The following is a 144,179-nucleotide window of genomic DNA, read 5'->3' as shown; positions in this document are numbered from 1 at the left end:
GAATTTGTGAGTACAAGAAAATACTATTTTAGTCTTTCTAGTTAGAAATTTCATTTTTAATTGAGTGTTACTTGCTGTATCTTTGCAATTATTTGTGAAATTAACTAGCAATTTGTGATTTATGATTGTTTATTTTTTAATTAAAATGTGATTTTTTTTTTTTCAGTGTAGATCATTTCTTTCTTTTTTACTGAATAATGAGACAAAAATTTTATTTTGCCACTACAAAATTGATCATGATTTAATCTTCAGTATCAAACAAAAGCTTATATTCCACGAGCGATAAATAATATAAGTAATATAAGTTCTTCATGCCCGGCTGGAATATAAGACGTTTGAAAGGCATAAACAGCAGTACCTTTATGAGATGATGATAACAGAATCCCGCTATTTTTACTCTCCCTTTTGGATATCACTACACCACTAATATGGTCCTTCCTAATGAAATAACACCTTCTGTCACACCTCACACATGCACACAAACCAGGACTCTGGATGGTTATTTTAGAATACGTGTATAAATTTTTTTCAGGCCTGGTGTGAAATAATGTTCATTAAAAGTGACAAATACCTGATTTCTAAAGAGCTGCTTTAAGGCTGCAGGGTGAGGTACGGGAGGGAGGCGGCAGACCGCTCTTCCTCAGTACCTGAGCAAAGCACTTTGTTTGACACCACAGATGAGACGAGAGAAATATCACACACAAACACACACACATCACCCTAATGCCTAGTTTATTGCCACTGTCTTAGACTTCATGATATAATCCCATTGTAGAGTTGCTGATATAATCTGTGATAAAGCTATTTGGATCTAAACAAATTTGTCCATGTAGATCTGTTTTTATCTCCACTGTAAAAGAGACCAAAGGCCAGTTGATTGTGGCCTGTGGAATGTTGGTCAGTGATTAATGACAACATTTTCATTTTGGGGTGGAGTATCCCTTTAAGTTCAGAGGAGCTGTCATGCAGCATCCAGTCAAGCAAGATGGAAGTAGTTGTGGTGTGATCGTCATCATGGTACAATAAGATTGTCCGAATACAACTATTTCACTAAATATCAATGATCTGAATCAGTTCAGCATTTGTATTTGAAGTCAGTTTTTTGTGCATATTGTGCATGCTATACCTATATTTGGAGAAGAGCTATTTACAGTATTTAAATTACTAGGTAACATTTATCTAGTGTACAAAAGCAGTCATGGAGGCTTTTCCAAAACTGCCCAATATGGAATTTGGCACCATTAAAAAAGAGATGGCGCTGGAATGTAGAGCTTTGGCACTGACAATAGTTGAAGCATCAGGTGTGTGGCAGTTTTTTCATATGCATTCATACTGCCATATTTAAATACTTAATCTAAAAATTGCATTTCCATTTCTATCAGTGTTTGACGCAGTATGTTCAGCAGCCAAACCACCAAGTCCAGGGCCTTCCATGACTGACTGGGTAAGGTGTTGTTTGTCATTTTGTTCATTTTGCACTTGTTGATTGATTGAAGGGTTTACATTTTGTGGCTTTAATGGAAAATGGACATCAGCCAGGAAACAAGGGTATTGAAAGACAATGACATGCAACCAAACATGCAATCCAAATGAAGTCATGAGTTATCTTGTTGTTTTTCCCCCTCTACACCGAATGTTCACTTTTTCAAACCTGGTGAAGGCTGGCATGAAAATAGTCATGGTTATCCTGAAGCAGAATTTATTGAAAATTTTATGTCAACTCTGAAGGAATTACAATGATGGCAGTAGAAAAAAAGCATATGATGGTCAGTGATGTAATGTATTTTGGCAGATTTTGTCTTTATTTTTGTCCAAGATTCTGTCCAAGTTGGCATGGACAGATTCATGGTCATCCTGAATAAGAATTTATTGAAAATGTCATGTCAACTGTGAAGGAATTTTAATAGTAGCAGTAGAAAAAGCAATAAATGATCAATGTAATATATATATTTTGACAGACTTCGCCTTTATTTTTCTCTCAAATTCTACAGTAAAACCCTGTGAAACTTGACATGGACAGAGTCATGGTCATTTCAAAGAAGAATCCATTGGAAATTTAATGTCAACTCAAAAAGCCTGTAGATATTGGTATTGTAGACTGTTGATTTTAGAGTTTTGGATGAATCCTATCTTTAATTTTTTCACAAAATCCACTGTAAAATATCTTCAAATGCAATATAACTGTATTTTATAAATATCTAAGGTAAACTACTTTTTTAATAGGTTTGACTCAAATTTTATGAATATCCGTTGAAATACTGGTGTTTCTAGGCTTTTTGGGGTGCTCCATGTATCCGTACCGTAATTCAAGAAATAGACGAGCATTAAACTTCGGGCAGCAGCTGGCTTGACCGGTTGTTCACAGATGATGGCTCACATGACCGAGGTCGATTCTGATTTACAAATAAAAAAAAAAATCTCAGAATGTGCTACATGAAACATGGACTCAGTTTTCCGACCTTCTACCGTCATGTCAGTTGATTATGAGAGTGCGCCAAATTAAATTTTAATGCAGGAAAAACCCTGCTTTGCGTGCTGCCTCTTTCTTTCCTCATCAGGTGTGCATGGTATCTCTGTCTTGCACAGTCAGCAGACTGTAGTGACCCGGGGCCCATTCTTCGTATGTCGCTAACTCTGCTGGATTTGATTGTTGGCGATTTGGCATGATCTTGGATTGGTTCTTCGAAGCTTATCCCGGAGTAGCAACAGGTCTGTAAACTTAAACCTGCTTGGGAGCTAATTTCATGTTAACAAGATTAGATCGCACCTTTATAAGCAGGGGTGATACAGGAAGTCTGATGCAGGAAGGTGCGAGGATAATTCATAGAGTTTTGAGAATTAATTGCGTGTTACGGAATAGGGAGGATCCTTTAGCACAGCGCAACAGTATTCTTTTGGATAGATACTGTTTTTCTCGTGAGGGTGTAATTTACTTTATTAATTTGTTAGACCCTGGCTTTAACAACAGCACAGTCTGTGTGCATTGCCTTGCGATTCTTTGCGAGTTGCACGTTCCTCTACACTGGAGATGCGGAGAAATTAGTGAAAAGTGCTGTCTGTCGTGCCGTTCACAGAGTTTACCTGACACTCAAACAGTTTTTGATGGTTTTTCTGAGCCACTTAAGACCCCAGGTTGTAAAACACAGTGGCTGCGTCCGAAATGGCATACTTCCATACTATAAAGTAGGCAAAAAGCAGTAGGCGAGCAAATTAGTATGTTTGAAGCCTCAGTATTCATAAAAGAGTAGGCGAAAATTGCCCAAATTCTCGCGAGATTCGGTCGTACGTATACATAATTTGCGTATTAATATGCCTACTTGCCTACTATATAGTAGGAACAAAATTGCAGGCAAAGAAAGTAGTATGTCTGAAACCTCAATATTCATAAAAGAGTAGGTGAGAAATCCCCGGATGTCCTACTGCTTCAGTCCAGATTCTTGAGTATTCATGGATGGACACTTTTCTAACCCAGGATGCAACGGGAGAGGATTCGTCATTAATACGAAGATGAAGAAGAAGCGGATACATTGCGAGGATGGACGTGGGTGTTTTCAAATGTGTATTAGAATCCATGCTTACATTACATGAATGTAAGTTATTTAAATAAACAAATAAGTTTTATTTGTCCATTAGTATCGTTGACATTGACATTTGTGTTGGATAAAAAGTAAGTTACATAAGCAACTATCTCAACATGTACATTTATTGAGCACATAAATCAAAGAGGTAACTTAAATCTTGTCTGGATGTTACAGGGACAGATGAGCACACAGGTGTGCTAATATGGTGGAGAGTGGCTAATGAAGCCCTCTTCACCGGAAAGCCAGATTCTGCTATCAAAGGATTTGAGTGAGTATACTTCATAAATGAATTTTAAAAATCTATGTAAATCTAAAGTTGCAGTTTATTATAATTATTGTAATTTCAAACAGTTATTACAGCACTTCTCTGATTCTTGATTTCTGTGCCTTCAGAGCTTTTGTGGTGGAACAGGGCCTGCAAGGCCAAATTACTGCGGCATTTGTAAAAAGAAAATGGGAAAACCTGAAACAAAAAAATAAAATAAGCTCATTTTGTTACTTCTAATACAGAAATCAAATCACACTGTGGTATTAGAGTGACAGCTTTTGTATTGTTTTTGTGCATTTTTATAGGATCTGAAATGTCCACAGACTGGCGTGGGCACTGAAGATGGAGAGCCCACAGCAGCGTCCTGGAGATGGTATAGTGCCATGGATGAGACCCTCCATCACTCCACCTGCCCTTGTTGCCTCATCTGGTCTGGATGTTGCTGTGGCCTCTTCTTCCTCAGTGAGCCCAGCCCCAGCAACACCTAATAAAAGAACAAGGAAAATGGAGGATCTGATGAAAGAGATGGTGGAGAGGGAAGCAGCTGAGAGGGAGGAAAGAAGATGGAGAGAAATGGAGGAGAAAGAAGACAGACGAGAACGAGAAAGACAAGAGAAAGAGGAGAGACGAGAAAGAGAAGACCGGTGGTGCCAGGAAACGCGTGAGAGAGAGGAAAGGAGAGACAGGGAGGCAAAGGAAAGGGAGGAAAGATTTCTTCATCTCCTTGAAATTATTTAAAAAAATAAATTAAGTAATAAATTATGTAACGAATGCATCTTTTGATCATTAACACATTTGGGTTGGGTTTGTGTAAAAAAACAAGCATATTTTAAAATATAATAAATATGTATATATATATAATTAGTACTATGCAAAAATCATAGGCCACCCCTTGCTTTGTTTTTTTTTAACAATGCTTTAATGACCATCCATATTTATTTTTCAGTATCTTTATTAAGATGAAAATAGAAAATAAAGGAAATGCATAATCAAAATGGTTTGTTTAGGCAGAAATCTGTATTTAGTGTGATCTTGTGGACTTTTCTTCCAGTTTCTCAAATTAGAAACGGAAAAACTTGACCTTTTTTGGGCTTCCAGCTCTTTCCCATTCCTTTAAAGTTTAAGAAAGCCAAGTTCTTTCTATTGCTCAAGTGTAAAGGAGGTCACACTAAATACTTGTCACGTTAGCTTAGAGACTTAGCCTTCTGGCTTTTAGTATGGAATACAAATTTCATGTATTTTCTGGTTGTAATCTATTAAACGGGCTAAAAAATAATTATATACAGTCATTATAGCAGTTCTAAAAAAACATCAAATAGTTGCCTAAGACTTTAGTACAACTCGTTTATATATCAATTAACAAATTCTACACATTCACAGTACAACATACATTTACAGACATTATGTGATACTTGTAAATTATCATTTATAAAATTAATTCACATTCATAAATTAACTTAAATATAAAGTGATTGTGAATATGTGTGGTGTAATCCACAGACACACAAAACATACTTTAAAACAATCCTTTTATTATTGTCTTTCTGGCTTCTGAATGCAAACAGAACTCATACAGGGATATTCAAGGCAGGTCATGTAGGGCTACTACTTCGCAGGGGTTAGTTCCAACACACCTGTCTGTAAATTTCAAGTGGTGTGTTATTAATTGGTTTGATTATATTGTTCAGGTGTGTTCAATTAGGGGGAGGAAAACTCGGCAGGACAATGGCCCTCTATGACCTAAGTTGAACTTGAGGCTTTTTACACAAACCAAACAACCTTACATTTTGCAGTAACTACACATAGTAACAGTGATTAAAGGGTTAGTTCACCCAAAACATATAAACTCATTCTGTATTTACTTAAACAGCAGCTTAATTAAGCTTTGTGCCTAAGACACTTTAAAAAAAAAAAAGGCTGTACTGAAATCTTTTAAATTTATATTTATGCATTTGGCTGATACTTTTATCCAAAGTGACTGACAGTGTTTTTATTACAGGGACTCCCCAATCAGGTCACACTGGTGGTTGCAAACAGCATGTACTTGTAAATGTATGAAATTATGCAAGAAATGGACAACATGAAGTGTAATAGGTAGTCATGCTCACGGAGAGCAGCCACACAAATGTTTGGAGTAGACACAGCTGCAGCCAAATTGTCCCACACATGATCTCCCACTCTTGCCTGAGGGTTGTGGGGTTCAGGGGGGGCATCATCATAGTCTTCCTCAACAATGTCCCCATTGAGAAGAGCGAGATTGTGAAGCATAGCGCAGTACGCAACAACCTCAGGCACGAAGGCAGGGCTGATCTCTAAGGCTTTGAAGAAAATAGAGCGCCAGCGTGTCTTCATCATCCTGAAAGCGCTCTCAATGATGTTTTGGGCACGGGAGTGCTTGCTGTTGAAACAAGCCTGCATAGGGTTCTGTACAGGCTCTCCGTATGGGGTGATGAGGCAGATGGGTGCTCTCAGACAAGGATAGCCACCATCCCCGAGGTGGTGGGTACAGGCTGGCAGTATACACAGGGCTGTTCCTCAGCACCCTGGCATCATGCACAGACCCAGGATATCCCACAAAGACATCTCACTGCCTCCAGGTCATCACTGGTCGGAAAAGGAAACACCCTCCTCAAAATTCCAATGATTGCTTTGGTCACTCTGTGCACAGTATCATGCACAGAGGACTTGGGGTTGTCAAAGGTCTGTGACACTCCCTGTAGGATGCTGCACGGGCCAGCCAGTAGAGGAACATGAGCACCTCGATGTCCCTTTCCCACTCATGATCAGATTCCTGTCTGAGTGCAGCAACGAGGGACCTGATGGATGGCAAAGACAGGTGAAGGTGGGCACGGTGGTCAGCTGCTTCATCCAAATAAAGCTGCAGAATTGGCACAGCTGTGTTAAGATGGCAGTAGGATGTGGGGTTCACTGTCTGTAAATGTGAACAATATAAAGAACAATAAATTTAAATAAAGCATTGTTCCATGTCTTGTTGATATTTATTTTTGTGTTGGTAAATTTTAAATTACATTTTGCTTAATTTACTTAAATATATATTACTTTCTGTAAGAAAATATGCAATATAATTAAGTATTGATCAGCATTTTTCATTATTACTGTGCTTAAGTGTTGAGGTGGGCAAGCAATGCAAATCATTCTGGGTTAATCTTACTTTTTAAGTAATAATACTTACATTTCTCCAGTATAAAATAAACAGCCTTCTCCAAAGACAAGATCTTCGAGCAACTGCCCGATGTCTCCTCTGTGCAGACATGATTGCAAACATTTTGCTAACATTCGGCAGACCTAGGTGGTATGGTTGACGATCTACAGATGAAATCAGGTGTTGGTGCACCTGTCAGTCATTTATTTTAAATTGTTGCGCTTGTTTTAACGTCATAGGTCACATGATAACGTAAACATGGCGGATCGCATTCATACTCAACAAGATTTGGTTGTAGAGTACGTACTCTTTTAGCGCTCGTTAAGTAAGTACTTATTTAAATTCAGTACCTACTCATTGAGTATGCGATTTCGGACGAAGCCAGTTTTTTCATTACTGCAGGTACATTATAATTGTCTGTGAAGATCGTGCAATCATGACCATGCCAGTTAATATGATTAGATTGTCGCCAGGCTTCCCTAATGTGATTGGTGCCATAGACTGCACACACATTACCATCAAGGCCCCTCCAGGCCCCAGTGAAGCGGATTTTGTGAACTAAAAGGGGGTTCACAGTATAAATGTGCAGGAAAGTTAATATTACGATTCTGAACATTTTAGATTGGTAATATATAATATAAAAAGGAATGTATTCAAGTATAGTAAATATGACTCTATGTACCATATTACCAATGTGGAAGCCAAATGGCCAGGATCTGTGCATGACTCCAGAATTTTTTGAGAGTCACGTTTGTGCACATTATTTGAATGTGGTAAGAAAAATATAGATGTCTGGCTCACTTTATTACATACACTTACTCTGGGCCTTAGCAGAACTGCATTACCATTGTACAGGTGATTATGATGGGATCCTGGTCAGAGACAGGGTCTATGTCTGCAGGCATTACTTCATGACTGCATTCCCTGACCCAAACCCCAGACCTCAAACCCATTACAATGCAGCTCTAGCCAGGACAAGGGCATGCATTGAAATGAGCTTTGGGCAACTAACGGAAAGATTTCAGTGTCTGAAGAGTCTGAGGGTTGCATGTGCTGTATTACACAATATTGGCACCCTCAGAAAGCTGAGGACCCCTGTGGTGGAGGTGCAGCCGGATAATGACCTCCAGCCAGTGCACTTGGACCAACTTAGTGGCAGAGCTGCATGGGACAGAATTGTAGCACAACATTTTTCATAAGTAATAATAAAAAATAAATAAATAAAACACAACACAAAATATGGTTTCCATGAGTTTTATTTAGTTTTTGTAGAAAAAACGAAATCCATTACTCATCTTTTGGCTGCAAAAAAAGACAAAAAATAAAGAGATACCATTATGCAAGGTCAAAAATAGTGTCAAAAAAAGTACCACAGTATATACAAATGTAGGTCACAGGTTATTGATGCACTTTCAGGTTCTTCCTCCAAGAGACAGTCATCTGAGAGGGTTTCTTCGCTGTCCTGTGCAATGGAAGTAAATGGTATTACAAAGTAAGGTGTTGTCTTCCCTACTGATGTGAGAAAAAAAAACCAAGTCCACCTAATGCACATGCTTCAGCCACCACTTGCTTGGGAACAGGTAAAAGTGTTGGTGTATTGTGTGAAACCACACAATAGTGGAAAAACACAATGGGCCTCATTCATAAAACTTGTGTAAATATGAGTAAATTCTGGGTAATTTGTGCATAAAATAGACCTTCCCCAAAACTATCCTCCGGATTCACAAACTCTTTGTAAAGTCCGATTTCATAGTTAAACGTGTATGTTAATGAATTGCAATCGTTCATAAATAGGGCGTTTGTGCACGCTTATTCACAATTAGCATTATCCTCACTTATGAATTACAGCTGTGCAAATTGCGTGTCCAGGAACGCAGTGGAATTTTCTGGTCTACTTTCTCAGGTTTGGCTCCAGTATATTGCATAAATGCAAAAAAGACTAATAGGCCATATGCCTAACAATAAATATTCAATTACGTGTGTCCACCAAAGAGATTTAGCCAGCAGAAAAAATGTCAGGCGCTCTTCTGTAAATGACCAGCTGGTGGCGCTTGAGAATGCTTTGGTGGCACAGCATTTTTCCAGCTGAGACGCTTTAGTTGCTATGATTTGGAATTTCCACGGCGACAACGTATTACTATAGTATCTCATTTTAAAGAATTTTACTAAATGTAAAAAAGCAGTAACCAGTAATATGGAATTCTTCATTGTTGTAAGCAGTCGTTGTACAAGCAGGATGGATATTGGATGGCTATTTGTCCCACCTGTCGTCTATTTATGGCTGAGTAAATAGTGACAGTGACTAGCGCTTCGTTTTACAGTTATCATCTCAAAAAAATAAAATAAAAGGAGGAGCTACCCCCAGGGATGCCCTCAACAATAGGCTGGCTGACATTCAACCATTCATGACATTCATGGGGGTGCAGAACCACCACCTGTTTTTTTTTTTGAGGAGCTACCCCCAGGGATTTTATCTTAGTGACTGTTATATCCAGACAAACACATTATTTCACAGTTTCTTTTTGAAAGATATTAAGAACAGTTCTGGTGGGTCCTGTGGTGGCTCTAATATCAGAGATAAAGTAGTTCTACGTTTTTTTTTAATTTACATAATATATATTTTAATAAGTGATACAAACATATAATATGGTTAGTACTTGCACATTTAATTTGTCTGCAACTTTTTGCCAGCCCTCTCTCCTGGTTTTTGAAGTGTTCCCTGTCATTTTAATTAAGGTTTGGAATTCTGCATAGCCTTCCAGTAAAAGCTCTTGCTCTGCCGGAGAGAAAAAGTGAGTGCGCTCTTTGTCATGGTGAACAGCCAATAACAGCGTTGCTGATCAATTACTCTACTATCGATACATTGCCCCTTTTAAAGCAACCCATGAATGCGCAATTATTTCAGATAACTCAATCCAGCCATACTAATCATCAACAAAAGGTACGTTCGAAGAACCGAATTAGCCAGATCCTGATTAGAGCGATGATATCATCTTGGATGTATCATTTGATTTCAGCTGTAATAAGGGATGTATGAAGAATGGGCCCCTCGTCGGTGAACGTGATTTCACAGAGTGCAAAATGTTCCTGGATCAACATCCTTGTTGAGGGATAAGCAGGGGCGTAAATTTCGTATAACAGTGATATATTGAGGGGGTCTTCATCCCTACTCCTGGAGCGCTACTGTTCTGCAGAGTTAAACGAAACACATCTGGACCGGTCTTCAGGGTTGCTTGATAATCACAGACAGGTGTAGGGTTGGGACTAAGGTCTGCATGAAGGTCGATCTCCAGGAGAAGACCTCAGTTGATCTTAATCCTTGAACAACATATAAAACTACCAATTTTTGCTTAAACGCAACGTTTAATCACAATCGCGAAGTTTAATTGCAACATATAATCACTGCAATCAATAGTGTTCACTGTCTGTTTGATTATGTGTAATTTGTAACTAACTGCATGATTCTTACTTTTCTGCCATAGCCACCACTGATAACCCACTCTGAAATAGAATGTAGAAACTTAATATTTTCTGTAAAGCTGCTTTGCAACGATTGGTATTGTGCAAAGCGCTATACAAATTAATCCTTTTTTCAATACACTTACGTGGCAAATTTTGCTTTTCATATTTGATATGTGGTCTTTTTATTTTTGCAATTACAGTGTTTAGTTTTTGCAAATATAATTTTTAAACTGTGGCCAAACAACTCCACCTTTGATTCATCTCTTCAGAGCACAATATTGCTGAAGTCCTGGCTCTTGTGTAGGTGTTGGTAACATTCTTTGTTGAGATCAGGATCTTTTCAAAAAATATCAGTAGATCAGTTCTGGCAGGGTTTTTTAATATGAGAAGATACCAGTAATAACTGCCATGATGTGTGAACAAAACATAAGCTTCGCCACAAGCTTAAGATTGGTGTTGTTTCAGTGTTTGGTGTTTAGTCTGATCGTGGTGTCATCTTCTACACCCACTCCATCAGGGCTGGGTCCTGCAGCAGGACTTTCTCAGGCTGTGTGGTCCAGAACAGTGGAGAACCTCACCCTTTATCAACAGAACATCAACTCCTTCTGGGGATTTCAAGCACTTCCCTTATGATAGTTCAGATCTGAGGCGTCTTCCATACATGCTGGAGCTATCCGCAGATTGGGGTCACAATGGACTTAAAGAGTAGGCAGGAATGAGAGGAAATGCAGAGGTTTATTGATGATGCAACAGCAGGAAAGCACGGTTGAGGGGATCTCCAAGCACAAGAAATCCTGAGCAGATTCAGATGTCAGGGAGGAAATAAGAAAACCCCAGACCAGTGGAGGTGTGTCTACAGTGACCCTAGAAATTATTTGAACCCTTAAGTCACACTTAAGATTTCTGAAGTTGCAATATAATAAAATAAGTGTCATTCATCTTTACAGAAAGATATCACAACAAAGCACACTTTTCAAAGATTCCATACAAGGAAGCTTATTAGATGCGAAATGATAAAACAGTAGTTGTGAAAACAATTGTGATACTGCGTGTTTGTCAAAAGATTTACTGACCATAATTAATGAAAAAATAATTTGTGGGGAAATTATTTCTTATAATCACTGTGACATAGTTACTTCACAGCCAAACATGGCTCATTAAAGTGAACTTGGTTCTGAGAAAAGCCCTAGTATTTTTTGCTTGATATTTTCATACTCCAGCGGTCAAAGGTTAGGAATAATTAACATTTTTCATGTTTTTGCTAACTAAGGCTACATTTTTATTAAAATAGAATACAAAATAGTAATAGTATTAAATATTGTTACAGCAGAAAATCAGAGAAGTTATTTTGAACTGTTTTACATCTTACATTTTAATAGAGTTTTAGCTTAAGTCTGTAGTGTTGATGTTTTAATTATAATTTCCTTTGAAGTCCCAATTATGGTGATTAATGTTTCTTAAATGTAAGACATTTGACTTATATCTAATTAAAATTAAGCAGCAGAACAAAGTAGCAGTGAGGTTGTATTACTGTGTTACTAAATTATAAAAACAAGTAGCTGCTATGATAGAAATAGAGATCATTCAAAGAGATTTCAAAGATGCAAAAATGTTTTGGTGCAAGAATTTTTTAACTAGAAACTGAGACACACTTCAGCATTTTAACACTTAACATACCGCAAACATATTGACAATCAAAAAAAGTTTAAATATAAAAAATGCATGCTGGGTGTCATGGATGAGTTTTAAATCACGCATGAAGCTTTTTAATGATTGTCATCATTGTTGAGTTTCATATTAGTAAAATCCTAAAGATTAACTGATTGCTGCTGGATCTCATATTGAAATATCTCAGGGGTGAAGGTGCAAAATTTATAGGGATTAATGATGACAATTAACAATAACAGTTAATAAAAGTGATTTTACTTTAGATGAGATCAGTGAATCAGGCTACTTTATGATGAATCTAATTTCATCTTAGTTTCATTTGTTTCAAAAATGTGTTTTGTAAATAAACTTACAATAGCCAATGAAAAACAAATGTTAATTGTTGACTAATTGTATTAAATTCAAAATCTATATTAAATGAAACACTAATCACCATAATGATAACATGCAGATTTCTGAGATGCTATATATATATATATAAGATGACAACACAGCCATCTGATTTGAACATAAAGTCACACAGTTTTTAATTTCCTTCATGAAATTCACACTAGCCATATATGCTTTATAAACTTAACATTGTTTTTTTTTTCTTTGATAATCTGTTTAATGAATAGGTTTTGCATTATATATTTTTTGTATTATATTTTGTATGCTTCAATAGAATTAATTATTCCATCAAATTGTCCTATTTTTCTGAATAAGGAATTTGGGACATCTGTAATGAAAACTTTATACTATGACAGGATCAGGAAATACAGTGATGTAGCAGAACACAACAGCAGATTTCCAAAGATAAAATCCCAAGAAAAAAAAAAACTTTGTCTAAATTGAGAAGGGGCTTTAAGACACACCAAGAAAAGACTTTTGAAATTAGGTGATTATATATGTTCATGGGAAAGTGTGATTTCATCTTCCTTTTTAAAAACTGAGCCAAATTCCCTGTGAAGAACTACCCATAATCCTGAGCAGAGCTCCTCCTTGGATCTATCAGTCAGAGAAGTTGCATGAAAACAATATCATGCAAGAACTGAGCTCAGCAGAGAAGCTTTGCACAAGAAGTAATCACACAAGTCTCCTTGCTCTCTCAAACTTTGTTTTACAGCAACCCCTAAAAGATCCCTATGAAGAACATGAATAGGATAGGAGTAAAAATAACACTCTGTTCATGCCAGGCTGACAACCTTTATTAAAAGTTCAAGAGTTCTCAACCACTCAGCTCACAACAATAACATTGCAATTCCCTTGTTTATAAAATGTTAGATTATTTTGTACAATAAAATACAACATTGCTAAAGAGTGAAATGCAAGTTATCAAAAGACTAAAGAGTTACTACATTACAAGCAATCATGTTGTCCATCGCTAGAATTGCTGGGGGAAATAAATAGTAAATCGTGTAATTCAAATAATGACAGACAGCAATGATTTCTCACTTAGTATTTTTGCCTTGTTTTCCAGTACAACTCTCTTAACGTTCTTGAAAAAAGATGCAACTTGAGTAGCAAAATATTTTAAGACATTGTCTTGTTTTCTGAGAAAAAAAAAAGATAAATGTTTAGCTTTTGCTTAAAACCAGATAAAATATCTTAATAATATCTAAATTCAAAGGCAAAATAAGGTTTTTTAATGCCCCATTGGCAAATATTTTTTCTTGTTTTACTGAACATTTGATTCAAGAATGTTCAGATATTTGTTCTGGAAAACAAGGCAAAAATACTAATAAAATCTTTTCATATTTGCAGTGCTCATCTCTACACTATAACAAGCAGACTATGTTGTATATGACATGTTTTATGGCGCTGTAAAATAACTAATATCAACACCGCATGACTAACAGGTGGAATGAAAGCAAATATGCAAATCTTTCACTTTTTGCATGTCACTTTGCATCCAAAACATCCTTGATGGCTTGGGATAACTTCCCCGGTGAGGGCTCCTGGGAGTGGGGAAAACGGAGCAGCTTTGAATAACAAATTAGCCCTATTTTCACTTGAGCTTATCACACAGTCATAGACAGCCTTGCGCGGCCCGTCATTTGTCCATGCAAAGTGTCTCCACTTGTTCACAATCATTATCATCAGACTGTATCATCAGTGACAGTTTCATGTCATTTTGTGAACTGAGCCACTCGCTTTGCCATCCCATAGAAATCCATAAATTAAAGAACTCAAAAAGAGGAAGGAGATATGTAATGAAATGAAAATGAACCATAGTCCACTGCATAGATGCACAAATGTACCTCTATTGACAAGGGGTGTAATGGTACACAAACATGACGGTTCAGTACGTAACTCGGTTTTGTACAAAATAAATAAATAAAAAATTGCCCTCATCTTAAACAGTGGTTTACTGAACACATTGCCGTTTCTTTAAATACTGTAAATTCAATTATAATTAAAATATATAGGAATAAAAATCTACCTCAGCTTAGGCTTATTACATAACTATAAGGTTACAATTAACCACAGAGCCCAAACCTAAATTTAATTAACATTTTTTTTTTTTAGTATAATAATCAACACTAAATGTTAAAAAAATATGCAAACATGTCAATTGTACATGATGCAGTTTTTAAATTAACTACTAAATTATAACATTTCTATTTGTTGTTGAAATATATTCATTTACAGAGTAGCTGTCATAACTTGTTTCATAACAGATTTTTTAAACATACATTAAATAAGACATCACTAACAGGTTAAGTAAAATATAGTGAGTATAGTCTAATATTTTGCGAAATGCACTTCTCTAGACTTCATTTCTCTAGCGAGCAATAGACATTGATGACTTGCCTGAGGAAAATGAAATGCTATGTGACATTTTGTTTACAAGCTGTGTTACTGACGTATTTCCGCAGTGGAAACTGATAGAGCAATTACATGAGTCAAGAGTAGGGATGTTCATTTTGGTTATTTCTCCTTACTGACGAGCCAACGCTTCTTAACCATTAACTGACAAGATCATTTTAAATTAGAATTGAATTAATGGTCATATGGTCATATCACATCACGCACCTTTAGCACTTAAATAATTAAATTAAGAAAGCAAAAGAAAAAACAAGTGCAACAAGTAGGCTAGTATGCAGAGTTTCGGTTCATTTTTGAGCTGCGCGAAAGGAAACCAAGACGGCAGAAAGCAGCATCCTATTTTTCTCTGCCTATTTTACCAAAACAAAGATTTGTTTTTATTGTGCATGTACACAAATAAGAGCAAACCTTTTTCAGTTCAGATTATCTTTATGACTAAAAGGCTTCCACTGTTAGAATGAAAAAATTCAAGTGATTGCGCTGGTGCCGCATGCGCACACAGTTAAGCATTGCTACCTTGACAATGCAGCCTGTTCATTATAATAAAATACAGTTAGTCAAACATATATAAAAAAACACACTGCTCAGTTTAAATATGTAGTAAAATCTGTGCCGTTAATTTGATTTTGTCGAATGAGAGACCCAAGATTGGTTTCGTTTTAGCCTAAATGAATATGTTTTGGCATTTATATAGCTATAGCTTCTTATAGTTATAATTCTTGCTCTTTTCTAAATACTGTTAAATTGAAAGGATTTGTTGTGGAGTGAGGGGAACTAAATAGCCTAGCTATGTTTACAGTGTTTATTATTTCTGAAATAATAAAATGCAACTTGTACGCAACTTGTTTTTTTCCTCTAAAAAAAACAAAAAAAATTATACGCGTAGTGTATTTTAACCATGCAGCAAACCTTTTAAAATATTTTTATAAATTAGGCCTACTGAAGAAAAAAAAAGTTTGATTGTAAAAATCTGTCAAAATTCTTGCGGTCAGTTAACCGGTTAAGTCCTAGTCAAGAGATGTTCATTCATGTTTATTTCACATTAAAACGCGTTTATAGAGCGATCTGAGAGTGGCACATCAAAGAGTGGCAAAATGGCATTTATTATTTGAATTTCCTGTAAAAAAAAAAAAAAAAAAAAACACCCTTGCGTTCTGATCCGAGAGACCCGAGCTAACCGTTAAACCATGTACCTTTAAGCCCCATTCACACCAAGGACGATAACTATAAAGATAATAATATTAGCATCCACACTAGCAGACGATATCGTCTGTTTATTCTTAGCACACACTCGTCTGCCACTTTAAATTCTTGAGCTTGTTATAGCGGGATGGATTCTGATTGTATCGTTCATCAGCTGAAAAAAATAATTCTGAAAGTGATTCCAACGATATCATTTCGCTGTGCCTTTATCGTTATAGCTGTGTTGTGGACTCTGCTATTCTTTAATATTGCGATGATTTTTAGAGTTATATTGTTATCTTCATAGTTATCGTCCTTGGTGAGAACGGGCCTTTACACCCCTACTATTGACCTTAGGTGGCTCTATAATAAGTACTTTTTTGCTCATGTCTCAACAACCATAGATCAAAATAGTTAGGTTTTTCGTCTGGTAATCATATAACTCCCCTTCCATCTAGCAGTTCTACTGAAGCAGTTTCTGTATGGCCCTGCTTACAGGCTTCATCATTAAAGCATGTGTGCGTACGGGTGTTAAGGATGTGGCCTAGATACCCCTGCGAGAATACTAAGTGTGCCCAAAACACTGGAGTCTTTCAGGACCCACAGGGACTGCCGGGCAGGGGACGTCTCTCAGCCATAATGTGAGCAAGCAGAAGCGATGACAGAAGCCCGCTCTCATCACAGATGCCACAAAAAAGGCCGAGCTGTGAATACACTGTGGGGAATCGCTCACGGCCAGTGGCAGAGACACCGCTTACACTGGTAACTGGTGAATGGTTAAACAGCCCCTTCTCCCGTTTCTCATTTCCATTGGTTTTTATAATTATCAAAGAACCAGCTTATGAAACATGACTACAAAGTGCAGAATATCTGTGTTTGTTAAATGGGAACAACTGTTCCTGTCTCATCCACTCCTCTGACGGCATCTCCTGTTGTTTCAGACTGTGTGAAGGAAGAAAAAGGCTAAATGCTTCAAGAAAAATCAATGAATAGATATTTAATACTTTATTTCACAATGCATTTCTTTCCTATCCTTCAAAGTCAGATGAAGGTCGTGTTAGCCACCTCTCGTCTCTGTGCAACCCTGTAACTTCACTTGACAGACTGTTTTCACTGCTATTCAGAAAACTAGAGTGATATGCTGGGATTTACTTACTGCAAACGAGTGTAGATACACAGCAGTGACTGCAGCTTTCTTCAGTGCAATGACAGAGTGAAGAATGACCAAACAGTTGATGGTAGCCATCGACTTCAATAGTATTTTTTTCCCCAGTGGCTACCATCAATTGTTTGGCTACCAACACTCAAAATATATTTTGTGTTAAACAGAAGAAAGAAACACATACATGTCTAGAACAGCTTGAGGGTAAGAATTTAAATTTTTGGCTGAACTGTGCCTTTAATCCTTTCATAATTCTGGCATTTAAACAAGCCAGTTTTTACTAAATCCAAACATTGGAACATAAGACTTAAAGAGTTAGTTCACCCAAAAGTGAAAATTCTGTCATTAATTACTCACCCTCATGTCATTCCAAACCTGTAAGACCTTCGTTCATCTTCAGAAAACAAATTAAGATATTTTTGATGAAATCCAAGAGCTCTCTGACCCTCCATAGATTACAATGCAACTGACATGTTTAAGGCACTCAATAAAATCAGTGGTTCAACTGTAAGTTTACAAAGCAGCGAGCATACTTTTTTGTGCATGAAGAAAACAAAAATAATGACTTTAATCAACAATTTCTTCTCTTCCGTGTCAGTCTTCGACACGCATTATTGATTTTATGATGAATTTATTCTATTCTGTGTTGTTAAATTGTTGAAAAACTAAAAAGTATTCTCGTAGCTTCATTAAATTACAGTTGAACCAATGAATCAAAAATATCTAATTTGCGTTCTGAAGATGAACGAAGGTCTTGTGGGTTTGGCGTGACATGAGGTAATTAATTTTTGGGTGGACTATCCCTTTAAGATTAAAAAAGCATTTGAGATCAAAAGAAACAAATTTAGTTTCTTCTTTATACTCAAAATGCTACATGTGTGTGTTTACTACACTCAGCTAAATATGGCATACTGTAATCTTCATTTAGGAACATCTTCTTGGGTAAAAAATGAATTCTAGAGGATGTTTTTTCTTTTTTCCCCTTCTCTAGGGCGTTGGGTTTTGGAATGGGTTAGTATGTAGTCATTATAAATAGCTTCATATGTAAACAATAGGTGTCCTCATTTAGATAACTCAGTTAACATGTTATTCTGTTCCACTGCATGTTTGTTACACCATATTAGATGTGTGTGTGTGTGCAGTCTGATATTCTGGGAACGGAGGGGTCATGTTGTTGACCCACCTGCTCCCATCTCTCTTCAGCTGGATCTTGTCGCATTTCAGCAGCTGCAGCCGCTCACAAAGCAGGTCTTTGTAATCCGTCCTGGGTGGACACAAGGAGCAGAGGAAACAGAGAGAGGCAGAGACGGCTCATCTTGCCTTCTTCCCTGATTTTACACTGACTGTCCTTCATGAACACATACCTTCATGCCTGACACACACACACACACACCTGTTACATGAGCTTTATGCAGGGGGCAAAACTAACGGACATATCCAAGTAACTGAACAAAAGACGAGTGCTGCACATAATTTCACATGCAGATGACAAATATTCAAACCTGTGTTCCTCCAGCAGCATGCAAAGCACGTTTGCAAATGTGACCAAGGCAGAAATAGCTGAGCAGCCTGTTTGCTGCACTTTAGTCAAATTTTCTGAATGTGGGCTACAATATGTATGTCGACTTCATGCCTGTTTCCAAACCTGAACCTTCATAGATTGTAACAACCCGTGAGTGTGTGTGGGTCAGGTTATGCGACCACGTTATTACTCTATTCTACTGACACAAATACATCAAAAAGTATCTTGTTACGAATGACAAATACCTGCTCAACAAATCATGGTTTGTTAGGATAGGACAATATTTGGCCGAGATACAACTATTTGAAAATCTGAGGGTGCAAAAAAATCAAAATATTGAGAAAATCTCCTTTAAAGATGTCCAAATGAACTTCTTAGCAATGCATATTACTAATCAAAAATTAAGTTTTGATATATTTACAGTAGAAAATATCTTCATGGAACATGATCTTTACTTAATATCCTAATGATTTTTTGGCATAAAAGAAAAATGTATTATTTTGACCCATACAATGGCAATTGCTACAAATATACCCCAGCGACTTCAGACTGGTTTTGTGCTCCAGGGTCACATTTAACATTAGTAGAACACCAGAGTGAGTAAATCATGACTGGCTTTTCTTTTTTTTTGGTGACCTGTACCATTACGGCAATTTACACCAACCACAAATATGAGTTTCTTAGTCAGAAATTGGACATGAATGGCCATAAAGTCATAAACTCAGAGATCATTTTGATACCCGAGTTGGGTGGGCCATAAAATTGGCAGAGAAGAGAAACATGGCCAGTTCTGTAGTTTTATTTGTTTTTCCAACAACATCTACATGGCTTTCTCCTGCTATTACAGTCATGTATATTTACGTATATGAATAACCATTTAATGCATTACTGTATGTATTGAATGCAGCAAAAATAGCATTTATTTGACCGAAATGTAGGAATCGTAAGCCTGTTGGATATCTAGATATTGCTGTGAATGTTTATATGGGTACCAATGAATGGGACGCAACAAACCTGCTGGATATTGAATAAAAATCTTCTATACCTTTTGCTTTTAATAGGATTTTCCCAAGAAACAGGCAAGAATTAACTCATGAATGGGCCATCCACCATTATTTTTTATATCAAAAACATCGGAAAACTTTAGTATAGGGCCCAATTCTCACTATTACACTATTACAAGAGTCCAGCGACAAGCAATTTGGGTGTCCACACCAGATGCGAGTTTATTGAGTTAATGGTTTGTTAATAGCGAGAATTGGCCCTTATTATACCTGGTGTAATGAGAATACAACTGAGCTACTGCCACACATCTGAAAAATGTAGTGTAGTTTGTAGCGACTTTACTTTTAGCGTTATTCTTCAAAACCAATGTTGTCACAAAGAGGGGCTAAAACGAACAGTATTCTGACACCTTTGATTAAAAAAGTTTGTTCATCAATCCATGTGTACTCTGTATTCTCGATCAAAACAGGACCAAAGTACAACTGATGTACTCACTCAAAAACAGCTTATTACATAAACATTATGCCTCTATATAGTCACCCTTTATTTCAGATGCACTCCACCTCACCTTGTGGCCTTATTTTGTGAAACATCACTGTGTCTGTTATACATAGACTAACATGAAGTACCAGTTTTGCTGGGTTCATTAAAAGTTTAATGAGAGGACAGATTTAGAAAATTGTGTCCTTTCATATCCATTTGGACTAACATGCATGGACTAACACATATTGGTTAGACTAGATGATAAAAAAGATGACATTAGCATGTATAAAATGTGAAAATCTAATCTTAGCCCAGCATATATTGATCTAATGTATTGGTTTCTTCACTTTTAAAATCACAAATGAACTCTTGGTCACAAACCGATTAATAGCAACCAGAGGGGTTTACAAAATAGTGCAAAAAAAGAAAGATAACTGTGGTGCTGAAAAATGCTGACATTTAAAAGCATGAAATGATATTGAAGACGATGTGAATGACTCACAAAACATGTTGTTTGTCCCTTGTATTCATCTCACCTCCTAGCAGCTCACAGGAAATGTCCAGGAAGTGACATCTATCCCACACATGTCAGCTGGACTGGGCTGCCGCCAATCACACACACACACACACACACACACACACACACACACACACACACACACGCACACACATCATGCTTCATCATTATTTTTAAGAATGCTCATAATAATGTCATAAATAGAGAGGAGACCTCTCTCACACACACTTTTGGCCCTAATGAAAATTCCTCGATGCTTTAATGGTCTCTCCAAAAAACAAGTCCCTATTTTTTTTTCCATAAAAGGTGAAAAGCGCAATTTGTCATTCAGTATGAGTCAACTGGTAAATGCTTTGAATACTGAAGACACGCTGTGACACACGCATACGTTTCATTGCTTTTGGCAGGTAAAGATTTGCATCCAGTGAGAGTGACTGTCAGCAGTTCAAAATAGTGAAGTAAGAGCCAGCAGTATACCGTTTGAACTAACTGACACATTTAACCATCCCCGATGCAGACACACACAGAAGAGGAACAAACCATATATGATCATTCAAGCAGGACGTGTGTCTAGGACCAAAGTGATCTAACTATACGCAAGGAATACATTCATAAGTAGTGTAGTAAAGTAGTAGTAGTAAAACACATTTATACGAAGAGCTCTTTTTTTGGATCACATTAAAGACATCATTAAATTCTTTGTTAAAGGTACAATGTGTTCAGAAAGATTTTCTGTTGCAGCCTTATGGTAAAATACTTTATGAAATGGATAATGCCTAGTAATATATTTAAAAAACATTTATTCCATAGTAAGTATATTTTTAAATATCACTAGAACAATTTAGTCTCAACTGAATTATACATGTATACACTTAGTGGAAGAGTTTTGAAGTGCTAATTAGTCATCCAAAGAGCTTCAAATGTTATTTTCCACTATGAAAAATAGCTGGCTGAAACCATAGTATATTGACCCCAAGCACATGGCCAACACAATGCAAAAGTGGCATAGGGACCACTCTGTGAAAGTCCTCAAGAAGAACACAGTACAACTTCTCTGAACAGTCTTCATCCAACTGGACAAAGCTTAAGAAAGATCTGCAGAAAATAATACCCCAAAATCCAGGTAAGCTTCTCCTATCATATTCAAGAAAGGCTTTAATTGATTCAGCTAAACACTGAGTCTTCTCCTTCTTCTTCTATTAAATAAATAAGTATTTTATGTTAGCGTAAGGCTGCTGATAAGGCTGTTGATGGGAGTGCTGGGTTTGCGATGAAACAAGACAAGCCTGTGGAAAACCCAGGAGTCCCTTGTGATCGTGTGTTTGTGCGGAGACATCCCGTTTCCCGTAAAAAGCACAGGGGTGGATCGCAGTGCTCGGAAACAAACGTCCCATGCAAATTAAATTCAACATGAAAATTAGGAAGTTGATTTATGAGAATACGGGATCAAAAAGACAGACGAGTTGGAAGACGGAGGATGCCGCAACTTTTATCCGGACCATATGGAGTGGGAAGGGGTGGAGGGCGGGGGGTGATGATAATATGTGTCCTTAGCTGTCCCATTGACGCAGAATTTACTACACTCTTTCAAGCACTTAACCTGTAACAGTTGGAAAATAGAGCAGAGGCCAAACATCTTTCAGATATCGGAAAATCAAATGAAAACTGCCGACTGGATGTCAACAAATTGCGCAAAAAATTCATTAGTAAAGAAAGAGAACATGTCTGCAGACGTCTTTCCGTCAATTCTCGGTTATTGATCTGAATAATCTGACCTGTGGCTGAACATGATCCCTTCAGCATGAGCATGAACAAAACAAGACAGTGAAGTATCTGGGAATAAACACATACAACCAATAAAATCTGGAAGTAGTTAGTAAAGTAAAATGGCTTGAAGCCAGTTCACTCGGAGCCTCTCACACTAATTGTTTCCTTCAGTCTGAATTCACGATCCCCTCCTGCTCCTCTTAACGTCTCCAAATAATATGTTTAAACAAAGCCTCTAATTAGAACAGTAAACCTTTCATTAAGACGAATGAGTTTAGGTTAGTGTGAGGTCAGAGAGCAGTGTGAGGGTCAAACACACATCGGAGGTCAGGTGAACAAACACTTTTGTGACTAGCTTACTATATTTTGGGCAGTATGTACTGTATACTGGACTCTTTATACAGTAAACGAAACAGCAGGTAGTATGCAATGATAAAAAATTATCATATGAGATACTCTCCAAAATGGACATACATGAAGGTTTTATATTACAGGGATGGAGGACTATGACCTAAAGGCATAGAGTAAAATAATTGAGAGGAAAATAAGGACATACTAGTTTTCAGAGAACGGGTGACCTCAAATAATGCTGTTTAGCCTGAAAGAGCAGCAGTGACTTAGCTTTGTCACAAACCTTTGCTTTGAAGGAATATAAACACAGAGATGCATGCTTGCACTCTTAAGACTCTCTAAGCAATCAAAGAACACAAACGGAGAAATTCAGCAGAATGTTCTCACTGCTCTTTTCCATACAGTGAAAGCATACAGTAACCAGGAACCATCAAGTAACCAAGAACTCTCAATATATATATATATTTTTTCAGTTGAAACAAGATACCTTCTGATGTTTATTCATGTTTATTTCATGCTTTAACTAGTAAAGAGAAAGAGATGATCGGTTCATGTGCCACTTGAACTGACGTATTAGCAAACACATTAAAGAGCCACAAAATGGTATTTGTTTGAATTTCTTAAAAAATGACAACATTTTAAAGCTGAGACTTTGTTTTATACCAGAAGTAACCTGCTCTGTCTTATATGTCGGCATGTTGTCAGTTGTCGCATTTCCATTACCCTTAAAATTACGCAAATTGCAATTGTGAATTGAAAATACGCCTAATGGAAACGCGTCAATTTCGCAAAAATGCCCATATATAGCAAAAATGTTTTTACGGTCACATGAGGTGGTTTTTCAGGCAATGCAAAAAAGGAATAATTAGCAAAACTGCAATGGAAATGTTTTTATTTATTTATTTTTTTTGCATTTACAGGTCACATGGTGTATGTAAACTGTCTTATGATAATTCTTCAATGTACTATAACCTACAAGAAACAAATACGTGGCCGTTCTCCAGTATAAGGGGCTTTCCTTACCATTAATGCTTAGACAATTTACACTGGACACGTCTGTGGTGCAGTGTGGCTCTGATACGGACACTGAAGCTGATCAAGGAGACTCTAGTCAATGCTTGTATTTATTCCAGCCACGTCACACACATCTTCTGTAGATACATGCATACGCCTCTGAATAAATATAGCCAAAATATGTTGCCATGACTTATTGCATGAGGCAAAAGTTTACGTTTTAAGTTGCATAACATTGGTTAATGGAAACACCTCATTTCGCAATACTTTTTTATTGACATTTATAAAATATCGCCAAAGTTTTGTGCAAATCTGTCATGGAAACACGCCTAGTGTCTTCTTTGCTCTGCAATGTATTTTTCACTGCGCGAGAACATGATGTTTGGGGTGAGAGTGGCATGGTTGTCAGATGTAGCATCAGTAAGAGTTTGATTAGGGTGGCAGGTAAACTCTGCAGGACTGTGGGCCTTGAGGTGCAGGATTGGATGCCTCTGTTATAAGACCACATGGAAGGATCATCAGTCACAAAGTTCTACACATCAGCTTCCGTTCTACACATCTGTCTAAAGAGTTTACATAGAAAAACAATGGAAAAGTAGTGCATTGGAATGGAGAAACGTGTTCTGTGTGAACGTCCCCTTATGTGTTTGAAATGATATATGTTTAATTTTGGGGTTAAATATTTGTTTAATCAAAACAAAAAGCAGAAACATAACTTAAGAAAAAAGTAACTGCAAGATAAACACTTCCATCCATCGACTGAAAATGGTTTTGATTGTCGGGGTCTGACAGGAACTGGTCGGGACAAAGACATATAGCTGGCAGACACAAAACCAAGACTGTCCCCTGAGAAATGAAATCCTTCTGTCTCACTGGGACACGGTGAGTTCATGCGCGCCTCTTTTCTTCATCTGTTACTCTTTCTTTCTTTTTTTCTCATATTATAAAAATAAAGCAGAGCTATTCCCCACAATACAGAGCGCTGTGACGGCTGGATTCATTGTTGTCTCATGTGTAACCTCTGTTGACACTCGTACTCTCAGACGCTTTCAAAGCAGTTCCAGCGCTTGTCGTCGAGTGAAACCAGCTGTGGCCAGTGTTTCCTTTCATTTCCAAGACTTGTAACATTAACTGTGAGCTGAAGCTGAATATTCTTTCTTTCTTTTTATTGGTTTGAATATAAATATGTGTGAACATGAATTAACTTTACAAGCACACTGCTCATGCTGCAGAAATACTTCTACTTTTTTGGTTGTCCATTATAATAACAGTTCAGTAGTTCATGCACAAATAATAAATATGTATTTTCTTGAACATGCATGTCACTGAAAATACATAAATCATCGAGTCCCAATTTGCATGTTCACTCAATGCTTCTGAAGCTATTGCAACATTTCTTTAGTTGTTTTCAAATGGACCAACCATCCTTGCATCTTGGATTTTTAGTGGATTGATGGGGAAATTAATAAAGAATGGGATCTAACCCTCATACTAATGGGTTAAAATAAGGAAATGATTTGACTGTTTAAAAATCCCCTAAAGATTCATTTAAATATATTTTAATATTTAGTTTTGCAAGTTTTAAGACGTCTATAAATTAAACAAATGAAGAACAATAAATTAGACATTTACCATTCTACATATATTAAACTGTATATAAAAATGATGACCAGCCAAACGCAGCACACTAGTGCATCTCACTGAAAACAAAAGCTGTCAAACACTCTTCTCTCACCAAAGACATAAATAAACACACTGAAGATGGTTCATTCATTGCATCGCTTGTTTTGGTCAACACTGCCACAATAAGAAAAGATTTCCATGTATTCTTCTCTTCTCTATCGTATGCAATGATATCAGATTTGCAACAGTACAAAAAGAATATACTTTGTATAATGTATAACCTTAATTCATAACTCACTTACCACACTGCCAGCAATCTCCAATTAATGTCTGCATGATGAAAATCCAAAAGTCTGATTCTGCTCAGATATTCGAACACTCGTTGCGACTCAGAGCAAACTCAAATGTCTGACAAGCAAGGCATTGTCTTTTCATGAGAAAGATGTTTGATAAAATCATTTGCAATACACTGGCACAAAGACAGTGATTCAGCCTCTGCTATTATCTGCATATGTCTCTCATTATACACGTAGTATTAAGCACCAGTTTCATAAGTGCGCATTTTCATTATGTCAAAACAATCATTTGTCAGATTTAAACTTTCTTTAGGAAAACCTGGAGTTTTAGAGGCCTTTATTATCGTAGACTTACAGGTAACCTCATTCCTTTAGAAGAGTAATATTCTTTTGCTCATTTTGTGAATGCAGGTCCTGTCTATTTGTTTATATTCAAATACTGTGTGAACCACAGAGGAACGTCACCTGCCGTCTCAAGATGTTCAACCCTGCTTTCATAGAAACAGAGGTGGAAGAAAGGAAAGAGCGCAGAAAGAAAGATGAGGTATGAAGTTAATTCTGCATTGAAAAAAGGAACGAGAGGAGCAAAATGTAGATGCAGAGTATAAAGCTTCAAAAATGAGTGTATTTAATGTTTAAAATTAGTAACATTTTAAATGCTCTTATCAGTTTTGGAGCCTATTTGTTGTTGCATGTGTGCGTGGTCACATTTCTAAGGTATAGTAGATATCATTTTAATCAGTATTTTGTCAGATTTCATCAAATGTAATGTCAACACCAGTGTTGGGAAAGTTACTTTTAAAAGTAATGCGTCACAATATTGTGTTACTCCCTACAAAGTAACTAATTACGTTACTTAGTTACTTTTCATGGGAAGATACTGTTTACTTTTTAAATCTGGGCAGGGCTTGCTTGTTTGTTTTTAATATAAAAAGTTCTTCTTTTACAAAAGTAAAAACCCTTTCACACCAAAAGTGAAATGACTCCGCCTCAAACTCACGTCTGTACAGTAGAGGGCGCCGCTCAAACAAATCACATGAAGAATATGGCGCAGGAGAAGAAGGTTCAACACTATTCAGCAATACAAAAATGCAACACAAATGTGTCATTTTTTCCTTAGTATGGTTGAACTGCATCACCGAAGGTCAAAAGCAAAGACACTGGTTAATATATTAGGATTAAATACATAAATTATATTTTTTTTATTTTTTATAATTTTTTTTTATCGGATTTTTTTTATTTTTTTGGTTTTGATTTTTATGTTTTTTTTTTTTTTGAGGAACTGGAGGAGCATGGACGCACTGTCCGCAGAGCGCATGAAGTCGTGATTGATTTGAGCAGATCAATCAGCGACTTGAAGCAGTGTAGCTAGCCTATAAGTAGGCTACTGCAAGAGCGATTCACGAGCAGATGCGGGTTACAGTCATAGCAGTTTCTCCAGTGTGGCTTGCTGAAGACACCTAATTCACGGTTTACCAGACTCACTCACTGTATTTCATCCCGTGCTTTAATAGGGTTACAAACTCTTTTCATGCTATATTAATACTATAATGCATATTGAGTCATGTTTATCAAAATAAAACCGGCGTCAAGGGGGGCATTTGTGGGCCGTGCCCCACCGAGTCACCCTGCCCTCCTTTCTATACTCTCCCGCTAGAAATGACCCCTGACTGAGGTGCCCTGATTTCTCTCAACATGGGAACACGACAGCTTTCAGTCAATGAATGGGATACAAAGTAACTGGCGTTACTTATTTGAAAAAGTAACTTGGATATCTCCTAAATTAAAAAGTAATGCGTTGCTTCACTAGTTACTTAAAAAAGTAATGATTACATAACTTGCATTACTTGTAATGTGTTACCCCCAACACTGGTCAACACTATGGTGTATCAGTTGTTTTAAATTTAGTGAACTTATTAATTATATGCATAGCCTGAGTTTGTTAAATTTGTTGAATATGTCTGTTTAACTCTTTCCCCGCCACTGACGAGTTATCTTGTCTTTGGCGGGGAAGCGTTGTCTTCTAAAAGACAAGTTTTTACGGCTTTTCGTGTTTTCACTGATATACACTCAGGGGCACTATTACACATCTTCTGAACGAGTACAAAACCTCCCAAACAAAAAACACACGTAAACAGGATGGAAAAACTAGTGATCTCTTATGTAAACAGATGCAGGATTTTAGTGTTGTGATGATTAGCAATAGACAGCATATAAATGAAAACTGCATAATGTTATGGAGTAAAATGATGATCCAGGAAGTGGTGTATGGGCTGTGCAAGCTTTGGAGGTGTTGATCGAAGCGATAATTGGATTTATGCTTTGATAATCGTACTGAATATTAGCCAGATGTAGTTTTTGATAAAAATGTGATTTTCTCACCTTTTTGCTCAAAAATATACATTTTTATGAAACTTACTTTCCACTAATATTCAGGTGTTGATAAAAGCCTTTAAGCTAGAATAAAACAGATTTTTTTAGTTTAAAAGTAGAGGCTTTGTTCTTTATTTTGTTGTATTGCATATTCAAATATTCATACAGCAAAATATACTGGAGGCCATAAAATTTTAGTGAAAATCATCAAAATCACTGGCAGTGGCTGGCAACTTTTTTCAAAAATGCTGGCGGGGGAAGAGTTAATTATTTGGATGGTGATTTATTTGGAAGATTTAAACACACAAACACACACACACACACACACACACACACATATATATATATATATATATATATATATATATAATGTGTTTTCATAATTTCTAATTAAGACAGACAAATGTCTTCTCAGGTAAAGTGATTTATCAGAAAATGATCCTGATGATCTTCTCGAAAAGAAAAGAAAAAAAGAAAAAGAACTGGGTATCTAAGTTACAAGATTAAAAACAATTAAAGTGGCCCACTTTACCTGAATTAACCCTAAACAACTTTCCTGAGTGAAAGTATCAGATGACCTTATTTTGTGCAGTGTGCTGGACCAATGGGAGCTGACCCCAGCTGAAGAGTCCACCAACGAGAGTCCGCGGGAGGAGCTGCTCTTCACGCGCGCGTGGAAGCGCCTCAAAGTCTGGCTGAGCGTCATGCGCTCCATCAGTGCGCCTCTGTGCTCCTGGATGCTCTGCAGCAGCGTCTGAATCTGTCCGGCTGTAGCGGTGATCATGACGGAGGAGCAGGATAAGTCCGGCGCGGAGCCGCCGTGCAGTCCAGCCGGCTCGTCCAGCTCCATGTCTCCGGAGGAGTCTGACTCTGACGCGCCGGCATCCCCCGCCGGACCCGGCAGCCACGCGGCGCTCATGATCGCGAAGCTGGAGCGCGAGGACGAGCGGTTCCCCGTGTGCATCAGGGACGCGGTGTCCCAGGTGCTGAAGGGCTACGACTGGTCCCTGGTGCCCATGCCCGCGGGGCAGCGGCGCGATCAAGAACAAGCCGCACGTCAAGAGACCATGAACGCCTTCATGGTCTGGGCTCAAGCCGCGCGCAGGAAACTGGCGGATCAGTATCCGCACCTGCACAACGCCGAGCTCAGCAAGACCCTCGGAAAACTCTGGAGGTGAGAGAGAGAGAGCTGCTCACTCAGTCACTCTTTTATTACAGACATACAGAAACACGTACGCATTATTATTATTATTATTATTATTGCATTTTAATATCACAAGAAAAACTTAGACGTAAATCTTCAAATGTCTTCAAATAAATAATAGTAAAATGATGCATATAGGCAACGCCCTATATTAATAATTATTTTTATTGTTATTTACTCTTTAAAAAATGTTAAGCTCGAAATGTAAATTTTTGGTTACACTTTATTTTAAGGTGTCCTTGTTGAGATGTAATTATACATTTAATTACTGAGTAATATTAATTAAATACATGCACTTACTTTAGGATTAGGGTTTGGTTTAGGGTTATGTGCACAATTAATTGCATAATTACCAGTACATGTGTAACAAAGACACCTTCAAATAAAGTGTTATCAAATTTTCTGCACTTATCCTGAGTTCCATAACAAAATGCATTATTTCTTAGAAATTATTAAATTAAATATTTGCATATTAAAATGCATTTAATCTCAGTAATCTTTGGACGTAATGTTATTTGAAGAGTTCAAATGCAAAAGCCTTTAAGTGCCATCTGAATTTTTCTTCTAAAATGAGCATTTTTCTCAGGCTCCTATGTTTATGTTCAGTTATTTCACTCTAAAGTCAATGAAAAGAACCTATTCTTTGCAATTGAAACAAAATTACTGAACCTACACATAGAAGTATGAAAACATGCTCACTTTTGAAGAATATTTCAAACATCACTTATAGAGGCTTTTGCATCTGAGCTCTTCATTTATACTTTATGTAACTTATTCAGTATCTTTTTATCTTAAAGTCTAAAATCAATTATATTTTGTCATGTTTATGTGTAATTCAGTCATATTTTGTGTGTATAGTAGTGGGCAGCACTCCAACATATTTCTGATCCAATTCCCCTCTCTCCTCTGTAGTGTTTTTATTTTGTCTGTTTCCTAACTTTCCTATCAAAAAAAAAAAAAAGAGTAGAAAAGCCAATATATATATATATATATATATATATATATATATATATATTATATATATATATATATAACTTGAATGCATTGATAAATATCACTGAGTGAAAGTGAATCTTGCCCGATGGTCACTCAACAGGCTGCTGACGGAGAATGAAAAGAGACCGTTTGTGGAGGAAGCCGAAAGACTGAGAGTTCAGCACAAGAAAGATCACCCGGATTACAAATACCAGCCGAGGCGTCGAAAGAGTGTGAAGCCCGGTCAGAGCGAGCCTGACCCCGGCGCTGATCTGACCCCACACATGTATAAAGCTGAACTTGGGATGGGCCGATTGCCTGGTCCGTCTGATCACATCACCGATCATACAGGTGAGATACACACTCTCTGTGTGATGCATGCAAATATTAATTAACCTACATGTACTTACTATATGGTCAGGGTTAGGATCAGAGCTTGGCTTACCATTACTTGCATGTAATCATGCATAAATTGTTGTAATTATAATAGTAAGTACATGCAACACATGTAACAAGGACACCTTAAATTGAAGCGTTACCAAATCTTCTGAAGTCAGCCTGAGTTGTTTAACTATGTTTATTTGTTATGTATCCTGGGGATACTCTGTACGTCAGCTGTTTTTATTATTATTATTATAAAATTAAATATTTATGTGAATTTGATCTGGGTAAACTGTGGACGTGATATTAAGCAATATTTATACTTTCTGTAATCAGTATCTTTTAGTCTTTATGTTTAAAATCAGTTATATTTGGTCATATTTTTGTGTAATTCAGTCATATTCTGTGTAGGGTTGCAAAGGGGTGGAAACATTCCGGAAACTTTCCAAAAATCTCTGGAATATTCCAAAAAATCCTGGAATATTTCCTAAATTTACTGAAAATGTTCCACATTTTTGCAAACCCTAATTCTGTGTAAAATCTGATTGCATTTAGTTGGCAACACTCCGACGTATCTCTGCTCCGCAGTTGTTTTGGTCAGTTTCCTAACTTTCCTATCAAAGAAAGCTAGAAAGGCAAAAAATATAACTTTAAAATCTGGTAAATATAATAGTTAATCTTGACTGATAGTCACTCAAAAAGACTGTTGATGGAGAACTAAAGACTTGTGATGCATGCAAATGTATAACTCCAGCTACATCATTATCCTCAGGCCAGCCTCATGGACCCCCGACACCCCCTACAACCCCCAAAACGGACCTCCATCACGGAGGAAAGCCAGACCCCAAGCATGAAGGCAGACGTCTGCTCGACGGCACGCGACAGAACATCGACTTCAGCAACGTTGACATCTCAGAGCTCAGCACGGACGTCATCAGCAACATGGAGGCCTTCGACGTGCACGAGTTCGACCAGTACCTGCCTCCGAGCGGCCACGCCGGAGCTGCTCCAGACGGGCAGAGCGCCAGCTCCTACGCCTCGCCCTACAGCCACCCTGCCAGCAGCGGGGCCTCCTGGAGCCGCAAGGGGCCCGTGGCGTCCGCGGAAGCCAGCCAGCACAGAGCTCGCATTAAAACTGAGCAGCTGAGCCCGAGCCACTACAGCGAGCACTCGCCCGAGTACGGCGTTTACAGCACTCACGGGTCCTCGGCCGCCTCCGCCTCGTTCACCAGCGACTACACAGACCTTCAGAGCTCCGGCTACTACGGCCCATACACCAGCTACCCATCCGGTCTCTACCAGTACCCCTACTTCCATTCCTCACGGAGGCCATACGGGAGCAACATCCTCAACGGCCTGTCCATCCCGCCCTCCCACAGTCCCTCCGCCGGCTGGGATCAGCCGGTGTACACCACGTTATCCAGGCCCTGAGGCCCGGCCGCTTTGTGCCGCATCCCTTACTATAATGAAGGAGGGTCGCCGTGATTTTGCCAAGTAAGACATGTTCCTGGATGGGGCTGGAAATCGAAAATCTGATTCCAGAATCGGATACTTAAGGTCAGGAATTGGATACTTGACACAAAATGTAAATTTCAATTCCACTTATCGATTCCTGTGTGCACTTTTTTTTTTTTTTTTTTTTTCAGTTGGCGAAAAGGGGATGTTGAAAATATAGCTATTTGTCTTTGATTCATTCATTCAAGAGATTCATTCAAAAACACTGATTCATCCAGTAATGAAACAAGTGAATCTTGAGTGGGTCGTTGAATCGTTCCATTCATAAATTCCATGAGATTTTGTTTAGTTGTCTAATATTTTTTCTTCAGAAAGACTCAATTTATCTAAAAAAAAAGGCTCAATTTATCCATAATCGTGCACACAAACAGCCCTTAATCGAGTCCAGTTTTTATGTAGCCGGCTGATTTTTGTTCATGGTATTCAGCCACGATTCATGTGTTTTGCAAAAAAAGAATATGTTTGATATCTAAATGTCAGACTTCATTTTTTTTTAACCACATTGGACTCAAAACAGGGAATCGATAAGAATCGGAATCGATAAGCAGAATCGGAATTGATCAAATTTAAACGATACCCAACCCTATTCATGGATCAACATTATTGTCCTAACTTTAGCCCTACCTCTAAACCTAACCCTACCCATAATTTATCCCAAAAATCAGAAGGAAATGATGTTGAATAACAAGGGTGTAGAAGCACTTAACTCTGGTTGTAAAGCTAAAACAGACATTTTCTGTAAACTTATCCCTCAATTCTGATCGGTTGCTGGGAATGTTGTACTAGGATCAACAAGGACGTTGATCCAGGAACATTTTGCACTCTGTGAAATCACGTTCACCAATGAAGGACAGCGCTAGCTGAAGGGGTTTGTGCCAAGTAACTGAGCGACGAGTGCCTGCTGATTTTTCGACACACATCAGGACATTGACGGTTGGTGCTTAACGTGATGAATCTGAAGAGCCAGCAGAAATCCTCTGTGTGAGGACTGCCGGACGCTCCAGGATGGGGACCAATGAATATTCAAGAAGCATTAGCTTCATTCACAATTTTTTCTTTTTTTTTTTGGTTAATCCTTTCTTTTTTAACCTAAAACGTGTTCATTTTTAATTCGCTGTTTCTTATATATTTATGTTGTGTTGTCATTTTTTATCGTTTGTTTCTGTTTTTAAGTACTTACAAAAGCTGAAAGGGTGGAGGGCTGAAATGATTTCGATAAACAGCCATATCTTTGTGGACATTATTTTTGAAAGCATTCCTGTGGGGGGCGGGGGGATTGAAAAATAATAGAAGACATTAATTGTAAGCAGTTATTTTACATATGCATCATTTTACTGAGCACTTTTAACACCTCAAAGGCTCTTCGTTTGCAGCAAGCTCATTAATAATCGCATTTTTAACACAACGCCAGTCACTGATATCACGTTTGTTGGCTTGAATTAAATCGGTTTCGTTACTTATATAGCAGTCCGTTGAACATTTACATTATTTTGTAGGCTGTGAAACACAAACACTCAAAACAGAGTTTGCTCCACATTGTTTTATTCTTGTGTATAATTTAAAAACGACTTGGCTGTGAATCTTCTCTTTTGTTAACATGTTCGTTCTTTTAAAAAAAGCTAACAGTAATTGCTGGCAATATTTGTGGAGAAAAAATAAATTTATTTTAAAAATGGCTGTCTAAATTTTCACTGTGACTTGTGAATACTAATTTTTAAAAAGCAATTAATTTCTTCAGTGGCCTGTTAAAGCATTATTATCAGTTAATTTTACTGAAATGTTTTGAATAAATTAATGATGTTTTCTGGAAATACAGAGCAAATATGTACACCATCACCAAAAGCTATTAAACGAGTGTTATACTTTGGGAAATAATAAGTCTCTGTTTGAAGCAGCTGCTTGTCTTACATCTGCAGCAGCAGCTGTCAGCGTAGAGACAGGCTGCCATGATGTTATTCCACAAATGCTTCTGTCATTTTCTGACCATGTCTAATTGTAGTAACATTTTAGTTACCGTTTTGTAAGACATAAACAATGATAACACAAAGAGGAAAGTCATACTCATGTTCCTGAAATATCTTTCATTTTTAATCTCGTTGAGGTCATACATGGAGCTTGTTTGTCAGAACAGAAACTCGGATGATCTTCACATGGGAAAGAGATTCAGAGCGTCCGGGGCTGTGCTCTGCTGGGTTGAATTTCAAAGCGGGGTCTGGCATTCATGCCAAGCAGTCCGGGGAGGAAACACGGTGCCACCGCAAAGAACTGCTGAATTTTAATGATCTCTTCTATTATGCGCTGGAGGACTCCATTGTCTCTCTTTCTCCGGGAAGCAAGAAAAGAATTAATTGGATAGAAAATGGAGGGGCAGGGAAACTGACAGTCATTAGGAGGGATGTGAATGGATGATTACACAGATTTTTCCCCATACTGTACACTTTAACAGGAATACAGCCCGATGTCCAGTGTGGCAATTAGGAAAACTTCAGCTCATAATCGTGGCAACAGCGATGATAATAATAAAACTGATAATTAATGAGCAGATGGGATGTGGGTGGCTTTAGGAAGACTAGTTTTTCTCTCGTTTCCTCTTGCCTTGGCCAGATAGTTTGAGGAGGAACTCTTAAGAGAGAGCAGACGTGACTCAAACCCATGAAATAAAGGCGCTTGGGTCTCATTTCACTGCTTTAGAAACCATTGCTTACTAACAGCTTCTGCACAGTGAAACAAATGATAGATAACAAACACACACAGCGTTTACTTAGTTATTTAAATTAAACATGAAAACGTGTGTGTGTGTGTGTGTGTGTTGTTTTAGGAGGAGCAGCCACATAGACATGAGTGTGAATCAACTTTCTCTTTCTGGTGCCACTTTTTGGATTTCATACAATGTTTCTGCTTTGAATTATTACCTCAAAACAACAACAGATGAATGTAAGTGTACAAGTCTCACTAAACATCACTGTATTTGTAACAAGATTTGGCGATAACTATTTAATATTGTCATTAAAGAAGGGTAGTAGCGCAAAGCTTTTCTCAATACATTTTTCTGATCACAACTGGAATTCTCATCTATTCACACATTTATGCACATCATAAAATTCATTACGTGTTCAGTTCTACACAATGGGTTTGTCACTGAAAGATAATGACCTTTCCTTGAGGAAATGGAGGGATGAACAGAAGATAGACCAGGAGGTGTGTTCAGGTATGCATGTATTGTTCAGACCTCCATCAGCGTGTAGGACTGCTTTCACTGCCCCGGAGCGCAGTGTGTGGGAGGAACATTTGCTGAGAGCTTGCATATTCTCACAGGACGGAGGTGGAGAAACACAGAGAGAGACCAGAAGTGAGAAAGTGAGAGAACGGGTTAGAAGTAAAAGCAGTCTCTCCTCTCTCTTGCACTCCAGTTGGTTTGGCACACAAACACACGGGAAGAGTTTTATGTGTAAAACTTGATCATGCTTGACACACAACAAGCATTAGGGCTTAAACACCATCTCTCAGTACTTTGAGCTAAAATTATATGTAATAGTTTAAGTGGCTTTCTAGACTTCATTTAACCTGATAACGGAACACCGAAGCAAGTGTCAGCTATTGTAAAGAAAGAAAACAGGCTTGTTAGAAAAATACGTTTGTTATTTTAAAACTAGGAGGTGCACTGAACTCTACAGAGGTCTACATTTTAACACTTGTGCAGGAAGGTAACATTTTAATTGTGGGTAGTTTCATGAAATGCTTAGAGTAGTCTTAAAAATTAGTCATTTATTTTTTTCTTTAAAACCGGTCCTCAGTTTTTTAAGCCGGTTACATACAAACATACATTGTTTTAATTTTTGATTCCAAAAAAATAAGACTCATTACCCCATGGTTAACTGCTAGTTGGTCAGACTAGTTCTTAAAGGGATACTCCACCCCAAAATGAAAATTTTGTCATTAATTACTTACCCCCAAGCTCCGTTCGTCTTCAAAACACAATTTAAGAAAACAAAAATAATGACTTTATTCAAGAATTACTTTGTCAACGGTCTCCTCTGTGTCTCTCCATATCACCGTATGCTCTTCTGTATCATCTGCGCCACAAGGATGCGCTGTTTTATTTCAAATCAAAACTAGAAACAGCACATCCTTGTGGCGCGGTTGATACAGAAGAGCATATGGTGATATGGAGACACACAGAGGAGACTGTTGACAAAGGAATTATTGAATAAAGTCGTTATTTTTGTTTTATTCGCTTACAAAAAGTGTTCCCGTCACTTCATATAACACAGATTGCATGTCTGATGGCAGATGGAGTATTCTGACGACGACTTTCATACTTTCCTGGATCTTGACGCTGTTATTTACTTGGCAGTCTATGGGACAGTCTCAAGCCTCCCGGTTTTCATCCAGAATATATATTAAATTGTGTTCCGAAGAAAAACAAAGCTTTTACGGGTTTGGAACGACATGGGGGTAAGTGATTAATGACAAAATTTTCATTTTGGGATGGAGCATCCCTTTAAGACACAGTCATAACACAGTGGCCAAGTTTACGCAACTTGTCCCAGCTGTCAGATGTACAAACGTTCACAGTGTTAAAAAGTGTTGAGAGAAAATAAGAACATTTTTCAGATGACATCTCGCTTATGAATCAGGGTTTTAGTGCAGAGCAGTAGCTTTGAAGTAACTTCTGGTTAACATGTAGTCTCAACGGACTGCGTTTAGTCACGTGTTTATGTTTGTTCCGTCGTATGACAACAGAAAAACGAGAACAGCTTTATTGAGAATTCAGCTGTATTAACATACAGTTCTGCATGTTAGAACAAGAGTAAGAGGGAAGCAAACAAAAGGGCTGACGCTAGGTCGAATGCAAATGCATGGACACTGTGAATATGCTGAGTAGCATATGACATCATTTAGCAACATGTAGCAACTTTTCAGGCAAGCTTCAGTCGGCAACAGTTGCCCCATGACTTGCAGCTGTAAGCGCGGGAAACAGCTGCAGCCGAGCTAGAACCAATCTCAGCTGTTGGGGGGCTTTAGGGCTAAGCAGGGGGCACGAGGAAGAGGTGTGGAAAAATGCTCGACATATGGATGAAGTCAGGGAAAGTGTTGAAGCGAGTCTCTTTCAGCTGTCACTGAACTTCTCGTACAGCTTGTCTGCTGCTGCTAGTTTTGACATGTTTTTGACTTGCTACGAATTATAAACTTTCCAAGTGGTTGCCCAACAGTTCCACATGTGACATGATATGTCTTGCACAGGTTTATTTCTATAGAAAGAATGAAAATACGGCCTCATGTTTGTTCACTTCTTACATGTATTTCTATTTCATGAAGAGATGTGAGAGTGTGATATTGTTTTTATACAGCAGTTCTATAAAGAAGCTGATATCAAGTTGGATTATTTTCATGTTTGCTCTTCCAAAAAAAAAAAAAAATCTGGTAATTATAGTAGGTCATAAATTATGCTGGAAACCACATATAAATATAAAAACAAAATGTCTAAATCCATTGTAATAATAAATGAAACTATATATTTTAAATCAAAACTCATTATATATTGTATTGTATACATTACACATACATTAAAGAAGAGAGCAATAAGGATTGTAAAACCAGTTGACTATTATGAACAAACAAATATATTATTTCTTAAATTACATGCTTTAAAATTGGTTGATTTAGTTGATTTTCACACTGCATGGATAATGTATAAAGTATTTAACAATTTGCTTTCAAATTGTATTCAGAACCTGTTTGAAGTGAAAGAAAGCCAGAATAAATTAAAGGGGAATGTACATGCAAGTTAAAAATAGATGCATATCTCTGATAGTGGTAAAGATATTCAATATTAATCGTGACAAGGAATTAAAAATGTGTAGCTCACTTTGTAAATAATCATAGGGTGATGAATAATTTGTGTATGTAATATTTAAACTCTTGTATTCATGTACCTTTGTAGCATTTTGAGAACTTTTTTTCTATGTAACTCTTATCTGTTTATCTTATAAATAAAAACCAGTGTGAAAAGTGATGCTTTTTAGATAAAATGACAAAAAAAGGTGCAGGACTGAAGCCTTTGCTTATTATGCCTACCCTTACTACATGTTAATGTTTTATTTATTTATTTATTTATTTATTACAAAAATTTGTGAGAACCAACATCTGTTGAACTGAAAACAGTTTCAAAAAGTTGTAAAAGCAAGCAGCTTTTGGAGTGATTCAAACAATAAAATGAAATAGCTACATTATTTATGCAATATTAAAACCTGTTTTACTGCAGTGGCGACTGAAGCAAACAATGTGTGTGTTATCTTGGTCCTGGAAATGTGTTTTTAGTGCCCTCAGCTGGCCCATGAAAGAAAAGTTCTTTCAACTTTTCACAACTCAGAGAACAAGAGACAGATTGCTCACACAGAACAGTTCTCGTAGAGAGGAGGGGTGTAACCCCGGTGTCCTGGCCAGATTCTAGCAACATGCTAACAATGTGTTAAATCATGCTAGCAATACTAAATCATACTAACAACTAATTAAAATAATAAAACATTAGCAACAAATTCAATTATTAATATGTAGCCAAACATAATTGTTAATCATGTATTGTCATTTTATTAATTATATTTTAATCGCCAACTTATTATAATATCTAATTATGTAATGTTGAGTTTCTTTCTATTTTTAATTACTTCTTACATTTTGTTGCTTTTTATATTTTGGATGTTGATAATTTTAGTATCTTTTGCATTGCTTTTTCTGGTGCAGTGGTGCCATAGCTGCTTATTTCATGTTTTTTTTTTTTTTTTGGAAGAGAGGCTTTTTTTTTTTTTAGTATTCTAATTAATGATGGATGGTGTGGTGTTGTTTTCTTATGATGTATTGTGTATTATGAGGGAGTTTTTTAGAGACTGGAGGAAGATCAGCTTATGTTTTCAGACTTGATCAATCGGCTTCAACAGTAGCAGATATTCAGAGTTATTTAATAAAGATCTATGAACTGTACGTCACCATGTTATTGTCTTTATTATTATTTTACCCACACTGGACGTAGATTGAGGTGGTGCCACTGCAGGCTTGTTATATTTACATGAAGAGTGCATTTTTTTTCTCCAGATATCAGGATAACAAATGTAAATGTTGATTTTATACAAGTTCAATAAAGTTGGCATTAAGTGACTTACATTTTAGATACAATATTGCTTGTTTTTAGATCACAGTACTGTTTTGCGTCTTTGAACAACACACAGGACTGTGTTTCCTTATTGAATGAATCAGCTTTTTGAACAAATCAGTTGAATGAATAATTCTGTGGCTCACACCTTAAAGTATAAGTTCACTTCAGGAATAAAAATTTCCTGATAATTAAGAAATCTAATTAAATTTTTTGAGGAAAACATTCCAGGAATTTTCTCCATATAGTGCACTTCAATGGTGGCCAGCGATTTCATAAAATGTAGTTTCAATGCAGCTTCAAAGCGTTCTACATGATTCACAATTAAATTTGATTTGATTAACAATTTGATTCTGCATTCAAGTGCATTTACAGAATTATTTAAATGATTCCTATAAACTCTTTAAATGTTTAGTCAGGGGGCAAATTACACAGCAGCCTTTATGGTTACAGAACCATAGGTTAAAGAAGACAAAAAAAAACACTTTTGTGCATTGTTAGATGCTAGTTTAATGATGTTGGCATGACATGGCATATGTAGAAATTTATGTAAGCCAAGATTTTAAAAAAGAGCTTTAAAAGTATTATGTATAGGCTAACATTTTGTCACACCAGGGGCGTAGCCATCATTTCAGGAGTGACAGAAATGTCAAATACAATAATAATTTTTACAAGGAATTATTTTCTTATCTCTTACTTTGATTTGTTTTTTTTTTATAACAAATTCAAATACACTGCTGAACAATAATCAATCATTTGTAAACTATAATTTTTTCCTAATGGCAATTTTATGTTCGTTTTAAACAATTATTTCAATTTTCTGCACAGAATAAGGTAGAAAATATACTTTATAGTTTCTGTACTGCATTAAATGATATGCCAGTTAGCACTGCATCATTCATAAATTTTATTTAATTATTGTGTGTATTGTCTTAACGTTTCATCAGTTCATTCTGCTTTTTATTCAGATTAGCTGCAGATATAGCGTATATAGATACGTCTATGAGCACAATATCACTTCTCTTTCAGTGCGAAAACTTTATCTCATTTTTATAAAATAAAATAATTTAATCTTAATAAATAATCTTATTTCAAGGTTGTTGTTAATGCTGTTGTTATTTTAACAGTTTCTTTCGTACATTCGGCTGAACGACATTGTTAAAACAAATGTATCATTCAGTGGAACTATGCGTATGCTTTAGACACTAACATTTCTGCTCTGTCATTATTTTTGACAATAAATACGCAGCTTTCAACTGCTCAGGTAATGTCGTTGGTAAGATGCCGAAAGCCATTGAAAAAAACTACAGAAAAGTAAAACTACTTCACTTTAGCATTACTGGCCACGAGTTCTAAGGAGAGATCACACATCAGCTTCTCAAATAATGTGTCAAAATGTGTCAAGACGACTTAAGTTCAAACCGAGCATCAGGATGGGGAAGAAAGGGGATTTAAGTGACTTTGAACGAGGAATGGTTGTTGGTTCCAGACAGGCTGGTCTGAGTATTACTAAAACTGCTGATCTACTGGGATTTTCACGCACAACCATCTCTAGGGTTTACAGAGAATTGTTTGAAAAAGAGAAAATATCCAGTGAGCAGCAGTTGTGTAGACGACAATGCCTTGTTGATGTCAGAGGAGAATGGACAGACTGGTTAGAGATGATAGAAAGGCAACAGTAACTCAAATAATCACTCGTTACACCTGAGGTATGCAGAATACCATCTCTGAACACACAACACGTCGAACCCTGAAGCAGATGGGTTCCAGCAGCAGAAGACCATACAGGGTGCTGCTCCTGTCAGCTAAGAACAGGAAACAGAGGCTACAGTTCACACAGGCTCACCAAAATTGGACAATAGAAGATTGGAAAAATGTTGCCTGATCTAATGAGTCTCGATTTTTGCTGCGACATTCAGATGGTAGTGTGAGAATTTGGCGTTAAGAACATGAAAGCATGGATCCATCCTGCGTTGTTTCAACGGTTCAGGCTGGTGGTGTTGGTGTAATGGTGTGGGGGATATTTTCTTGGCACCCTTTGGGCCCCTTAGTATCAATTGAGCATCGTTTAAACGTCACAGCCTACCTGAGTATTGTTGCTGACCATGTCCATCCCTTTATGACTACAGTGTACCCATCCTCTGATGGCTACTTCCAGCAGGATAATGCACCATGTCACAAAGCTCAAATCATCTCAGACTGGTTTCTTGAACATGACAATGAGTTCACTTTACTCAAATGGCCTCCACAGTCATCAGATCTCAATCCAATAGAGCAGCTTTGGAATGTGGTGGAATGGGAGATTCACATCATGGATGTGCAGCCGACAAATCTGCTTGGGATTTGGTGATGTTATCATGTCAATGTGGACCAAAATCTCTGAGGAATGTTTCCAACACCGTGTTGAATCTATGCCATGAGTGATTTTGTCATGTTGTTGTGGAAAAGGGTGTTTGAGGAATGTTTTAGAAAGGTTTTCCTAATATGTGGATCAGCTGAGAGTCAGCTGATGTAAGATTGACTAATGTGACCTGCCAGAACTGACGCTACGCTTGATATTTTTTTTTTTTCAGAAAATGACCAATTGTTTTTGCTAGATAAGACATTTATTCCTTGGCTGAGATTGTGTAGAGCCCTTTGAACCTGCAATGAAACTGCATTTTTCACCTTGAGCTCGTTGGCCATCATTGAAGTCCGCTATAAGGAGAAAATTAATGGAATGTTTCCCTCAAAAAAAACATTTCTTTGCGACTAAAGAAAGAAAGACATGAACATCTTGGATGACATGGGGGTAAGTAAATTATCAGGAAATTTTTGTTCTGGAATGTGACTTATCATTTAACAGTCAAATGCTTTGTTCGTGGATGAATCAGCTGTTTGAATTAATCGGTTAATTCCTGGACACACAATTTATGTACAATAAACAAAATTATAAACGCAACACTTTTATTTTTGCCCCCATTTTTCATGAGCTGAATGCAAAGATCTAAGACTTTTTCAATGTACACAAAAGGCCTATTTCTCTCAAATATTGTTCACAAATCTGTTTAAATCTGTGTTAGTGAGCACTTCTCCTTTGCCGAGATAATCCATCCACCTCACAGGTGTGGTATATCAAGATGCTGATTAGACAGCATGATTATTGCACAGCTGTGCTTTAGGCTGGCCACAATAAAAGGCCACTCTAAAATGTACAGTTTTTACTGTATTGGGGGGTCCGAAAACCAGTCAGTATCTGGTGTGACCACCATTTGCCTCACACAGTGCAACATATCTCCTTCACATAGAGTTCATCAGGTTGTTGGTTGTGGCTTGTGGAATGTTGGTCCACTCATCTTCAATGGCTGTGTGAAGTTGCTGGATATTGGCAGGAACTGGAACACGCTGTCGTATATGCCAGTCCAGAACATCCCAAACATGCTCAATGGGTGACATGTCCTGTGAGTATGCTGGCCATGCAAGAACTGGGATGTTTTCAGCTTTCAGGAATTGTGTACAGATCCTTGCAACATGGGGCCATGCATTATCATGCTGCAACATGATGTGATTGTCGTGGATGAATGGCACAACAATGGGCCTCGGTATCTCTGTGCATTCAAAATGCCATCAATAAAATGCACATGTGTTCGTTGTCCACAACATACGCCTGCCCATACCATAACCCCACCGCCACCATGGGCCACTCGATCTACAACGTTGACATCAGCAAACCGCTCACCCACACAGCACCATACACGCTGTCTGCCATCTGCCCTGTACAGTGAAAACAGGGATTCATTCCATGAATAGAACACCTCTCCAAAGTGCCAGACACCATCAAATGTGCGCACTTGCCCACTCAAGTCGGTTACAACGACGAACTGCAGTCAGGTTGAGACCCCGATGAGGACGATGAGCATGCAGATGAGCTTCCCTGAGATGGTTTCTGACAGTTTCTGCAGAAATTCTTTGGTTATGCAAACCGATTGTAGCAGGTGGCTGGACTCAGATGATCTTGGAGGTGAAGATGCTGGATGTGGAGGTCCTGGGCTGGTGTGGTTATACGTGGTCTGCGGTTGTGAGGCCAGTTGGATGTACTGCCAAATTCTCTGAAACGCCTTTGGAGACGGCTTATGGTAGAGAAATGAACATTCAATTCACGGGCAACAGCTCTGGTGGACATTCCGTAAGTCAGCATGCCAGTTGCACGCTCCCTCAAAACTTGTAACATCTGTGGCATTGTGCTGTGTGATAAAACTGCACATTTTAGAGTGGCCTTTTATTTGTGGCCAGCCTAAGGCAAACCTGTGCATTAATCATGCTGTCTAATCAGCATCTTGATATGCCACACCTGAGGTGGATGGATTATCTGAGCAAAGGATAAGTGCTCACTAACACAGATTTAGACAGACATTTTCTGTTGCTTTACTATTTCACAGAACACAAACAGGGTCTCACATTTATATGTCTTTTCATATGCATCTGTAAAGTGTGATGGCAAAAGAAAAAAATGTTACACTGATTACAACTGAACTGATGTCCTCCAAAATGAATGCATATAGCTTATTCTTGTAAATCAACTTCTAAACTTTGTAAAAAAAAAGTATGCAGCTTGGAGCCGCTGCTGTGACACTGTACAAACTCTTCTGTTGTGAATACTCTCACAAATACATGATACATGAAAGTCTTCTCACACTGAAGACACTTGTAAGGCCTCTCTCCAGTGTGAGCTCTTATGTGAATCTTAAGGTTTCCTTTGTACGGGAAAATCTTTCCACACTGAGGGCAGATGAATGGCTTCTCTCCAGTGTGAACTCTTACATGATTCTCAAGGTTTGCTTTGTTTGCCCAAGTCTTTCCCACAGTGATCGCACATGAAAAGGCTTCTCTCCAGCGTAGAGTTTTTACATGATTCTTCAGGCATTTGCTGTCTTTGAAACTCCTTTCACTGATGACATAAAACCATTTTTTTTGTGTAAAACTCTTTTCACACTGATCGTATGTGAACAGCTTTTCTCCAGTGTGAACTCTCATGCGAGTCTTAAGATGACCTTTTTGTGAGAAACTCCTTCTACACTTGCAGGTGTCCAGGAACTGTCCAGAGTGAATACTCATGTGAAAATTAAGGTGTTTTTTCTGTATAAAACTCTTTCCACACTGAGAGCAGGTGAAAGGTCTCTCTCCAGTGTGAAGACTCATGTGGGCATCAAGGTTTCTTCTGTCAGAGAATCTCTTTTCACACTGTTGGCAGGTGAACGGCTTCTCTCCGGTGTGAATTTCATTGTGCCTGTTAAGGGTTTGTTCGTCACTGAAACTTCTTCCACACGGTTGGCAGGTGAAAGGCTTATCTCCGGTGTGAATTTCATTGTGCCTGTTAAGGGTTTGTTCGTCACTGAAACTTCTTCCACACGGTTGGCAGGTGAAAGGTTTCATTCCGGTGTGAATTTTCATGTGCCTATTAAGGGTTTTTTTGTGACTGAAACTTCTTACACACTGTTGGCAAGTGAAAGGGCTCCCTCCAGTTTGAACTTTCATGTGGCCTTCAATCTTTCTAGTTCCTTTGTTTTGTGAGGACATCTTTTCAATCTTTGAGTCACTAAAATATTTTTCTCCAATCATGAACTGATGAGGTTTCTCATATTGATCCTTTTCTTCCATATCATTGAGATCTTGACTCTCCTCTTTCAATGGCATCAGGTCTAAAGCAGAAAGAAACATGTGCAATTTCACCTTGGTTTAATGTCACATAGCAACAATCAAAAAAAAAAAAAAAAAACATTTACACACATAAAGCATCAAACACAACCACGTATATGCTAGATCTATAACCATAAAGTTACTGTAGCCTGTAATCTCAGAACCTTATGTCAATATTGTTAACTCTTTGTTTTCTTCAGGGCATGTCCCAAATTCTTTCAAGCTGGCAGTTATCAAGCCCCTCATAAAACAAAACAAAAACACAATAGGGGACTGCTTTGTGACTGGGATCCTGTGGGTCTCAAAACAAAATCGTCTCATGTTATGTATGTAACCATGGTTCCCTGAGAAGGGAACAAAACACTGTGTCCTCTAGAGGTTGCTATGGGGAACGCCATCAGCTTGACCATTGTCTGAACATACGTCTAAACACAACAATAACATTGGCCGGCGACAGCCTATGACGTCATTACCCGGTGCGACCACAGTATAAAAGGGTGCCAGGAGAACACATCGTCCGCTTCTTCGTCTGGAGCTTGCGTCCGAAGCATGGCAAGGGAACTAGAGGACACAGTGTCTTGTTCCCTTTTCAGGAAACTATGGTTAAATACATAACCTGAGACATTCCAGCAGGGGCTACCACCAGATCTAAATAAGCTTGCTCAAAGAAATGGCTCAACAGATCTTTGGTAGCAACACCCTGCTCAGAAATGTATCAGCAGGGATACATGAGTTGAGTGGAGCCAAAGGTGAAAACTGGGGCCTGAACCAGCTCAGAGAAAGGGAACGAGGCTGACAGCGCATAACCCTTACCATACAGGATTTTAGAAAGTGTGCAGAATGCTTAGCATGCACACTTACCACAATGTAGTATTCATAGCATGGTTTTTGAAAACACTGTTACTTAAGGGGGTAACCGAAACTGTCATGTAGACAGGCCTAGGAAGCCCTACGTGACTCTGGCACGCTCAGGGAGTAACAATTAATTCAGTGGGAGACTGCAAGCTTAGAGCGCATGTGGACTGAAAAGGGGTATCTCACAGAAAAACCCTCCATGTGAGAGGAGTATCGCCAAGTCAACCATAGCAGTCACAGAACAGACTCTGGAGCATCTGCTCACAGATGCCCAGAAGGGAGCTGCGTTAGATTAGAAGAGGGAATCCAGCAGTGCCCAGTAAGAGACGGTCAACTGGTGTAGTTGGACGCAATCTCATGCTCTCTATTTTGATAGAGAGTGTGGGTCCCATATAACCAGACCCAATTGGATCAGAAGAAACAGCAGGACCCAAAAACCATTTATGCACATAGAGCTACAGCTCCTTAAAGCCAAAGCATTAGGAAGGGTTTCCTCAGAAACACAACTCACTCGTGCCTCAGGGTGTGGATTGTTTCAACCATGAAGGTTAAAGGAAACCCTTAAATCCCAGGAGACCCCTCAGGGTGAGAGATGAGTAGCGCACTCTGGCAAGGGCAGCTCCTCGAAGCAAACACCCAGACAGGGGATAAGGAGCACATCGTGATGGCAAGCTCCTAAAAGTCCATTCCTCAGTGAGGGGAGCACTGCCATGTCCAGGGAGCAGATTGACTGCAAATGGGACATTGGAAATGGGATCCAGCTTAGAAGGGGATCACACGTTCCAATAGGGAGGAACAGGGTCACACCATAGAGGCAACCGGCCAAGGAGGCGACAGGGACGGCCTGACAACTCGGTATGGTTGCATATGAAGTTCTCAGGAGCAGTGATCTCAGCTCTCAAGCTGAGGCGGGGGCTCATAGCTAATCCTCGCAGTAAGGGGAGCAATTCTAGCTCCAACATAAGGCAGCACTGATAGATTAGAGAACGTCAGCTGTTACAGCTAAACAGAGAGAATTAGACTATCTTGATAGACAGCAGGTCCCGTTTAACCAGACCCGAAAGATTCTGTAGCACAGCGGGACCCAACAACCCACATATGCATAAAGAGCTACCGCTCCTCAGAGCCAAATCATTTAGGAAGTGTTTCCGCTGAAACAAATCTCACTTGTACCTCAGGGAAAGCAGTGTACTCATACCCACTTCACAGATAGACATGTGCCCGTATTCAGTAATGAATATGCACAATATTGTTATTGTGGGCACTTCTAAATACCTTGAATAATATATTACAAATTATTCAGAATTTGGAATGCATTTTAAGAATACTTTTCCCATCCACTGGTCAAAATGCACAACACTGCTTTATGCTGCTTGAAGGACACGTGTGCGCTCTCATGTAAACAAGCAGCATGAGAAGCACATGGGGGAACACGTGAGAGACGCGCTGAATGAAAGCACATTCACTCTCTGACAGCAGATGGCGCTAAACTGCAGAAAATGCAGTCATTACCCTGGAAACACCATAAATAAAGCAGCTGCACTGCTTTCTAAAACATATTTAAATACTTTTAAATAGCCATTCAGATTTGTGTTTTCGCTATGGTGTTCATCACAGAGCCAAATACTTCAATATTTAGACTTAATAGGCTATTTATTTTCAAACTTTTTTTTTTCATTTTAATCTGGACTACAACATGCCCTAGATATTGTTTAAAGGTGTTTTGATTCTTTATTGTTCATTCACACTTTACATTAGGACTTCATTAGTTTACATTAGTTAATTCATTAGTTAACATAAACTACCAATGAAAAGTTCTTCTGAACATTCATTAATCTTAGGTATTCCAATATTCAATTGTTAAAATCGAAAGTTGCAACTGTGTTATTTAATGAGTTAACATGTAACATGTAAGACTTGTATTTTTTAACAAAGATTAATAACTTCCGTAGCAAATGTAGCTATTGCCCATTGTGAATGTCAATGCATTAACTAATGTTAACTAAGAAGGTCTTATTGTAAATTGATACCTATGGCTCTTTATAGTTCTTTTGCACTTTAATCTGTGTAGAACTTTTAACTTTATATATTTTTCTTTATTGCTTTATTGTATTTAAATGTTCAGTTATTTTTGTTACAAGAAAAAAAGTTATTTAACCTGTTATACTGTATTATGACCACTTTTTTGAAACAAAATTTCAATACTGTGATAATACTGTATACCTTGATAAAAGCATTAGTAATTAATCGCAACAGGAAAATTTGATACCGCCATATCCCTATTCACAAATGGACGAATCACTGGTTCAACCATAAGGGCAGTGTGTCAAGGAGGTCCAAGTGGGCCGAACCATCTATTGAAACTGCAGAGTGGAGTTAAAGAGTTAAGCCACTCGATGCTTCAGGAAGAGGAGCTCTAGCTCAGAGAATTTGCATAATGGTTGAGTGGACGACACAAATCTCAGGAGGCCCCTTGGGTTGAGGTACGAGAAGTGCATCCTGGCCAGGGCAGCTTCTCACAGCAAAACACGCAGCCAAGACGTCAGGGGAGTAATACGAAGCATTACACTCCGAAAATGCTCAATCTGAATGGAGGAATCGTGAGTCCTGAGGTTGCAGCGCTATACTGAGGACCTGATTACCAAGGAGGCTCCCGCAGAAGCCTAGCGACTTCGTTACATGATCCAGCAAGCATGAGGCCAAAGATAAAGGGCTATCATCCTGTATTGATGGGTGAGACCATAACCACAATTGGTCGACAGTGAGGGGCTCTGACTTCCACAGGGGAGGTGCTCGCAGAGGTCCTAAACCTGAAACAAAGTCAGAGATACAAAGACAGAACCAGGTAATGCTGCAGAGAAAAGCTAGTTAGTGAGTCCACATAGAACTAGTATAGAGAAATTAAATGGCTCATACTCAAACTTTAATCCATACCGTCATTGGGATGGTGGCTTCAGAGGACCCCAGAGAGCATGATACTCTACCAAGGAGCATCAGCTCAGTTCAGGGTTAAGCATCAAGGAGGCTCGCAAGCCAACACTTGAAAACATACAACCCTGAATTAAAGTAAAGGCGGAGTGCAGTATAATGTGGTTTTCTTATAAGGACATGATACAAATCATCTGTCCGACAACTGCAGACAGATATCAACATTATACAATTCCTACACAAACAGAAGGAAATTACTGATAGGGAAAAATTTCCCGTCAGGTCCTTTCCATGTTCTGCCCATCAACCGCGATCCCTCGTGGGCAATGGGCAGACAATTCTCACCACAACCGGAATGCTCAGCATGCATTCAGCTCCCGTGAGAGCCAGACACGCTCCGCCCATACGCTAGATTACCTTGGAAATCAATCGAGAACAAAAACCACTGTCGCTATTCCCGTGGGAGGCGAACGCACTCATGCAAATACTATCTACAAACTCAGGTAAATAGTGAAGTACTCAACTCCCCCTCAGTAGACCCGCAAATGCATCACAATGAGCACAAGCCGTCTCCTTATAAGTTGAAAGCATTCAAATTCATGCTTATCCCTCACAAGAATTAAGCAATGAATGCAGAACCCGTCCAACTCCATCAAGAGCTGAACGTGCTTGCTCTTCACCACACACACAACACGTGAGCCGTGTGAAACTGCAGGCATCAGAGCAAAGCCTCTGGCGAGAGAACATGCACTCCTAGTTGTGCTTAGCTCATGCTAACATAAACAAATGGTCAGTGAAGATGAAGAAGAGTATGACGTGTTCTCATGGCGCCCTTTTATACTGTGGTCACCATGGCTAATGGACGTCATAGGCTGTCACTGACAATGCTATTGTCGTGTTTAGATGTATGCTTCAGACACCAGTCACGCTGAAGGCGTTCCCTGAAGCGACATCTAGAGGACGCAGATCGAAGTTCCCTCGGAAGGGAACTCATGGGAGCAGGTGGATTTACCTTTACAGGTCCCAGGGCTTAACAAGAAGGATGGAGTAAACAAATGAATGAAGTTGAGAAGAAGATTAAAGCAGTTTTTATTATATAAACCCAAAACAAGGCAGGTCGTACTTTTGGACAAATTTCTCAATTGTTACTGAAAAAAATAAAATTTAAAGAATTGCAGCTTGTGAATTGTAAGTTGTGACAAATGTATTATAAAAAGTTTATCCGTCATGATATACTGCTTTACTTTAGCTTGACATAAACAGAAAGATCTTATGGTCAAATTAATTGAGAGAAATGTTTTATGTAGTGGTGTTCGGTTCCAGGTTTTTCCGCTCGACTCCCAACTCATGACTGTCCAAATTAGTCCAATTTAGTGGTGGTGACAATACCTTAAAATGAGCCATCATCAATGCTGTTAGCTGTTGCGACACCTAATTTTACAGAGGGACATCTGAGGGAAAAAAGCCATGGTGGAATATAATGTCAGGATTAATAAGGTGTACTTTAATGAATTCATCACATTATAATGGTCAGGGGATGAAGCTCTATGTCTTAAACAGCACTGATATTAAAAATAAATGCAATGCATACAAAAATACATAGTAATATACATGTATTGATTTGTTTATTCTGCATTTCTGCATCAGAGTTTTCGCTGTTAACGTGACAGCGCATTGTTTACTGTAAAAATAAACATGAATTTGTACAAAATTACACTATAAATGCAAATAAGTAGGCCTAAAGGCTATTTTTTTTTAACATAGCTTTTTAGCTATGGGGTAAAGCAAGGAAAAAGTATACAAATGGAAACATAGAAGGCACTCGTGAAGTTAGAAAAACAAAGTTCTTTATGACCAGCAGGATTGTGATGGATAATGCAAATGAAAATGCACAATACGGCTTTTTATGTCAATGATAAGCTTGAATTTAAATTGTTTGTGATAGCCGACTACCTTTTAATGTAAGAAAAATAGACTACAGGCTGTTTACATGTTTTGCCACTTGCTTAATCACCGTAACTTAATTTAACCGTTCCAAAACAAAGTCAAAGAGCAGTAACTGATGTTATACTGTGTTCTGCCTTGGTTTCTCCGGCCTTTTCTCCAAGATATTTGTAAACATGATAAAAAAGGTCATGAATGTCCCAAAATTATCAACAATAACTAATTTTCGACCAAAAACGAAGTTATGGTTTTTTTGTCTTTGCACGGCAGCACTGCTGTCACTATAGACGGGCGTGGTTTCAGTAACCAGGCACCTCAGCTTCACCCACGTCCAGCCTTTTTGCCCTTTTTCGATTTTCCGGGGGTGACGCATGCTGGCACACTGCCAAGATGGTGACGGCTGCCTCCACCCACTTTAGGCTTAAAAATGCTCTTTAGAAATCTACGAGTGACGTCACGGACACTACGTCCATGTATTTTTACAGTCTACGGATTGCACACGTCAAAGGTTAAGGAATGAAACAGACGAATGTAATTTAGGAATAGAATCACGTTGGTGTTTGAATCGTGTTCGTGATCTTTAACGATCTATTAAATTAAAGTGCTTTGTCATGTTGGTGGTGACACCTCTCTTGCAACATGTTTAGCTTATCACAGATATTATACTTAGCATTTTTTTGGCTTCTGATCACAAGTGTAGACAAACTTTGGAGTGCTTTGATTAAAGCGCAAGGTCCTGGTAGATCGCTAGGTTGGGACCTCACAGTTGAAGAGAAAAAAAAGGCCACAGAGGAATCGAAAGGCAAAATCTAAATTTTGGAATTTTGAATCTGGAATTGGAATCGATTTTTGATTCCCAACCCAATTCATTGCATTTCTTTCTAAAAAGGAAAACGTTTTTCAATGTTAAACTAAATAGTTGTTTTGTTTAGGCTACTTCTGTATTATATTTTCTAATTTAATGTGTATGTGTCATTCATTTCTGTAGAGCTGGACATTTTATCAAGTATCAAATGAGTGAGTTCATCTTTGAGAATGAAAACCAACCTGTTTGTTCTTCAGTATCTTCTTGTTTCAGACTGAACACTTCTTTAATCTTCAGCTCTTCGATCTCCTCCTTAATAAACTCCATCTTTGTTTGATCCTCAGTGTCTTCTTGTTTGACTCTGAATGTTTCTTCAGTCATCACGTCTTCACTCTCCTCTTTAATAAACGCCATCATTATAATAGTGTGTCACGTGGATCTCAGTTGCTTCAGCAGGAGTTTTCTTCTGTGTGCTTGGACACTCTGTATTTAAGATGAGAAAAATTAACAGAGAGACAAATACATGCAAACTAAATGGCTCAGTCAGCTCTCTAGTTCAGTAAAAAACACACTGATAAGGGAGACAGTCAAAGTGAGAGTTAATGGCTTTAAATGAGCCGATTAGCCGGATTTATTTATTATTTAAAAAACTAACACAAGCAATTAAACTATTACAAATAATCTAGAAAGTTCATATCTAGATATTTATGATGTATAAGCTATTGGTTGTCTTTGTAGATCACATTTATCACACTACTTTTTTTTTTAGAAATGCACTTGTTAAATACAGGTTAGTAAGAGTTATCCTCGCGTGTTTATGTTTTGTTGTGGTTTACATTGTGCGGACCGTCAGCGCGCGGCGACTCAAGAGATTCGAATCACTGAATCGTTTGCGAAGCGATTGATTCAGTTGACTCAGAGATTCTAAAAGCACAGTTTCTCCATCACTTGCTAATGTTTAAAGTGAACTGATTCACGGTAAAGGAAGCAAACTGAGACTCACCTTTCCTGTTACAGATGTGTGGATGCGCTTTACTCGTACAAAGCAGCGCTCATGAATGTTAGATGAAGCACTGTAATACTATATTAAAAAATAATTATATAAACATGGCTTATTAAAACCTATGAAATTGCTCCAACGGGTTGTGTCGATTTAAACACTTACTTTAAAGGGATAAAGACAGATCTTTCTTCAGGCGAATCACAGCGCGGTGTGGCCGTATGACGTCACACCATCAGGACGAAATAAAAGTCCTATTTAGTGCATAATAAATTAAAGAAAACCGACAACATAAAAAGTTTTACATGTGGTAAATTATATATTCAAATATATTGTCCAGTGATGTTCTTAAAATAACTACCAATGAAAGAGTCAGTCTAAAAGACAAAACAGCAACCAGTGCAGAAACTATTTATACCAGAAGTATATACATATAGTATTTTGATGCATTTTTAGAATGAACCATAGAAAATGATTAGTTTATTACTAAATATAAAATGTTAAAAAACTAAATGTAACCTTTATTAGGGCCACAGACAAAAACATGCAACTATTATTAAGTAGCATATGCTGAAATATGTTAAAATCTTACATTAGATTATTTTGCACTAACTTAACATTGTTTAATAAACTTTATGAATTCTGTGCAGCAGCGGGAACATCTGTTCTACTGAAGAAAAAAAAAAAAAAAAAACCCTGTATTTTAAATATATAATATTTTTTTTTTTTTTTTTTTTTTCATCATGGTTATTTGTTTTGTGTTATTGATGCATTTTTTTTGTGTAGAGCTGTGGTGTATGTGTTATAAAATCTTTTCATTTAGAATTTTTACCTCAGCATGCTTACGCCACCAAAAGAAGGTGACCAATTACCAGTAGAGACCAACAGGGTCCATTACAGTTTCCATTAAAACCAATACAATTCCCATTATAACCAGAAAAACAATTACCAATTTTGTGATGGTGTCTATTGTTTTGTTTTTTTTTTCCAGCAGGGCTGTATATGATATTTTGGCATGCCTTGGGTAAATTAGCTGTCCTCTCTGCTCTGTTGTCTCTTTCTCCACATAGCAGTTTCAATCAGCGGAGACATTCACTGATTTTGCACCTGCTTTCTCTTATTGTTCTCAGTGTTTTGTGTTCTCTTCTGAGCTCTTTTACTCTCAGTTTGTCTTGTGCTGCTCTTTGACTACTAGTGTGATTGCCTTTTGTTTCCGGTTGGACTGATTCTCCAGCTTCAACTCCGGCCTCAGGTCATAGGTTTGATTTTGACATTGGTCTGGACCAGTGCTTGCATTAGACTTTCTCACTGTCTGTCATTTGGACAGACAGTATCATTAAAAAACTGTCATAAACCATTATTACCTTTCATTGAAATGTCTTATTTAAATAAATAGCTTGTGTTTTCATTCAAATTTTTATTTTTAATCATAAACTGCCACAGTTCACCAAGGATGAAGACAAGGAAGATGCAGGGAAAGTAAACTTCTCTTTATTGGTGTTAGCATAAACTTAAGTGCAATGGTGAAGTCTCTGAAAGACACCTGAGAACTTAAACACAGAGAACGCAAGGTAACAGTCCAAACAATATTCCAATGAGGATGAACGAGGAAGGAAAAACACAGCAATCTACAGGGCCGATGAAGGAGACACAGAGTGAGTAACCTCGAGTCCAGCCGATGAACTAACAGGGTGAGTGTGCTATATAGTGCTCTGGTGATTGAGTACAGGTGCTCAGTATGCCAGTGATTGGGACCGTGGTTGAGTGATTGGTTCTGTAGCTTTGGCTGGTGCATCCGTGACAGTACCCTAATGTAATACAAATGGATTAAACTACTTAACTTAGTGAGTGTATATTATTGGCATCCCATGGTAAATGGGAATTACACAAGCTTCAGTCATGATCCAGCCCTTACAAAGACCTGAGATGACCGAACACCTGAGAAAAGATGATGCAAACCCTCAGACAACATACAAAACTACCAAATTCCTGCTTTTAAGTTTGACCGCAACATATAATCATTACTGTTAATAGTGTTCACCGTCTGTTTGATTACATGACATTAACTAACTGCTTGATTTTTACCGTACATTTCTGCCATATGTACATCAACTTGAGATAGTCACCACCGATAGGCTACTACTAAATCTAATGTAGAAACTCACATTTTCTGTAAAGCTGCTTTGCAGCGATTTGCATTTGCATTACCAAAGAGAGCAATAAGGATTGTAAAACCAGTTGACTATTATGAACCAACAAATATTTATTAAATTACATACTTTAAAATTTGGATTTTAAAACTGCATAGATAATGTATAAAGTGATGTATAATTTGCTTTCAAATTGTATTCAGAGCCTGTTTGAACTGAAAGAAAGCCAGAATAAATTAAAGGGGAATGTACATGCAATTTAAAAATAGATGCATAGCTCTGATAGTGGTAAAGATATTCAATATTAATCGTGACAAGGAATTAAAAATGTGTTGCTCACTTTGTAAATTCTAGAAAATGTTAAGCAATAGGGTGATGATTAACTCAATATGAATAATATGTATATGTAATATTTTAAACTTTTGTATTCATGTACCTTTGTAGCATTTTGAGAACTTTTTTTCTATGTAACTCTTATCTGTTTATCTTATAAATAAAAACCAATGTGAAAAGTGATGCTTATTAGATTAAAATGACAGAAAAAGGTGCAGGACTGAAGCCTTTGCTTATTATGCCTACCCTTACTACATGTTTTTTTTTTTTTTTTTAATTGTGAAAAATTGTCTGAGAACCAACATTTGGTGAACTAAAAACAGTTTCAAAAAGTTTTAAAAGCAAGTAGCTTGTGGAGTCATTCAAACAATAAAATGAAATAGCTACATTATTTATGCAATAATAAAACCTGTTTTACTGCAGTGGTGACTGAAGCAAACAATGTGTGTGTTATCTTGGTCCTGGAAATGTGTTTTTAGTGCCCTCAGCAGGCCCATTAAAGAAAAGTTCTTTCAACTTTTCACAACTTAAACAGAGAACAAGAGATAGATTGCTCACACAGAACAGCTCATGTGGCCATTATCAAGTTTACTCTGTATGTTTGTTAAATTTGCTTTATTAGCAACCAAGAAGGTATGAATTCTATGATCACCCTGCAGCTCAAGACTGGCTGCACACTGAAGATAAGCAGGGTTGAGCTGGTCAGTACCTGGATGAGAGACCTCCTGGGAAAACTAGGTTGCTGCTGGGCGAGGTGTTAGTGAGTTCTTCAGATGAGATGTTAAACCGAGGTCCTGACTCTCTGTGGTCATTAAAAATCCAATGGCAGTTCTCGTAAAGAGGAGGGGTGTAACCCCGGTGTCCTGGCCAGATTCCCTCCACTGGCCTCATAATAATCCCCATTAATTGAATTGGCTCTGTCTCTCTTTCCTCTCCACCTGTAGCTGATGTGTGGTGATTGCAGTGGCGCCATTGTACTGTGGGTGTTTTCCTTTTATTCAGGCAGATGCTGCACACTGGTGGTGGTTGAGGAGAGACCCCTCCACATGATTGTAAAAAGCTTTGGGTGTACAACAATACACAATAAAGTGCTATATCAATGCTTCATTCATTAATTTATGTTCTTTTAAAGGTATAGATCACCCAAAAATGATAATTAGCCAAATATTTACTCACCCTCAAGCCATCCTAGGCATATATGACTTCCTTCTTTCAGATGAATCCAGTCAGAGTTATATTAAAAATTGACTTTGATCTTTCAAAGCTGTTTAATGGCAGTCAGCGGGTGTTGCATGCATCAGTCCAAAAGAAGTGAAATAAAGTGCATGCATCCATAATAAAAATTGTCTCACACGGCTCCGGGGGGTGAACATAGGCCTCCTGTAGCAAATTGATGTGTTTTTTTATAGAAAAATATCCACATTCAAAACATAATAATCACTTGTGCCAACAGTTATACACGGAAGAAATTCCGGGAGGATGACGTAACATTTGTTTACAGGAGCAAAGGAAAAAAAGTTTCCTTACTTTAGCAAAGGAAAACCAGTTTCCTCTTGGCTTATATCGAAATCCTCTGACATTCTTCTTTACAAATCATTGTTTTGTACTTACAATTTGTTACCGTTGTTTTGTTTTGATCTTTCCGTTGCGCTTACGCGTTCGTCACTTCTGATGACGTGCATGTGCAACCCCTACTTCTTACGTCATCCGCCCCCGGAGCTCCTTCCATGTACAACAGTGAGCGCAAGCTAGATTAAAATGATTATTACATTTTAAATATGGTTATTTTTCTTACAAAAACACATTGATTCGCTACAAAAAGCCTTTTGTTAACCACCCGGAGCCATGTGAGATAATTTTTATTAAGCATGGGCTAGAGGTCTACACGGAGGACCCGAGATCCGAGGTCCCGGGACCCGACCCGGGATCCGTACGGGTTTGGGGCTATATTTTAAATGGTCAGCCGGGTCCGGGTTAGGTCCCAATCTATTACTTCGTGTCCCGGGTCTGTTTAACATTGTGTCAGTCGTACTCGGAGAACACCCGGCCATTTTTAGAGTCAGTCGGGTCTGTCTCTTCCCGGCCGGGTTCTGGTCCAGCTTTCTAATAATTGTCCGCGTCAGTTCCGGGTAGTAAATTTTTTCTCAGTTTTGCACAGGCCCGGGTCCAACTTTCAAAATAATAGAGGGGTCCGGGTTCAGTGTAGCACACAAATTTTTGGACCCGTGTAGACCTCTAGCATGGGTGCTTTAACTTCTTTTGGACTGATGAACTGCAACGCCCACTGCCTGCCAATAAACTGCTTGGAAGATCACAGACAATTTTTTATATAACTCCGACTGGATTCATCTGAAAGAAGGGGGTGAGTAATTTATGGGCTAATTTTCATTTTTGGGTGAACTAACCCTTTAAAAGCAGGTTGCAGAGAGCAAGGTGAAGAACAAAATGATTATTTTTTCACAGGTGTAAGATGTCCTTGTCCTTCTAGCTGATTTCGTAAATATGCTCCCCTTAAAAACACGAATCAAGCGTTTAAATTGAAGAATACTAAAAATGGATGGCACAGATGATAATACACTGAATTATAAATAAGCCTGTTTTGTGTTAGGTGATCATTAAATGTTATTTTTATTTATTTATTATTTTAAATATCCTCAGTAGGTTTGACGTTATTTTACTGATAATCTATGGCAGGGGTTTTCAAACTTTTTTGTCAGCCGAACCCCTTTGACCTAAATTATGTACTTGAAGTACCCCCTGAGATTTTAAGTAAATATTTCAATTATTTAATGGCACATTTGCGTCTTAAACTTTAAAAACATTTATTTTTTATCAGTTGTAATGTTTTAGTAGTATTTACATAGCTATTGTTATTATTACACTCATCAAATTATAAAAATTCATATTATTGTAATTTACAATGTAATTACATTTTTTTCCACAATTTTTTTTCTTATACAGGGTTTCCCAAAAAGAGAATTATATTTTATACATTTAAGAGTTTACATTTACATAACATTTGTATAAACCTGTAACATTTCTTTGCAAAAACCTTTTAATTATATTTTTTAAATTTATTCGTCAAAGGTATTACCGTAGGTGTACCAACTCACGAAGCCCCTGCAATTCCCTCACGAACCACCAGGGGTTCGCAAACCCCACTTAGGAAAACCCTGAACTATGGGAATTATAGTGATTAAAACTTTATTTTACAGTACTACTTACTATAAGACAAATAAGTGACTTTTTATTTTTTTATTAAAGTATGCCCATTTTTCACAAGTTGATATGATTTGTTACAATTTCTCAATGGTGGTGTAAAAAAATCCCTTTTTACCCTGTCAAAATCAGCTCTTTTAACAGCAAGCCATTTCCTTGTATGTCGCTTTGAGCTCTGCTCACGCCGCCCCTCTCTTCTGTGGGGTGATGAGCAGACTGTAAACTTTAGCTGCACTTGCCAACTAGCACATTATTAGGAAAGGTGATTTGTAAACATTCATAAAAAACACCTTATACTCACTTCTGTAGATGAAGCTGAATCACAAATGATTCGTACAAACATAGATGCATTTATGCAGAATGGGGGCGCCTTCCCTTCAAAAACGAACATTAACCCTCTGCATTTTCAGCGGCTCAGATGTTGGAAGTAAATGATGACTGTTATGTTAATTATTACATCCAACAACAATACACCTCAATCGCTTAATCTAAGACATTCTTGTCTTCCCCCGCATCAGAGTCGACACAATGGTGGACAGCTCACAGCTCACTCAGGGCGGGTTTAAGGCAAGACAGCATTGTCAATCAACTATTGTGGGAGCAGCCTGTGCAGAACTATGTCATTCTACCAGGAATCTCAGAACAGCCTAATTTGAGAAAGGGGATTTTAAAATAGGGTTTTAAATAAAACACTTTTTTTTATCATTACACATTTATGATAAAATAACATGTAAAGTGAATTTTGCATCCGATGACTCCCTTTAAGTTTTACTCTTAATTTATTATAAGCACGTAACTTCTATTATTAATATGTAATTATATAATTTACAGACACAGAATGACAAAAAATTTAAATGTTATATAATAATATATTTAGTGTAAATTAGCTATTTAGTGTAAATTATGCAATAAAAATGAAAAAAATTGTTCTTGAATCACCAGGTCAGTCTCAATTTTCCACACCCCTCCACTACAAATACAAAAAACTAAACCCAGTCATTTGGACTGTAATTTCAAAGTAGTAAATAAAAAATAACATGCATTTTGTATTATCTCTCTTACTTTGTTAAAATAATTTTTTATTAGATTCTGCAAGGGGTTCCCAAACTTTTGCATGCCACTGTACTGGGCAAGATGTGTTTTTACATACAGTGTATGAGGGCCTGAGTCATTGATACAAAGATAATCGCAGTGAACTGAAGCCCCTGCAATCTGACACTAATGTGACTGATGAGGCCATCCTTAGACATGTCACAAAATTCACCAGTGATGAAAATGAGAGGCTGCTATGGCTTCGGCAACCAGCCCAGCAAGAACGAAATGGTTCACAGCAGGTAGTGTGCAAGTTCATGGTATATCTAACAGTGTTGTGGGAGAAAAGATGGAGGCTGCTGTAAAGAAAGGCCAGGACGATCCAATTAAACAACTGATGGCGAGAATCGACGCACTTACCAACCTGGTTGATAATTTACAACACTCCACGGCAGTACGAGAGAGAGGGTGTCAAGGCTCCACCAGTCAACGAGTCTCCTGCCAAGTGAATCGCTTGTGTTGTTGTCGGCAATGTACAGAAGAGGGTCGACAGGACTGTGCACATTGCTTAATTTGTGGTGAAGAAGGGCATTGGGCTGCTGGATGTTTGAGACGACCTCAGTGGCAGGGAAACAAGAGCCGGCCACTGCAGAGGGATAACCATTGACCGCAAAGCAAATGTCCCAAAATGATGCAACCTGGTCAACACTGGCCAGGCAGGGGGAAAGGAAAATGATAGATCAAAGACTTAGTAATCAGACATAAGGGAATAAATTGCCAAGCACAAAAGTAGAGCATAGGAGTCAAGGAGTCAACATTCCTGATACCTACCAGACAAAAGATGACAAAATAATTAAACTAATTGGAAGAAAAGCACTTACCCAGTGTAAGTTGAATGAACTCACAGTGACAGCACTGCTGGATACAGGGGCGCAGGTCAGCATGGTAGATAGAGTGTGTAAAGAGAGATACCTACCGAGTGTTGAGGTGAGGCCACTGCGAGACCTACTGGGGTATGACATTGACCTGGAGATCTTAAGGATTACCTGTTTAATGCACTAAACTATGCTGTATATACTGATAACAACTCGTTGACATATGTGATGGGCATTGCAAAGTTGAATGCAGAGGGCCACCGCTGGGTTGGGGAGATTTCTGACTTCCGGTTTAACGTCAGATTCCGGCCAGGCAGAGCTAACATCGATGCAGACACATTGTCCCGTCTCCCCCTGGACATCGAAGCATTTGAGTCAGAGTGCACAGAAGAGTTACCTACCAGCGTAGTACAGACTGTTTGGGAGGGTAGTCGTGTGTGAGGAACTACAGCCATTGACCACTTACCTGCTGACAGTTGGTTTGGAGGAACTGGTTGCAGCCCAACAAGAGGACCCAGTGATTTATCAAGTATGACAGTAGAAAGCCGATGGGGTCATGCCAACCGAGGAAATGAGAGGAAGCCTGACAAGAACCAGTAGGAAGATTATGCATGAAGGGAATAGGCTGCATCTGGAGGGGGGCTTTTCTATCGAAAAACAAAAGAGAGAAAACAGTTAGTTTTACCAAGCAAGTATAAGAAGTTGGCCTTTGAGCACCTCCATGACAGGATGGGACATGTGGGAACAGAGAGAGTACACAGCATTGCGAAGGATCGGTTCTACAGGCCATACAAGAAAGCTGAGATAAGAGGGGTATGTGACCAGGTGGTGTCCCTGCATAAAGGACAAGAAACCTACCATACACATCCGAGCGCTGATGGGAAGTATTACAGCAAACTCACCTATGGAACTGGTGTGTATCGACTACCTTATTTTGGAGTCGAGCTGAGGAGGGTATGAATATATCCTTGTAGTCATGGACCATTTCACCAGGTTTGCTCAAGCGTATCACACCAAAAACAAGTCAGGGCATATCGAGCAGAGCAGCTGTTTCAAGACTACATCCCCCGCTTTAGATACCCAGGCAAATTACACCACGACCGGGGCGAGAATTTGAAAATTAATTGTGCCATAATCTTAGACAACATACTGGCATTGGTCACTCCCGTACCACCCCATATCATCCCCAAGGAAACCCTGGGGAATGATTCAACCGGGCTCTCTTGCAGATGCTGCGAACACTGATAGACAGGGAAAAAGAGATATGGAAAAACTACTTACCTCAAGTTGTGGGGTACTCTTCATTCTATCTGTTCTACGGCATCCTCGCCTTCTACTGGATCTGATCTTTGGTCTTTTGGAGCCAGAAGAAGAACCAACTCCAAAGGGGTATGCAGAACAGTGGGCCCAGAGAATGACAGAAGCATACAATACTGCAGAAAGTCATAGTCGTATGTCAAGCTCAAGGGGGAAAACTCATTACGAACGTAAAGAGAGAGGAGTTGTGCTGAAGGCAGGAGATAGTATACTAGTCTGGAACCTCGGAGAACGGGGAGGCCAGTGAAAGCTGGGATCCTACTACGAAAAAGCTGTATATGTGGTAAAGAAACAGGTGACAGACAACCCTGTATACATAGTATATCGGAAGAACGGTGACAGCAGAAAGACCAGGACGCTACATCAAAATCTGTTGTTACTGGTGAATGACTTATCTGTGGAAGCTCCAGCAATAAAACTTGCATCCATGGGACCTGAAATAAAGAAAATGTCAGAGAGACATACAAACATCAACCATGTTGACAATGAAATTGCAGACTCTGATGAAGAGAGCAGTGTAAAAGGATACTGGTTGAGGTCTCCAGTCAGCTGGTCATCAACAGGGGACAATCAACTTCTGGGGAGAATGCCTGTAGGGGAAGACACCTGTTCTATACAAGAGAGAGAAAACTCAGAGAGGAAGAACAGAAGAGAGTACATCAAATGAGCATCCAGATACTTACCTCGACATAGCAGTTCCAGACGATCCAGATGATGGAGACAACACAAATTCAAACAGTCAGCCTGTGAACGTTAAAAAGAGTGGATGGTCTGGAAGCAGAAGAAGAGGCCAGCATAAGAAGGTCGGCCAGGGAGCGGAAGCCAAGACAGATGTATACATACAACACGTTTTGTCAGCCTACAGTTCACCCCTACACCACACTAAGCTCAATCACTGCTTATCCCATTCCACATATGCCCGTTTGGGGTTCATACAGTTAAAGCATGCCCCTTATTTGCTCTCACTAATACTTACCTCAAGTACACACACCTTATGGGATTACAACCGGTGTGTATTAAGACTGGGTAATGTTTGATCAAGAGGAAGGTTGGATTTCATTTTTTTTTCAGGGAGAGTGTGGTACCCACATAAAGTATGTACATGATTTTATAAACATTCATGATTTCCTGGGGAAAAAAAGCAGATGCAAAATTGCAGTTGCAATTCCAGTTTCTCTTCTTTGTTTCCTGTATTTACAGTACTCTGTCCACTGGTTTCCAGAGGTGGGATCTGCAACATAATATTGATTTTATACAAGTTTAATAAAGTTAGCATTATGTGACTTTTTATACACGATGTTGCCTGTTTTTGCTCAATTTTACCAACGAAAATAGTTCCAAAGATCACAGTACCGTTTTGTGTCTTTGAACAACACACAGGATGGTTTCTTTATTGAATGAATCAGCTTTTTGAACAAATCAGATGATAGATATGATTCAGTGGTTCTCAAACCTGTCCTGGAGGACCCCTAGACCTGTACATTTTGTTTGTCTCCCTTATCTATGGCTCCTTTATCTAACACACCTGATTTAATTCATCAGCTTGTTAGTAGAGACATACAAATGCCTTGTCCAAATACCCACACTTGCGGTCTTTGCACTTGTTCACTTGACTACTTATATGACGTATTTCCTGTATTTGGCCCAAGTGTTTAAATGAGGATAAAGAGCACAAGTGTGTGTACAACATTTCATTACCTGATTGGACACACTTTAATTTCTGGTGCTTCTAATTAAATAATAAAAAGCAGTTGCAAATGATGTACAAAATAAATATAGGCTACTCACCTTTGCACTAACAAAACGTGTAGCACTTTGTTTTACTACCAAATTATATGTAATATTTAATTATTATTAATATTTAACTTACATTGGAAAGGTTTCCGTGACCTCTCGCAATCTTGGCAAAAAGTCTCGTGATTTATTTCCACAACATGATGCATGATGGGATACACTAAGCTTTGAATACTGCTCTGGAGCTGTATTCGAGATAGTGTGGATTTAGAGTGCGTTAAGGGCACTGCGCTCTAGCGTTTTAAAGATCTTGACAGTCTTGTGCACTTACTTCGCACACGTGCTCTCAAGTGGCCAAGACTTCAAGTGTGTGTATTTGGACAAGGCAATAATGTGCATGGCTAAGGGTCCTCCAGGACAGGTTTGAGAACCCCTGCCTTAAAGGATAAGTTCATTTCCAGAATAAAAATATCCTGATAATTAAGAAATTAAATTAATTTTTTTAAGGAAAACATTCCAGGAATTTTCTCCATATAGTGCACTTCAATGGTGGCCAATGATTTCAATTTCAAAATTGCAGTTTCAGTGTAGCTTCAAAGGACTCTACACGATCTCATCTGAGGAATACGGGTCTTATCTAGTGAAACAATCGTCATTTTCTTTAAAAAAAAAATAAAAATATTAATACACTTTTAAACCACAAATGCTTGGCTAACATAAGCTCTGCAATGTCCATGCACATCGTTATTAGGTGATATTGGAATTGTCGGGTGGGAGTACTGACCCAGTGTTTATAAAGCGAACGTGTGAAAAACTCAAATGCCCTTTACAAAAAATGTAAAACAATGATGCCGGATGAATTTAAAGTTGGAGGACAAAATGTTACGGAGTTTTTAACCTAAGTACAAAGATGAAGAACCGGCCATGACCTTTCCAACAGGATTACTTAATGTGTGACGAAGCGCATCGCAGAGCTAGAGCAAGCCTAGCATTTGTGGTTAAAAAGTGGATAAATGTTTTTTTTTTCTTTTTTCAGAAATGACCAATTGTTTGGTCAGCTGTTTGAAGTAATTGGTTGATTCCTGGACACATAATTTACATAGTTTTAATTCACAGGCAGGGATTACCCTAATTGTTTACGACTCTAATTCATTTAACTATCAAATCTGATGTTTACAAAATGTTTTTTAATCCGGAGTCTTTAAGGTTTATCTTTCCATTAGAGAACACGTAACTGCCATATGAACAACCAACTCATTTGCATTCTTCACTTTATCCATTCTTTTAGTAGCTTGTAGTTACTCATCTAAGCAGCTCTACAAGTTCTACAAATATGAAATCCTTCATATTACTAAGGTGAAAAACTTCCTCTAATTTATATAAGTATTTATTCAACAATCTTCCATGGTTCATCTGCCATATTCATCAAGTCCAGAATGGCAACATATGTTTACCTAATCATTGAAATCAAATAACACAGTGGAGAGTTCAAAAATTAGCTGAAGCATAAAGAAGTGAAGGATGCAAATAAAAGAAGTGGTCGTGAAAGTGGACAATCAGATGTAGCCTACATTCAGCTTTGGTGTGAACAGAGCCTTAATTTTATGTATAATGTCACACACGTATACATTTTCTGTTGCTTTACTATTTCATTAAGAACACAATTTTTATGTATTTTCATATGCATCTGTTAAGTGTGACGGCAAAATAAAAAAATGTTACACTGATCACAATTTGGTTGATGTTGTTCAGAATTGATGCATATGGCTCAGATTTATAAATCAACTTCTTTACAAAGACAGCTATACATTCGTTTTTAAAAGTATGCAGCTTTGGAGCCGCTGCTGTGACGCTGTACAAACTCTTCTGTTGTGAATACTCTCAGGAGTCAGCCGCTGCAGTGACGCTGACATGAAGCCCTCGCTTGCGGTGTGCGTAAGTCTGTAAATGATGTTTCAAGCCTGAGTGATACATGAAGGTCTTCTCACACTGAAGACACTTGTAAGGCCTCTCTCCAGTGTGAGCTCTTATGTGAATCTTCAGGTTTCCTTTGTACGGGAAACTCTTTCCACACTGAGGGCAGATGAATGGCTTCTCTCCAGTGTGAACTCTTACATGATTCTCGAGGTTTGCTTTGTTTGCGCAAGTTTTTCCACAGTGATCACACATGAAAGGCTTCTGTCCAGCATGAGTTTTTACATGATTCTTCAGGCTTATCCTGTCCTCGAAGCTCCTTCTACACTGATGACATATAAAACCGTTTACTCTTGTGTGAATGGAATGGTTAAGGTTTTCTTTCAATCTGATAGTATGATATTGCATGTGGACATTAAGGTTTTTTTTTTGTGTGTGTAACTCTTTCCACACTGAGAGCAGGAGAAAGGTCTCTCTCCAGTGTGAGTTTCTCATGTGAGTCTTAAGATTTTCCTTTTTGTGAGAAACTCTTCCCACACTGTTTGCAGGTGTATGGGTACCGTCCCGTCTAGTGTGAAGACTCATGTGGGCATTAAGGTGTTTTTTCTGTGTAAAACACTTTCCACACTGAGAGCAGGTGAGTGTTTTTTCTGTGTTGTGAATAATGTTGTCATCAAGGTTTCTTCTATCAGAGAATCTTTTTCCACACTGTTGGCAGGTGAAAGGCTTCATTCCGGTGTGAATTTTCATGTGCCTGTTAAGGGTTTTTTTTTGTGACTGAAACTTCTTCCACACTGTTTGGCAAGTGAAAGGGCTCTTTCCAGATTTAACTTTCATGTGGCCTTCAATCTTTCTAGTTCCTTCGTTTGGTAAGGACGTCCTTTTCAATCTTTGAGTTGCTAAAATATTTTTCTCCAGTCATGAACTGATGAGGTTTTCTCATATTGATATTCTTCTTCCATATCACTGGGATCTTGACTCTCCTCTTTCAGTGGCATCAGGTCTAAAGCGAAAAGAAACATGCAATTTAACCCCGGTTTAATGTCACATAGCAACACACAACAACAACAACAAAAAAACATTTAGACATGTAAAGCATCAAACACAACTACATGTCTGCTAGATCCTATGACCACAAAGTTACTGTAACCTGTAATCTCAGAACCTCATGTCAATATTGTTTTAATCTTTTTTCTTTTGGACATGTCCCAAATTCTTTCAAGCTGGTAGTCATCAAAGCTCCTTATAAAATAAAACAAAAAAACCCAATAGGGGACTAATTTGGGACTGGGATCATGTGGGTCTCGACACAAATCACATGGGAGCAAGCGGAGTTACCTTTACAGGTCCTGGGATTTAACAAGGAGGATGAAGTAAACGAATGAAGTTGAGAAGATGATTAAAGCAGGTTTTTTATTATATAAAAGCAAAACCAGGCAGGTCTGACATTTAGACACATTTCTCAGTTGTTATTGGGGAAAAATGGAAAGAACTGGACCTTGTAAGTTGTAACAAATGTATTAAAAAAAAACTTTATTTGTAGTTAAAAGGTTATTTGTAGTCCTTGACTTTAGCTTGACACAAACACAATGATCTTATGGTCTGTTTAATCGAGTGAAATGTTTTATTTATGTCATTCTGGACCTAATTTGTACCATATTTTTCTTACACAATGCATCGATTTGCTTCAGAAGGCCTTTATTAACACCCAGGAGACATATAGAGGACTTTTTTATGATGGATGGATGCACTTTATTGGACTTCTATTGGACTATTGAATCTCAACAACCATTCACTGCCATTATAAAGCCTGGAAGAGCCAGAATGTTTCTTAATATAACTGAATGTATTCGTCTGAAAGACGAAAGTCATATAGGTTTACACCTAGGATAGCTTGGGGGTGAATAAATTATGGGCTAATTTTTATTTTTGGGGGAACTATCCTTTTAAGTTTAGAAGTTTAGCTCAAGAGAGCTGGTTAATTACAAACAAATTTGTAATTTGTCTAAAATATTAGAAAAACAATGTCATCTCAACTATAGAGAACGTGAAGCTGACGTCACGCCACATTGAGTTCTGGAAAACTGCTTTGTCTATCAATCACAAAGAACAGGGTCAAGCTAGAGAGTTTGGACATGTTCACAAAGGGGCTGCCTGAGTTTAAAGAAAATAGTGCTAGGTAGGTGAAGAGAGTACCTAATTTTCTCTTGCTGTATAAAGTAAATAAGATCCTTTACCCAGTGAGTGTGAGACTGAGGATGAGGGCTCATCTAGTTTAGAATTAAACGCCAAGCCAAAAGGGTTAAAAAGGCTACAAAGTCTGAAAAATGAGAAGGCAAAAAGAGGCCAGGTGGGAGAACCCCGAATAAACCAGTAATTGGACAAGGTGGAATATCAACAGAGGTAATGGCTGACAATGAAACAAAAATTTACCTCCAAAAAGTACAAAGAGCAGGACCAGAACATATGGATTAAAGTAGCTGGACCAGAATGACACCTGTCACACTCAGGGTCAATAGATGGGTTAATGCAAGCTAGCCTGTTCTTAGACCAATGGGCCCTGTGTACCACCTTGCACAGTATAAGCCTGACATGTGCAGAGAGAAGAGGAGTTAACCCTGTTCAAGACCTCTTTCCATGTCTCCTCATTGATGTCAGTACCAATGTCTTGGGACCAGATGATGCGTTGGTTATCAGAGAAAGCACCACCACACACAGACGTGTCAAGGAATTTGGCTACAGTTGTCGTATTCCTCTTGTTAAGCCACTCCTGTACCACAGACAATGTCAGAGGCGTCTTACCTGAGCTAAGGAGAAGAAGAACTGGACTGTTGCCCAGTGGTCCAAAGTCCTCTTTTCAGATGAGAGCAAGTTTTGTATTTCATTTGGTAACCAAGGTCCTAGAGTCTGGAGGAAGGGTGGAGAAGCTCATAGCCCAAGTTGCTTGAAGTGCAGTGTTAAGTTTCCACTGTCTGTGATGATTTGGGGTGCAATGTCATCTGCTGGTGTTGTCCATTGTGTTTTTTGAAAACCAAAGTCACTGCACCCGTTTACCAAGATATTTTGGAGCACTTCATGCTTCCTTCTGCTGACCAGCTTTTTGAAGATGCTGATTTCATTTCCCAGCAGGATTTGGCACCTGCCCACACTGCCAAAAGCACCAAAAGTTGGTTAAATGACCATGGTGTTAGTGTGCTTGACTGGCCAGCAAACTCACCAGATCTGAACCCCAGAGAGAATCTATGGGGTATTGTCAAGAGGAAAATGAGAAACAAGAGACCAAAAAATGCAGATGAGCTGAAGGCCACTGTCAAAGAAACCTGGGCTTCCATACCACCTCAGCAGTGCCACAAACTGATCACCTCCATGCCATGCCGAATTGAGGCAGTAATTAAAGCAAAAGAAGCCCCTACCAAGTACTGAGTTTCCAGAAGGCCAACAATTCACTAAAAATGTTTTTTTTTTAATTGGTCTTATGAAGTATTCTAATTTGTTATAAAATCAGGATCATGAAGAAGTAAAGAATTATAGGGACAAGGGGGTCGAGACATTGTAAAATCCGGAAGAGCAAGGTCAAATGTAACAGCAGCATGATCCGAAATTACAATAGTATTATAAATGCATGAACTAACCAATGGGAGCAATTTATTATCAACCAAAAATTAGTCAATACGGGAGAAAGAATGATGGACAGGGGAAAAGAAAGAGAATTGTGTCGTATTAGAATTTAAAAAATGCCAAACATCAGAAACTACATATTGTTCCATAAAAAGCTGGATAATCCTGCCAGATTTAGACAAGGTGCATGGCCTAGATGAGAAACGGTCTAGACAGCAGTTAAAATCCCTGCCCAGAATTAGTTCAATGGAATGCAGATCAGGGAGAGAAAAGAACACTTTTTTGAAAAAGCCTCATCATCCCAATTAGGACCATATATATTTGCCTAGGGCTGGGCAATAATTTGATTATCCCAATATAATTTTTCTCGATAAAACGATAATGAAAGTTTGATATGTGCTCAATAATGTTTACGCACTAATGGTGCGCAGGTGTTTTGCAGACTGCACTTCCGGATGCCGCATGCGGTACTGGTTTACAGTCACAGTGTCAGATAGACTTGTAGAAATGGATTAAGAAAAATGAGTGATAGTGAAGAAAATGCAGCGCAGGTCACAGACATTGTTGACAAGAAAGGTGACTCAACTTCAGTAGTCTGGAGATACTTAGTTTTTTGCAATCTGATAACAGAGCGACGTGCACTGAAAACTGTGCCCTGAGTTTCGATTCTTACCACCTGATGTCTGTGATTTTCATGTACCAATTCGGACGGGACTAACATCTCTGTGTTTATTAAAGAGGTGGGAGGGTCTGTTTTGTGCATCTGGGCGTCACAGAGATCACACGTTCTGTATACTAAATACTAAATGGCTAGTATAGCAAAACCATGTTAATGTGTGGTTTCTTTAGTTAAACTTTTTGTTTTTTGTAGTAGGCTAAACCCATGTTTAATTTTCATAAAGGTACATCTGTAATTAAAACATTATGTAACTGAGTGCATAAATGAACTTGAGAAATCTTACCTGATGCTGATATTTAGCCAGTATTAACAGTTTACGTGAACTGGCTCTTGATTTTATTATTATAATTTTTTTATCATTATTATTTCTTTGCCGGGAAGCAAATATATCAAACATGCATGCGGTAAGAGCATCTATGGTAATTCACGTTGGCCAAAACAGACAAGGAAACGTGTTGTGAAATAAAATAATTCACAGACATTCACATTCGGACGGGATTAGTTTTCTCAGAGGATCACTGAGTTTGCTGAAAAACAGTAGGTAATTTGCTCTGGAATTATTACAGAGGTTGTGTGAGAAAAACACAGACGTGGAAGATTCGGACGGGATTAAAATCACCAAGTACGTCTGTGAAACACAGATTTCTCTAACGACCCCCTGTAAAACTAGTCCCGTCCGAATAGGGCTAAAGACAGGCAACACCACAAACCTGTTTCATCATTTAAACAATGTCACCCTTCAGAACATGAAGATGCTAAGAAATTACAGTCCCAAACAAGTGTTGATAGACGTGGACCATCTACAAGCACAAAGCGCATATACCCGGCAGAGTCTCATGTCATCATTTTCCAAAGCCGTGCCTTACAACAAAAAAAACGAAAAGACATGGAGACATCACAAAAGCAGTTGCATATTGCATTCCAAAAGACATGCTTCCCATTAGCCTTGTCGAAAACGAGGGATTTAAGAATCTTATCCAAGTTCTTGACCCCAGATACAATCTACCGGGCCAAAAACATTTCTCGCAGACAGCGCTTCCCAGACTGCATACACAGTTTAGGGAGAAAGTAGAGCGTCAGCTGCAAAATGTACAATTCTTTGCCAAAAATACACCAACACATTAATTTTCCAACAAGAGGTAAAAACATTTTAGACTTTGTTTATACCACACAGAGAGGAGCTTACAAAGCCCTCCCCCTCCCCCACCTTAGTGCCTCAGACCACATCACTGTCATGCTAATGCCTGCATACAGACCGCTCGTTAAAGTCGCCAAACCAGTTCAGAAACAGATTCAAGTGTGGCCGGAAGGGTCGTCAGACGCTCTTCAAGACTGTTTGATACAACTGACTGGAATATGTTTAAGCAGGCTGCCACTTACAATAATACCACTGACCTCCAGGAGTACTCGGAGACTGTCACTGCCTACATCAACAAGTGCATTGAGGATGTAACAGTCACAAAGACCATCACTGTCCGGGCCAACCAGAAGCCGTGGATGACAGGGGAGGTCTACAGACTCCTGGAGATGTGGAACACTGCCTTCAGAGCTAGAGATGAGGTGGGCCTGAGAACAGCCAGGGCCAACCTATCCCGCGGCATCAGAGAGGCTAAGAGACAGTACTCCAGGAGGATAGCCCATCAATTCAGCGACAGCAGAGACACTCTGAGCCTGTGGCAGGGGATATAGACCATTACGGACTACAAGCCCCCACAGCGGAGCTGGGACAGCAACATCTCTCTGCTGAATGAGCTGAACACCTTCTTCGCTCGCTTTGAGGCACAAAACAGCTCCACTGCACAGAAGACTCCAACTCCTCTCGGCGACCAGGTGATGACGCTGACCCCGGACAGCGTGAGGAGATCCTTCAGCAGGATCAATGCACGCAAAGCTCCGGGTCCTGACAACATTCCTGGGCGTGTACTGAGAGACTGTGCAGCAGAACTCACTGATGTCTTCACAGACATTTTCAACATCTGTTGTTCCCACATGTTTCAAAACTACCACCATCATTCCAGTCCCGAAGAAGCCATCTCCATCCTGCTTCAATGACTACCGTCCTGTTGCACTTACTCCCATCCTCATGAAGTGCTTTGAACGGCTAGTCATGCACCACATTAAGTCTGCCCTCCCCCCCTCCCTGGACCCATTCCAGTTTGCATATCGGTCAACCGGTCGACCGATGATGCCATCTCAACTGCCCTCCACTCAGCACTCACACATCTAGAGAAAAAAGACTCATACGTCAGAATGCTGTTCATAGACTTTAGTTCAGCATTCAACACAATCATCCCTCAACAGCTCATTCACAAACTGGTCGAGCTGGGGCTCAACACTTCGCTGTGCATCTGGCTGTTGGACTCTCTGACTGGAAGACCTCAGGCAGTACGTGTCGGCAGCAACACATCCAGCACCATCACACTGAACACTGGGGGCCCCCAAGGATGTGTGCTGAGCCCCATCCTCTTCACTCTGCTGACCTAAGACTGCACACCGTCACACAACTCCAACCTCTTCATTAAGTTTGCGGATGACACGACTGTGGTGGGTCTCATTAGCAACAGAGATGAGACAAACTACAGGAGCGAGCTGAGCCGCCTGGCCGGGTGGTGCAGTGACAACAATCTCTCTCTAAACGTGGAGAAGATGAAGGAGATTGTGGTTGACTTCAGGAGAGCGCACACTCAGCATGTTCCTCTGACCATCAACGGTGCGACTGTGGAGAGAGTGAGCAGCACCAAGTTCCTGGGTGTGCACATCACAGAGGGCCTCTCCTGGACCGACAACACTGCAGCACTGGCCAAGAAATCACAACAGTGTCTCTTCTTCCTCCGCAAACTGAGGAGAGCCAGAGCCCTGGCCCCCATCATGTACACCTTCTACAGAGGCACCATCGAGAGCATCCTGACTTGCTGCATCACTGTGTGGTATGGCACCCGCAATGCGTCCTGCCGGAAGACTCTTCAACGCAGCTGAGAAGATCATTGGTGTCTCTCTCCCCTCCCTCCAGGACATTTATGGAACCCGTCTCACTCGCAAAGCCCTCTGCATTGCAGGTGATCCCACTCACCCGTCACACAGCTTCTTCAGTCTGCTGCCATCAGGGAGGAGACTGCGGAGTCTCCAGGCCAGGACCAGCAGACTGAAGGACAGCTTCATCCATCAGGCTGTCAGGGAAGCTGAACTCGCTCCCGAACTTGCCCCCCCGTCCCTCTTCTGCCCCAGGCACCACTGAACTATGAACCCCCACCCCAGATCCCACATCCCCCAGGTCCTTCCACCCCCCCTCCCTCTAACATACGATGACATGCACCAGTCACTTTGTGCAGCATTGGTCTGCTCACTACCTCATTCACCATGGAACTGACGTCATTCTACCACCTCATCAGTCAGTTAAATAAAATAACTGCTCTTGAGCCCATTTGTCACTTTAATAACACTGAATAAGAATTTTTTTTGATTTAGTAATCTTTTTATCTGCACTGTTTGTTCACTGGTTTGCACTCTATCTGCCATGTGCCTTGCGCTGCTTTTATTTAACTTTATTTTTATTTTATTATGTCTTTTTTACATTCCCTTATTGTATAGTTGTATCTTATATTTTATATTGATCTAGATTTTTAGGCTCTACTGTTAGTGGTGGTGTTTTTGGTGGGAAGTCGTGGCCTAATGGTTAGAGAGTCGGACTCCCAATCAAAGGGTTGTGAGTTCGAGTCTCGGGCCGGCAGGAATTGTGGGTGGGGGGAGTGCATGTACAGTTCTCTCTCCACCTTCAATACCATGACTTAGGTGCCCTTGAGCAAGGCATCGAACCCCCAACTGCTCCCCGGGCGCCGCAGCATAAAATGGCTGCCCACTGCTCCGGGTGTGTGTTCACAGTGTGTGTGTGTTCACTGCTCTGTGTGTACTTCGGATGGGTTAAATGCAGAGCACGAATTCTGAGTATGGGTCACCATACTTGGCTGAATGTCACGTCACTTAGTCACTCACTCACTTAGTGTTATCTGTATGCACCGGGGGTCTGAGAGTAATGCAATTTCGATTCTCTGTATGTATGTACTGTACATGTGGAAGAATTGACAATAAAGCAGACTTGACTTTGGATATATGGTCCAGTTGTACATCGGAGCCTTACCCCACCTGGCAGGACATTGATGTTTTACAGTCAATAAACAAGGCCTTGAAACCACTGCTTGAGTTCACAGATTCACTGTCTGGTGAATCTTATGTGAGTGTGTCCTACCTTAAGCCTGTGCTGCACCTCTTCAGAACAGAGGTCCTGAAACATTCTGCTGACGACACACAGCTCACAAAGGACATAAAGACAATGGTCACAGACTATCTCAGTGAGAAGTATGATGACAAGATAACAGATGAACTGCTTGAAATGGCATCCTTGGTTGAGCCGCGCTTCAAGACTCGATATATCAGGCCAGAAAAGACTGAGGCTATCGAGCAGTATCTGAGATTCTGAATCTGGAGGGAGACCAAAGCCCCATTCCACTTCACAGGCTTCATACAGAGCAGAAGAAATGGGAGCTGCTGCAGCTGTTCCTTAACATGTAGCGTAATGTCTTTGGCTGTTCAAAAAATTGAACAGTAAATGCTGACTAAGATTAAGATTGATATTTTGTTTATTCATTTTATTTATACTGTCAGACAGCTAAAACATCTTACAAAATGTTTCAAAACAGCTGCAAGGGATTGGCATTTCTTCTCTATTCTTATTTTTGTTTATTGATAAATATACTTAAAGCACTTTAACTCTGTATCTCGAGTGTTGTATCATGTTACAATTCTTATTTTTCTATAAAGATATTTTATATATTCTATTAATTTTAATAATATTGTATTCTATTGATATTGATTTTACTAGTAATATTGTAATCTGTATTCTACCTCAATTGATCACTTGTTAGAAAATAATTGGTCATGTTCTGACAATAAAAAGTAGTTTAAAACCATAATTAACTGTCTGGTTTTTACAACTTTCATTCAGGAGTAAAAATTTTGATTTGGGACGCACCTACTTCTCGGTCTTTATCGACCTGTTTGCCCCTTCCTTTGGACATTTCAAAAGCAATTTAAGTCCCAAACTATTTTGTAAACAAAAACTGTCAGATGCTAACAAAAGCACTGAGACACTAGCGGTGACACCGTTTTCACGGTAATCAGATCAAAGTAAACGAAATTCTACAAAACTTAGGAGAAAAAAAATCTAATTATCGTGCGAAGCCATAACCCAGCTTCTCTACCCTGCAAACGATCCAATGAAGAATGTGAATATTTAACTTTAAGGCAAAAACAAAACAAAAGATAAGCAGGTATCGGTATTAAGTTCAGAATTTGCAGCAGATGGTGATCCTCCCAGAATGCAATGCAGCGTGACGTAGCTTCACATTCTCTATATTCAGTTTTGCAGAATATCTGTTTTTATGAAGAATTATCAGTTTGAATCCTGAATATTGTTAGCTAAAAGATGATAACAGCATTCATTTCACTTGTTTCTCAAAAAGAAAACGTTTTTCTATCTTAGCTAAACCCTTTAAAAGTTTGTATTTTTAGGAGTAAAGGTGTTTTCCACTGAACGTAATTTTACTTGAGAGTTGAAAACCAATGTTAAACTAATTGTTCTGTTTAAGCTACTTCTGTATTATGTTTTCTAATTTAATGTGTACGTGTCATTCATTTCTGTAGAGCTGGATATTTTATCAAGGATCAAATGAGTGAGTTCTTCTTTGAGAATGAAAACCAACCTGTTTGTTCCTCTGTATCTTCTTGTTTCAGACTGAACACTTCTTCAATCTTCAGCTCTTCCATCTCTTCTTTAATAAACGCCATCATTATAATTGTGTGTCACGTGATCTCAGTTACTTCAGCAGTTTTTCTGTGTTTGGTACTCTGTGACATTTAAGATGACAAAAAAAAAAAAAAATAACCTTAAACTATCTCATTCAGCTCCCTAGTTCAGTAGTCAGCGCACTGATAAGGGAGTCAGTCACAGTGAGAGTTAACGGCATGATTATTAATATATATATAAATACACATATTAAGAAGAAATTAGTTTCATTATTTGGTATTTATGATGTGTATTGTTTGTATTTGTAGATAGCATGTATTATATCGTGTTTTCGTTAGATACAGGTTAGTAAGAGTTATTCTCGCATGTTTATGTTTTGTTGTGTTTACTTTGTGCGGACCGTCAGCGCGCGGCGACTCAAGAGATTCGAATCACTGAATCGGTTCGCGAAGCGATTGATTCAATATTCTTCATTTAAAAGAGCTCCGTTTCTCCATCACTAGTACTTGCTCATCAGTTCGTGTTTAAGGTGAACTGAGTCACGATAAAGGAAGCAAAGTGAGGCGCTCTTTTCTGTTACAGATGTGTGGATGCGTTTTAATCACAAATTAGCGCTCATAAATGATAGATGAAGCGCTGCAGTATTACATTAAACAATAATTAATTTTAGATCGCTTACTAAAAACTATGAAACTGCTCCACCGGGTATCGATTTAAACACTTTACTTTAAATGGCTAAAACACAAACCTTCCTTCAGTCGAATCACAGCGCGGCTTTATGACGTCATATAATCAGAACAAAATAAAAGTCCTATATAGTGCATAAAAATGTATAGAAAATGTTTTATGTGGTAAACTTTATTTTCAAATATGCTGTTCAGTGATGTTATGACAATAACTACCAATGCAAGATATAAGCTTGTGTGAGATTCTGTCTGAAAGGCAAAAGTGCAGAAACCATTTATAAAAAGTTAGTAAAGTAAAAGTAAAAAATTATTAGTTTATCCCTAAATATCAAATGCTTGTCAACCAAATGTAACCTTTATTAGGGCAACAGACGAAAACAAACATGCAGCAATCATTAAATAGCATATGTTTCAATGTTATTAGTTATTGTGTGCAGAATATGAAACTTAAAGATTGGCTTCTGTAAACATTCTGCCAAGTTGAAATGTATTCTTATATACATTTAAAATGATGTTTGAATGCCTTCCTCTGGTGAATTGTGTGAATTACACTGCTGAAATATGATTTTTTTTTCATGTCATATTCAAATCCAGACTGACAACGTTTACATAATCATTGAACTCAAATAACACAGTGCAGAGTTCATTATAAGTTTATGTCCTTTTGTTTGTAATAAAAGTTATCTGAAGTATGCAGAGAAGGATGCAAATAAAAAAATGGTAGCCCACATTCAGCGTTTCATCTGTATCTGTTAAGTGTGATGGCAAAAGAAAAAAAAAACATTACACTGATCACAACTGAACTGATGTCCTTCAGAATGAATGCATATGGCTCAGTTAAGTCACACTGAGGAACACTGCACTTTCTTTCCAGAAGAAAGCCGGTTTCACACCACAAGCGCAAGCGGCAATAGAGCTCCGGACGTCACGTGACCCATTCTGTTTACACCACCATGCTGGGAGCGAATATGAAATGATACTTCGCTTATTAAAAATAACCGATGCATGAGTTTCAAGGCAACAGAGTTTACTGTGCACTAATTCAAAAGACATAGACCTGTACATAGCAAAACTTACTAGATTAAACATAACAGATACCTATAAGGCCCCCGGGGTGCTTTTAACGTACATATCAATAAAGGAACGGATAGCTTTCCTGAATTGCAGTATCCTGATATCTACAACTAGCATTACCTCATCAACTTTCCCTCGTCCTACTCCGGAGACTCCTTAAAAGCCCACAAAAGCCTGGAGGGGTACAAATGGATGCAATCTAATTTTTTGATGAATATTCAACTTTGGAGTCTGCCGGCTAAAACCTGCTTTGTCGTCATTGGAAGGGTAAGTCAACTGTGTTTTAACGTAATCGACCCTAGCTGTCCTTGTAGGTAGCCAGCATGTGTACTGTATTCACAGTGATATAGCTATCATAAATATCATGAAAATATCCCGTTTAAACCCAAATTTTGTGTTGAAAATTTTTGAGTTTTATTGTAGTGAACCATTTTAGTTGTCTATCGGGATCCTTAGGAATCTGAAAAAATTATGCCTAAATATATATATAGAGAGAGAGAAAGAGAGTGAGATATTTAGGCATTGTTGTGCAAATCTTCCCACATCGTGATATAGACATGTGGGGGTGTATTAGAAAGAAACGTTTTAGGTAGGAGTGGCTTAACTTTAATAAAGAATATCTCTTTGGATTTGAGACTTTAGTCTTTGAAACTTTACAGATCTTCATTATGCACCAAGAGCTTGTAACACTCCAAAGAGAAATGAAAAATTGAAATCGCATCATATGACCCTAATAATGAACTAACTTTGCAGAACTTTTTTATGCTCAAACAGCAACATTACAGACTAACTAAAGTTGAAAAATGAAAGAAAAAGCACAATAGGACCCCTTTAAATGTAAAATGGTTTTTCTCTGTTCTGGCATCCCTGGCGCACAGCAGCTGTCCACCATGTTGAAAAAGTAAGATTTGTAAGGTCTAAACATTCTGGTTTTAAATTATTGTTCGACCACTGTCAATACCAACGCTACAGCCAATCTAGCGCTCTCCTGATTGCTAGCCAAAATGGCGGAGTTTATTTGCTAGCTTTTAGCAGAAGCTAACGCCTATGTGCCTGTGCTGAATATGATTACACATCGCTCCAGTAGAGTTATTTTAAGCCAATTTGACATTACATAGTTTATTAAAAATAACAGATACCTATAGATGGACATAACAATCCCACACCTTGCTCGTCTTCCATTTGGTCATTTTTGAGCTCGCTGCCTCAAACACAAAGAAAATGCATGCGAGGTAAAAATGTAGTTTCCGCCCAGATACACTTTTAAAGATTTTTCCAAAAAAATTATTTTATCTTATTTAAAATGTTTTAAATGTTACATTAAAATTATGTTAATCTGAATAACAAGATCCTATTTTTTTTCCCTCTCTTGTGTAATCGACAAATTGTTTGCAGTGTCGACTAGTAGGAGCTCTACCGTTTAGTCAACTAGACCCTGCACCTCTCTAGTGGATACTTTCACGAGTCTGCAGCAACACTGACGTGAAGCTCAAGCTTGTGGTGTGAAACAGGCGCCAGTCTTTAAATGACGTTTCAAGCTTGAGTGATACATAGAAGTCTTCTCACACTGAAGACAGTTGTAAGGCCTCTCTCCAGTGTGATCTCTCATGTGAATCTTAAGGTTTCCTTTGTACGGGAAACTCTTTCCACACTGAGGGCAGATGAATGGCTTCTCTCCAGTGTGAACTCTTACGTGATTCTCAAGGTTTGCTTTGTTTGCGCAAGTCTTTCCACAGAGATCGCACATGAAAGGCTTCTCTCCAGCGTGAGTTTTTACATGATTCTTCAGGCATTTGCTGTCTTTGAAACTCCTTCTACACTGATGACATATAAAAGGCCCCTCTCTTTTGTGAATCTTAATGTGATTGTTAAGGTTTTCTTGAAATCCGATCGTATGATATTGTATGTGGACATTAAGGTTTTTTTTGTGTGTGAAACTCTTTTCACACTGATCGCAAGCGAAGGGCTTTTCTCCAGTGTGAACTCTCATGTGAGTCTTAAGATTTCCTTTTTGTGAGAAACTCTTCCCACACTGTTTGCAGGTGTATGGGCACTGTCTAGTATGAAGACTCATGTGGATATTAAGGTGTTTTTTTTGTGTAAAACTCTTTCCACAATGAGAGCAGGTGAAAAGTCGGTCAGCAGTGTGAACACTCATGTGGGTGTTAAGGTATGTTCTGTCAGAGAATCTCTTTCCACACTGTTGGCAGGTGAACGGCTTCTCTCCGGTGTGAATTTTCATGTGCCTGTCAAGGGTTTGTTTGAGACTGAAACTTCTTCCACACTGTTGGCAAGTGAAAGGCTTCACACCGGTGTGAATTTTCATGTGCCTGTTAAGGGCTTGTTTGTAATTGAAACTTCTTCCACACTGTTGGCAAGTGAAAGGGCCCTTTCCAGTTTTAACTTTCATGTGGGCTTTAATGTTTTTTTTATTTCCTTTGTTTTGTGAGGATGTTTTTTCAATCTTTGAGTCACTAAAACATTTTTCTCCAGCCATGAACTGATGAGGTTTCTCATATTGATATTCTTCTTCCATATCATTGAGCTCTTGACTCTCCTCTTTCAGTGGCATCAGGTCTAAAACAGAAAGAAACATGCAATTTAGCCCTGGTTTAATGGCACATAGCAAAAAACAAAAAAAACATTTAGACATGTAAAGCATCAAACACAACCACATGTCTGCTAGATCCTATACCCACAAAGTTACTGTAACCTGTAATTGCAGAACCTTATGTCACTATTGTTAACTCTTTGTTTTCTTTAGGACACGTCCCAAATTCTTTCAAGCTGGCAGTTATCAAGCCCCTCACAAAACAAAACATAACAATAAAGAAACGTACTCTGTTACAAACGTAATCTCGGTTCCCTGAGATACGGAACGAGTACTGCATATGGGGAAAAGCTCCTTTTTTCCTCGATACTGAAGCCTTTTTTCAATAACGCAGTGCAACCACACTGCCATTGGTTTATTCTGTAAACTTTTTTAAACCAATGACAGTGCTGCGTAGCTGCGCAAGCCTGTGGCGATGCAGCACGCCAAAGCCCGCCAAAATGGGTGGGGTGAATGGCTATATAAGCAGGCAAATCGCCAGAGGAAATCAGGTCATACGGCTGAGGCGACAACACTGAAGCCGCAGCCTCGTGGCACAGCATATAACGCAGTACTCGCTCCGTATCTCAGGGAACCTAGGTTACGTTCTTAACCGAGTATGTTCTCTTTTGATACTTCACTCATACTGTGTATGGGGAACGAATTCAACCGAGCCGTGCCACAGTAGGGAACGACAAGACTTATCTTGGACACCTTGGGGTCCAGGGGACAATTGAGAGGGCCAGAGCCATCGAACCCTTTACGCTACACTGCTAAGAGGGAGCTAGCTCCCTGGAGATGGCTTGATGAAGGAGTCTGATACAGCCATCGAGGAACTTGATTTAGAGTGGGCTCCTCCTGAAGAGCCAACGCGCAGCAGACTGGACGAGTGGTACCTGCCGGGACGCCGCCAGGCCCCCCGCCAGTGCTCTGCCCCATTCTTCCCTGAAGTTCACGACGAGCTGACTAAGTCGTGGCGCACTCCCTTCTCGGCCCGCTGCCTCGAGATGCTGGCAGTAGAGCGAGCCCTTCAATCCTTTCAGGCGATCCTGAAGGGGCGCCACGTCCTAGTCCAGTCGGACAGCATGACAGTGGTGTCCTACATAAATCACCAAGGCGGCCTTTCGTCCAGCCGCCTCTGCGCACTGGCAAAGCACCTCTTGGAATGGGCATTACCCAGGCTTCGATCGCTCAAGGCGACGCATATACCTGGCAGGACAAATCTGGGAGCAGACATGCTATCTTGGAGCAATGTCCCCTTGGACGAGTGGATGCTCCATCCCCAGACGGTTCTCAAAATCTGGGAGTTTTTTGGGAATGCAGAGGTCGACCTCTTCGCCTCAGAAAGCAACTTTCATTGCCCAACCTATTTTTCGAAGTACACAGATGCGCTGGCCCACAAATGGCCCAGCCTCCTTCTTTACGCTTTTCCCCCGATCGCTCTGATCCCACAGGACATCAGACGAGTCAGGGAAGATAAGCACAGAGTCCTCCTGGTCGCCCCACTCTGGAGGAACCAAGTTTGGTCCTCTGAGCTATTCAAGCTTTCCACACAAGCCCCATGGCCGATCCCCCTGAGGCGGGACCTCCTCTCTCAGGCGAACAGGACAATCTGGCATCCACAGCTAGAACTCTGGGCTCTGCACCTATGGTCTCTCGATGGGAGCCTTTAAGCCTCCCCAGGGACGTGCTAACACACCATTGCTCAGGCGAGAGCCCCGTCTACAAGAGGCCTCTACGCCCAGAAATGGTCAGTCTTCGTTGACTGGTGCTCAGCACGAAACGAAGACCCTGTTGAGTGTAATGTATCTCCGATACTGTCATTTCTCCAAGAGCGTCTAGACAAGCAGCATTTCATGCTCCTATCACTGGCCAATCAGTGGGTCGAAACAGGCGGTTGAACCCCCCGCGTCCTCTCACTGTTCCCACTTGGGACCTTCACACGGTCCTCGGAGCACTCAAAGGACCTCCCTTTGAAACATTGCGGTCAGCTGACCTTCGGCCCCTAACGCTCAAAACCGCTCTGCTACTTGCTCTAGCATCGGTCAAGCGTGTTGGTGATCTGCAGGCCCTCTCGGTGAGCCCTGCATGCCTTGAGTTTGGGCCCAATGACTCAAAGTCATTTTAAAACCCAGGCATGGCTACGTCCCTAAAGTGCTCTCGACCCCGTTCAGAGCACAGGTCATTTCCCTCTCAGCACTGCCCCTTTTGTCAGGCGAGCGAGAGCTGGAATTACTCTGCCCACTGAGGGCTTCGAGGATATACATTGAACGGTCACAGCCGTTCCGGCAATCTGACTAGCTTTTTGTCTGCTTTGGTGGCCGCACCAAGGGGTCTTTGATCTCAAAGCAGCGCCTCTCGCATTGGATAGTCGACGCTATCGCTCTGTTACTCCTCTATGGGCCTTGAGTGCCCCATAGGAGTAAGAGCCCACTCCACTAGAGGGATGGCCTCTTCTTGGGCCTGGTCTAGTGGTGTCTTTATCAAGGACATCTGTGAGATGGCCGGCTGGTCCTCGCCGTCCACTTTTGTCAGATTCTATAACCTGGACATCCAGACCTTGCATGCTTGGGTCCTTTTGGTATGACAACGACGGCCTGTATCAGACTCCTTCATCATGCGGAAAAGCTCGGCATCCATCCCAGCTCTGGCGTCGATGGGCTCAAGTGACGGCATGTGGGCGGGTCAGAATCACCGGCCCAATCCTCCGTTTCGGAAGCCGCGAGTGACATTGAGTCATCAAGCGGCTCATTCTCTGTTCCGCCAAAAGAGACGAGGTCGCTCGCTTCAGCCGAGGGACGCTGCTCTGGGCGTGAGAAGAGGAAGGGGGACGGCTCTCTCATAGGAGAGGGTGAGGCACGCGGGTGCTGGGCCGGCGTGAGCTCACCCAAATCCGGGTGCTGAGCCCCTCTACCCCGCTGTCTTTTCCTGGCCAGTTCGTGGGAGGAAGGAGACAGGGGGGCGCGAGGGGCGGGACCGCTTTCATTAAAGAAAGTGATCCGTGAGCGCAGAGAGGCGAGACTCATGCTTTCACAAAAAGCATGGGGTTTTCCCAGGCAAAAGACGCACTCACCGTGGCCGTCATCTTCATGCAGAGGGGCTCTGCATGTGCCACAGCTGTGGAGTGGCATTTGCTCAGATGCCGCCGCTGTGAAAACGGCGTTAGAAACAATCTTTTAGAGCAGTGAAAACCACTGGAAATTGCTCTTTTAGAATCGCCGGATGGCGGCAGGAGATCCGCTGAGAAGCGGCCGGAAGTGAGAAGCGGGCGGCTCGGGAACGGCGCTAGAGAGCGGCTGTCTGCAAGAGCGCCGGCGCTGCAGGCGATCGGCGATCTCAGCTGATCCGCTGCGGTGCCTCTTCGACGGCGAGAGCTCGTTCCAGGGGAAAGCGTTCAGTAGGGATCCAGCGAAGTGAAGTCGTCTCTGAAGGAGTAAGATCTGATTTCTTCTGGCGATTTGCCTGCTTATATAGCCATTCGCCCCGCCCATTTTGGCCGCAGCCGCAGCGCTGTCATTGGTTTAAAAAAGTTTACAGACTAAACCAACGGCAGTGCAGTTGCACTGCGTTATTGAAAAAAGGCTTCAGTATCGAGGAAAAAAGGAGCTTTTCCCCATACGCAGTATGAGTGAAGTATCGAAAGGGAACTGCTTTGGGACTGGGATCCTGTGGGTCTCGACACACAAGATTTAACAAGAAGGATCGAGTAAGCAAATGAATGAAGTTGAGAAGAAGGTTAAGGGTGCTTTCACACGAGCACTTTTGGTGCGCACCTGGGTTGGATTGACATCAGAGTTCAGTTCTATTGGACGATGTGAACGCTGTCTTCCGAATTTGGGTGCACACCCGCGAACTGTACCCGAGTCCACTTAAAAACGGTGGTCTGGGGTACGGTTCATGTGAACTCTGGTACGGTTCGCTGCTGATGTGAACACAATCATACCAAATCACGGAAGTGAACTACTATTAATGATGTATTATTTGATAAAAATGTGTTTGTGTGTGTTTCACTCACTTCCCTGTTGAGTATGACTGTCGCAACTGCAAACAGAGAGCTGTATATCTCATTCCTGTTCGCCTGTTCGTTTTGTACCGAAGCTTTGTAAACAAAAGGAACAGTTTTTAAAAATGTAAATATATAAAAGTGCAGAGAGCAATGTTATGCATTTGCCATCTCCTCCTGCCCCGTCATCACTAGGCAACGGGGAAGACAGCTGCTGGCTTCATGATGCAAACAAACCACGGTTCGGACCCAAATAGAATAATATGAACGCAGTCCAGCGGGGGCAGGGGGAGGGGGGAGCAATCGAACTTGGGTGTGGACCAGGCAGGTGAACCAAGAGTGAAAGCACATTCAAGCAGGTTTTTATTATATAAAAAGCAAAACAAGGCAGGTCTGACATTTGGACACATTTCTTAGTTGTTACTGGGGGAAAAATTAAAAGAATTGGACCTTGTAAGTTGTGACAGATGTATTGAAAAAAGAAAGTTAAAGTTTAAAGTTTATTTGTCGTTAAAAAGTTATTTGTAGTGCTATACTTTAGCTTGACACTTATACAGTTATCTTATGTCCAGCAAACACAGTATGTTGTGAGGACGTCGCCAATTGGTCGTCATTTGGTCAGTGTGCCATTACTTTATGACAATGTCGTGAGGACATCATGGTGACGTTGCAATTTTTTGCAAACATTGTGGGAACATCCTGAACGTGGTCAGCTGGTCTCCAGATAACTTTTCATATTATTGCACAACATGTATTGTCTTTGTTAAGATGTATCCAATAGCCTATTTGGGAAATATACTGAATTCATAAAGCATTTTAAATTATGGCATGAATTATTATATTTGTAGATAGATAAAAATATTTGTCATCAAAAAGACAAAACAAAAAACAAATAGTTTGCTTAGCAAATGGTGATCATTGTGAATGACACGTTTGTAAATGACTTGAGAATGAGATTATTGAAAGAGGGCATGGGACAAATTAACATTAAACTAGCGCCGACATCACTTTCTGTGTACTGCGTAAGTGCACGTGCCAATCATTTGTTATGTAACTGTCAACTTCCAGCACACAGACAGAAGAAAAAGTTATAAATCTACTTTTATTCATTGTTTTTACTGATTTAATGTTGGATATCACCCGAGATGATTAGCATTTTTGTATTTTTGTAGGTTTTTTTAATTTAATTAAATAAATAAATGCCCTGTGTGGTTAATTACATTAGCTCACCTGTGTTTTATTAGTTGATCATCCTCAACTATCTGTCCCTCGTTAGCTACCCTACTTTTAGTTTCGCATAGCCAGACCTTCAGACTAACGGCTGAAGGTCTGGAATCTATGGCAGCTTGAGGCCCATGAGGCCGTTTGACTGACATGGCAAACAACCAATCACAGTTCGTCTCGTTCAGCGCCACGTATCAGGGTGTGGAAATGTTGCCACAATAACAGACTGGTGTGTAAAACTCTGATGTATTTTAAAGATTCTATGCCGTGAACTTTAAATATATTTTACATATAGTGTTGAGAATCCAGTGTTTAGTTGATCCTGATAAGCACATGTCGTCACAGTTGTAAACTCGATGGCTTTCTTCTTTCATGAGGAGGTTTGGCACCATGGCATCTTTTTTCCGGACAGAATGTTAAAGAAAGTGACACTCATGACTCCCGGAAATCTTGTATAATTCAACCAATCCCATGGCGATTTCCACCTTCCTGAAAGTGTTTTCACCTTTTGTGTTCCATATGCATCAGACGTTTAGCCGACGGTCTGTGGGCATGACGTCTGGGGCTGAGACTACCCTACTTTAATTGTAGTCTTTTTTAATTTATCTTCATTTTGTCCGGTTGAATGTTACCCTGTGTGTTAGACCCTCTTCAGCTTGTGGATTACCATTAAAAGGATTTGTTTATATTATCTTCGTCATGCCTGCATCTTCCTAGCAGCAGTATTGTGACAGAATACTGGACCAACAAAAAAACTCTCTCTTTGTTTTTAAGTGTTTTTTATTTTTTCATGGACATCACCGCACTTTTCACCTCGGCGTTCGACAACGCTACGCTGAACTCCCTGTTCTGCATTGGGGCTAATTACCATTGCCCTGTCGACCTCCCAGACACCACTGGACTGTGCTAGAGAGAGGCAATCATCCAGTGTCTAGAGAGCATCTACACCTGATCCAGAACACAGCCAGACCCAGAGCACAGGCCACCATCACCCCACTGCACAGAGCCAAAGCCCGCCGCAACTGATGAGCCAATGCCAAATGGAGCTAAAGAGCTGAAGATCGCTGTGGAGCCGGAGCTTCAAGTGAGGTCAGACCAGGTGCGAGAGCCAGCTACAGTGCTTGCCACGAGGGAGAAAGCTGTGGACAGCAAGAGTCCCTCCGGCTCCAGTGCGGCTTTCCGGATCCCCGCCTCGGTCGCTGGAGCCATTTGCTCTGCCTTGGCCCTCCGGATCCTCCCAGTAGCCCTGGCTCATCGGCTCTCTGCCTCAGGCTCCACCTCCACCCCTGCTCAGCCACAATAGGTTTGGCCCTTCCTTCAACTATGGCTTCTCCCTCCATCGGCTCCACCGTGGGCCACCATCAGGGCTGTGGCCGGGGTCAAGCCTGGCTCCTCCAAACTTTTCTCCTGGCTTCTCCCTCCATCAGCTCCACCCTGAACTTTTGTTGTCGCCCTCCTCCTGGGTGTCTGTCCTCCACCAGAGCCTCTACCTGGCTGATCTGCCTGTGTTCCTGCCAGCCCTTCGCCGTCCCATCACCAGGTCGCGTCTTCGGGAGGGGGCAATGTGTCACACCCCATTGGACTTCTGTTGTGTTTTCATCCATTTATGTGCTCTGTTTGACCCAGTTTCTGTCTCTCCTTGCTTAGTTCACCTGTGTCCTTCTTAGTGTGATCATCCTCACCTGTCTGTCCCTCGTTAACTACCTTACTTTAGTTGTAGTCTGTTCCGTCTGTCTTTGTCCGCTATTGCTGAATGTTAACCTGTGTGTTAGACCCTCTACATCTTGTGGATTACCATTAAAAATATTTGTTTATATTATCTTCATCATTCCTGCCTCTTCCTAGCAGCAGTATCGTGACACACGAGGCGGACTGAGGTAAGCTAACGGTTAAAAACTTGAGATAAAATGTTAAACCTTGTTAAAAAATTTTTTTTTTAAATGTAACAGACTATATAGCATTCACTTTCAAATTATTTAAACTTCAACTGTGTACATGCTAACGTAGCCTAATCATATTCCGTTTACAATGATTTTCTGTAAAGATGATGTTTTCGCACCGATCGCTGAAAAACTTCCAGGTCGTACATAAACTATATATCTGTGTCATCTTCATTTCTCCCTCTTTCATCCCCAATCAACACCGAGACCCACCCGCTGTTTGTTTCAGTAAGATTTGAGTAAGTTTGCTAAGTGCGCCCACTACTCTTGAAAATGGACAGTGGGCAAGCTACACTTCAATACTGCATCTTAGGAGGGAAGACAACTAGAGCAGCGAAAATGTACTAGAGCAGTGTAGACAGCCTCTAGCTGTTAGCGTCTGGTTTAGACATGTTGTCTGTGTTTGAGTAAAGAAAATGACTAGTATAATTATAACGATCAGAATACTAAACATCACACATCCAATATCGATGTTAAAACGATATATCGTGCAGCCCTAAACAGGGTTGGATTTAGGGATGCAACGGTACAGTATGCTCTTCTGTGTCAGCGGCGACACAAGATGCGCTGTTTTTTTTTTCCCAAATCAAAGCATAAATATACATAGAAAACTTATCTCTTGTTGTCGCAGCTGACACAGAAGAGCATATGCTGCCTGCATACAGCTCAGACTTGCCAAAATGGCTCCACGCTGATGTGGAGTGACACAGAGGAGAAAAATTGTTGAATAAAGCTGTTATTTTTGTTTGCTTCTTAGTGTACATGATTCGTATTTAAATATATATATGTATATGTATATATTTATTTAAATATATATATTATTATTATTATTATATTATTATTATTAATGTTGAAAACAGTGTGCTGCCCAGTATTTTTTTGTCTACACCAGTGTTTCCCAATCTTTTTTCTGCCTTGGCACAGTTTTGATATGTAAAAAATCCCATATTAAAAAGGAAAATGTCATTTTTTTTTTTCAGTAATAATTAATCATTGTGTCATCAGAGTTGGTATTTTGCTTTATATATGATCAGACACTTGCATTTAATTTCTGAAAACCATACTCAAATGGAGCTAAAGGATAGTTCACCCAAAAATAAAAATTCATCAATAATCAAATAATCAATAATTACTTACCCTCATGTTGTTCCAAAACCGTAAGACCTTCGTTCATCTTCAGAACACAAATTAAAATATTTTTGATGTAATCCGAGAGCTCTCTGACCCTCCCATAGACAGCAACACAATTGTAATGTTCCCAGGTCCAGAAACGAAGCAAGGACATCAGTAAAACAGTCCATGTGACATCAGTGGCTCAACTTAAGTTTTGCGAAGCTAGGAGAATATCTTTCTGTGTGCAAAAAAAATAAAAATGTATTTAACTATTCTTCTCCCTCGAGTTACGTCTTCAGCCATTGTGGAGAGTACCCAAGACCGTAATCTGCATAATCAGTGTTGTTTAATCTTAGGGGGAAAGCGTGCGTATGCATTGTGATAATCTCCAAAATGGCGGAAGACAGTGACTCGTCGGAGAAGAATTGTTGAATAATTGTGTATTTTGTTTTCTTGCGCACAAAAGTATTCTCGTAGCTTCACTGGGAAAAATTGAAGTGAACAGAGCCGTGTGATGTCACATGGAATGGCTGTCTGGGGCGTTAATAGGGTTTTTGACAAGCGCTATAAATTTTTATGACAGCTCAGTTTCTGTTGTTATACATTTGTCCATCATTACGAATGCCTATGGCAGGATATTCAAAAACGTTCTGGGGCATTGTATAAATTAAATAGCATCACTGTGTTCTTTAAAACACAAAATCAGATCGCTTTTAGACAGCATTTGTTGAGTAAAGAAAAAGGCTTATAAAGTTTTCTTATCCTTGCGTTGCAAAGCGTAGTACTTCTGTCTTATGGGCGCGGGAGATATGCGGGTGGAGTTATGAGGGTTGACTAACAATTGGAGGATCCAATGGTGTTACAAGGTTTGTCACAAGCTCTTTTGAATGCTTTTTATTGGTTAAATATGTGTAAAACCCACAAACAGACATAACGATGATTCAGGAATGAAACACATTTTAAAGGGGTCATATGATGCCGCTAAAAAGAACATTATTTGGTGTAATGCAATGTGTTTATGCGGTTTAAGGTTAAAAAAATATTATTTTCCATATAATGTACATTAGCCTATAGTTTCTCCTCTATGCCCCACCTTTCTGAAACGCGTCGATTTTTACAAAGCTCATCGCACTGAAAAGCGAGGTGTGCTCTGATTGGCCAGCTATCCAGTGCGTTGTGATTGGCCGAATACCTCAAGCGTGTGACAGAAATGTTACGCCCCTTAACATACTGTATGCCGTCCCCAGTCCCAGCAGCAGCACGAGACTCAGTTCAGCTGCTCTGCTCGTGCACATCCCGTCATCGGTTCTCTTTTAGCAGTTCAGTCAATATACTGTTAGGAGTAACTGAATAACTCTGGATATTGGTTTATTTCACGTCAGAGGGAGTGTAAGGCACACATTTATAAACCGAATAACAAGTTATTTGTGGATTAGTGCTTACTGGAGATGCAAACCGTTTCAAACGATTCATTTGTGATTGGGAGAAACAACAAACGACAAGCCTACTCTACTGCTCAAAACTCGCGTATGAATCATTATTGGCAAATTATTTACAAATAAGAAATGTACTTACAGGCTGTCGGAAGCGCCAGACTGTCCCTGCAAAGTTTGAACTGCCCAACTTTATAGAAACAGCCGTTGTGCCAAAGACGCAATGCAGGCTACTGGTTCAGGAAACAGTCCTCATCCTTTATAAAATGCGCAGCACACATCTGAATATTTGGGTTGAACTGTTCTGGAACAGTGTTGAAATACAACTTGACCACTGATTTCTAGTCGTATCCTCTTTTGAAAGAACAAACAAAGTTTCACTTCAACGAAACACACAGCGACTCCCCAACATGGCAGCGGCGGCGGCAACAGAAAGAATAAAAGGTAGACGCTTTCTTTTTACCTTCTATTTACTAAAAATCCCCTATAATTAGATTATTATTTAGATTTTATAAGGGTTTCTTTTTGCACCAGAGAAGGTTTAGGAGTTTATTAGCTCTATATGTTTTTCAAAGTAATGGTCGGAGCATTACCCGGACTAAAGGTGAGGTGTAAATATTAAAAATAAAGGTGGACGTGGTATTTTGGTCATTAGGACGTTCTTGCCATGTTCCATTTCCATTCCACATTATTTGGTACGTCGCTGCGACAAATATGGTCCGGTGTAGTTACGAAAACACGATGTAACTGTATTAGCTGGGTCTGTTTAATCAAGTGAAATGTTTTTTTGTCTGTTATTCTGGGGTTCATTTTCCCATACAAGGACCTAACTTGTACCATATTTTTCTTACACAATGCATCGATTTGCTTCAGAAGGCCCTTATTATCCCCCCGGAGACATTTGGAGTACTTTTATGATGGATGGATGCACTTTATTGGACTTCTATATGGACTATTGAATCTCAAAGAGCCATTCACTGCCATTATAAAGACTGGAAGAGCCAGAATGTTTCTAAATATAACTGACTGTATTCGTCTGGAAAAACGAAAGTCATATAGGTCTACACCTAGTACAGCTTGGGGGGTGAATAAATCACGGCTAATTTTGAATGCGTAGCACACTTATTTTTGGGTGAACTATCCCTTGAAGTTTAGCTCAAGAGAGCTGGATAATTACAAATGTTTTCTATTTAATGTGTGACATGCCATTCATTTCTGTGGAGCTTAAGGATCAAATGAGTGAGTACAGCTTTGAGAATGAAAACCAACCTGTTTGTTCTTCAGTATCTTCTGTTTCAGACTGAACACTTCTTTAATCTTCAGCTCTTCGATCTCCTCTTTAATAAACTCCATCTTTGTTTGTGTCTCAGTATCTTCTTGTTTGACTCTGAATGTTTCTTCAATCTTCACGTCTTCACTCTCTTCTTTAATAAACGCCATCTTTATAACAGTGTGTCACGTAGATCTCAGTTACTTCGCCAGTTTTTCTGTGTTTGGCACTCTGTGACATTTAAGATGACAAAAAAGAAAAATTCAAGTAATCGATCTCAATCAGCTCCCTAGTTCAGTAGTCAGCACACTGATAAGGGAGTCAGTCACGGTGAGAGATAATGGCATGATTATTAATATATATATATATATATGTGAGAGATAATGGCATGATTATTAATATATATATATATATATATATATAAAAGAAGAAATATCGTGTTTTCGTTAGTGCACTTGTTAAATACAGGTTAGTAAGAGTTATTCTCGCATGTTTATGTTTTGTTGTGTTTACATTGTGCGGACCGTCAGCGCGCGGCGACTCAAGAGATTCGAATCACTGAATCGTTTCGCGAAGCGATTGATTCAATATTCTTCATTTTAAAAGAGCTCCTTTTCTCCAGCACTAGTACTTGCTCATCAGTTCGTGTTTAAGGTGAACTGATCGATAAAGGAAGCAAAGTGAGGCGCTCTTTTCTTGTTACAGATGTGTGGATGCGTTTTAATCACAAATTAGCGCTCATAAAATAATAGATGAAGCGCTGCAGTATTACATTAAACAATAATTAATTTCACATCGCTTACTAAAAACTATGAAATTGCTCTAACGGACTCCATCGATTTAAAACACTTTACTTTACTTAAATGGCTAAAAACACAAACCTTTCCTTCAGTCGCATCACAGCGCGGCGCGGCTTTATGACGTCATACCACCAGAACAAAATAAAAGTCCTATAGTGTGCATAAAAAATTTACAGAAAACGAAAAATGTTTTATATGTGGCAAAGTATATATTGTACAGTGATGTTCTGAAAATAACTACCAATGAAAGATACAATCCTGTGTGAGATTCTGTCTGAAAGGCAAAACAGTCATAAGTGCAGAAACTTATTAGTTTATCACGAAATATAAAATGTTTGTCAACCAAATGAAACCTTTATCAGGGCAACAGACAGACAAAATAAGTGAAAATCATTAAGTAGCATATGTTTCACTGTTATTAGTTATTGTGTGCAGAATATGAAACTTAAAGACTGGCTTCTATTAAACATTCTGCCAAGTTGAAATGTATTCTTATATTTCAATATACATTTAAAATGATGTTGAATGCCTTCCTTTGGTGAATTGTGTACTACCTCTGCTGAAATATGATTTTTAAATCTTACACTTGATTATTTTGCACTGATTCAACATTGAGGTATCTCTACCTGATTCTACATACAAATTCTAATGTTGTTGTTGTGACCTTCTTCAGTCAGTTTGTTGAAACATAAAACAGGGGAAAGCTGTTTTAACCTAATTGAGTTACACTGACTTAACAAACAAAGCTCAGGATGGACACATTCGACACGTGCACCCGCCTTCAGAAGTGAAACACGTGACACAGCTTATACAAGTTCATTAAATCCTTTCACTGTGACACTTTTTGAAACCAGATTACACAATGGTCAAAAAACAAGTGCAACTCACAAAAATGTTGAAGACATATTTGATGGAACTGCTTACAAATCTACTGGTGCACTAAATACCCCAAAATTGTCAAATATTTTAGTGTCATGGAATGCTGAATGTGTTCCGACTTTCAAATATTCTCCTTTTTACCTCTGGCCACATCAAGTCACTATTAGCGAGCTCCCTGTTAATCTGAGGGCAAAGCATGCTTGTGGTTTGGGCCAAGAAAGCCAGGAATGAACTAATTTCAGAAATGAACTTGTTAAGTGCATGTCTACAGATCCATCCTCCCCTTCCTGCCATTTGGAGAAGAGCCACTGCCATTCAGGCCAGATTGTATCTGCCAGAGAAGGTTACGTACTTACTAGCAAAGACGACTTATCTTTTGATTAAAGGTAATAAAAGAAAGTCTTTTGAGACTAGAGGACATGCGGGCTGAGAAAATCGCTAGGATTTCCCAGTTGTGTCTAATAAGCCATATATAATTAAGCCAGTTCAATTGGTTGTTAATGATATCTGAGGCTATTAACGATAAATGCGTACGTTTGTTTGTGTTTGGTGTTACATTTTATGGATGGATACGGCAAATCTGTATTTAACCGACTCGGCCAGCGTAGCTGTGTTTCCACTGGACAATGGTGATTTCTGCATGACGGGGCATTACGAGGTCCACGCAGGTGGAAGACCAGCTTTAGCAACCCCACAAGCTACCCCTCAATGCAGCTTTGCATTTATGCAAGCGTCTTCCAGCTCACCTCAAGCTTTTAATTTCACCCCACCACTGAGAGCGAGTACTGTGAGATCAGATCAAAGGTGAATTTCATTATTTTGGTTCATATTATTTTTTCACTTTCATTCCCTTTATTTTTTCCCCCTCATTTTATCTGGTTCTGCACCTTCTCATTTTAATTGATTTCAAAATGTATTGTTGCATCAAGTGTGCAACAATAGTAAAATGGGAAAAACCAAGTAATTTCCATTAATAGAAATGTCTAATAGACAATTATGATTTCATGTCATTACTGTGACAAACCCTTTCTCAAATATAATAAAAGAATTGTTAAATGAAGGGACGGATTGAACCAAAACCGAAATGTGTTAGGGTTCTGCCTAGGTTTCGATATAGGTGTGAAAAAATGGCTCCATACCTACAAAGTTTCAAAGAAACACCACACGCACTACTTTTTATATACACGATATTTGGTAGGCTCATGTATCATCCCAACACCTACAAAAAAGTGTTTTGGAGCCATGCCCTAAACCCTACAGAAAGTCAGCCATTTTTGAACGTCCTCTGGATCCTGTCCTGAAGACATCTACATGACAATATTCACCTATTGTCAGTGCTATAAACTCTATGTGACACTGCACTTATTTGCAATCGCGAAAGTTCATTATTTGCATTCGTTATAGAGCCTTGCCGGTTAAACTTTTAATTTGCGCACTATTTCTGAAATGTGTTTACACTCGAAGCACACACACTGAAAGACTGCCAAATAGCACTTGATTGCTTGACTTATCTTTCACATCTAACACTGCCAAATACACACACAAACACTGTTGGTTTTGTCTAGAGTGAAAGTGAACAGTTGGGAGAAAATAGACGCGCATCTGATGACATGATTAGTTAAAGTATTACTGGGTAGTTCGTTGTTAAGATTTGACAAGTAATAATATGCTGATTTCAAGTTTTACTGGGAAGTTCGTACTTACGAGTTGACAAGTCATCCTTTTAATAAATTTCAAGAAAATACAACAGGGTTTGTTAACTCTGCTTATAGAAAATGAAGAGCAAAGTATTTGCATCAGGTGTGTTTTGTGTTTTTTTAATATTTTTTTTTTTTTTATAATTTATGAAGCCATTTTAATCTGTATAACATAAAAACTTAATAATTGTTATATTGCAATCCTGTCTATCCAAATTTCAACAACAGACGTTGCATCCATCGATCCATTGATTCTGTCATGTTTCTCATTGACATTGCCCCCAACTTGGAAACTCGGAGCTTAAAGAAAATTCTGAGTTTCCCACTTATAATTACGACTTTGTGGTGGCGTTCATGTGCATTTAACTCGTAAATACGATGTATCTGACATGACTTGAATGCACCATTAGATGTGTGCAAGTCTTAAAGGGGAAGCGGTAAACATGCTGCTGCTGCTTGACCTTAAAGGGACAGTTCAACCAAAAATAGAAAATTCTAACATGGATTCACTCAAACGTTTTGAATCTATATTAATATATTTGTGGTGCTGAACCAAAAAATATTATATTTTGACGAATGTGCTGGTCCTCATTTACTTCCATAGTATTTTTTTTTCCTACTATGGAAGTCAATGGGAACCAGCTTTGATTACCCACATTCTTCAAATACCTTTTGTGTTAAACAGAAAGAGATAACTTCACGTAAGTTTCAACTCATTTTTTGGGTGAACTTTCTCTTTGATGTTAATAAAACAACAAAAGACAGAAATTCACTCACTGCTCTTGATTGAAGATAGAGAAAAATGTTTTTTATTTTTACATTTTATTAATTAAATTTCTTACTTTAATGCTAATAGATAATTAAACCTACCACCTACTGTAGCTGGAAAAAAAAAAATACTAAAGCACTATTTATTTAATTTGTAAATTATGTGTTTTGTAATTTGTATCTTTCTTCTTTATAATAACAAAGAAAAATTATGTTGTTTTTGTTTTTTTTTTAACTTTAGCCATATTTGCCTAAATGTCAATGCATACAGAAAATGCATACAGACAAATCTCACTGGAAGCAGTAGACCACCCACTGTTTTTTTCATACTAATGTTTCAGACATACTATTCATTATGCATATTGGAGGCCCTCCCATGGACTGGAGGCTGTGTCCCAGCAAATACAAACACATTGTCTCCAGCACAGAGCGAGCTACGCCAAGAACACTTGGGACAGCCCTAAAGGAAACGTTTTTCATGTTTTAATTTTTAAACTGGTATGCAAAGTGATTTTAATGGCTCCACACACCAGCCTTTGTTTGTCTTTTATATAAATTTCTCAGTACATCTGCACAATGTTATATTCTTATCTATCTAATAACTTTGCACAATGATGTGGATCCTTAACTATCACATTGGGCTTTGTTTCGGCATTAAATGTGCAATTTGTGGTCTGGATTTTTTTTTTCCACCCTGCATTTGAATGCTTCTCCAATCTGATCTAAATCACCAGGGTCAGACTAGTAGCTGCAGCTGCAGCGTTCGCAGGATACCAAACATCTCTTTACACGGTTAGTCGCACTAGCTGTTCTTAAGTTAAAGTCAAAAAGTTTTATTTGTTAACATTAGATAAACCACTGTGAAGTGAACTACGTAACAACAAACAATGAACAGCTTTATTTTTATTAACTAATCCTAACAAGGCTTATAAATACTGTAACAAATGTATTGCTCATAGTTAATGTTAGTTAATTAATACAACAATGTTAACAAATGGGTTCCATGGTTGAAAAAGACAAACATACATATATCTTTATAACATTTTAAATGTCAATTAGTAATATTTAAGTATTATTTAATATTTATTTCAATTTACACATTCAGGCCAACGTATTTAGATTTGCATTAACAGCCAAAATGCCACATTTTTCTTTGTGTCTAACACATGTGTGAGTTATTTGATCAACATTCATTACGAAATGTTTGAGGTATTCATCCTTCACAGCTTATACAACATTTCTACCTTCAAAGAGCAATCTCCTTTTCTTGCATTGCTTCACTGAATGTTGTTTCCAGCAGGTCTTGTTTTGACATCACATCCTTCAGACTTTTCATAGCCACCATTTGTGTACTTGGCTCATCATCCACTTTAATTGTGCTTTCACATGAACTCCCTAGAAATAAAGCATGTCAGCATCCCATACCAGTGTAAAATAAAACTTTTGAGAGGCGATAACCATGCTAATGACATTAAATCGTGCAAAAGAATCCAAACATTATGCCAAAACATGTTTACCTGGAAGTGCTGGGCCATGCTTGTCCAGGACAACGTGTGCAACGAACATGCTTGGTAAGTTGATCAGCAAACCTATTGTTTATCGCAACATTGTAGTGGTGCAACAGGTTTCGCATGAGGAACACATGGTTTGTTGGCTTCATAACATTAAGAAAGTAGTTGTTTTTTTTCTCATACCTCTGCATATTGGCTTCATTTGGCTCTAAAAGCCAACCCTCATGTGGGCTGAAGGGAATTATGTCTGCATTACAGAGATTGAGAGGCCAGTCCCGACTCGCAAAGTCATAAACTTGTTATGTTTGGGTAGGTTTTTCCAGGACAGCAATAAGTCAGTGAAGTCCCTTTCTCACTAAGACTTTCATGCTGTACACGACACCACAGGGGCACATAACAACTGCCCAGCCACCTAAGTTATAAGAACACAGTTGCCAACTCTCGCGAGACAAATAAGCAACTGGAGCTTCAAAAACAAGCCCAATATTATTAGATTATTTTTTTGTTGCGCATTATCATTTATTACCAATAAATGAGCCAGCAACATATTAAACTGAAACCACATCCTTTATTAGAAAAGGATAAAACTGATTAGGAAAAAAAAGGATAAAAAAAGAGGAGGGCACGCACTTTCCCTTCCTCATCTCCGATCACCTGTGAGGCTGTATAGGATTGGAGAGAAGGAAAAGGACAAAAAGACAAGAAGGGAAAGACAAGAGCTTTAAGGGGAGCTGTAACATATATTTAGCTTAATAAAATAAAATTGAACCATATGTATCTTCTGTTAGTATAGTATAGGACTAGGCCTACTTGTTTTTTATTAAAGCCTGTGATAATTAATATATTACAAAAACATTGTAAAAATTACAAATTTACCTTACAAAAGAAGGTCATCCCTCTCCTCCCCTGCACTGTCCATCATCTCCCCAGCGGTCTCCTCTCCACCTCTGTACATCCCAACACTAAAGCGCTGCAACATTTCTTGGCTTGGGACAAAGTCCTTGTAACAAATTCCGAGTCTTCTTAGGCCGTAGCGAATGTACAATATGTTACTGAGTGTTTTCTGCCCCATTCTGTTCCGCAATTTAGATTTTACATGGTTCATTTGTGGAAAAAACTCTTTCAACATCTGCATTGTTAAAGGCATCGCAAGAAGAGACAGCGCAAACAGGGCCAGCCCAGAACTGTTCTGCTTGACAGTCATCCTTTATTTTCCACTCATGGAAGCTGATTGCCTGATACTGTGCATCCAGGGCCCCGGAGATCACCAGTGTACATTTTCAGCATGGATACTGTGGCTAACTGTGGTTGTTCTGTGATAGAATCACAGATGGGGCTGAATGATGACATGGATTTCCAGGTATTGATATTTGCTGGGAGCCTATTCTGCACCTGCTTTGCTGCTTCCAGAAGGAAATCCCGGCATCTGTTCTTCATATTTGTTTCGGCAGTGCTGTCCAGCTTTGCCTCTCCACGAGTAATAGTAAACTGCATGCCAAAATTAACCGCACACACGGGCAGATGATTGGTTGTGTCATTCAAATTGACATCAAGGAGTTTGGAATCAGAAGGAGGTATGGTGCTGGGTGTGATTACTCTGGAGATAAGTGTAGGGGAAAAATTACAGTAGGCAGTCCAGCATTTTAAATGCATTCCCATTTTCGAGATGGAACAATTTGTTGACTCTAGAAAACTCATGTTTCACCGGGGTTGCTTAATTGGTTAATTCTGGCATATTCTCTGCGCCTCAGTGCACTGTGAGAAAACCAGTTGTGCGAATGTGAAATTAAAACTCGAGATTGCAAGGCAGTTTTCAGCGGCTTTGCTGGCACAAAGTTGAATTGAATGACACACGCACCAGCGTTTATAATGCTAACACTTAAATATTTTCGGGAAGGTCGTAATATGGGTTTTTTTATGAAAAGATTGCTATAATAGTGTAGTTTGATATGGTGAGTTTAGCAGTTGCAGTTTCTCATTCTTTTACTGTCAAGAAACTGCGTCAGTGTTGTTTGCGATTGCTTTCTGCCGTCTCTCCCTGCATATCCACTAAACCCAAAAATGTTGAAACAATTTTGTTTAATGAGACACTGTAGTAACGCACTACCACACACAGCTGCTTTACCGAAGCGACATCTGTGCTCTCGTCGATTACCAGTGAATACGGAGCTTCTCCAATATCTTTTAGCAAGTTTTTAAACATGCAGGGGGCTATGACTTGCTGATAAGTGCTGTACATTTTGTACGATGGATGCTCACGTCCTTTTCAAAGGCCGAATTTACCAATTCACCCAAGTGATCAACTGAACTAACTGCTGTGTGGCAAGCTATGTAGCTTGCTAGCTGAAGCTCAGCCATTTGATTTGTAGTCGAAGGTTTTGACACTGTAAAACCGATGTCTGTTAGACGTGTTGAGGAAAATGGTTTGGCATTTCGCTTGGTTAGATGTGTTGACAAATGTTGTTTGGGATTTCTACGGTGAGCACGAATCTCCGTTTTACAGTACCTGCACATCGCTTTACTTTGATCACCGACCACTTCACCTATCCAGTCTGTTGTAGGAGATCTCCACGGTGAGCACGAATCTCCGTTTTACAGTACCTGTGGACCACTTCGTTGGAGGCATTGTTTGTAGAAATTGAAATACGTGTATTTCTGTCGATCATAGCTGGATTCCAGCGTCGCGTGCGCCGCCTGCACGTTGAACGTGATTTTTCTCCAATGAGGGGGATAAGGGGGCGGATTCAGCGGAATGTTTTGACGAATGTTACGCCACAGCACTTATATGATTGCACTGATTGGCTATATCTGTGAGCAGACAGTGTCAATCATGTATTGGAGATTGAGAAAACGGCAACCACCATAGATGTAAAGAAAAACGAAGTTGCTTGTCAGATTTTTCCTAACAAGCAACCATATATTTTTTAATAAGCCCAAAAAAACACAACCCGCAACCCGTGCTGTTTTAACGCGACTTACAAAAAAAAAAGCCCAAAGTCGCGTAATATAAGCGGACTTGGCAACTATGTATAACAACTGGTTTAACATTGATGATTTCAGCACTTTGTTTTTAAGATTAAATGACAAATCTACTGCATATGTTGTGAATCATAAATGACATATATCAGTGCATACAAACCTGATGCACTCCAAACCTACTGAAAAATTTTGTCATACGATGATCTGTTAATCATCTCACCCCTCAAGTCTCATTATGAGGTCCATCTTTGATCCCTTGGAATTAAAACTGTAAGATCCACATAACTGGCAGACAGGAGCCACCTATGAAATTATTTTTAATAAAAAGAAATCACTTAGAATTCATTAGAAAAAAGACCAAAACAGTATTGTTACAATAAGGGTAAACTACGCAACACTCATCAGCTCATCAATAAGCCTTTCCTCAGTTACTGGAATTTCTGATGCAGAATTAGGATTTGATGAATGTACTTTTTTCTCATTCTGGGGTTAAGAAAGAGCCAGATTTTCTAGCATTTTGTCCTATCCAGGATGCCCAAAGATGGAAACTTTTGTTTTTGTCTTGGCTTGACAGCAAAAGTATTGTGGTTTCCAACTAAAAAAAAAAAAAAAAAAAAACAGTAGCAATAATAGAGCCTTTCGCACCGTAGGAACCTCAGGAATCGTACCAGAACTAATTGTGGAACTACCCACTTTTTGGCATTTTCGCACCACAGGAACTAGGTGCGATTTTAGTACCGGACTGCCTTTTTCGAGAACCAAATTAGCTCCTACTCCGGAGCAGTGTCTATCCAGCACAACTGGTACTACCCATGACGTAAGTAGACATTGACTGGCCATTCGCGTTTGAAAACGCCCTCACCCGCTATGATTTAAAGTAGACATTGAACTTATTTCGCAAGTATGACAGACAGCGATAAATATACAGACGCTGAAGTGCACTTGTAGCAAATGTAGCACTGTCAGTTGTCGCTGGAGATTCTTAGTCGTCCGTCCTTTCCGTTCTTTCAGTCGCTTTACGTATACATCGACATTCCATGTCCATTATTGGGAAACCCACGAGACACAACAAGTGTCACAAATCACATCGCTGTCGACCAGCTTACGTCCTAGTATGACTCCGTCTCCGTCTGATTGAACAGGACTCCCCAACTATAAAATGGCCAACTATAGAACAAAATTGTTTAACTGAGGCTGTAACAAAAATATTTTTTACGCAGGAGGTGGGAGAAAAACACTGACATTCTGGATTCAGATGGCAATAAAATCACAGATTAATACCTGTAAATGAAAGAGAACAGTCAGGATGTCTGAAGAGTAACCATCAGATGAGATGGTTACTCTTCAGGCCACTGTAACTAAACTCACAAGCCAAGTAGTTGATTTGAAGATATGGATGGGCGAATGCAGAGAGAGAATATTCGTATTACGGGGATCCATGAGCAATCTGGACCTAGTACACCCACAGCAGTATCCAAACTCCTGAAAGAGATGCTTCAAATGGACAGAGAAGATAAAACTGATCGTTCACATCGCAGCCTCGTTCCAAGTGTAACAGGTATAAAAAGTATCACGTTCATACATACAGAATTACACAAAAATGTTCAAAAGTGTACCTGATATGCCTGTCTGTCTGTGTGTGTATCTTCCCCTTTAAATTTCTGGATGCAGTGTTGATCTTAATTTCCTGTCTTTGCCCCTCCTCTTCCCTTTCTGCAGTGTCACTACATGGGAGAGGTGGGTTCAAAGATTAGGTTTTTAGAAGCTCCGGATCCCATAGAAACCTGAGGCTAGACCAGCTAATGCACATAAGCACGTTATAAATTTTGTGGGGGATTTGATTTTATATTTTGTTTTTTTTTTTTTTTAATGTTGTTTTTTTGTTGCTTCTTCAGGAAGTTTTTTTTGTTTTTTGATTATTCCCATTCATTTAGATAGGACTTGGTCTTGTTTGAGCTGCCTGGAGGCATTGCAAATATGAACAGACTTTCCTTGAAAGGGACTTTGGTGGGTTTCTAATGAGCTCTGAGTAATCTAATTTTATCTTTGCTTTAAAAATAAACAAACGACAATAAACATAAAATGTCTCAAAAGCAATTTTTAAAGGGGACACTATTAATACAGCTAAAATTGTACTTGTAAGGATATGTATACACAGAGGAGCCTTACTACTATTGGTGTAGCAGGGAGACCATGCCAAATTAGATACCTTCAAGCTGTTGTGGTCGCACTGTGACAGCGGTCGTCACTAACTAGTCTATTGTAGACATCACTATGTGTCAAGCAGGTATTGCTAACACATATCTTTTCCAAGTAATCTACAGATGGTAGAGAAGCAGGGTGGGTGAGTTAACTGCAAATCAGTGGCGTGTTAAAATCATTCGCGAAACTACCGCCAGGTGGCGCAAATGGACGGATTGCGAACTGAATGTAATTGTAAAATGAAAGGAAGATGTAAAACAACAATAACATTATAATAAATATTATAACATAGCTTAGGCTACAGTCTACTCATCAAAAAATAAAAAAAAACCTTTACACAAAGGCTCTTATGCATGCTATTGTTTTTTAAACAGTCATTTTATATATATATATATATAATATATATATATATATATATATATATATATATATATATATATATATACGGATTAAAATGTTTTCATTTCGGTTCATTCTTGGTTAAAAAAATAATAATAATAATCTTCAGGTTCCATTTGCAGAGCGAAATGAGAACGGTCCAGCATTTACAAATATTCTTATTAACTCTGTTATTATTCTTGATTTTTTCAAACTGCTAACACTTTGCATTTTTGAATTATGTCTTTACTGTGACCAATAATTGTGAATTGTGACTTTGATCGCGCTGGTTCTTCACGCGCAGCGCACATATTCATTGGAAACAGCAGTCGGTCACCGAGCCATGCAGCGCGAGCAGCGGTCCACTTTGGCATGTTTTTGCTCATTATGATTTTTTTTTTTTTTGTCGATACTTAAACACGTGTGAAATCCAAAGCCTATTTTATAATGAATAAGAGTTTAGCTTCAAATAAGCAACATGTTTGGATTTGTCCCGAATGAGAGAGATAAGCCCAACATAATGTATCACTTTAAATTATTTGTAATTATTATTATTTTTGTTGTTGTTTATAACCATATATTATTATATAGCCTGCTGCAATTATATTTATCCATTAGAATTATATATTTTGTAATTCTTGTTCTGTTCTGGTAATTTTTTTAAATTTAAAGGATTTGATGTAAAGTGAAGGGAACTAAAAATGTCCTGTTGGTACATTAGCCTATAGCATTATTAGGCCTGCCGTTATTATTTCTGAATGTAATAAATGCAACTCTCACAAATGTAATTTATTTTTTAGCGGGTTTTCGTGTATGTTTTTTATCCAGCTTTATTTTTCCATTGCATCTAAAAATTACTTTGTGCATCACATTCACTTCGTGAACAAACAAATATAACTTCAGATCTGCCTCCTGCGATGCTCAGCTGTGGACGATTTCAAAATGTTTGATATAAGGGTTACTGTCACATTTTATACAGGAATTGTTAATTTAAAAAAAAAAATCTAATTATATTGTTAGTTTTATGCTAACATGCACTCAAGTCTTCGGATACTATACAAGATACAAGTTCATTTAGGCTAGCATGCAATGTGACATTTTACCGTTTCATCTTATAAACTCCTTGAGATTTTAAAGTCAGTTTTAATAGTATTGAAATTCAAGTTGAATCTCGAAAAAAATTTTTTAAATTAAATTATTTCTATGAATTAATAAGTTAGCATGACTTTTTCATCATAGCATTTTTTACGAGCTGTATTCGTTTTCTGAAACCAAGCACCCACTTTTTTTCTTTTTTAAATCTATGAATTGCTCGCATATCTCCTACAACCTATAAAAAAGGGCTAATAGAGGTTTCTTTCTTTAATTATTTATTTATAATGTTTATTCTTGAAGAAAATAAGTATTTATTCTTTAATAAAATAAGGGATCCAAATATTTGTAATATACAATAATATAGGCCTATATCTGCCTGCAGTTTAAAAGTTTATTTTGTTTTGATTCATCCATTTAAGCTACAATTAGCCTATTCTAAAAATATAAATAAATAATGTCATAAAAAATGCCATCGGTCTGAATAAATTTTTACCATTATAGAATTGGGGTAGTAATTTAGGAGGTGAAAATTCAGTGAAATTACAAATGGCATGGGATTTTAAAGCATGACAACTGAAGGTCTATTTCAACCATATAGCCTGTGAATAAAATAAATAAAATGCATACTTCTCAGTGAAAGAACACAGAGTGTAGGTTGCTTCTGGTGTTTGGATTTGTACTTCAATATAATGAGCTCCAAGTTAAAGGATAGCCTACACTCATGTGAATTTTTTTTTTTTTTTTTTTAGAATAGCCTACACTAGCTTTATTTATTTATCATTAATGAAATACGTCTTCCTTCAGGCAGACTGAATGTTTTCCTGCCTTGCTAAATGTTGGGTCAGTGAGCGCGAGACGCTGGCTGTGAAGCGGGAGCAGCTGACGGAGGACTCCGCTTGGTCTTAAAGCCTTCCTCAAAACGTTTACGTTCACAAATAACAATGATTTTCGCAAAACTAATGATTAATTATCAATTAATAATTTGTTATTATTTTGGTCTAGTGAAAATAATAATATGGGCTGCGAGAAAATAATGAATAAAAAGAGTAAGGCTGCTGTGAGTGCAGGCATGTTTCAACCCAGTAACATGACAACACAACCGTTCCTCACAGCCAACAAACAGACCGAGTTCAGTTCAGCTGGAGTGGGGCTGGGGGTAGTTCTGTATAGCTTGTGGGGTCGAGATAAAGGTGTGAATCTCTTGCTCTTTCATATGGACAGTCTATTATGGGTTCCAACTTGCAGAACAGGTTTTAGGACAACTTTAAAGAAAGCGTTTGATCACTTCAAATGTTGACTACTGTATAGCGCAATAAAGTTTATTAGTTATTATAACTTAATTTTAGAGGAAGTTGCCTTAACTTAAAAAAAAAAAAAACTGTTGCATTAGGGCGGGGCGATAGGCCTATGGCCTAAAAAAAATCCCTGATTTTTTCACAAAAAAATCCAATTTACTTTTTGAGTGGATTTTTTTTTGTGGCTTTACTTAAAATCAATATTCAAATGACAAAGGAAATTGTTCAAAACAAGTTTTAATACAAACATATATTATTTTTTAATACTAGCCCCATCATGCATCTAACCATCCACTCGGCGTTAAGAGCTGTTCAGATGTAAACTGGCAGCTCCGCAGTGAGTCAGTGTCATGGACGGAGGACAGACCAAGTGTAGGCCTAAATCAGTTTTCTAGTCTATATTTTCATCTCGTTATGCCGCTGGTTTAGGTTATGTATTTAAATTTATTTCTTATATCAATTATTTGTAAATATAGCAGACACTGTCTAACCGTGTCTACACCGGACGGCCTTGTTCATATAGGGCGAAACATCTCAATTATTTGTAAATATAGCAGACACTGTCTAACAGTGGAGCTGCAACAATTTCCCTCCGCACTCTGAGCATTTAATAATCACTCCGCTCCGTGCTCACTGATACCAGAAACACTGCTCCGCCTTCACTCCGTGGCTAAAGTTGAAATGCTATGTTCATAACGTAGCCTTTAAAAATAAAATAAAAAATAAATAAGTAAAATAACAGGAGAGTTTCAAAGTGGCTTAGGCTATTGTGTGCAAACTTTTTTTCCTACCAAACGCCAAACTAATAACATTGTCAGCATTAAAAGGTATAATTGCTGCTTTCTGCTGTGCAAATTTTGTTTTGTGTTGAAAAAATAACAGTTTACATTTTCGTCAGTTATTTTATCTACAGATCGATGCATTTGTTACAGATTTCTGCTCATTCAAAATCAGATACAGATGAAGTAGCCTACTGTAAGATTAACTACATTTGTTTGAATGCATTATTGCGACAGCGATTACGTGTGAATGTGCTGTATCTGTTTAAATCATGCTTTAACCCGAAAATAATCAGTAAAAATAAAGACAAACTCCTTGAGAACTAGCGTGTAACATCCCGCTCGACTATTGCCGTCATTATCATCTTCGTATCAGAGAGATTATGTGTATCAAGCTATAGCTAAATATGTTTTATCATGTGAATTCTTGCTAAATATGCAGTTATATTACGGGCTGTTGGCATGTTGTGTGATGGAGCGGTGCTGGAGTGAGTGAAAACCACGACGCTCCTGACTTTTAAAAAATCCGCTCCTCTTCAGTCAGAATCACTCCGCTCCGCTCATATTCTGCTCGGCAGCGTGTCTCAAACGCGTGAGGGAGGGTTGAGCCCAATCATTCTCAAAACATAAAATATTTATTTTATTTCAATTTTCGTTTTTGTGTTTCAGAGGAAAAATCAGTGTTAAGGCATCTCTCCATTACAGACCGTTCTGAAGGAAGAATTTATGCAAACTTTATAAAAATTCTTTAAAAACTTTAACAGATGTCTAGATGGTATTTAATAGGTCTGCTTCCCACGTAAGATTTTTCTAGTTACTAGTCGTTCATTTGTCATTATTCAACTAATGACAAAGGTTTATATTACATTTACATCTATATAATCCATAATGAGCCTTAATATATTCCGCGCTCAAGAACATGCATTAAGTTCATCACAAGCACAGGGCAGAAGTAGCCCAATAATTATGAAAAAAGGAGACATTTTAATTATTTATTAATAAACAACTGTTTTCTTGTTGGCTGCACGATGAAATTCACAGTGCTGACTCTCTCCACATGGACGCGCCTTTAAACAGAAAATACAACCTTCACAGATTACATAATGCTTTCGTTTTGAATTTGATTCGTTTAAAAGACATTTCAAGCTTTCTGTAGATATATTTCCTCATGTATGTGAGACGCCACAATTTTCAGTTATTTCATAATTAGGAAAAAAATTACGTGATCGAGAGGGCGCCTCCCTGTCATGCATTATTTTTGATTATTTTTGTACAAACACTTGAATATAAATAATAATTCACATTTTGCATATGCATTACAAAGTAAATAATTTTTTACATGCAATTATCCAAAATAAAAACAAAACAAGATTTGTAATGAAGATAAAATATGTAGACAATAAGAATAAATGCTGCATGCACTCAGCATCATGCGCCGAGCAAATCTTGCACTGATATTTTCTATTTTTAATATCTGTGAATGCATTTAAATGCGGCTGCAATTTATTTATTTTATTTATTTATTTTTTTTACTTTACTTAAATTATATGAAAGCAAGCAAAGAATCACTGAAGTTGTCAATTAATGAATCTCTTTTTATTTTTTATTTTTACATCGTGTGCACTTTGTTGATAAGTGAGGACGTTGTATTAATCCATCCATTCTTTAGAGTTTGCAATGATTTAGTTAAATCGTGCAGGTTTAATTTATTCGTTTCTTGTTTTAATTAGGCCTAAATAATGGGGAATGAAATTATACAGTGCCTTACGTTTACCTAAAATAAAGAAAATAATTTATAAAACACGCAAGCCTAGCTCACAATAGGTTATCACTTTTAATGCTCCGATGCAAAGTAAACCACATTTTCTTTTTAATAATAAAACACATAATTCATATTATAAATAATAATGCACACTATTTAAATGTGTCAAATCTAAAATATGGTGTAGAGAAAATATAAGCACAGGCTCATAGGCTTGACATTTATCCTGCTTGAATTCGTTCTAAGAAACGCACATATCTTCATAAGGACTAAACTTTCATCTGTGAATATTAAATATTTTTTCTTTTAATAAATATAACAATTCAGTGAGGCAAAGCTGACGTCTATTTGCGAAAATGTGCTTTGATGCGCTTGTTTGAAAACCTGTGATTAAAGCGCCACTCAGCAGTCAAAAGCTGCAAATGCACTTTGCAGACGCCGCGGCGGCGGTACGAGCGGCGGTAGAAACGACGTTTTGGATGTCCACCTACTGTAAGCAATAATTTTGATATCGTGATGGCATTATTTTATTTTAGGAGTAAATATTTGTTTAGTAGGTTGTTTTATTGTTTATAATAGTAAGGTGTCATATTATGAATTAATGGGATAATATTCATTAAAGAGAAAATAAACAAAACCCGCCCAGTTGCTACTCAAAACTAGCCCAGTGGCATTTCAAGGGGGATCCCCCGGTAAAAATCGTATTCTGGGGGTAAAATACACTTTTTTTTTGGCGGGGGTACCTCTGGTAAAATTTGCACTCAAGGGGCTAAATATCACGTTATTGAGATCTTGAGAACTATACAAACATCATTAGGCATGTGAAAGAAAAATTTCATCCACAGCCTGTATTGGTTATCTATGATTTTGCACATACATCTCTTACAGATGCAGGTTTCAAAAAGTGGACGCAGTATGGACTCCGCTATCTGCATCAAATGATTCATAATGATGCACCTATATCATTTGAATGAAAAAGAAATGAATTTATGCTTCCAAGGTCTGATGAATTTCTTAGATATTTGCAATTGAGACATTTCCTTACATTGCATAAGGAATTTGAAAGGGTCAAAAACCCCTCCAATATAGATATTTTTTTAAGAGATATAAAAAGGGGATGTAGTCAAACACTACTCTCAAAAGTATACCAGTTATTTCTGTCCAAGAATCTAGATCTAGAATTTAAATCTAAAATATACTTATTACAAATCACAATACAGTCATCCTTCTTCTCTATCCACCTTTTGTTTTTACTTTAATCTGGTTTTCCCCTAATGAATAATTTGTGTATGTAATATTTAAACTCTTGTATTCATGTCTGAAACGTGTACCTTTGCAGCATTTTGTGAAATGTCTTATGTAACTCTTTCTGTTTATCTTGTATGAATAAAAACCAGTGTGAAAAATGATGCTTAGTAGATAAAATGACAGTAAAAGGTGTAGGACTGAAGCCTTTGCTTATTATGTCTACACTTTCTAATTTTGAGATCCAAAATTTGTTGAACTGAAAAAAGTTTCAAAAAGATGTAAAAGCAAGCAGTCTGTGGAGTGATTCAAACAATAAAACGAAATAGCTACTGTCACGATCACTAGCTGGAGTGCCGATGAGCTCCACCAGAGGGCACTCCATCCCTGGCTTTTTTTCCATTCACCCAGGACTTGTTTTCCCATAATCCTTTGCCCGGACTCACTGCGCTCATCAATTGCTGTCACCTGTTTCTCATTACCTCATTAGTCGCACTATAAGAATGGCACAGGCTGCATTTGAAAGCTCTTTGAAGCATTGAAACAATTGAACCAATTACTTCGAAAAAAGAAGTTCGAAGCACTTGAAACTGCACATGCTGGTGACACCTGCGGGTGTGAAAATGTTGTAAAAGCATCAAGAACTCAGACCAAACTTACAGAACAAATGGTAATTTTTTTTTTTTTTTAGAAATATGATCGTATTTAGAAATACCTTTTTTATTTATTTTTTTTTTTTATTTTTTTTATAAATATTAGTTCTTGAGTTTGTGTTTTAAGTATAATCAAACCCTTAACACACAATGAACTAAATGAATTATTTAATGAATTGAAATTGATTTATGTAATTATTTAATTGTTTTCATTAGAGCTGTCTATAAAAACCAGCAGGCAAGAGTAGTGTTATCAGTCAGGAGGAGGTGGAATTAATTCTATCATAATTCTGTCACTCATTTTGGTATTCTTTAGGTATGATGTGATTTGTAGATTGAAAGTACTGAAAGTTTTTTACACATTTTTTTAAACTATATAGTCATCTGTGTTAAAGGGAAGTTATCTTTTGTTCAACCCACAACATATGGCCCTGAATTTGTTATTTTTTTTATATTAAAATTTTGTGGGATTTCATGTCACACAATTAACTGGGCAACCAGAAGTGGTTCATTGGGTTCACTTTGAGATTAACACCCCCTAGTGGTGAATCATCGGTTTTTTGAAACAGTGTGACATAACGAAGCTTTGTTTGATAAAATCACGTAAACAACATCCTTGGACCAGGGATTGAAGCTATTTGCTTACCCTCATACATAAATGCTGTACAATTTGCTAGCTAGCTAATGCTAACATAATCTGCCTAGTCTTTTTTATGGATGGATGAATCTACATATTCACATTAATACGTTGTGATGTTTTTTTCACCAGTATCTAATAAAGACAAGCTGACTGGTGATGTTAGCATTAGGGCAGCATGTTGGGGGATGATGTGGGTGTTCTGTTCCAGTTCAAGGTTTTATTATGTCTCTCTTGCTGTCCTGAGAGGCTAGGTAACGTAAATGCATGCAGAGTTACCTTACGAAAATTAACCATGGATTTATTATAGTAGAAGTATAGTAACTATAGTTTTTGGCGGATTGAGTACCATTTGTATAACTACTATTTTACAATAAATACCATGGTTAAACTATGGATAGTGTAACAAAATTATGGTTAATTTGCTGTTACAATGGTTTTACTACAATAACCATTTTTTGCTTTATTTATTGTAAAACTATGGTTAATTTTCATAAGGGTTGTTCCAAATTCATTGTTGTTGTTTCTCTACATGTTAAATGATGAGGTCGCTGGGGTATAGTTGACATTTAACATAGAAACATTCCAGGATGCAGATTTGCAACAGCGACTAAAAAAGGTACTCATTTAAATATATATTGTGTAGCATTACATATGTTTTTCTTCAATCACATATTTTAATGTTACAATGTTGCATTTAATGATCAAGAGCCAGGAAGCCAGTGCCCATAGTCTGTATTTGCCCAGAGGTATTACAGAAGAAACTGATTTTAAAGAGCTCATGCTGCTGGCCTTAAAATGCTCATTTGGTTTTGGGAAGGCTTAAATGTACAGAAGAAACTGATTTCAGTGACATTGTTGATATTAATTTGAATGTAATACATGTAAATATTGTTAAAGTATAAAGTTCTGAATATTTTGTTTGTTTAAAATAAGTCTATTTTATTTGATTAGAAAATACAGTAACAAGTTTTGTGTAATGTTATTATAAATTTAACAACTGTTTATATATTAAAATGTCATTGATTTCTGTGATCAAAGCTGAATTTTCTGCATCATTTCTCCAGTCTTCAGTGTCACATGTCCTAAGTGAACTATGGCCTAATCCTGGCTTAGTCTAAGCCTTGTCTGTGAAACCAGGCCTATGTGTTTTATGTTGAAGTCTCATCTTTCTTTTATTCATATTCTTAAATATGGCCTTGTGCTCATAGGGTTCCCCTTACAAAAGTGTTGCTCTTATTGGTCAAGCAGTATAAGTAAGGTTTTTTTTTTGTGAATAAATGTGAACAGTCTAGGTCTGCAACAAATTGTGTACAACATGGATATAAATATCATGAAACACAATACGTACCTGGTATAGAATCTGATGTCATCATCCGATGATGAAAACCTCTCCAAGCCAAATGACTGCTTAAATGTAACCTCTTCCAGCCTCTTTTGCAGTTCTTCAATCACCTGCTGTTGTGCCTCTATTTTCTCACAAACCATATCCAATGCTGACGTTCAGGCTTGGCATTATAATCGAGGCACGAAGCAACACTTCAACATCCTTGCTTTCCTCTTTAGTTACTTCATCCTCAGGCCGTTGTGTTCTCTCCCAGACACTTGGTCTGGCTGCCAGTAGAGATTAGTCATTCCAGACAAACAAACAGGTACAGCCCCCTCTTTTAAGAGTCGTCGCCCATCTTGAATGACACTTGTGGAGACGAAATGTCTACTGCAGACTGCCATGTTCTGAACATTCCCTCCACTGTCCCTTGGCAATCATGGCCTCCTAATAATCCCCATCCACCTGATTGGCTCTATGTCTCTCTCTCTCTCCTCTACACCTGTAGCTGGTGTGTGGGGAGCACACTGGAGCCGTTGTACTGTGGCCTGCTTTCCCATCATTCAGGTGGATACTGCACACTGGTGGTGGTTGAGGAGAGCCCCCCCCACATGATTTATAAACCACTTTGAGTGTGCAAATATACAAAATAAAGCACTATATTAATTTGTCATTCATTCATTTATTTATTTGGCTAAATGATTAGCTTTTCACAGGTGTAAGATGTCCTTGTCCTTCTAGCTGATAATTTTGTGAATATGCTCCCCTTAAAAAACATGAATTAAGCATTTAAATTGAAGAATACTAAAAATGGGAGGGCACAGATAATACTACACTACATTATAAATAAGTCTGTCTACTGTTAAGTGTTCATTAAATGTTTTTTTTATTTTTTTGAATGTTATTGAATGTTATTGTTATTTTAAATATCCTCCATAGGTGTAATGGAGCTGATGAAATGAGAGTTGTGCGGATCCATATGCAAGCTTTTATCAATAAGCATGTTCCCAAAAACACAGGCAGGGTCGAACAACAGCAAACAGGTATGGCACAGGCAAGACAAAAGAGCAATCCTAAACAGGCTTGAGTCAGACGACAGCAAAAGTTATCCAGAGGGCTTAAGAGGGTAAATCCGTAAACTTGAGCAATAGTCGAGGCGAGGGGCAAACACAGTCTGAACCCAGCTAGCAAAAAATATCCGCACGGCTTTCTTTTGCCGCCGGCCCTAAGCTGTCGGCTATAGGTGCGTCCCCGCTGGCGGGGGATGAAACGTTTTTGCCGCCGAATACGTCACTCCCATTTCTTGCGAGATGCCGCCGGCGAAAAGCCGGCGGGCCGACTGCTTCATTTTCTTGGCGGTTGCCTCCGTCTAATGGACCGCGGCCGGCTGGCGGCAAGCCGCTTTGAAATACAAGGATTTCTACTAAATCGACCAGCAGCCAAGGCTATGTTTAGCATGTTGGGAGTTAGAATGGAAGTGGAACTGACAGCATTTTAACTACTTTTCACATCTGAAGCGATTATAAAATCATAATAGCCTATATGTGAATTAAATCCCATATTATTATTATTATTATTATTATTATTTTTTTTAAAGCCATTAGTGTTTATTCTTGACTCTTGATTCCATGATAAGGTAAGGTTTAGGAAATGACATTTAAATTACTTTTGAAACTCTGAAGCGATAGAGTAGCCTAATAGGCTATATGTAAAATTATTTTATGCACTGAGGTGAAAATTGTTTACATTTCTTTGATTTATGCACAATTGAGACATGCATAAACCAAAAAATAATTCCTTTTGTAAAACTTACTTGGCAATAAATATCTTTCTGATTCTGATTAGGTTTTAAAATAGATATTTAATTCATGGTATGAACAATTTAGCTGAATAAATTGATGAAGTTAGACTTTTTCACTAATGCCTGGCTACATCAGTGAACAGTGAAAGATCTGCAACATGGGCCAAAATCTTGGGTAGGTCTATACTTTATAATTTTTTTATTAATTTGCAACCATGGTAATAGCCTATCATAAACAGGAAAAAATCTCTGTTTTGACCTGATCAGAAGGATAAACTAAAATCTAAAATCTCCTCTGGTTTCACAGCTGCACTGGCAGATTTATGAAATATTTAGAAATATTTTGTCTTTCTGCCATTCCAGGAAATGTCATTTTATGTGTTTTCATTTTTTTCCAACCTCGGATTTTTTTTTTTTTTTTTTTTTTTTTTTTTTTTACATGTATAAGGGATTAATTTGCAATTGCGACCTGTACAAATGTTTAAGACAGTGTCTTAAAAAAAAATCTAAACACATTATAAATGTTAGAAATGTATAGGTTTTCACCATTGCTGTGTTCAGGATTTTTTTTGGGCGGAGCTAAAACGGTGGCTCGATGACGCACTGGAGCCACTGAGCTCCTGGCCCCTCCCCAAACAACATAACTAGAGCACACCATTCGCATCAGTTCGCCGCTCGCTCAATCGCGAGTTTCTGTGGACTTCCATCTTTTAAGTAAGTACATGTTTCCTTAACGCAATATTATGTTTACCATTGTTTTTAGTTTATCTTTGTAAAAATCTGTAGTCAATCTTTGTTCTTGCCTTAGTAGTCAAGCTAAAGTAAGGCTAAAGTAAGTTAGCCTTGTTTACAAAGTTGCCGCTATGTTACAATTAACTTTCTGTAATAGCTACTTTGTTTCTTCCAGGCGTTGAGTTTTTCTTTTCTTCTAAGATACGTATGTTTATACGAGTGTGAGTACGTATGTGTTTTAAGTTAGTTTTGGTCAGTCGAATTAACTACGTAAACAGTTACTTGTATGGACAATTATGCCGCGCAGCCCATGTGGTAATGTGGTTCTGGTTCCAGCAGTAGGTAGCAAAATCTACGACAAGACTGATCAGTATAACTTGTGTTGTTTTCTAACTAAACCGAATGATGATACCAGTAACGTTAGGTTGTTTTCATTTGTTTGTTCCGACACGCACGCTGCTAGTCTAGTTCAGAGTGTTAGCTAACACATGCTGTTTCGCCTTTTTTACACTGTTCAAGCACACGTAGCAAAAGCTTTACATCTAGTGTTTTCTTACAAAACTAACGTTGTATATAGGTTGTTTAAATGATTTTGTTTGTCTGAACAAGTAGCTGCTAGTCCAGTAGCTAGAGTGGCTAGCAATTGTTAGCTAACACATGCTGTTTTGCCTTTGTTACAGTAACTTAAGTAAGATAAGGAATCCTTTAATCATAATCCGTTTTTCATTAGGACACTTGACTGGTTACTCTCCGCAGCAGTTTCTGGATGAAAGGTGTCGAGGTGTGTTGTACATTCCATTAGCATTGCACAGTTCAATTATAGTTTCATTACTGAATATGCAATACTCTGCACTGAAGTTAAAGCTGTTATGTTTGCTCTTCCAGCTCGTCAAGTACTAAGCTTTACACCCCCAGCAGCAAATTTACCCTGGCAGCATATGGGGTGAAAACGCTGGAGGTATGTAATATGTTGCGCTAAACTAAGTGTTCCATTTTAAGTCCAGTTCATTAAATGTATGCAATAACGTCAAACATATTTTTTACGTCAATGATTATCAATAGGAGAAAGTCATCGCTCTGTAATTGGCCCTTGGACTCCCCTGGCATCTCGTGTACAGCATGAAGTTTTCAGCTATGAAGGTATATTTTAGGCCTATGTCTTAGTGTCCAGTGTTTTAAAAGTAATTGAAAATAGTGCCTTTAGGTGTTTTTTTTTTTTTGTTGTTTGTTTTTTAATGTAGATTTCCAGAGACTCCAGAATGAAAAACAAGCCGTGATGGATGAGAACCAAGCCCTTAGGGAGGAGAACCAAGCCCTTAGGGAGGAGAACCAAGCCCTTAGGGAGGAGAACCAAGCTCTGAGGGAAAGCACTGCACGAGCAGGTAAGAACATACACAAAAAAGTCAAACTTAGGAAAGAGTACGTGATGTTATGTACAAAATTACCATATGCCTTTCATTTTGTAGCTTCGGATGACAGCGGCTCACTTCAAGAGCAGGTGAAGCAAGTTGGGACAATGTTTGAAGACGTTTGCTCGCACTGGGCAATCAGGTACAACGTGCAAACAACACCTGTGGTTGTTGGTTTAATTCCCACTGGGGCCACCTATACATGTAGTAGATCTAGATATAAATGTCATAGTTTAGTAGTTGAGGGACCAGGACTGACTATTATTTTATTTAACCCTGTAGGTGCAGATCAGACCTTAATGCTGCGACGTCTTGGAGAGTTTGGCGATGTTGTGCAAAGCATGGACAACAAAATGGACACTATGCTGCAACATTTCAGTGCCAAAGGAAGATTTGGCGTTGCTTGACAACAGTTTGAGGCAGGATAAAGAGCTCCAGGAACGATTTGTAAGTGTGCTGATTTCGTTTATAACTCCATAGGGTAATGTAAAAAGTAGAATTAAGATTGTACACTGCATATTCTACAGTCTGAATCCACAGCCTGTCACATTTTATATTTATGTATGATAAGCTTCAGAGAAATGTAATTTGTAACACTTTTTTTGGATTTTCAGCTTCGGTTTTTGACAATCAAATGTGGGAGGGACCTAAAGACAACCGTCTGGCGGATGCTTCAAAGTATCTTCTCTAATCACCTTTCCATCAATACAACCTGGACTGGAGTTGGGGATAAAGCATGTTTTAGAGACTTGTTCCTGAAGACCATTGTTCAAAGTAAGTTGGATGTAAAAAAAAAAAATAATAATGTTTAGCAAATGGAATGACAGATCTGTATTTTCTAAAGGAGCCATCCGGAAGAACTCGGCAACACAGGATGCCACTGATGAAGCCGTCCAGGTTAACGTTACGCGTTACCTGAAAGGAGCATCTGACCGTGAAGGCGGAAAAAAGGCGCCGCACAGCTGAGAGGGACCCACAGCCGACCCCTTAAACCTAGGCTGACTACTGACACACCCCCAGCATCACTGACAACTGGAACCCTTTTCTTTATCCTGCAGTCAGTAACATCAAGACCCCTAAAGAAGCCAGAAGTGTCAGACTGCACTCCCCAATCCACACTGTTCACTGTGGATATTATCATAGTGCTTAACTCTTATTATATTGTTAAATATAGCTTGTAAATCCTTGTGCCACAGGTCAGCATTGCAGTTATATCTGTTCTACTACTTTTTTTACCTCAGTATTTTTTTAATATATGTGAAGATGTTTTATCACAGATACAAGAGACATCTTGTACCCCAGGTCAGCAATGCCAATATAATGGTCTATTCTTCTCCAGAGCTTTATTCTAAATTGTTACCACTTATCTTATTGTTAGAAATGGCTTGTAAATGTGATGTTATACCTGAATTTTTTTTGGTGTCCTGCACATTCTTTGGTACCAGATATGCTCATTACTTATGTTTACTGGTAATTCTTTTCATCCCAGAGCTGACCTCTTTATATTATTAACAATTATTGTAAGTGTTATCATTTGCTTGTAAGCTAAGGCTGTTTTTTTTAACAATTTAATTGGAAACCTGCATGTTCTTTTGTGTGTGTGTGTATTTTTTTTCTCTTTTTTTCTGTTATTTATATTTCAGGGATCTGACATCATGTTTCAATGACAGTTACTGTACTTTGAAATGTGGAATTAAAACGTCAAATGGGAAATTTGTCTGGTTTGATAAATCATTATTCTTGATAAACTGCATGATAGATAGATATAGATATATATATATATATATATATATATATATATAAAAAAAGCGGCGACCGATCGCTCGAAAATAGCGTTTGCCTCCGACGGGCCGCGGAAGGGTCGCGTTTGATATAACGGCGGGCGGTTGGCCCGCTGGGCCCGGCCGCGGAACGAAGGCGGTAGGAAGGCGGCTGCCGCTTCTAAAAAGCGGCTGCCGCCGGCGGTGCACCGTCAAAAACGTGTTTGCGATTACGCCATTCTGACGCTTCTACTGCCGCCGGAGCGCCGCCGGTGGTCCGCCGACCTCATTGCTATCTGGGAAACAGCAAGGCAAAAGGTAAATCCAAGACAAGCAGGCAAGAATCAGAAACCAGGAAATAGAACGAGATTAGACTAAGACAAGAACTAGGAACTGAGACAAGGGAAATGGCTCCGTATTAAAGTGCTATCACTTGGAGAGCGGATAAACACAGACAATACTCTGCAGTGAGAGAGAGAGGAAGTCCATGACTGATGTAGGGTGTCTGATTGGCTGCAGCCGTGTGTATAATCAGAGTGAAATGGATTGTGGGAACTGAAGTCCAGGGTGAGTGTGACAGTCTGTGTAGTGTGATAGTCCCCACCGGGGACTGAGGTAGAGATGGCAGAGCAGAGCACCAAAGCAGAACTGGAGCCGGCGAAGCAGGGAGCCAGAGTGGGGCCGGCAGAGCAGGTGGAGATCCACCACAGCAGAGCAGACGGGTCCGACCACGGCAGAGCAGAAAGACCACCACGGACGAGCAGAAGACCACCAGGATGGAGCAGACAGGACAGAAGCCCAACAGGGGGTGAAGCAGATGGGACAGAAGCCCCACCAGGGTGGAGAGCCAGATTGACCAGAAGACCATGGCAGAGATTGAGACCAAATCATCTGGCTTGGTTTGCTGACGGCATCCATAACCATGACAGGACAGGAAGAGGATTCGCAGACAGCCTCCATAGCCGGGACAGGACAGGCAGAGAGTTCACAGGTGGATACCACTGACACCTCTGGAGGTTCTGCAGCAGATGCCTCCACCTCAGGAAGTTCTACAGCAGTACCATCAGGAAACAGGGGAGAGTTCATTAACAATCTCCTTAGCTAGACAGGTACAGCATTCATCAATGGTTCCCTCTGACTGTGACATGACAGGCTAAAAAGTGCATTGCTGGGCGCTGCCACCACGCAAGGAGCTGAAGCGTTGATGGGTGCCTCAGGAGGTTCTGCAGCATGGGCCGCCACCTCTGGAGACATCACAGTGGCCGCCGCCATTTCTAAAGTTGCAGTGGTGGTATATGCACCCCAAATACACCATGAAGCGATCCCTATTGTGGGAAGCACTACAGACAGGGTAATTAGTTCAGGAACTGGAGGGCTTTAGAGCACTGGCTTAGGGTGGGTCCTCCACGCTGGATGCCAGTCTGGGATACTGAAGAACAGTCCTTGAGGAGCTGGGTTCAACAGACAAGAAATAACAGGACTCTGAGTGAACAGACGTGATGTGACAAAGTTACCATTAAGTGACACAATATTGCCTGTTTTTGATCAATTTTGCCAATGAAAATAGTTCCAAACAAAGATCACAGTACCGTTTTGCATCTTTGATCAACACACAGCATGGTGTTTCCTTATTGAATGAATCAGCCTTTTGAACAAATCTGTTGAATGAATGATTCAGTGGCTCACACCTTAAAGGATAAGGTCACTTCCAGAAAATAAAACAATTCCTGATAATTAAGAACAATTTATTAATACACTTTTTAACCACAAATGCTCGGCTAGCATTAGCTCTGCAATGTGCATGCGTGTCTTTATTAGGTGATATTGGAAAGGTCACGCGTTACATCGGTGGAAGTGGCGATCCAGTGTTTACAAAGCGAACATGTGGGAAAAGTCAAATGCCCTTTACAATAAAGGTAAAATAATGATGCCGGATGATTTTAAAGTTGGAGGAGAAAATGAGATGGAGTTTTTAAACCAAGTACAAAGACGAAGAACTAACCATCCGTGACCTTTCCAACAGGATTATGTAATGTGTGAAGACACGCATTGCAGAGCTAGAGCAAGCCTAGCTTTTGTGGTTAAAAAAGTGGATAATTTTTTTTCCCCAGAAAGTTACCAATTGTTTCGCTAGACAAGACCCTTATTCCTTGGCTAAGATCGTGTAGAGCCGTTTGAAGCTGCTTTTTTTTTTTTTTTTTTACCTTGAAATCATTGGCCATCATTGAAGTTCACTTTATGGAGAAAATTCCTGGAATTTTTCCTCAAAAAACATAATTTTGAAATCAGACTAAGGAAAGAAAGTAATGAACATCTTGGATGACAATGGGGTTCATAAATTATCAGGAAATTTTTATTCTGGAATTGGCTTATCCTTTAACAAAGTCAAATGCTTAGTTCCTGGATGAATCAGCTGTTTGAAGTAATCGTTAATTCCTGGACATGTAATTTATAGGCAGAGATTGTGAATGAGCATGCATGCAATTTTTTTGTTTTAAAATTACTCAAATTCATTAGCATGTTTAACTATCAAATCTTAGGTTTACAAAACTTTTGTGAATCTGGAGGAGAGTTTTCGGGGTCTGTTTTACAGGCAAATTACTCCAAATCTGCTCAAAAATGCAGCTGTGGCCTAATGGTTAGAGAGTTAAATTGTAACCCGAAGGTCACAGGTTCGAGTCTCGGTGCTGGCAGGGGTTGTAGGTGGAAGGGGAGTGAATGAACAGCGCTCTCTTCCACCCTCAATACCCATGGCTGAAGTGCCCTTGAGCAAGGCACTGAACCCCCAGTTGCTCCCCGGGCGCTGGATATAGCTGCACACTGCTCCTGGTGTGTGTTCACGGTGTGTTCACTTCTCACTGCTGTGTGTGCGCCCTTGGATGGGTTAAATGCAGAGCACCATTTCTGAGTATGGATTACCATATGTAGGCAAATGTCACGACTTTTCTTCACTTTATCTTTCAACATCCAACTCACTTGCACTCATCATTTTAGTTACCCGTCTATCTTTTTATTACTAAAACCACTTTTATTACAACTGTGTCTTCCTTGTGTTGACAATACAGTAATCGGCTCTACAAGTTAATGAAATCCCACAAATCCTTCATATTGTTCAGATGACAAACTTCCTCAAATTTATACAATTATTTATTCGACAATCTTCCATGGTTCATCTGACATTTTCAAGTCAAGACTGACAACATTTTCCTAATCATTTAAATTAAATAACACAGTGCAGTGTTCATTATAAGTTTATGTCCTTATATTTGTAACAAAAATTAGCTGAAGCATGAAGTGAAGGATGCAAATAAAAGAAGTGGTCGTGAAATTGGACAATCAGATGCAGCCTACACTCAGCTCTGGTGTGAACAGAGCATTAATTTTTACACACACGTATACGTTTTCTGTAGCTTTTTTTTTTTTTAACCAAAAACACAAACAGGGTCTCACATTTTATAAGTCTTTTCATATGTATTTGTTAAGTGTGATAGCAAAAAAAAAATTTTTTTACACTGATTACAACTGAACTGATGTCCTCCAGAATGAATGCATATGGCTCAGTTTTGTAAATCAACTTTAAAACAATGAATAGCTGTCTTTTTAAAGAAATTTGTAGCTTTGCAGCCGCTGCAGTGACGCTGACGTGAAGCTCAAGCTTGTGGTGTGAAACGGGTGCAAGTCTGTAAATGATGTTTCAAGCTTGAGTGATACATAAAAGTCTTCTCACATTGAAGACACTTGTAAGGCCTCTCTCCAGTGTGAGCTCTTATGTGAATCTTAAGGTTTCCTTTGTACGGGAAACTCTTTCCACACTGAGGGCAGATGAATGGCTTCTCTTCAGTGTGAACTATTACGTGATTCTCAAGGTTTGCTTTGTTTGCCCAAGTTTTTCCACAGTGATCGCACATGAAAGGCTTCTCTCCAGCGTGAGTTTTTACATGATTCTTAAGGCTTATCCTGTCCTCGAAGCTCCTTTCACACTGATGACATATTAAAGCCCCCTCTCTTGTGTGAATCGTAATGTAATGTTTACGGTTTTCTTTTAATCTGATAGTATGATATTGCATGTGAACATTAAGGGTTTTTTTGTGTGTGAAACTCTTTCCACACTGATCGCATGTGAATGGCTTTTCTTTACTGTGAGTTCTCATGTGAGTCTTAAGATTTCCTTTTTGTGAGAAACTCTTCCCACACTGTTCGCAGGTGTACAGGCAACGTCTAGTGTGAAGACTCGCGTGGGCATTAAGATTTCTTTTCTGTGTAAAACCCTTTCCACACTGAGAGCAGGTGAAAGGTCTCTCTCCAGTGTGAACACTCATGTGGGTGTTAAGGTTTGTTCTGTCAGAGAATCTCTTTCCACACTGTTGGCAGGCGAAAGGCTTCATTCCAGTGTGAATTTTCATGTGCCTGTTAAGACTACTTTTTTGTGTGAAACTTCCACCACACTGTTGGCAGGTGAAAGGTTTAATGATTCTAGTTTCTTTGTTTTGTGAGGATGTTTTTTCAATCTTTGAGTTGCTAAAATATTTTTCTCCAGTCATGAACTGGATGAGGTTTCTCATATTGATATTCTTCTTTCCATATCATTGAGCTCTTGACTCTCCTCTTTCAGTGGCATCAGGCCTAAAGCAGAAAGAAACATGCAAGTTAACCCCAGTTTAATAGCACAAAGCAACAGACATCCAAACATTTACTGGTTCGCTAGTTATCCACCACAGCGCGCACCTGCACATGGAAATCGTAACCGCAGAGATGGATAAATTTGTAATTCGCAAATCTAAAAATGTTGAGGAAATTGTGGACCGTTTGCCCGAGTCATCGGAACTGTGTACTTCGACTAGCTATGTGTTGGGCCATGCATGGTGACAAAATAGCTAATGAGTTTATGACTGTTCATTGTCGAATGATGCTCGCCGTGTAAATGATATCACAAAAGACATTAGGAGTCAACTGATTGATAGGATGCGTACATATGAACCAGCGGGACATAAGCTAACATACACTTGCTGCACGTCGCATAAAACATTAAAAATGTCAATATGTGGGAGTAAGAGAAGAGCAGACATATGGATAAACCTGACGACGCAAGAGAGAACTCAATTCGGTCCAGTTTTCTCTGAGCGCAGACACTGAAGCATACACACACAGGGAGCACGTCTCACAGCGTACGAGTACTCTTTCACATCGCATGAACAGAGAATTACACACTGAATTGCTACTGAATTGTCTGTTTTGACAAGTATTCATGTAAACAGAGTTGATTATGTCTTAAGTGAACGTAAACAGCTGGGAGAATGTGTATCAGTACATGGCATCCATTGCACCTGTGCATTCGGTTTTAAAGTGCCCCTATCATTGGTAATGAAAGGTTCATGATATTTTGTTTTTGGGAGTCCCCCAACAACAGTTTGACATGCATGCATTTATTTTTTCCTTTTTTGCTCAATGACTCAATGATTTGTTGTTTAAAAATTCGTTTTTTAGGATTCTTTTTCTGGTGTCACTGATCTGATGTCCATGTTTTTTTTGGTTGTTTTGTTGCGTGCAGCGCATGTCAAAAACAGAACGCCCATCAACATTACTTACCCACAGCTCAGTGGTAAACACCCAAACAGCCATGGTATATGTGTTAGCCCAATGCAGAAATGTATTGATAAAGCACTGCAGTTTGTACACTAACGTATTGCTCTATTCTTTATCAGAACTAAAAGTAATAACAACGACAAACATTCACTATTCATCCATACATTTTCTAGACAATTGCGAGTGAACGGATATTGCTGTTAAACAGACCTACAAGCTGCGTGGAGCAAACACAATGCACACAACTAAACACGTATTTTGCATGCAACAGTATGCTTTAGAGTACATGACTGCAACAGTTTTTAAAAGAATTACTCCACTTTCAGAATAAAAAAATATCCTGATAATTTACTCACCCCCATGTCATCCAAGATGTTCATGTCTCCCTTTCTTCAGTCGCAACTTTATATAATGAAAAGATCGGTCATTTTCCTTAAAGGAACACTCCACTTTTTTTGGAAATAGGCTCATTCTCCAACTCCCCCAGAGTAATAAATTGAGTTTTACCATTTTCGAATCCATTCAGTCGATCTCCTGGTCTGGAGACAGCACTTTTAGCATAGCTTAGCATACATCATTAAATCCTATTAGACCAGTAGCATCGCGTTAAAAAATAACCAGAGTTTCGATATTTTTTCCTATTTAAGACTTGACTCTTCTGTAGTTATACTGTGTACTAAGACCAGCGGAAAATGAAAAGTTGTGATTTTCTAGTCCGATATGATTAGGAACTATACTTCAATTCCGGCGTAATAATTAAGGAACTGTGCTGCTGTAACATGGCCGCAGCAGGCGCAGTGATATCACGCAGTCCCAACACTTTTCTCCTCCAACTTCAAAATCATCTTACATCAGTTTTATTTTTATTTTTGGAAAGAGTGTTTGAGCATCCTTGCACGCTCACTAAACACTGGTTCGGTGCTACAGCATCTTATCTACAGGAATCCGCTTCGGTGTTTGAGGGAGGAGAGATTCAAGTTTTCCTGGGTCTACGCGTGCAACAAGTGGGCGGGGATAAATATGCTAATGTTTCAGTTTGACGTTACCTTGAAACAGCTGAAGAGTTGTTTTAAAAACGACTCGTTTTCATGACTCTTGGTCGACTCTTTCTTTTGAAAGACAATAACTTTATACACGGTGCACTTTTAGATTTAAAACTTTGCAGGATGTTTTCATTCACGTAGAGCTGTTACACACTGCACGAAAGGTAATTTTCAAAAATCCATAATAGGGGCACTTTAAAGGAATAGCAGCCTAATTTAGTTGCTATTGTCCGAGTTATTGATTATAATCAAGCAACAAAAGAAAGACAGAAAATCAGTCACTGCTCGACTGAAAAACTTTAGTAGCCCCAAAGATTAATCTGAATTTATTTATAGAAATAAATATCTCCTCTTGGAAAAGAATGAAAAATATGGTAAACAAACTGCTATAAGGAATGCATAATTAGACTATATAACCTTTGGTGTTTTATTAAAAAGAAGACCATGTTCTTGTTTTTTTTTTTTTAGAAGAAGATTTTTTTTTTTTTTTTTTTTTAACATCAAGGCATGTTGTGTGTCACCACAGTTAAATCGGTGTCTATCATGATAAAACCTTAATATCAAACCTGTATAATCAGTTTGGAAATTTTTGAGAAATGCTTAATAAATGCACTGTAATTAAACCCATTAGATTTTAACCAACTAAATGTCATGCTGCAGTGCTTGACTTTAGCTTGACAGGAAACACAGTGATCTTAGGTCTGTTTAATCAAGTGAAATGTTTTTTGTCTATTCTGGGGTTCATTTCCCATACAAGGACCTAACTTGTACTATATTTTTTCTTACACAATGCATCGATTTGCTTCAGAAGGCCTTTATTATCCCCCCGGAGACACTTGGAGTACTTTTTTATGATGGATGGATGCACTTTCTTGGACTTCTATTGGACTATTGAATCTCAAAGAGCCATTCACTGCCATTATAAAGCCTGGAAGAGCCAGAATGTTTTTCTAAATATAACTCAAATTGGATTCGTCTAAAACAGGGGTCGGGAACCTCACCTGTGCTCTTTGACAAAAATCAAGAATACTGACTGGTTCCTGACCCTGGTCTGAAAGAAGAAAGTCCTATACATCTAGGATGGCTTGAGGGCGAGTAAATCACAGGGTAATTTTCATTTTTGGGTGAACTATGCCTTTAAGTTTAGAAGTTTAGCTCAAGAGAGCTGGTTGATTACAATCAAATCTGTCATTTTCTAATATTTTAGAAGTAAAAAAATGGTCTGCTCAAGGATAATCAGTTTTTATGAAGAATTTTGAATACTTAAGCTTCTATGTGCATCACACCAAAAAAATGATTTAAAACAGCATTCACTGCATTTCTTTCTCAAAGGAAAACATTTTTTTCTATCTTATATCCTTTAAAAGTTTATAAGGTGTTTCCATTGTTTTCAATTCAGAAGAAAAATGTTTATGTTGAACAAAATAATTGTTTAAGCTACCTTCTGTATTTTTGTTCTCTTATTTAATGTGTGATTTGTCAATCATTTCTGAAGAGCTGGATATTTTATCAAGGATCAAATGAGTGAATTCATCTTTGAGAATAAAAACCAACCTGTTTGTGTCTCAGTATCTTCTTGTTTCAGACTGAACACTTCTTCAATCTTCACTTCTTCAATCTCCTCCTTAATAAACTCCATCTTTATAATTGTGTGTCACCTGGATCTCAGTTGCTTCAGTCTTCTGTGACATTTAAGATGATAATAAATAACAGAAAGAAAAAAAAATACATGCAAACTAATCGATCTCAATCAGCTCCCTAGTTCAGTAGTCAGCGCACTGATAAGGGAGTCAGTCACGGTGAGAGATAATGACCTAAAACTGACTGATTAGCCAAATAAAAAATAAATTAGCACAAATAATCTAGAAAGTTCATTAGGTATTTATGGTGTGTATTGTTTGTATTTGTAGATAGCATGTATTATATCGTGTTTTCGTTAGTGCACTTGTTAAATACAGGTTAGTAAGAGTTATTCTCGCATGTTTTTGTTTCGTTGTGTTTACATTGTGCGGACCGTCAGCGCGCGGCGACTCAAGAGATTCGAATCACTGAATCGTTTCGCGAAGCGATTGATTTAATATTATTCATTTAAAAGAGCTCCGTTTCTCCAGCACTAGTACTTGCTCATCAGTTCGTGTTTAAGGTGAACTGATCGATAAAGGAAGCAAAGTGAGGCGCTCTTTTCTGTTACAGATGTGTGGATGCGTTTTAATCACAAATTAGCGCTCATAAATGTTAGATGAAGCGCTGCAGTATTACATTAAACAATAATTAATTTTACATCGCTTATTAAAAACTATGAAACTGCTCTAACGGGTTGAATCGATTTAAACACTTTACTTTAAATGGCTAAAAACACAAACCTTCCTTCAGTCGAAACACAGCGCGGCGCGTTATTATGACGTCATACCACCACTATAAAATAAAAGTCCTAAAAAGTGCATAAAAATTTTTAGAAAACGAAAACAAGTTCTATATGTGGCAAAGTATATATTGAAATATGTTGTCCAGTGATGTTCTGAAAATAACTACCAATGAAAGATGTTAGCTTGTGTAAGATTGTGTCTGAAAGGCAAAACTATTTATACCAGGGATCAGAAGTATATAAATATAGTAGTTTTAATGCATTTTTTCGAATGAACCATTGAAAATTATTAGTTTATTACTAAATATAAAATGTTTGTCAACCAAATGAAACATTAGTGCAACAGACAGACAAAAAACAATCATGCACAAAAACACACGTCAGTAAGTAGCATATGTTTCAATGTTATTAGTTATTGTGTGCAGAATATGAAACTTACAGACTGGCTTCTATAAACATTCTGCCAAGTTGAAATCTATTCTTATATTTCAATATGCATTTAAAATGATGTTTGAATGCCCTCCTCTGGTGAATTGTGTAGTATAGCTGCTGAAATATGATTTTTTTTTTTTCAAATCTTACATTAGATTATTTTGCACTGATTCAACATTGTTTAATAAACTGATTATTCTGTGCAGCAGCAGGAACATCTGTTCTACTGAAAAAAACACATCACAGATATATAAACTGAAAAAAAAGACAATGCTCTATAATAATGAGTCATGTCTAAGGTTATTAGCTGTCCTCTCTGCTCTGTTTTCTCTGTCTCCACATGTGTAGCAATGTGTGATTGTCTTTTGTTTTCCGGTCGCTCAGTTTTGAAGTCATGAACTCTGTGTCTGACCTCGGCTTACGATGCTTTAGGGAAACGCAGCCCAGATGACCAAAGACCTTTTTATGCTCAACACCACACAAAGCAGATGAACGTAGGGTTGTCCCATTCATTTTATTGTTCAAAAGGGTGCTCGCGAGCGCCGTTATGCGCCCTGAATACGCACTTCTGCTGAGCCTGCATTGGGGCGAGCTCTGCAGCAGACTTCTACCCGGCCGTCAGTGCGGCACTACGTCACGAAAGTGCGGACTCAGAGGAAGACCTCGAGGGTTTAGGGTTCCATTTGGGACAGGGCCAAAATCTAAAAGTTGAAGAAAAAACAAAAACCCTTATCCACCTTTTTCTTCAACACGGAAGTAAGCCTATGGGCGAGACATCCGATTCATTATCCGCTATAGGGAAATAACGAGAAGAATAACAATATTTGTATTTAGTATTTTATTCTTTGTATTTTTGTATGTTTTTGTCTCTATTGTGAACTGTGTAATAAATAAAACAGTTTCTAAATAGTTTCCTCTATTTAATGTTAATTTTTGTTTTAAAATATTTATATTTAATATCTTGTTTTATTTTATACACTTTATACTTTCTATTTTTGGTCTGTTTTCAAGTAGTTTCAAATTAGGCTTGCTGTCCATTCCGCAACATTAAATCAATGCACCAGTGGCGTAGCGTCAGGGTGATCAATTTTGATCAATTTAGCGTTCTCGAACCAACACGAATTGCCTAAAATAAATAGATATAAAACACTTCATGCATTTCACATTATTAATTTACACATTTTTCCTAGATAAATGAGTGCTGTTAGGCGCATATCCAATCGTTTGTGCGGAGAGCGGGAGCTAAAGCGCGCTTTGCAGGACATAGAGGCGTCAGCGTGATCACATGCTTTTTTTAATTTTTTTAATAACAGTGGATACTTAAAAATAGGCCGTCATTTTTGCTCATAATGGTAATGAGATACATCATTCAGAACTGCTTCACCGACATGATAAATATATCTATAGAATGCTTTAAATTACTATTTTAAAAACCAAATAATTCAAACTGAAAACAAATACTCTTTTATTATGTAATTTGTGAGATGCATTTCTCTCGAAAGGCACATCCAATGAGGAGATGGCAAGTCAGGTTCGTTAAATTCATTTTTTTGCAACATTGACTCAGGAAAACATTAGTTTATTAAGAAATAATTAAAATTTATCCCTTCACTTAGGTTTTACTTTTTTTGTTTGTTTTTTGTCTGTCCCAAAATTGTTTGCATTCAGTAGCCTATACGGCAGAATTTGTTCCACGTTGAAAAATAACTAAAAAAATAAGATTATCATCATAATATTTTAAGAATAAAGTAAAAATTACCATAGTAAAATCATGTTGTATTGTGTGCAGTTAACGTGAAAAATTTCACCTATAGGCCTACTAAAAAAAAAAGGCACCCGTCGTTCTTTTGACTTTTTTGAAAACTTGGATTGATCGATTTATGAGACATTCATTTGTATTAAATTGTTCAGATTTCTTTCAACATGCATTCAAATATTCATGTTTTTTTCCATGCTGCAAATATTAAATAGGAAAAATATCATTGATTCATATGCAGCTTGAACTGAGGCAAATTGTCTCACGCATTAAAAAGTGTAAAAAACATTTATCGTTTGATGTTTAAAGATTGAGACTTTGTAGTAACAAAGCTGAGATAATTGAGTGGCTTGCGTGCTACAAATAATGGACTTGAAAACTTTAAACATAATTTCCAAGCATTAGCCTTAATAAAACAGTTTGTGAATAGTCACGATTCACGTAACGTTATTTACTTCAGAAAAATCTTACAATAGGGCCAAAGTTAAGTTAACCGAGTTGGAGCCCATAACATTTAGGGGCCCCGTACAGATTTAATTTCATATAGGCCCGGGCCTGACTCGCTATGCCACTGCCATGCCCCAAATGTTATAATCACTGCCACATAAACAAAAGTAAACATTTATATAAAATGTACATTATTATGTGTAATAGGCAAATTTGAGTGGATTAAAAAACTTATTTTCTTGTCATCATTATAGATTATTTGCAGCAGAAAAATGACATGAACAAAGTAAAGGGTCAAACGAATAGCTCAGTGTTACCCCATCATTATTATTATTGCCCCACCTTTGTATGCAGTACACATATTTAAAAGATAATAATAAAAAAAAAATAATAAAAAAAATTTAAGTGTACTTGTCTATGAAGATCATGAATGAACATTTTATACAGTAATCTATATTTTAGAGGGGTCAAATGTAGTCACAACTCAACCAACGGGTCAGTATTACCCCCATTTCTCCCGCTTCTGCATGCATTATACATATTTTAAAAAAATTATACATGGGAGAAATGAGAGAAACAGTACTTTTTATACAAAAAAAAAATCTATTTTAGAAGAGCCAAATGTAGTCATAACCTAACGAACGGATCAATGGTTTCAGCCAATGGGAGCGTGGTGCGTCTGAAACAATTCATCCCACCGGCCAATCAGAGCACAGGGCCAGCTGAAAACAAATCACAACATTCACCCGAGCATTGGTTTCACCATAGTGAAAAAGATCCTGGCCAATCTTCTCTGTTGGGCCCCCTGCGGCTACCTGGGCACCTGCACCCCGCCCACTCACCTGAGTATAATTGTTGTGGCCCAACAGTGTGAATTATTGACAGGTTGACCAGTTTGAGTGGAGAAAGCACTATTTGAGATGGCAAAACAGCAGAAATGGCCTCCTGTAATTTCAAAAAGAGAGCAGGAACGACGCAAGAAATTCCGCCAGAGGCTCTCAATGGACCTGGACAACACAGCTTTGAGGGTCCAGAGGGCAGATTCAGAAAAAATAATGAAATTTGTCAATTGAAAAATGTCAGAATATCAGGTGAGATCTTAAAACTATGAAAGAATGTGAAAGAATAAATTCATGTAAGAAGCAACAAATGTCTAATGTAATACTATATGTATTTTTGCCTTAAACAGTTCCTACATGCGCATCGCTGGCTATGCTCCCTCCTCCATCAGCTGTATCTGCTGCAGCCCTTAAACGGGTACCAAGGGCCACAGCCTGGAGACGAAAGAAGAGGGCCGAAGAGGACAAAAAAGCTCTTATGCATCACAAAGCCATTGCACGGCGTGCAGATCCAAAGGGATATCCGTGCAGATTGTGTGGACAGCCAAAGAGACTGGAGTTTGGACACAGTTTTTTTAGGGGAAAAAGTTTCTGTGCCACTGCCTCAGGAAAGACAGTATCTCAATGGCTTTCTGAGCAGAAGAGGGTTGCAGCTGCGGACAATGTTGATGACGTGCCTCGGACAACTGCTTGGAGGAAAAAGAAGAGAGAGGAAGAAATTGCACAGGGCCTGCCTCAGAAAAGGCCAAAGAAATGCAAACCGCTGACTTGCTCTCTGTGTCAGCAGCCCAAAACTAAGGATTATGGTCACTCACGGTACAGTGGATCTTAATCTTTTATTATCTTTGTTAATTTTATTACAGTGTTTGTTTGCAAGTAGTTCAGCAGTAGTTTAGTTTCTGCTGTTGTTTTTTTTATATTTGTATTTGGTGTTTTTCTTTTGTATTTTGTATATTTTTGTCTCTATTGTGAACTATTTAGTAAAACTGTTTCTTAGTAGTTTCCTCTATTGAATGTAAATTTTTGTTAAATACTTTTTAAAATATTTGTATTTAGTATTTTGTTTACATGTATATATTTTTAGAATTTTTAAAAAATGTGAACTATTCGATAAGTATTTCTTTATCTTTGTTAATTTTGTTATACTGCTTCCGCCGTTGATTTTTGTTTTATTTTAATATTTGTATTTAGTATTTTATTTACATTTATATCCTTTTTCTATTTTTTAAAATAATTTTTTTAACTTGTTATACTGTTTCTTACATTTTTCTTTTTACATTTGTATGTAGTATTTTGTTTACCCTAACATTTTATAATTGTTATATTTTTTTTATTTTTTTTTTATTTTTTATATTTTGTATTTTTTATTATTTTTTATTTTGTTTTATTTTTTTTTATTTTTTTTATTTTGTTTTAATATTTGCATTTAGCATTTATTTTCTAGTGTGAACTATTTAACAAATCTTTTATTCTTTCATTTTGTTGTACTGTTTCTGCTGTTATTTTTTCAGTTTTATTTATATATTTGTGTTTAGTAATTTGTTCACAATTATATATTTTATACTTTTTATATTTTGTTTCTAGTGTGAACTATTTAATAAACAAAAAAAATAAAAAACAGACTGTGAGATGTATTGATATTAAATAAATTAAACCTAGTTCATACCTTTTATAATCAAGTTTATTTAAAAAAGTGTATATAATTTATTTAGAAAACATGAACATTGGAATGCTAATGAATAATTAAAAAAGCTACATAAATAAAAGAAATGGTTAAGACGACAATGACCGCTTATAAACATGGCCTTAATGAAGGCAGATAAACATTCTAAAATAAAGAACCATCATTTAAGACAATTAACATGGCCTTAATGGAGGCAGATAAACCTGAATTAATGTAACCTTTAAGAGGGCAAATAAATGTTCTCAAACAAAAGAACAGTCATTAAATGTTCTAAAATAAAGAATAAATATTTTAAAGACAGTTTGCATGAACTCTATGATGGCAAACAAATGTCCTCAAATAACGAACAGACATAAAGTTAATTATTTAGTAATAATAATTATTTAGGACACTTTATGTGTCCTTTATGTAGGCAGATAAACCTTTTGAAATAAAGAACAATCATTTTGGTCTATGTACACAATCTTTATTAAATACAAATAAATATTAATAGAATAAAATAAAATTCTTATAGGTACAATATTTACAAATAAAACTATTTACAATGAAGGATTTCCCACATTCCTCTTTTAATATTTACTGTTTTCGCACAGGTTGCTGGGGACGGGGCAGCCCTTGCTCTTGAGCAAAAGACTCTGCTGCTTTCCTCTTCCTCCACAGAGTTGTTCTGCTCATGGATTTGTGCATAGATGGTTGTTTGCTGCGGGGCAGAGAGAGACGCTGGCTGTTGAGCAGAGAGAGCGGGTGCAGGAGGACGTCACTGCCCACGTCGTGTGGCCTGACCTGACAGATCAGGGTTCGCAACATAGGGGAAAGGTTTAAGCGACGACCCAGGTGCAGAGGGCATTGACGTCATCTGCCTGGCTACAGGAAGCTGAGTGTGAGACACCATGCTGATCTGAGGCAAGGGAACACTCAGAGCCAGCACATCTGCCTCCATCTTCTTCCTGTAGTTGTTGTACCTGATGGCAGTTCCCCACCAGTCTCCTTATGGCCTGGTAGCATACCTGTCAACACTCCCGTTTTTCCCGGGAGTCTCCCGTATTTCACAACCATCTCCCGCCCCCCTCCCGTTTTGTTATTTCTCCCGGGAAAACTCCCGTAGTAATTTGTATGGCCCTATCTCGTAATATGAATAATCACATAAATACATTATTTTTCCCGGGAGTCTCTGCCAAATCTTGTATGAAACGCATCCTACTTACACAATAGATACATCATACAATTTTGATCCCATTTGTGACCTCATCCTGGCAACCTACAGCTCTGTTGCACAGTTGATATCTGCGCAGGTAGACGGGGGAATTTGAATCAAGCGTCACTAAAAATGGCATTAGAAAGCTCATGTGGTGCTACGGCGCGAAAAAACTAAATATAGCTGCAAATATAACAACAGCTGGTCAGAGGAATTTAATTTCTTATCATAAAGCAGCATCGAAAAATTTCCCACGCTTTTTGCAAAGTTTGTCGCACTGATTTCAGTATCGGACACGGTGGGAAAAACGACGTAACGCAGCACAATAAATCCCAAAGGCACAATCGCGCTGTGTTTTTGCAAAGGGGCACACCCGCGATTTCAAACCTTTTATCACTCCCTTCCAGAGGGGTACTTATAGCAGTCTGCTACTTACAATTATAATTCTGAATGTAAGAAACACCTTAATGTTATATACATGAAGTACTGTACTTAGTGTTTAACATGAAGGTGTTTCCTGTACATGAAATTTCTTGTTGCATGTTCCACATGCACCACAGTGTTTCCTTTTATGTAATATAAATTTGTTATAATAAAAATAAATAAAAAAGAAACATGAATAGTGTTTAACATGAAGGTACAATAATTTGTATTAATAATTATGTATTGTGTATTATGTATTTAACTTGCCTCTGACCCGCCCCAAACCCAAACCCCATCTATCGAGTCCCCGCCCCCGCAAACCCCCCACCCACCCCGCCCCCCCAGAGTCTCCCGGATTTCGGTATCCAAATGTTCACAGGTCTCCGTATGGCCTGGTAGTCGTGTAGAATGGCAGCCCAGCGGTTCATTGAAACTCCCCACTTCACCTTCCCCGCAGGATGAATGGAGCAGAGCTCCAGACATACTGCCTCTACAATCCGACTAATATTAGGCCACTGTGCAGGACCCGAGCCCTGCCCCAGCACACACCTGTAAAATAAAATAGGGGATTATAAAGCATAAAAAGCATAGTCATTTATATTTTTACAGCTCAAAGTGTGCAAATGTTTAACTAACCGCTTCAGGCTCTCTTTTCCATGGCAGGTGGAGGTTTTGGAGTGGGTGGCCTTGAACCTGCCTTGCAAAAGTCTGTCCTTGTGTCTCGGCGGATAGGAAACACCCTGTCTGTCACTGTCCGGCAGTCTGTCCCAAAGCCGAACAATGTCAGCGGCTTCCCTGTCCGAGACACAAGGCTTTTCTCTCAGCTCAACAAGGTATCTGGCCAGGTCCACCACTCTGTCGAATCCAGGAGTCCCGTCTGGTCCTCTGCACACCTAACAAGAACAAAGAAGATCAGTTAGTATGGATGAAAAAGTCCTCCAAGTGATGGCATGGCAAAGGATGCTTGTATGCATACATACATCTTCCTGGGGCTCAGGTGGCAAGTCCTGGGAGGACTGAGAGGGTGAAGCAGAATCCCGAGACAAGCATATAGCTTCCTTGGTCGAGACTAAAGAAAGAGGGGAGATGGTGTGGTCCTGCTTCCTCTGCCTCTTTCCCAAATCCCTCATCTTCTATGTCTCCCAAGTCCGCTGGGATTCCGTCTGGGACATCTGGGTCCTGCCCAAAGTTCTCCCTGAGCTCCCAGGACTGCTGCGAGCACAGGTACTCCACCCCTATGAGCTCGCCTGACAAAACAAAATTAAACAGAAAACAAGGTTGTAAAACAGAAGTCTGTGCATTACAAAAAACAACAACAACAAAGCATGGCATTATAGACACATACCTGTGTACTCTCCTGGCTTGGAGTAGTCTTGCACACATGTGTAATGAAGACGCTGGCTGAGCTCATTGAGGCTGTGCTGGAGTGAGCCACTGTAGCAGCGCAGCGACAAGGGAGCATGTGTGACAGCAGCAGCAGCGCGGTCCTCGTTTCACCGCTCCAAACCCTCAAGCAGATAAGCCTGGAAATTTTCCAGGTTAGCGCTTGTTCCTGATTAAAAAAAAGAGGAAACATTAAGACTTATTTAAATTTTTAAATTTAAAGATGTAAAGTTTTAAAATTTCACACCTCGAGGTGGATGTGTGTAATCTTACCGGGTATGAAGCGGTTGAGGTGATTATGGAAGGACTCCAGGGAAGTGGACCCCCGAGCACAGCGGTACACAGGAAGTGTGAGCCCTCCCTTTGTCACACTTCCTGTCTGGGTGTACAGCTGGAGTTATGGAGGGTCCTGGATGCAGGGAAGATGGGGCCTTTGAGTGTCCCAAATGACATCCATCCTCTCCTGGTCCACCAAGGGGATGCCCATGGTTTCCCTGGCGTCCCTGATCTGTAGGATTAGATGATCTGTTTCGTTCAGATGATGTGTGTAGTGAAGACAGTGTTTGGAGAGATGTCTGGAGGTGAGCCTGCCGGTCAACTGCTCCTCAGTGAGGCCTCTGATGCCCTGCTGTTGCTCCAGCTCCCTCCTTTTCGCCTCCCTCAGCAGGGCCACATCTACTTCGTCCCAGACGAAAATGCAGGCAGAGAGATTTGCCATGAATATACCGTAGCGGGTGGCTGTCACTGTGCAGACCTGCAGTGAAGCACCACATGAAATGCCACACATCAAGATGAACCACCAGATCATTCCAGCCTCTGAACATGGCAGCTGCTCTTGCACAGTTTAGCTCCAACCAGCTCCAGCTCACACCTGCTTGGAAGTTTCTAGTAATCCTGAAGACCTTGATTAGCTGGATCAGGTGTGTTTGATTATGGTTGGAGCTAAACTCTAGCAGCTTGTCAGCAAACTTACAATTACAGATTCATTATAAATAAACATTATTTTGATATTATATATGTAGATCGGTTTATTTATATGATATTGTATGTTAGATTATCAAATGTTTACTCACAAGGGTAGCAAGTTCTTCTGGTCTTCTGGCAATTAGCAGTACAAAAAGCCGTCAATGTCTCTTGAAACACATTAAGCAAAAATATTCCTAAAGTTCCCTTAACCACTTTAAGCTTGTTTCATTACATGAATTTGGAATGAACTTCCAAATGTATTTAAAGAGAAAAAGAGAATGCTGGATAAAGGGAAAAAAATATTAATAGGAATTAAAATTAAAAAATACACTAAGAAATAACATGGGCAGGTAAAAGATATTATTTAAACTGGTCCGAGTTTAACACTCACCCCCATAAACCTCACTCCCATCTGGGTCATGGCACCAATGTAACCCCTCTCTCCGGGTCCTCACCGCCACACCTCATTCTTGTTCGGAGTGGGTCTTGAACCCAAACACGCTCCGAATCGGCCCCAAACCCTGACAAGGAGGCTAAATGACTGCAGCCACTAGCGTCAGTCACTAGTTCGTCTCTTGAGATCAGGGGAGTGAGGTTTACCTGTACAGCATCTACTCGTTGGCCTCCGTTACATAAGTCTGCATGGACATATCTTAATCTCAGCCAAAATCAGACCAGCCCTTATGGTCCATAATCAGGCCGAATGTGACTAAATGTGCCGTGTCTCTGTGCAAATCGGGCCAGATCTCGAACCTGAATTTTTGACATTGTGGGGACTGACACTTCTGGCCCATAGTCGGGCTGAATGTGGCTAAATATGCTGTTTCTCAACCAGAATTGGTCCAGATCCACACCAGACTGATTTATGGGTAGGCATTCATGCTTTTGCAGGTTCAGTTTATGTCTGGAAAATTTACCAAAATCATCAAGTTGGCATATTATTGCAGGAATAGATGTAACTGGATCAGTTACAAAGTAATAAGTCATCAGCGTATAGGGCTAGTTTTATGCTCAGTTCCATTGCAGAGTATATCCTAAAGTAGAGGAAGTGCTATTGAGAGCAGCTCAATAGCCATGGCAAAAAGTAAGGGAGAGAGAGGACATCCCCACATTACAAAGTAAAATAATCATATTTAACGTTATTGGTATATGGAAGCTTGAGGTTCATCATATAATAAACAAATACAAGATATTAATCCATCCCCAAAGCCAGATATTCCCACTATCCTATCAAATGCCTTTGAATATAAAATATTAAAAAGAGTATGAATGTAAGAAAAGGAATGTTATCCTTTTAATGTAATTTGCACTTCTGAGAGACAATATTAGGAGGAATCCCCTCCAAACCAGCGGACAAAATTTTGGCTAGGATCTTGACTTTGACATTGAGGAGGCTAATAGGTCTATATGAATTACATGATGTTGGGTCCTTCCATTCTTTGAGCAACAGAGTTATTCATGCTTGTCTCAATGTTGGTGACAGTGTACCAACCTCTAAGGATTCCTCAAATTTAGCCAAAAGCAATGGGGCTAATTTTAGATTAAATTTCTTAAATTCAGAAGGACACTCGTCCAGGCCTGGTGATTTCTTAAGGCTCGTTCACACTGGTATGAATATCGTGCGTGATTATCGCCAAGGTTTAACACCTCATGACTAAACAAAGGGTGCCAATGTGAGTGTGCACACTGACGTGCAAATGCGAGGCATAAAAGCGGCATTTTTTTAAAAAACACCTTGGCTTGTTTTGTTTTTTTTGGTTAAAAACTGTCTGGTCAATGAGATTGGTGCTCTTGTTCACGTGTCTGGAGCTGCTGAAGTTATAGTAAACTACAACTTGGCGGCGCTCAAGCACAAAACGGTCTTGCTGAGCACAATTGATAACTAACGACGAAGAGGAAGTAAGTAGACCAAGAAGATGCATTGAGGCAAAAAAAAAAAGGCTTTAAAGGTTTCCCAAAGGAAAGAATAAGAGATTGAATCGGTCTGGTTAGTGAGAAGAAAATCTTCTATTGAAGTAGAAATATACTCACAAAATGTTGCAACCTTCATCTAACATCACGAGATTGCCTAGATCTATCCTAACCTGAGCCTACTGGAAAGTGCAATGTGCAATGGATTTCTGTTGAAACTATACAATGGCACACAATCTGTACAGATAGTCACATCTTTTCCTCCTACTGAAACAAGAAGAGTGCATTGGCAAGATTGTGATGATAAACGCTCACCCTAGAGTGAAGCACGGTGCATTTTGGACGTGGTTGCTCCAGAGCTCTTGATCTATATGAAAGGGATGCTACTGAGCAACATCCTTACCCTGTCAAAGCCCAAGCTGTGTTTTTTACCACAAAGCTGTAGTTAACGCTCAAATATTTTTGAGCTTTAATTTACAGAAGAAAACTTAAGAGGGATAACACTCTGGTCAGGATATCTGATGGTAGTGTTTGCCAGATTGTTTTGCCAAATTTTTGATGAAATCCGAGAGCTTTCTGACCCTGCATAGGCAGCAACGCTACTACCCACGTTCCAAACCCAAAAAGGTAGTAGGGACATTGTTAAAACTGTCCATGTATTATAAGTGATTCATATGTAATATTATGAAGCTACGAGCTACGATTTTTTGTTAAAACCCATTGCAACATATTACACATTTTATACATGTGCTCCTTGCTGTAACATGGTCACATGTTGTCCACATGTGGATGACGTGAAAATCATGTGGTTTTTCTATAAAAGATTATTCACATGTAATGCAGACATTCCCAAACTTTTTTTTGCCATCTGAACCTTTTACCTAATGTATTTACTTTAAAGGGGGGTGGTCAACCAGCTATTTTCGAAGGCTTGATTTGTGTTTATGGGGGGGGCACTGTAACGTGTTCATGCTTAGTTTTTTTAAATCATAATCAACATCCCCTTTAAGTACCCCTGAATCGACATGGAACGATTCAGACAGTCTTAAATATGCTTTCCATTGAGGAAAAAGAAGTCTGGTTTCAGACTGTGTCATGCTAACCACCGCACACACTCTGCTCCGGTCCAGAGGCACGATAGCAGGAGCGGATCATATGCTCACGTCGGCGCAGACCACAAAATGTATCGGACCTATTTGAATTCTACACAGAATGCTATATTTTATAGCAATATGGATGTGATTGTGGCAGTCATACCCTGTCAAATGTGGCTTTACTGAGCTCAACAGCTCTGAACGTTCGGGCAAAGCTGTGGTATAAACGAACGCTATGTGCTATTTTAAAAAGGGGTGGGGCTGCTTGATAGGTCCTGTCTTGTCTTCCTGTTTCAGTTATCAACAGCTCTGAACGTTCCACAATAACACTGCGCGTTTCAAAGCATTTCAGGGGACCTTTACCTAATTGTTAGCATTTCATTAAAATCACAAACCCCCCATTGTTTCTTTACAAAGCCCAGATTCTTTGTATTTTTATATCATTATGGTACAATATTATCCTATTTAAATCAATGTGATAAACGAGTTAAGACAAAAGTAATCTAAAATGAATCAAATAGTAGTCTGATTACATTACCTAAAATGTGTAATGTAATGGATTATGTTACTGACTACAATTTTTGTTACGTAATTTGGAATCAGTAACAGGTAACAATTTGTAACAGACAGCCCTAATATATATATATATATATATTTATATATATATATATATATATATATATATATATATATATATATATATAAAATTAGGCTGTCAGTTTAATGAGTTAATTGGTTTTGAAATATTAACGTAATTAACACTGGCCCTGCCCCTGACAGCAACACATGGGGAACACTCAGGTCAGTAGTAAGTAACAACAGATGAGCAGATGGCAGAGAAGACGGAAGCAGGTAAGTGACAACAGTTCAGAGATGATGGCATAGGAACTTAACTTTAGCTTTTTAACAAGAGTCCTTTTCCTTTCCTTTTCAGGCAGTGATGGAGCACAGGAGCGCAGGAGAACACTGAGGGGAACAGGTTGCGTGTCAGGGTGAGTGCAGTGGCGTACCACACAAATTAGTAAAGTTGTGTGCACGATTTAGTAAAACGAGGAAACAAATTATATTGAGCGCACGCTTCACTGTTTTTTTTTGTTTTTTTTTGCATGTCAAATGTGTTGCTCCGTAGCCTACATGAGCCACTTTAAGCATAAATATATCCACTTTGATTAAGGTGCGGTTGAAATGTGAGAAAAAAATTATTTTCCCCGGTTGTTGTTTTAGAACATTAAGCCCTTTCCACTGCACTACCTTTTTGCTCACGTCTCGCATCTTTTGCAGTGTCTCGAAGTACTACCTTTTAGAATGTCCTGCGACAGGGCCCCCCAAAAGGCCGGGGGAACCACGCACCATACACCACTGATGGAGTGGCAGAATCCCTTACAGCCCCAAGACCTGAACATCAACTTAGGCCATGTCCACACCTACACGGGTATTTTTATAAACAGAGTTTTTCCTTCCGTTTTAAAAAAAATCTCTGTCCACATGAAAACGCAAACGCATGCTGTGAAGCAATGTCAAGAGGATGTCAAGCCAACAGGTGGCGATATAATCTGAACTGTAAAGCCATGTTGGCCTGATTATAGCACTTCAAACCTGCAAACATCAGATTTTCATGATTTGTCACCTTTAAATGCAGCCTCCTTAAGACAAAACTAGACAAATAATATTTTTTAAAATATCTGATACAATCACACTGGCATCATTACAATGCTCAGTGTGGCATAGCATCAGCTGCTGCAACAACAAAGTGCAGATGTGCGTATGATGTAAGATATTCATTTCACAGTGTAAACAGCTTGAGTAATTTTAATGGGAGTTTTTGAAGTGTTAACAGCTTCAGTGCTTGAACTCTGGCTAGATTGAAGTCAGTGAAAATGTTCTTTGACCATATAAATGTTCTTTACTCTCTTTCTGTACAATGAAAGTGTTATAATTGTTTTTATTAAATTCACATTAAATACATAGACCAGACACCCACATCTGGTAGGTTACACTGTAAAAAAATGTAATTAACAAAATGTTGGAAGGGCAAAAATATCTTAAGATTAACTAATTTTCTTGCTTGGGCTTAGTTGAGAAGACAAATTATATTAAGTCTGCACAATATATTTTTAAAAACATTAAAATGAAGGGTTATATTCAAATCCAGTTAACATGTTTAACTAAACTAATAAAAACAAATCAAGCCAAAACTGAGATCATTCCGCATGTACACGAGGCCGAGTGACTTCGCGGGGGAGAAACAGCAGAGCCATCTTGTCAAATTCACACGTCAGGTAAGTGCCATCATACATGTTATTTTTAGACTAAATTTATAAACAAAATTGTACAACATATTCGATGTTTTAAGTGGATGTTTAGAAGTGTTTTGTAAGTTATATGTCCGAAGAAAAGTGGATAATTAAATTAAGTATATGTCAAGTTCCCACGTCAGGTAACGTTAATGTGTTTGAGTTAATTTTTGGTCTAGTTAGAATGTATTTTTAGAAATGTATATGTTTAAATGTTTTTAATTTTTTTTTTTTTATATATTTGTATATATTAAAAAGGTTTTTTAAGGTAAGTTTAATTTGAGTTGTCTAAATATGTCTGAGGGAAATTAACTGTTTAAGTTAAAGGCGCATGGTCATCTTGTTTAATCCATAAAACATTTAATGTCAAAGTTGTGTGACTTCAATGAATGTTAGGTTTAATTTTGCCGTGTTATATGATTTTCGTGTTTCCTAGAAGTTAAGATACGAAGAACTTGCGCTGTCTTCTCTGTATGTTGATGTATAGTTGCTATAACTAACAGAAATCTTTGAAACGTGTAATGTAAAACCACAGTGATACTCTTCTATGAAGTTAACGCGGTATGCGCGTTGAATAGTTTTTTGCATGTGCAAACTTTTACAAATGTCCCATGAAATTAAAAGACAGCATGAAACCAGCCACGCTGAAATGGCTCTCATTTTCAAACGGAGCTAATTCCAAACTGCGTTTCTGGCCTCGTGAATGGCGCTTTGGTGGGGAGCTCTTCAATCCAAACGATAAAGAAAAACTGAATCGTTTCTGCGTCTCAGTCAGTTCTTGAAAAGAATCAGTATATCGTGCACACAAGTTAGTTCACTGGGAAAGACCGTGGCTCATTAAGCATTGGGACAACTTATCACTCAATTTGTAAAATGTTACCACTTGTATTTATCAACAACAGGCAGGAACATTATTTTTTTATATTATTTTTATGCTGTTTAAGGTAGCCCTATAATAAGAAATGTACATGTTCTGTTACAAATCCTTGCAACATATGAACACCGTAAACAGTGCTCCCCGTGCTGTATGGATTATTAGATTTTTTTGTGTGTGCCCAAAATGGTTGCAAAATTCTGTTGTTACATTGTAAATTATTTTAAATTCAGCATTTCTTTTTCTAGAGATAAATTGTGCTTTTCTTTCTCCATCAGAGTGTGTCCAAAGGTTTCACTGGTGCTTTGTCATCATTGCAAGTTTTCAGGTCCAACCCAGTCAGTTCTTCTAAGGCACCATAACCAAACCACTCCACTGCAACTACATAGTGTGTATACTTTCAAGACTAAGACGTTTTTTCTTTCCAGGTTGTATCGTATCAGAGTAAATCAGACACTTTAAGATTCGATCAGATCATGGTTGAAACACAAGGAGCCAAATTCCACAAAGAGGCCCAAGACAACATGGATGATTGTAAATCAGATCCTAGCGCTAGCCAGCCTGAAGCAAGCCTAACGAACTCCACATTTTTGAACAGTTTTGCAGCAATAAAACAAAAGAACTATTATTGATAATCCCACTCAGGAAGGAGATTGTCAAATTTGGGGCAAGTGACCAAGATTCATGGTCAAAGAGATGGACAGCATGACCTTCACATGTAAATCCATTATAGAAATCATGAGCTAAAGACTTCCTCGGATTGACTTCCCCCACCTAGCAGACAATGTCCAGACTGAGATTCCTTCTAACCCCTTTTGACCTTTGGTCTTCATAGAACATGTCGTCACGTTCACAGAAAGGCCCCAGATAAGCACCCAAAATTATGCTAAAATGACTTATTAGCAACTAATCATTTCTATGCATAACTCCATATTATGTATGTTACCCACCACACATTTGATTATCGTCCTAGTCATTCATTGTGTATCTCTTTTGAATAGCTATTGAACAGTTTATAGGTTTATATTCATGTTGGGTATGTATGAGTTTCAAGCTCCTTTCTTGAAATGTTTATATCAATCAATTCTTTGTAAAATGTATTATATTCTTGTTATAGAAATCATGTCCAAATTATATCGTCCAAGAGTGGGAAAATTCAGACCATGTGACTGATAAGATAACATGTTAATTTATGTATTGGGAGGAGAAACATAGCAACACTCTGAGCTAAGACAATGTCTAATTGGTCAAGACACCATTTGGCATGTGTCCCAACAACCAAGTTTAAAGATTAGTTAGATTAGTTTTCTATGTCTTTTCTGGATTAGAATTATCCAATAATATTTATACGTAAATATGCTTGATAAATACATCAAATGTTAGATTTATCCAATAATACTTATTTTATATTGAAAAGAGAAGTATCTTGTGTTTTTGTGCTTACAAGTTAATGTCTTAAACTGCCGATCTTCTTACTGTGGTAATTAATAGTGTTTTCACTTTCTATAGGATTTTAATATCCATTGCAGAGTTGATTTTCAATAAATCACTGGCCGACTCAGTGATCAGCCGTAAAACAGTGATTCTCTCCAAATTCCCTTTAAAATCTTAAATGATTCCCTTTGAGCTAAATTGACCTGTTTTTCCTTTACAAAGTAATTTGTGTAAATGTTTAGAATTTTTATTACAATTATAATGTGCCTTATTGTTCTCTGTGGCATCTATGCTAATAGTGGTCTGTTTCTTTCTTATTCTGAGGTCACTGCAGTCACTCAGATCCAGTCTGTATCCAGATCAGATGGTGGATCAGCACCTAGAGCCCTGAATGTCAGCGAAGACCATGACGACTAGGTGAGCCCCAGAGACCAATCCCCTCCGAAGGCCCCGTTGGCCATCAGGAGACGACCACAGTAACCAGATGAGTCCTCTGCTCAATCTGACCACTGGTGCAGCCTGGAATTAAACCAAGCCATGCTGGTTTCGTCTGGCCAGAGGAGAACTGCCCATTAAAGGGGTCATATGACAGTGCCAAAAATAACATTATGTTGTGTATTTGGTGTAATGCAATGTGTTTTATGCAGTTTAAGGTTAAAAAACATTATTTTCCACATAATGTACATTATTGTTGGTCCTCTATGCCCCGCCTTCTGATACGCATCAAACTTTACAAAGCTCATTGGTCTGAAAAACGAGGTGTGCTCTGATTGGCCAACTATCCAGTGCGTTGTGATTGGCCGAATTCCTCAAGCGTGTGACAGAAATGTTACGCATTTTGATGTGTTATGCAATGTGGTGCAGTCTAAAAGAATGAAACCCATTACAAACGAGGCATTTGTTGCATCCAGTGGGGACATAATTACTGATTATAATGACTTAAACTTTTTTTTACGTGTTTGCGTTGCGTATCACGTTGCGTAAACATAAAAATAAAGTCCTCCATAAAATGTGCTTCATCTACGGTGAAAGCCGATCTGGTGATCCACAGTGTAAACTTGATGTATTTTCTCAGCAACCAGCATTGATCAGCTTTAGGCATGACCGAAGCGGATATCATCCTCTTTTGGAAGGCCAAACAAAGTAGTTTCGCCTTTACAACCAAATACACAGCATCTCCACAACATAGTGGCTGGCGGCAACAGTAAGTATAAATTTATGCCTTCTTTCTTTGCGTTTACATTTGGGCGGGGTTATGCAAATCTTCCCCACACAGTGACGTAGACATGAGGGGGCATGTTTAAACAAAGCGTTTTAGGAGGGCATGTCTTAAAAGGGAGGGCATGTCTTAACTTTTATAAAGAACATCTCTTTGGGATTTGAGACTCTAGTCTTTACAACTTTAGGGATCTTATCTGTTCACAGCTGAACAGCCTGTAACACTCCAAAGAGAAAGGATTTTTTTTTTTTATATATATAAATGCAGATTATTATTTAAAAAGGCTATTATGTGTTGTAATGTGTGCGTTTTTAGTAAATAAAATACACCAGTTAATCATTTTCAACAATTTTCTTAAAATACATAATGTAATAACTAGTTCCACAGTAATTTATGATGCCCAAATAATAAATCTTAGTTGAGGTTATAAATAAAACACAGTACACATGGAGTAAATGGTTACATTTTAATTGGAATAACTTGCTGAAGTTTTCTAATGTTTGACCAGTTAAAACACTTTAGCTGAATGGACTATTTAAGTAGTTGTTGAGCCAACTAAAAAAATAACAATTCAGACAACACTTTGAAGAGAGAAATAGTTCAGTAAGGGTTGAGCCAATGTAACTAGTTACTAAATAATAATTAGTTGAAGCAGCTTGAATTTTTTTTTTTACAGTGTAAAGTGGGGTAAAACGCCCCCCCCCCAACACTGTTTTCCCCAAAAATAACCACAATATCAAGTCAAGATACATTTTATTGTCACTATGTACTGCATTGACAAGAGTGATGTAGAAGTATTCACGATGAAGCTTACACTGGTGATGTACCTGAGAGAAAATACATTTC

General features: G+C 38.6%; 4 protein-coding genes and 1 long non-coding RNA gene across 8 annotated transcripts; 1 reads left to right on the top strand and 4 right to left on the bottom strand.

The window, feature by feature from the left end:
* Positions 1–28,924: 28,924 nt before the first annotated feature.
* Positions 28,925–33,991, top strand: LOC122134084 (transcription factor Sox-8-like). Its single transcript, XM_042754716.1, is given in 5 exon segments — positions 28,925–29,266; positions 29,268–29,311; positions 29,314–29,419; positions 30,546–30,775; positions 31,578–33,991. Coding segments are annotated over 5 exon segments (1,278 nt in total). The 5' UTR covers positions 28,925–29,027; the 3' UTR covers positions 32,237–33,991.
* Positions 33,992–38,682: 4,691 nt separating this feature from the next.
* On the bottom strand, positions 38,683–52,833 carry LOC109079583 (gastrula zinc finger protein XlCGF8.2DB-like). The gene is made up of 4 exons (XM_042754706.1): positions 52,682–52,833; positions 51,921–52,161; positions 44,271–45,148; positions 38,683–38,688 (listed from the first exon to the last, which is right to left on the bottom strand). The coding sequence occupies exons 2-4, from the start codon at positions 52,093–52,095 to the stop codon at positions 38,683–38,685; spliced, it is 1,059 nt and encodes a 352-aa protein (XP_042610640.1). The 5' UTR covers positions 52,096–52,161; positions 52,682–52,833.
* Positions 52,834–66,175: 13,342 nt separating this feature from the next.
* On the bottom strand, positions 66,176–77,709 carry LOC122144080. The gene is made up of 3 exons (XR_006159516.1): positions 76,098–77,709; positions 75,306–75,450; positions 66,176–66,255 (listed from the first exon to the last, which is right to left on the bottom strand). It is a non-coding gene; the product is annotated as an uncharacterized LOC122144080 (long non-coding RNA).
* A 556-nt stretch (positions 77,710–78,265) lies between these two features.
* Positions 78,266–125,528, bottom strand: LOC109067561 (gastrula zinc finger protein XlCGF8.2DB-like). 4 transcript variants are annotated; one of them, XM_042754693.1, is made up of 3 exons: positions 125,381–125,450; positions 124,572–124,699; positions 78,266–79,686 (listed from the first exon to the last, which is right to left on the bottom strand). In XM_042754693.1, the coding sequence occupies exons 2-3, from the start codon at positions 124,654–124,656 to the stop codon at positions 78,599–78,601; spliced, it is 1,173 nt and encodes a 390-aa protein (XP_042610627.1). In that variant the 5' UTR covers positions 124,657–124,699; positions 125,381–125,450; the 3' UTR covers positions 78,266–78,598. The 4 variants fall into 4 exon arrangements, 3 of the variants coding, with proteins under 3 accessions (XP_042610627.1, XP_042610629.1, XP_042610628.1); XM_042754695.1 differs by lacking the exons at positions 124,572–124,699; positions 125,381–125,450 and adding exons at positions 90,682–90,913; positions 91,196–91,331; XR_006159508.1 differs by lacking the exon at positions 78,266–79,686 and adding an exon at positions 120,969–121,014 and having other exon boundaries at positions 125,381–125,528.
* Positions 125,529–131,358: 5,830 nt separating this feature from the next.
* LOC122144063 lies at positions 131,359–133,499 on the bottom strand. Its single transcript, XM_042754705.1, has 4 exons — positions 133,139–133,499; positions 132,795–133,051; positions 132,536–132,707; positions 131,359–131,547 (listed from the first exon to the last, which is right to left on the bottom strand). Exons 1-4 carry the CDS (start codon positions 133,286–133,288, stop codon positions 131,359–131,361), a joined length of 768 nt encoding a protein of 255 aa, XP_042610639.1. The 5' UTR covers positions 133,289–133,499.
* Positions 133,500–144,179: the final 10,680 nt, after the last annotated feature.

This window comes from Cyprinus carpio, unplaced genomic scaffold (assembly GCF_018340385.1).
Source record: "Cyprinus carpio isolate SPL01 unplaced genomic scaffold, ASM1834038v1 S000006585, whole genome shotgun sequence".
Taxonomy (NCBI): Eukaryota; Metazoa; Chordata; class Actinopteri; order Cypriniformes; family Cyprinidae; genus Cyprinus; species Cyprinus carpio.
Note: the sequence above shows the minus strand (reverse complement) of the source record. Positions and strands in the feature narration are given on the sequence as shown.

Coding starts and splice junctions, on each gene's coding strand:
- LOC109079583 (XM_042754706.1), bottom strand. CDS start 52,095: ATGATGGCGTTTATTAAAGAGGAGAGTGAAGACGTGATGACTGAAGAA. Junction 45,149..51,920: donor AGATACTGAAGAACAAACAG/GTTGGTTTTCAT, acceptor TTTCTGCTTTAG/ACCTGATGCCATTGAAAGAG.
- LOC109067561 (XM_042754693.1), bottom strand. CDS start 124,656: ATGGAGTTTATTAAGGAGGAGATTGAAGAAGTGAAGATTGAAGAAGTG. Junction 79,687..124,571: donor AGATACTGAGACACAAACAG/GTTGGTTTTTAT, acceptor TTTCTGTTTTAG/ACCTGATGCCACTGAAAGAG.
- LOC122144063 (XM_042754705.1), bottom strand. CDS start 133,288: ATGAGGGATTTGGGAAAGAGGCAGAGGAAGCAGGACCACACCATCTCC. Junction 133,052..133,138: donor CACCTGAGCCCCAGGAAGAT/GTATGTATGCAT, acceptor TGTTCTTGTTAG/GTGTGCAGAGGACCAGACGG. Junction 132,708..132,794: donor GGAAAAGAGAGCCTGAAGCG/GTTAGTTAAACA, acceptor TTTATTTTACAG/GTGTGTGCTGGGGCAGGGCT.